Source organism: Ornithodoros turicata, chromosome 1 (assembly GCF_037126465.1).
Source record: "Ornithodoros turicata isolate Travis chromosome 1, ASM3712646v1, whole genome shotgun sequence".
Taxonomy (NCBI): Eukaryota; Metazoa; Arthropoda; class Arachnida; order Ixodida; family Argasidae; genus Ornithodoros; species Ornithodoros turicata.
The window spans coordinates 35,828,910-35,969,172 of record NC_088201.1 but is presented as its reverse complement, the minus strand read 5'-3'; the positions used below and the strand labels follow the sequence as shown (position 1 = coordinate 35,969,172).

At 43.6% G+C, this 140,263-nt stretch overlaps 12 protein-coding genes across 24 annotated transcripts; 7 read left to right on the top strand and 5 right to left on the bottom strand.

The window, feature by feature from the left end:
• Positions 1-21,390: 21,390 nt before the first annotated feature.
• On the bottom strand, positions 21,391-57,059 carry LOC135377998 (GPI ethanolamine phosphate transferase 1-like). 2 transcript variants are annotated; one of them, XM_064610793.1, is made up of 27 exons: positions 56,430-57,059; positions 42,219-42,339; positions 41,375-41,595; positions 41,157-41,263; positions 40,456-40,580; positions 38,220-38,350; positions 37,998-38,114; positions 35,243-35,343; positions 31,245-31,393; positions 31,126-31,147; positions 30,975-31,031; positions 30,320-30,399; positions 28,946-29,139; positions 28,771-28,843; positions 28,567-28,669; positions 28,404-28,487; positions 28,083-28,174; positions 27,721-27,771; positions 27,136-27,214; positions 26,912-27,020; positions 25,922-26,024; positions 24,959-25,046; positions 23,514-23,612; positions 23,364-23,419; positions 22,768-22,843; positions 22,579-22,695; positions 21,391-22,481 (listed from the first exon to the last, which is right to left on the bottom strand). In XM_064610793.1, exons 1-27 carry the CDS (start codon positions 56,599-56,601, stop codon positions 22,302-22,304), a joined length of 2,907 nt encoding a protein of 968 aa, XP_064466863.1. In that variant the 5' UTR covers positions 56,602-57,059; the 3' UTR covers positions 21,391-22,301. The 2 variants fall into 2 exon arrangements, with proteins under 2 accessions (XP_064466863.1, XP_064466864.1); XM_064610794.1 differs by lacking the exon at positions 56,430-57,059 and having other exon boundaries at positions 42,219-42,481.
• On the top strand, positions 42,902-55,481 carry LOC135377997 (ran-binding protein 9-like). The gene is made up of 10 exons (XM_064610792.1): positions 42,902-43,139; positions 46,208-46,372; positions 49,854-50,044; positions 50,627-50,728; positions 50,898-50,980; positions 51,564-51,676; positions 51,747-52,172; positions 53,784-53,929; positions 54,400-54,511; positions 54,920-55,481. The coding sequence occupies exons 1-10, from the start codon at positions 42,947-42,949 to the stop codon at positions 55,048-55,050; spliced, it is 1,662 nt and encodes a 553-aa protein (XP_064466862.1). The 5' UTR covers positions 42,902-42,946; the 3' UTR covers positions 55,051-55,481.
• Positions 57,060-57,663: 604 nt separating the features above from the next.
• LOC135377995 (mucin-2-like) lies at positions 57,664-67,534 on the top strand. 4 transcript variants are annotated; one of them, XM_064610789.1, is made up of 3 exons: positions 57,664-57,773; positions 62,377-64,668; positions 66,482-67,534. In XM_064610789.1, the coding sequence occupies exon 2, from the start codon at positions 62,412-62,414 to the stop codon at positions 64,638-64,640; it is 2,229 nt and encodes a 742-aa protein (XP_064466859.1). In that variant the 5' UTR covers positions 57,664-57,773; positions 62,377-62,411; the 3' UTR covers positions 64,641-64,668; positions 66,482-67,534. The 4 variants fall into 4 exon arrangements, with proteins under 4 accessions (XP_064466859.1, XP_064466858.1, XP_064466861.1 ...); XM_064610788.1 differs by lacking the exon at positions 57,664-57,773 and adding an exon at positions 57,843-57,970; XM_064610791.1 differs by lacking the exon at positions 57,664-57,773 and adding an exon at positions 58,012-58,101.
• A 1,776-nt stretch (positions 67,535-69,310) lies between these two features.
• LOC135377993 (uncharacterized) lies at positions 69,311-70,930 on the top strand. The gene is made up of 5 exons (XM_064610785.1): positions 69,311-69,578; positions 69,652-69,683; positions 69,762-69,967; positions 70,221-70,375; positions 70,482-70,930. The coding sequence occupies exons 1-5, from the start codon at positions 69,475-69,477 to the stop codon at positions 70,681-70,683; spliced, it is 699 nt and encodes a 232-aa protein (XP_064466855.1). The 5' UTR covers positions 69,311-69,474; the 3' UTR covers positions 70,684-70,930.
• A 1,284-nt stretch (positions 70,931-72,214) lies between these two features.
• On the bottom strand, positions 72,215-85,144 carry LOC135377985 (uncharacterized). 5 transcript variants are annotated; one of them, XM_064610770.1, is made up of 15 exons: positions 84,539-85,144; positions 84,289-84,438; positions 82,686-82,769; positions 82,467-82,598; positions 82,089-82,159; positions 81,897-81,978; positions 80,896-81,009; positions 80,673-80,804; positions 78,508-78,996; positions 77,265-77,705; positions 76,914-76,985; positions 76,494-76,556; positions 73,944-74,174; positions 73,790-73,873; positions 72,215-73,270 (listed from the first exon to the last, which is right to left on the bottom strand). In XM_064610770.1, exons 1-15 carry the CDS (start codon positions 84,794-84,796, stop codon positions 73,130-73,132), a joined length of 2,544 nt encoding a protein of 847 aa, XP_064466840.1. In that variant the 5' UTR covers positions 84,797-85,144; the 3' UTR covers positions 72,215-73,129. The 5 variants fall into 5 exon arrangements, with proteins under 5 accessions (XP_064466840.1, XP_064466841.1, XP_064466842.1 ...); XM_064610771.1 differs by having other exon boundaries at positions 77,265-77,669; XM_064610772.1 differs by having other exon boundaries at positions 77,265-77,666.
• A 386-nt stretch (positions 85,145-85,530) lies between these two features.
• LOC135377987 (terminal nucleotidyltransferase 4B-like) lies at positions 85,531-107,080 on the top strand. Its single transcript, XM_064610777.1, has 10 exons — positions 85,531-86,047; positions 88,654-88,777; positions 91,105-91,151; positions 91,607-91,727; positions 91,829-91,924; positions 92,383-92,734; positions 97,185-97,308; positions 98,469-98,636; positions 104,353-104,485; positions 104,560-107,080. Exons 1-10 carry the CDS (start codon positions 85,692-85,694, stop codon positions 104,881-104,883), a joined length of 1,845 nt encoding a protein of 614 aa, XP_064466847.1. The 5' UTR covers positions 85,531-85,691; the 3' UTR covers positions 104,884-107,080.
• Positions 107,081-107,389: 309 nt separating this feature from the next.
• LOC135377988 (malonate--CoA ligase ACSF3, mitochondrial-like) lies at positions 107,390-113,568 on the bottom strand. Of its 3 annotated transcripts, none has more exons than XM_064610780.1 (7): positions 113,437-113,568; positions 112,121-112,696; positions 111,464-111,718; positions 110,622-110,788; positions 110,395-110,540; positions 110,065-110,301; positions 107,390-107,904 (listed from the first exon to the last, which is right to left on the bottom strand). In XM_064610780.1, exons 2-7 carry the CDS (start codon positions 112,685-112,687, stop codon positions 107,528-107,530), a joined length of 1,749 nt encoding a protein of 582 aa, XP_064466850.1. In that variant the 5' UTR covers positions 112,688-112,696; positions 113,437-113,568; the 3' UTR covers positions 107,390-107,527. The 3 variants fall into 3 exon arrangements, with proteins under 3 accessions (XP_064466850.1, XP_064466848.1, XP_064466849.1); XM_064610778.1 differs by lacking the exon at positions 113,437-113,568 and adding an exon at positions 113,045-113,408; XM_064610779.1 differs by lacking the exon at positions 113,437-113,568 and adding an exon at positions 113,049-113,408.
• Positions 113,569-113,972: 404 nt separating this feature from the next.
• LOC135377992 (proteasome subunit alpha type-4-like) lies at positions 113,973-115,010 on the top strand. The gene has a single exon (XM_064610784.1). It carries the CDS (start codon positions 114,108-114,110, stop codon positions 114,900-114,902), a length of 795 nt encoding a protein of 264 aa, XP_064466854.1. The 5' UTR covers positions 113,973-114,107; the 3' UTR covers positions 114,903-115,010.
• A 1,356-nt stretch (positions 115,011-116,366) lies between these two features.
• On the bottom strand, positions 116,367-121,184 carry LOC135377990 (malonate--CoA ligase ACSF3, mitochondrial-like). Its single transcript, XM_064610781.1, has 6 exons — positions 120,440-121,184; positions 120,116-120,385; positions 118,865-119,037; positions 118,637-118,782; positions 117,076-117,312; positions 116,367-116,804 (listed from the first exon to the last, which is right to left on the bottom strand). Exons 1-6 carry the CDS (start codon positions 120,947-120,949, stop codon positions 116,431-116,433), a joined length of 1,710 nt encoding a protein of 569 aa, XP_064466851.1. The 5' UTR covers positions 120,950-121,184; the 3' UTR covers positions 116,367-116,430.
• A 195-nt stretch (positions 121,185-121,379) lies between these two features.
• Positions 121,380-123,646, top strand: LOC135377991 (periodic tryptophan protein 1 homolog). Its single transcript, XM_064610782.1, has one exon. The coding sequence runs from the start codon at positions 121,606-121,608 to the stop codon at positions 123,022-123,024; it is 1,419 nt and encodes a 472-aa protein (XP_064466852.1). The 5' UTR covers positions 121,380-121,605; the 3' UTR covers positions 123,025-123,646.
• On the bottom strand, positions 123,391-134,980 carry LOC135377986 (ankyrin repeat and SAM domain-containing protein 6-like). 2 transcript variants are annotated; one of them, XM_064610775.1, is made up of 17 exons: positions 134,686-134,980; positions 134,293-134,520; positions 133,193-133,402; positions 129,001-129,189; positions 128,761-128,805; positions 128,427-128,634; positions 128,248-128,345; positions 128,059-128,167; positions 126,427-126,466; positions 126,175-126,351; positions 125,984-126,106; positions 125,027-125,108; positions 124,889-124,955; positions 124,744-124,792; positions 124,575-124,632; positions 124,384-124,451; positions 123,391-123,612 (listed from the first exon to the last, which is right to left on the bottom strand). In XM_064610775.1, exons 1-17 carry the CDS (start codon positions 134,768-134,770, stop codon positions 123,487-123,489), a joined length of 1,962 nt encoding a protein of 653 aa, XP_064466845.1. In that variant the 5' UTR covers positions 134,771-134,980; the 3' UTR covers positions 123,391-123,486. The 2 variants fall into 2 exon arrangements, with proteins under 2 accessions (XP_064466845.1, XP_064466846.1); XM_064610776.1 differs by lacking the exons at positions 128,059-128,167; positions 128,248-128,345.
• A 39-nt stretch (positions 134,981-135,019) lies between these two features.
• Positions 135,020-139,584, top strand: LOC135377994 (trafficking protein particle complex subunit 2-like protein). Of its 2 annotated transcripts, XM_064610787.1 has the most exons (5): positions 135,020-135,199; positions 135,759-135,876; positions 135,955-136,019; positions 136,093-136,172; positions 139,413-139,584. In XM_064610787.1, the coding sequence occupies exons 1-5, from the start codon at positions 135,167-135,169 to the stop codon at positions 139,453-139,455; spliced, it is 339 nt and encodes a 112-aa protein (XP_064466857.1). In that variant the 5' UTR covers positions 135,020-135,166; the 3' UTR covers positions 139,456-139,584. The 2 variants fall into 2 exon arrangements, with proteins under 2 accessions (XP_064466857.1, XP_064466856.1); XM_064610786.1 differs by having other exon boundaries at positions 135,027-135,199; positions 135,759-136,019.
• The last annotated feature ends 679 nt before the right edge of the window (positions 139,585-140,263 follow it).

Here is a 140,263-nt window from a genome sequence, read left to right as displayed (position 1 = left end):
CTGTCACTCCCAGTAGAAAAACACTCTGTTTGAAATCAGCCGCACCCGACCAGAGGCTTTTTTTCAATCTACCTTCACAGGGCCGCCCGATTTTCCACTATTCGCGGACGTTCATGTCCGACGACCCTTATTGCCTCCGGAGGTAAGCGCAATGTCCTCTCACTGTCATGCCCAGTAGAACGACAGTCTGTTTGACATCAGCCGCTCCCCACCAGAGGCTTTTGTTTCAATCTACCTTCACTAGGACGCCCGATTTTCCACTTTTCGACGTTCATTACAGACGACCCTTATTGCCTCAGGCGGTAAGCGCACTGTCCTCTTACAGTCATGTCCAGTAGAACGACAGTCTGTTTGAAATCAGCTGCTCCCAACCAATGGCTTTTGTTTCCATCTACCTTCACTGGGACACCCGATTTTCCACTTTTCGACGTTCATTACCAACGACCCTTATTGCCTCAGGAGGTAAGCACACTGTCCTCTCACTGTCATGCCCAGTAAAACGGCAGTCTCTGAAATCAGCCGCTCCCGACCAGAGGCTTTTGTTTCAATCTACCTTCACTAGGACGCCCGATTTTCCACTTTTCGACGTTCACTACCGACGACCCTAATTGCCTCAGGAGGTAAGCAGCTCTGTCCTCTCACTCTCGTGCCCAGTAGAACGACAGTCTGTTTGAAATCAGCCGCTCCCGACCAGAGGCTTTTGTTTCAATCCACCTTCACTGGGACACCCCATTTTCCACTTTTCGACGTACATTACCGATGACCCTAATTGTCTCACGAGGTAAGCGAACTGTCCTCTCACTGTCACTCCCAGTAGAAAGACAGTCTATTTGAAATCAGCCGTACCCGACCAGAGGCTTTTGTTTCAATCTACCTTCACTGGGCCGCCCGATTTTCCACTTTTCGACGTTCATTTCCGAGGACCCCTATAGCCTCAGGAGGTAAGCGCACTGTCCTCTCACTGTCATGCCTAGTAGAAAGACAGTCTGTTTGAAATCAGCCGCACCCGACCAGAGGCTTTTGTTTCAATCTACCTTCACTGGGCCGCCCGATTTCCCACTTTTCGACGTTCATTGCCGACAACCCTTATTGCCTCGTCAGGTAAGCGCACCGTATCTCACTGTCATGCCCAGTAGAACGACAGTCTGTTTGAAATCAGCCGCTCCCGACCAGACGCCTTTGTTTCAATCTACCTTCACTGGGACGCCCGATTTTCCAGTTTTCGACGTTCATTGCCGACAACCCTTATTGCCTAGTGAGGTAAGCGGACTGTACTCTTACTGTCATGCCTAGTAGAATGACTCTCTGTTTGAAATCAGCCGCTCCCGACCAGAGGCTTTTGTTTCAATCCAACTTCACCGGAATGCTCGATTTTCCAGTTTTCGACCTTCATTACACCGAGGACTCTTATTGACTCGGGAGGTAAGCGCATTCTCCTCTCACTGTTATGCCCAGTAGAACGACAGTCTGTTTGACATCAGCTGCTCCCCACCAGAGACTTTTGTTTCAATAAACCTTCACTGGGACACCCCATTTTCCACTTTTCGACGTACATTACCGATGACCCTAATTGTCTCACGAGGTAAGCGAACTGTCCTCTCACTGTCACTCCCAGTAGCAAAACACTCTGTTTGAAATCAGCCGCACCCGACCAGAGGCTTTTTTTCAATCTACCTTCACAGGGCCGCCCGATTTTCCACTATTCGCGGACGTTCATGTCCGACGACCCTTATTGCCTCCGGAGGTAAGCGCAATGTCCTCTCACTGTCATGCCCAGTAGAACGACAGTCTGTTTGACATCAGCCGCTCCCCACCAGAGGCTTTTGTTTCAATCTACCTTCACTAGGACGCCCGATTTTCCACTTTTCGACGTTCATTACAGACGACCCTTATTGCCTCAGGCGGTAAGCGCACTGTCCTCTTACAGTCATGTCCAGTAGAACGACAGTCTGTTTGAAATCAGCCGCTCCCGACCAGAGGCTTTTGTTTCAATCCACCTTCACTGGGACGCAGGATTTTCCACTTTGCGACGTTCATTACCGACGACCCTTATTGCCTCAGGACGTAAGCACACTGTCCTCCCACTGTCATGCCTAGTAGAACGATAGTCTGTTTGAATAAGCCGCTGTCGACCAGAGGCTTTTGTTTCAATCTACCTTCACTGGGACGCCCGATTTTCCACTTTTCGGCGTTCATTACCGACGACCCAAATTGCCACACGAGGTAAGCCCACTGTCCTCTCACTGTCACGCCCAGTAGAAAGACAGTCTGTTTGAAATCAGCCGCACCCGACCAGAGGCTTTTGTTTCAATCTACCTTCACTGGGCCGCCCGATTTTCCACTTTTCGACGTTCCATGCCGACAACCCTTATTGCCTCGTCAGGTAAGCCCACCGTACTCTCACTGTATTGCCCAGTAGAACGACAGTCTGTTTGAAATCAGCTGCTCCCGACCAATGGCTTTTGTTTCCATCTACCTTCACTGGGACACCCGATTTTCCACTTTTCGACGTTCATTACCGACGACCCAAATTGCCACACGAGGTAAGCCCACTGTCCTCTCACTGTCACGTCCAGTAGAAAGACAGTCTGTTTGAAATCAGCCGCACCCGACCAGAGGCTTTTGTTTCAATCTACCTTCACTGGGACGCCCGATTTTCCACTTTTCGGCGTTCATTACCGACGACCCAAATTGCCACACGAGGTAAGCCCACTGTCCTCTCACTGTCACGTCCAGTAGAAAGACAGTCTGTTTGAAATCAGCCGCACCCGACCAGAGGCTTTTGTTTCAATCTACCTTCACTGGGCCGCCCGATTTTCCACTTTTCGACGTTCCATGCCCACAACCCTTATTGCCTCGTCAGGTAAGCCCACCGTACTCTCACTGTATTGCCCAGTAGAACGACAGTCTGTTTGAAATCAGCTGCTCCCGACCAATGGCTTTTGTTTCCATCTACCTTCACTGGGACACCCGATTTTCCACTTTTCGAAGTTCATTACCAACGACCCTTATTGCCTCAGGAGGTAAGCACACTGTCCTCTCACTGTCATGCCCAGTAAAACGGCAGTCTCTGAAATCAGCCGCTCCCGACCAGAGGCTTTTGTTTCAATCTACCTTCACTAGGACGCCCGATTTTCCACTTTTCGACGTTCACTACCGACGACCCTAATTGCCTCAGGAGGTAAGCAGCTCTGTCCTCTCACTCTCGTGCCCAGTAGAACGACAGTCTGTTTGAAATCAGCCGCTCCCGACCAGAGGCTTTTGTTTCAATCCACCTTCACTGGGCTGCCCGATTTTCCACTTTTCGACGTACATTACCGATGACGCTAATTGTCTCACGAGGTAAGCGAACTGTCCTCTCACTGTCACTCCCAGTAGAAAGACAGTCTGTTTGAAATCAGCCGCTCCCGACCACAGGCTTTTGTTTCAATCTACCTTCACTGGGACGCCCGCTTTTCCACTTTTCGACGTTCATTACCGACGACCCTAATTGCCTCAGGAGGTAAGCAGCTCTGTCCGCTCACTCTCGTGCCCAGTAGAACGACAGTCTGTTTGACATCAGCCGCTCCCCACCAGAGACTTTTGTTTCAATAAACCTTCACTGGGACACCCCATTTTCCACTCTTCGACGTTTATTTCCGACGACCCCAATTGCTTCCGGAGGTAAGCGCAATGTCCTCTCACTGTCATGCCCAGTAGAACGACAGTCTGTTTGACATCAGCTGCTCCCCACCAGAGGCTTTTGTTTCAATCTACCTTCACTAGGACGCCCGATTTTCCACTTTTCGACGTTCATTACAGACGACCCTTATTGCCTCAGGCGGTAGGCGCACTGTCCTCTTACAGTCATGTCCAGTAGAACGACAGTCTGTTTGAAATCAGCCGCTCCCGACCAGAGGCTTTTGTTTCAATCCACCTTCACTGGGACAGCAGGATTTTCCACTTTGCGACGTTCATTACCGACGACCCTTATTGCCTCAGGACGTAAGCACACTGTCCTCCCACTGTCATGCCTAGTAGAACGATAGTCTGTTTGAATAAGCCGCTGTCGACCAGAGGCTTTTGTTTCAATCTACCTTCACTGGGACGCCCGATTTTCCACTTTTCGACGTTCATTACCGACGACCCAAATTGCCACACGAGGTAAGCCCACTGTCCTCTCACTGTCACGCCCAGTAGAAAGACAGTCTGTTTGAAATCAGCCGCACCCGACCAGAGGCTTTTGTTTCAATCTACCTTCACTGGGCCGCCCGATTTTCCACTTTTCGACGTTCCATGCCGACAACCCTTATTGCCTCGTCAGGTAAGCCCACCGTACTCTCACTGTATTGCCCAGTAGAACGACAGTCTGTTTGAATAAGCCGCTGTCGACCAGAGGCTTTTGTTTCAATCTACCTTCACTGGGACGCTCGATTTTCCAGTTTTTGACGTTCGTTACCGACGACACTAATTGCCTCACGAGGTGAGCGCGCTGTCCTTTCACTGTCATGCCCAGTAGAAAGACAGTCTCTTTGAAATCAGCCGCTCCTGACCAGAGGCCTTTGTTTCAATCTACCTTCACTGGGCCGCCCGATTTTCCACTTTTCGACGTTCATTCCCGACCAGAGGTGGGGAAATTACTTTTATTTTGTAATGAATTACCATTACTCATTACTTTTTGGATATTAGTAATGCATTAGTAATGCCATTACTTTAACGAAGTAATGGCATTACTCTGGCAATACATTTACGTTTTAGGGCATAAGCCTGAAAGGTGCTATGCATAAGTTTTTTCCTTGCTTTTTTTGCTATAGGCAATAGCCACCCGAGTGTCCCCAAATCGGTGCCACTAAATCCCCGCGGAAGCGAGTCTGATAGGCAAAAGCTATAGATAAGATTTATTGCAGATGATGCCGTTTCTAGCATCATGGAGCCGGCAGATGAGGCCCAGCCTACAGTTCTGTCCTGGCAGAAAAACTACCTCTGACATCACAAGAGAAGCTAACACGGTACCGTACCAAAACAGTGAATCCCTACGGCAATTGTTACGTATTACCCTCGTAGAGGCTATGTTTCTATGTCATTGATTTTCCTTTACTCCAAATGCGCACAAGAGAAAATCCGTCATATCATCATGTAGACACTTGTGACACACACCGCCGACTGTTGAACTCTTGCAGAATTCCCCAGGCTGCGCCTTTCTCTTTCCTTGTTGCCTTGTGCTGATTGTTAAAGGGGGGTTGAAGAAAACCCGGATGTTCCCAATCTTCACGTGGCACAATGAACATTCGACAAAAGTAATGAGTAATGCCACCCTGCATTACTCAGTCGAAATGTAATGCATTACCATTACTTATTACTTGCTGGCAAAACGTAATTCATTACCATTACTCATTACTCAAAAGTAATGCATTACCGGTAATGCATTACTTTGTACTGCATTACTCCCCACCTGTGTTCCCGACGACCCTTATTGCCTCGGGAGGTAAGCGCATTGTTCTCTCACTGTTATGCCCAGTAGAACGACAGTCTGTTTGACATCAGCCGCTCCCCACCAGAGACTTTTGTTTCAATAAACCTTCACTGGGACACCCCATTTTCCACTTTTCGACGTACATTACCGATGACCCTCATTGTCTCACGAGGTAAGCGAACTGTCCTCTCACTGTCATGCCCAGTAGAAAGACAGTCTGTTTGAAATCAGCAGCTCTCGACCAGAGGCTTTTGTTTCAATCCAACTTCACCGGAATGCTCGGTTTTCCAGTTTTCGACCTTCATTACCGAAGACCCTAATTGCCTCACGAGGTAAGCGCACTGTCCTCTCACTGTCATGCCCAGTAGAACGACAGTCTGTCTGAAATCAGCCGCTCCCCACCAGAGGCTTTTGTTTCAATCTACCTTCACTGGGACGCCCGATTTTCCACTTTTCGACGTTCATTACCGACGACCCTAATTGCCTCAGGAGGTAAGCAGCTCTGTCCTCTCACTCTCGTGCCCAGTAGAACGACAGTCTGTTTGAAATCAGCCGCTCCCGACCAGAGGCTTTTGTTTCAATCCACCTTCACTGGGCTGCCCGATTTTCCACTTTTCGACGTTCCATGCCGACAACCTTTATTGCCTCGTCAGGTAAGCCCACCGTACTCTCACTGTATTGCCCAGTAGAACGACAGTCTGTTTGAAATCAGCTGCTCCCGACCAATGGCTTTTGTTTCCATCTACCTTCACTGGGACACCCGATTTTCCACTTTTCGACGTTCATTACCAACGACCCTTATTGCCTCAGGAGGTAAGCACACTGTCCTCTCACTGTCATGCCCAGTAAAACGGCAGTCTCTGAAATCAGCCGCTCCCGACCAGAGGCTTTTGTTTCAATCTACCTTCACTAGGACACCCCATTTTCCACTTTTCGACGTACATTACCGATGACCCTAATTGTCTCACGAGGTAAGCGAACTGTCCTCTCACTGTCACTCCCTGTAGAAAGACAGTCTATTTGAAATCAGCCGCACCCGACCAGAGGCTTTTGTTTCAACCTACCTTCACTGGGCCGCCCGATTTTCCACTTTTCGACGTTCATTGCCGAAGACCCTTATTGCCTCGTGAGGTAAGCGCACTGTACGCTTACTGTCATGCCCAGTAGAACTACTGTATGTTTGAAATCAGCCGCTCCCGACCAGAGGCTTTTGTTTCAATCCACCTTCACTGGAACGCAGGATTTTCCACTTTGCGACGTTCATTACCGACGACCCTTATTGCCTCAGGACGTAAGCACACTGTCCTCCCACTGTCATGCCTAGTAGAACGATAGTCTGTTTGAATAAGCCGCTGTCGACCAGAGGCTTTTGTTTCAATCTACCTTCACTGGGACGCCCGATTTTCCACTTTTCGACGTTCATTACCGACGACCCAAATTGCCACACGAGGTAAGCCCACTGTCCTCTCACTGTCACGCCCAGTAGAAAGACAGTCTGTTTGAAATCAGCCGCTCCTGACCAGAGGCCTTTGTTTCAATCTACCTTCACTGGGCCGCCCGATTTTCCACTTTTCGACGCTCCATGCCGACAACACTTATTGCCTCGTCAGGTAAGCCCACCGTACTCTCACTGTATTGCCCAGTAGAACGACAGTCTGTTTGAATAAGCCGCTGTCGACCAGAGGCTTTTGTTTCAATCTACCTTCACTGGGACGCCCGATTTTCCACTTTTCGACGTTCCATGCCGACAACCATAATTGCCTCGTCAGGTAAGCCCACCGTACTCTCACTGTATTGCCCAGTAGAACGACAGTCTGTTTGAATAAGCCGCTGTCGACCAGAGGCTTTTGTTTCAATCTACCTTCACTGGGACGCCCGATTTTCCACTTTTCGACGTTCCATGCCGACAACCCTTATTGCCTCGTCAGGTAAGCCCACCGTACTCTCACTGTATTGCCCAGTAGAACGACAGTCTGTTTGAATAAGCCGCTGTCGACCAGAGGCTTTTGTTTCAATCTACCTTCACTGGGACGCCCGATTTTCCAGTTTTTGACGTTCGTTACCGACGACACTAATTGCCTCACGAGGTGAGCGCGCTGTCCTCTCACTGTCATGCCCAGTAGAAAGACAGTCTCTTTGAAATCAGCCGCTCCTGACCAGAGGCCTTTGTTTCAATCTACCTTCACTGGGCCGCCCGATTTTCCACTTTTCGACGTTCATTCCCGACCAGAGGTGGGGAAATTACTTTTATTTTGTAATGAATTACCATTACTCATTACTTGTATAAAAAAACTAATGCATTACATTACTCATTACTTTTTGGATATTAGTAATGCATTAGTAATGCCATTACTTTAACGAAGTAATGGCATTACTCTGGCAATACATTTATGTTTTAGGGCATAAGCCTCAAAGGTGCTATGCATAAGTTTTTTCCTTGCTTTTTTTGCTATAGGCAATAGCCACCCGAGTGTCCCCAAATCGGTGCCACTAAATCCCCGCAGAAGCGAGTCTGATAGGCAAAAGCTATAGATAAGATTTATTGCAGATGATGCCGTTTCTAGCATCATGGAGCCGGCAGATGAGGCCCAGCCTACAGTTCTGTCCTGGCAGAAAAACTACCTCTGACATCACAAGAGAAGCTAACACGGTACCGTACCAAAACAGTGAATCCCTACGGCAATTGTTACGTATTACCCTCGTAGAGGCTATGTTTCTATGTCATTGATTTTCCTTTACTCCAAATGCGCACAAGAGAAAATCCGTCATATCATCATGTAGACACTTGTGACACACACCGCCGACTGTTGAACTCTTGCAGAATTCCCCAGGCTGCGCCTTTCTCTTTCCTTGTTGCCTTGTGCTGATTGTTAAAGGGGGGTTGAAGAAAACCCGGATGTTCCCAATCTTCACGTGGCACAATGAACATTCGACAAAAGTAATGAGTAATGCCACCCTGCATTACTCAGTCGAAATGTAATGCATTACCATTACTTATTACTTGCTGGCAAAACGTAATTCATTACCATTACTCATTACTCAAAAGTAATGCATTACCGGTAATGCATTACTTTGTACTGCATTACTCCCCACCTGTGTTCCCGACGACCCTTATTGCCTCGGGAGGTAAGCGCATTGTTCTCTCACTGTTATGCCCAGTAGAACGACAGTCTGTTTGACATCAGCCGCTCCCCACCAGAGACTTTTGTTTCAATAAACCTTCACTGGGACACCCCATTTTCCACTTTTCGACGTACATTACCGATGACCCTCATTGTCTCACGAGGTAAGCGAACTGTCCTCTCACTGTCATGCCCAGTAGAAAGACAGTCTGTTTGAAATCAGCAGCTCCCGACCAGAGGCTTTTGTTTCAATCCAACTTCACCGGAATGCTCGGTTTTCCAGTTTTCGACCTTCATTACCGAAGACCCTAATTGCCTCACGAGGTAAGCGCACTGTCCTCTCACTGTTATGCCCAGTAGAAAGACAGTCTTTGAAATCAGCCGCTCCCGACCAGAGCCTTTTGTTTCAATCTACCTTCACTGGGCCGCCCGATTTTCCACTTTTCGACGTTCATTGCCGACTACCCTCATTGCCTCAGGAGGTAAGCGCACTGTCCTCTCACTGTCATGCCCAGTAGAACGACAGTCTGTTTGAAATCAGCCGATCAAGGCCACAGGCTTTTGTTTCAATCTACCTTCATTGGGACGCCCGATTTTCCACTTTTCGACGTTCATTACCGACGACCCTCATTACCTCAGGAGGTAAGCGCACTGTCCTCTCACTGTCATGCCCAGTAAGACGACAGTATGTTTGAAATCAGCCGCTCCCGACCAGAGGCTTTTGTTTCAATCTACCTTCACTGGAACGCCCGATTTTCCACTTTTCGATGTTCATTACCGACGACCCTTATTGCCTCAGGAAGTAAGCGCACTGTCCTCTCACTGTCATGCCCAGTAGAAAGACAGTCTATTTGAAATCAGCCGCTCCCGACTAGAGGCTTTTGTTTCAACCTACCTTCACTGGGCCGCCCGATTTTCCACTTTTCGACGTTCATTGCCGAAGACCCTTATTGCCTCGTGAGGTAAGCGCACTGTACTCTTACTGTCATGCCCAGTAGAACTACTGTATGTTTGAAATCAGCCGCTCCCGACCAGAGGCTTTTGTTTCAATCCACCTTCACTGGGACGCAGGATTTTCCACTTTGCGACGTTCATTACCGACGACCCTTATTGCCTCAGGACGTAAGCACACTGTCCTCCCACTGTCATGCCTAGTAGAACGATAGTCTGTTTGAATAAGCCGCTGTCGACCAGAGGCTTTTGTTTCAATCTACCTTCACTGGGACGCCCGATTTTCCACTTTTCGACGTTCATTACCGACGACCCTCATTACCTCAGGAGGTAAGCGCACTGTCCTCTCACTGTCATGCCCAGTAAGACGACAGTATGTTTGAAATCAGCCGCTCCCGACCAGAGGCTTTTGTTTCAATCTACCTTCACTGGAACGCCCGATTTTCCACTTTTCGACGTTCATTACCGACGATCCTCATTACCTCAGGAGGTAAGCGCACTGTCCTCTCACTGTCATGCCCAGTAAGACGACAGTATGTTTGAAATCAGCCGCTCCCGACCAGAGGCTTTTGTTTCAATCTACCTTCACTGGAACGCCCGATTTTCCACTTTTCGACGTTCATTACCGACGATCCTCATTACCTCAGGAGGTAAGCGCACTGTCCTCTCACTGTCATGCCCAGTAAGACGACAGTATGTTTGAAATCAGCCGCTCCCGACCAGAGGCTTTTGTTCCAATCTACCTTCACTGGAACGCCCGATTTTCCACTTTTCGACGTTCATTACCGACGATCCTCATTACCTCAGGAGGTAAGCGCACTGTCCTCTCACTGTCATGCCCAGTAAGACGACAGTATGTTTGAAATCAGCCGCTCCCGACCAGAGGCTTTTGTTTCAATCTACCTTCACTGGAACGCCCGATTTTCCACTTTGTACATTACCAACGACTCTCATTGCTCAGGAGAACGAGAGTCTGTTTGAAATCAGCCGCTCCCGGCCAGAGGCTTTTGTTCCAATCTACCTTCACTGGGACGCCCGATTTTCCACTTTTCGACGTTCATTACCGACGATCCTCATTACCTCAGGAGGTAAGCGCACTGTCCTCTCACTGTCATGCCCAGTAAGACGACAGTATGTTTGAAATCAGCCGCTCCCGACCAGAGGCTTTTGTTTCAATCTACCTTCACTGGAACGCCCGATTTTCCACTTTGTACATTACCAACGACTCTCATTGCTCAGGAGAACGAGAGTCTGTTTGAAATCAGCCGCTCCCGGCCAGAGGCTTTTGTTCCAATCTACCTTCACTGGGACGCCCGATTTTCCACTTTTCGACGTTCATTACCGACGATCCTCATTACCTCAGGAGGTAAGCGCACTGTCCTCTCACTGTCATGCCCAGTAAGACGACAGTATGTTTGAAATCAGCCGCTCCCGACCAGAGGCTTTTGTTTCAATCTACCTTCACTGGAACGCCCGATTTTCCACTTTGTACATTACCAACGACTCTCATTGCTCAGGAGAACGAGAGTCTGTTTGAAATCAGCCGCTCCCGGCCAGAGGCTTTTGTTCCAATCTACCTTCACTGGGACGCCCGATTTTCCACTTTTCGACGTTCATTACCGACGATCCTCATTACCTCAGGAGGTAAGCGCACTGTCCTCTCACTGTCATGCCCAGTAAGACGACAGTATGTTTGAAATCAGCCGCTCCCGACCAGAGGCTTTTGTTTCAATCTACCTTCACTGGAACGCCCGATTTTCCACTTTGTACATTACCAACGACTCTCATTGCTCAGGAGAACGAGAGTCTGTTTGAAATCAGCCGCTCCCGGCCAGAGGCTTTTGTTCCAATCTACCTTCACTGGGACGCCCGATTTTCCACTTTTCGATGTTCATTACCGACGACCCTTATTGCCTCAGGAAGTAAGCGCACTGTCCTCTCACTGTCATGCCCAGTAGAAAGACAGTCTATTTGAAATCAGCCGCTCCCGACTAGAGGCTTTTGTTTCAACCTACCTTCACTGGGCCGCCCAATTTTCCACTTTTCGACGTTCATTGCCGAAGACCCTTATTGCCTCGTGAGGTAAGCGTACTTTATTCTTTCTGTCATGCCCAGTAGAACTACTGTATGTTTGAAATTAGTCGCTCCCGACGAGAGGCTTTTGTTTCAATCTGCCTTCACTGGAACGCCCGATTTTCCACTTTTCGACGTTCATTACCGACGACCCTAATTCCCTCACAAGGTAAGCGCACTGTCCTCTCACGGTCCTGCCCAGTAAAAAGACAGTCTGTTTGAGATCAGCCGCTCCCAACCAGAGGCTGTTGTTTCAATCTAACTTCACCGAAATACTCGGTTTGCCAGTTTTCGACGTTCATTACCAACGACCCTTATTGCCTCAGGAGGTAAGCGCACTGTACTCTTACTGTCATGCCCAATACAAGGACTCTCTGTTTGAAATCAGCCGCTCCCAACCAGAGGCTTTTGTTTCAATCCACCTTCACTAGGACGCCCGATTTTCCACTGTGCGATGTTCATCACCGAAGAACGCTTATTGCCTCAGCAGGTAAGAGCACTGTCCTCTCATTGTCATGCCCAGTAGAACGACACTCTGTTTGACATCAGCCGCTCCCGACCAGACGCTTTTTTTTTTCATCTACCTTCACTGGGACGCCCGATTTCCCACTTTTCGACGTTCCTTACCGACGACCCTTATTGCCTCGGGAGGTGAGCGCATTGCCCTGTCACTGTTATACCCACTCGAACGACAGTCCCTTTGAAATCAGCCGCTCCCGATCAGGGGCTATTGTTTCAATCTACCTTCACTGGGACGCCCGATTTTCCACTTTTGAACGTTCATTACCGACGACCCTTATTGCCTCAGGAGGTAAGCGCATTGTCCTGTCACTGTCATGCCCACTAGAAAAGACAGTCTCTTTGAAATCAGCCGCTCCCGATCAGGGGCTTTTGTTTCAATCTAACTTCACCGGAATGCTCGGTTTTCCACTTTTCGACGTTCATTGCCGACTACCCTTATTGCCTCGTGAGGTAAGCGCACTGTACTCTTACTGTCATGCCCTGTAGAATGACTGTCTGTTTGAAATCAACCGCTCCCGACCAGAGGCTTTTGTTTCAATCTAACTTCACTGGGACGCTCGGTTTTCCACTTTTCGACGTTCATTACCGACGACCCTTATTGCCTCAGGAGGTAAGCGCACTGTCCTCCCACTGTCATGCCCAGTGGAACGATAGTCTGTTTGAATAAGCCGCTGTCGACCAGAGGCTTTTGTTTCAATCTACCTTCACTGGGACGCCCGATTTTCCACTTTTCGACGTTCATCACCGACGACCCATTTTGCCTCATGAGGTAAGCGCACTGTCCTTTCACTGTCATGCCCAGTAGAACGACAGTCTGTTTGAAATCAGTCGCTCTCGGCCAGAAGTTTTTTTTTTTTTTTCATTCTACCTTTCCTGGGACGCCCAATTTTCCTCTTTTTGACGTTCATTACCGACTACCTTTATTGCCTCAGGAGGTAAGCGCACTGTCCTCTCGCTGTCATGCCCAGTAGAACGACAGTCTGTTTGAAATCAGCCGCTCCCGACCAGAGGCTTTTGTTTCAGTCTACCTTCATTGGGACGCCCTATTTTCCACTGTTAGACGTTCATTACCGACGACCCTTATTGCCTCAGGAGGTAAGCGCACTGGCCTCTCATTATCATGTCCAGTTGAACGACAGTCTGCCTGAAATCAGCCACTCCCGACCACAACCTTTTGTTTCAATCTACCATCACTGGGACGCCCGATTTTCCACTTTTCGAAGTTCACTACCGACGACCCTTATTGCCTCAGGAGGTAAGCGCACTGTCCTCTCACTGTCATGCCCAGTAGAACGACACCCTGTGTGAAATCAGCCGCACCCGACCAGAGGCATTTGTTTCAATCTACCGTCACTGGGACGCTCGAGTTTCCACTTTTCGACGTTCACTACCGACGACCCTTATTGCCTCAGGAGGTAAGCGCACAGTTCTCTCACTGTCATGCCCAGTAAAACGACAGTCTGTTTGAAATTAGCCGCTCCCCACCAGAGGCTCTTGTTTCAATCTACCTTCACTGGAACGCTCTGTTTTTCACTTTTCGACGTGCGGTACCGACGACCCTTATTGCCTCAGGAGGTAAGCGCACTGTACTCTCACTGTCATGCCCAGTAGAACGACAGTCTCTTTGAAATCAGCCGCTCCCGACCAGAGACTTTTGTTTCAATCTAACTTCACCGGAACGCCTTTTTATAGGATTATTCCTGATAAAGGCGTTCGTCATTCCATGTCATTCAGCGGGTTGGAGTCTACGGGAACCAGAAACAATTCAGTAAAACAATAACCCCCCAGCATATCGCTGTGTTGGATTTCTTCTAGGAGCACCAGTGGGTTGGGGCGTTCCCAGGATTTTTTCCACGGGGGTGAAGTGCTTCCAGGGGGGGCAAAGCATGCAACCCCCCAACCTCTTTTCCTGGAGACGGACGCTGCGGACTGTGCGGGTGTTCAAAGGTTCATATTATTATGACATCTGAGGAAACTCATGACGACATATGACTTAAGAGTGCACGATTTTCGTAAGTTACCTTGAAGCTACGGGGGGGAGGGGCGCAGCCCCCTTGCCCCCTCTCGGTACACTCATGCCAGTAGGCACGCACAAGCAAGGTAGTGGGGAGTAATTAACATAGCTGGGAGGTCGACACCTCTTAATAATTGTGCCTGTTCTTTGCATTTATGTTCCAATAATTTCATCCAGACCGCACTTGCCAAAACACGAGTGACCTCCCAAAAGAATACTCCAGCGGAGGGTACAGGAAACGTCATAGCTTTAAGCTGCCACGTAAGCACGAGCGCTGAATGTCATGTCTGTTTGTGGAGCACTGTGGGGAATATACTGCGGTGCAGCCACAAGATATCTCCCGGCAGACGACACGAAAGGACGTAAACAGTATCGGCTGCTAATTGCGCAGTACGCCATTCCCATTATCCTGACACTGTACATAGGCTCAACATTTACGCGGTGGAACTTCTGTCCCGTGAGCAGTTTTTTGCTTTTTCTCTTTTTCACTAGAATATTCCATGAGGATGTCACTCGAGTGAATGTACATGGATGTAGGGTTCTGGGAAGGACAGAGGAAGAGAAGGAAGGTGAACTGTGGCACGAGGGAATAAAGAATAGGTGTTTGGGTGAATGTTGGTCTCATTACAAGATAAGCATAAACAACACAACAACAACAATAAAAATAAACATTTCAACAAATGTTCTAGCAATTAATGTTCCGTGATTAATTATTCTTCATGTCAGCGGACTTTACTTTTGTGCTTTAAAAATCATCACTAATGTTAGCTGGGTGATTCAGATCATACTCATCCATTTCCATAGTTGTACACTTGCTGAGGTAACTGATAAAATGGTGTATAGGCAGGTTAGCTGGCAGAGAAAATCCGTAATAGAACTGAGGGCACATGAAAACCATGACAGACTTCTTTTTTTACTCTGCGTTAGCGCCGCAAAGCAACTGTGGCTATGTGCGGCGTACAGACGTGGATAGATGGAGAGAGGAGAGCAAGAATGTGGGAGTTAGTATGCGTCCTGGGCCGACTTCAGGGGGAACATTCGTCAGAAAAGTCTGCCGGAAAACCACAGATAGCACCCACTATTTCCCAGTCTTTGGCACGACCCTGGCTATCACCAATGAGCGGATTCTCTTACACACTCGGCCATGCCGCTGGTGCCGACTTAATTGGGTCAGCACTGTTATATCATATTTTTCATGTGCCCATATGCTTAGGCTTTTATTTGTGTGGACCTCCCCACTTTCCTGAGGTCTAAGTATTGCAGTTAGTATGAAACTACAGAGAAAAGGACACAGGCTGTAAAACAACAAAACCGGCAATTATTTGGCACACTTTATTTATAGATACCACACCATTTTCATGTCACATTTACACATTTCTTACAATTCAACTTCCATCACACAGTAAACCCCCATTAACTGAGTCTTGCTGAAATCCTAATAGCAGTAAATTTGAAGCTCCGATGCAGTTTCAGGTTTGTGTTTATGCACTTAATTAGCTACACGATTAGTATCCAGGATGCAATGCGTGCGCAGGGAGCACTGGTATTTCTTGAAATTGTCTATTTGTCTGTACACGTTTGCTTCACTTGCAGCCGTGTCATTTAGCTGCCAGCTAGCTACTTGTCCACAAACCAGTAGCTGATGTTGCTGAGGATGCAGCAGGTTCTGCAGATGTACTGAGTCCTCCACGCCATGTTCCACACATGCACAATCTTATTTCACCACAGCTGTGCAAAGCAGTGCGCATAATGGCATTACTCATTACTTGAGTTGTAAAATTACTCATTGTCTCAAGCCAGTATTTCTTTTCCCCAGTCACTTCTGTCACCAACCAGGTCAACACGAAGAAAGGGTCTAAATGGAGTCTTTTGAACACCAACACTTTCTATGATTAATCTTATCGAATGGTTGCTTATTGAGGTTATGCATACGACTCTCATCTCTCGACGAAGTCATTCAAACGGAGCGCTTCTGCAGAAACTAACTCAAATCATCGGTAATGTGTGTCACAGTAAAAGGCTAATCACGTCTTTTTACAGTACGCAATAGGTAATATGCAAAATTACTTTCACGTCGGGCAACACTGGTTAGTACTTTTTGGTCGGCCATCTTGGTGGAGTCAGGATTTGGGAGTTGCGTATGGGACGCCGGCCGGTTCAGCTGGCGGCCGAAATGACTGAACTGCGACGTTTCCCTATGTATGATGACAACATGTGGAGAAACGACTTAGGTGCTCTGCCACACCTGTCAGAGGATACGTTACAGAGTTTTTGTGCTCTTTCGGCACCGCCGTGACGGTAGCAAAAGAAGTCCTACGCCTTCGCCGTGGAAGCGTACACACTGCCTTCTTCACTACTCACGAACAACTGTGACTCGAGATACGTGAACTGCTGTTTTGTAGTGGAGCACCTTGTCCACAATATTGACTAGCACGCGCAATCGAGCTCGAGCAACCGCCCGGTATTCGGTGTTTAGTGCATGCGCCATTCACGTGTGTTCGAAGTGACGGCTGTTTTCCTTCTTCACCACTATACGGTAAAATGTGCGTCCGCCGAAGTTTCTCGACACACTTTTGTGTATCGTACGCTATACGTAAGCGCTCTTTCTATGACGTTCTGAGTTAAAAAAGAAGAGAAAAGCAAAATAAACAGACTGTGCTATCAGCGCAAGGATGTGAAGAGTGTGTTGGTTGAAATTACACATAGCTATTAACGAGAAAGACAGAGGTGGGCACGGATAGCCCGTGTCCGTCTGTCTTTTTCTGTCATCGTGTGCTATGAACTTCGTGTGAATAAGTTACGTCTCGCTTGATGGCAATAATCTACTAGTGTCTCACCATTTGGAAAACGGTGAAAGGACACCTACAGAAGACAGAACACTGTTAGCATGTAACATGTTTTGCGTGCCAGCAAGGCTCGAGGAGAACAACAATTGTATTTATTATTTCATTCTGAATAAGCTGCCCTTGTGGAAGCCCTGTTTGCGCGATCCATCCACAACGAGGTCCGCACATGAATGCCTTAGTTAACACAGCATCGCAACATTGCGCGATCGCAAACTTCCCCTCCTATTCAACACCTATCTTTTCATTCGCGTGCGTCACGTGATACGTGACCGTTATGCGCGATCGCTCGATCATAGCCTCCTATATACTCAATATAAAGGAGACTATGGCTCGATGAGAGCAGCAGACGTCCTGTGGAGAAGCTCAAGTACAGTTGGAAGACAAAGGCACAAGCTAACTGACACACGAGACAGCACGTAACACAAGTACTAGCTGTTTTTCTTGCTAGTCCTGTTTCCTTATGTTCGGTATTATCAACGTACACCACCCTCATCACTTAAAAAAAAACGTGGTATACTGCGTGCGTACCATTCACTGCATTTCACGGCCGCTTCTAGGGTTACTGCCAGGCACACTGAACAGAAGTGAGTGATACCAACCCAGTTCCCGTTGCAGTCTTTGGTTCCACGCTGAGACAACGAAACGCAGCAGTGCGTGGGCATTCTTGTGTAAAAAAATAAATAAATAAATATAAATAACTAAAAAAAGGTACGATCCCGCAGTGTATGTGCACGTACAGGACGATACATGCATTACAGCAGCAGCCTAACGCGCGCGTTTCTTGACTCTTCCAATATGGCCGCCCTAGTTACAACCGTTACCATGAGATGGCGCGTCGCATTTTGCATACAGGACACAGACACACAGGACAGAGACTTCTGGGAAAATGTAACGCCAAAGTCATGTCATTACTTCATGAAATGTCACTAGTAATGCAATACTAAGCCTAAAAACGCGATTATGTGCGTTATGGTGCGCTCCCAGGAAGTATACTAGATTCTGTGCGGGAGCCCAAGCGTGAAGGTCCTGGCAATGCAGTCTCCCTCCTAGACGGCTGGCGATTACGATTACAGTCTTCCACAACAACGGATGGAGCCCTTCGTCCTCCGCGATGACAAGGTTGTCGCGTTAGTGACCGTGTGGGTTGCCGGAGGGGTGGGCGGGGCGCGGGGCGCCTCGTACCAGCCGAATATCTTGTCCGAAGATTTCGCCGACGATTGCCGCTATGTCACTGCGTCGAATACGGGTCTTTCAATGCTGACTGATCCTCGGACCACACTGAAAGGGCATGGTCTTTCTTAGTAGCCTCATGTCATTCTCGTGTGCATGTTGGGCAGCCATGTGACCTAAGAAAACTGTGCCGCTTTATGGGGCGTTTCCGAAGTGGGCTTCACAGGCTTTGACAGACAGTGTCGGCTGGTTGCTGTCCTGGTCCTCGCGGTTGCGTCTGGTCTGGTCTGCCAGAGCTGCCTTGGGTCTCACCTGCGGGGTAGGCGAACGTGCCGCTGCGATGGATGGCGCTGTGCCTTTTGGGTAAGGCATACCGTGTCTGGCTTGATCCATGTTCCTTGTTAGACTGGACGCTTTCATCGATCGTTATAGTGGCGTCTGATTCCCATACTTCCACAGGGTTGACATCATGCTGTTGGAGCAGGTGCTAATGAGAGCACTACGACCACTGATGAGCACGTAGGAGCAGAGTGGGCGTACGACCCCTGTACCAGCCACCCGAAGCTTGTTTCTACGGCGGTGAGTCTGGAGGTCAGCCGTCAAATGTTGCCGGACACCATCGACCAATAAATGTTGGAACCGATGAGGACACTAATATATGTATCGCCGTGCGCGTCGAGAGGCAATGTATCGGCCGCGTCAAGTTTAATTCGAGGATAACTGTGTTGAGAGCGTAGTTCGTTTCGGGAACTTCGAGCGCCTCCAGAGTGATGGGAAGATGCGCGTACTGACTTGTCAGGCGTAAGGCTGCTCGGTGGCAATGATATCTTGTAGGAGCCATGCTGCACCCAAATGAATACACTGGATGTCTTCCGTTCCGAGTATGGGGCATTCAAGCTTTCTGAATACGTCTCGACGTACATTAGTACAGTGGCTGCCTGTATCAAATACTACACGAACAAGGTAATTGCCGTTGCGTTGCTCGAGGCAGTAGCGGGTCCAGGGTGGGGGCGGTGGGGCGATCCCCCCCCCCCACCCAAAAAAAAGACCGTTTATGCATTGGAGTTCCCTCACGACCCTTCCCCACTACGCGCTCCGACAAAGAAACCCCCTCACCCCAAACTGAGCAGTTTGTAAGCAGTTTGTAATAGGACGTGCGCGGCTGGTCTTATGCACGTTGCCGTCGTAAGAGGTAGATTCAATGTTTGCTGACCATCTTATTCTAAGGGTGTAGCAGTGACAGATGATGTTCCCGACAGATCGAGCAGGTCAGTGAACTGTAAGAACAGCGTTCCCACGCAACGTGGCTGTATCTGCCGCACCTGAAGCAGCAGCGCTTGGACAGGAGGAGTCTGCGCTTTCGAGACAAGGGAATTGTCACGTGGCAATCTTGTGTTTGGGTGGTTCTGTTGCACAATGGGCAACTTCGTGGTCGCTGACTGGTAGACCGTGAGGTTAAAGACAATGCTGTTAGAAGCCTTGATTGCTGTTCAAGATTTGAAGACTGTTCTCGTTGTGCGAGCTTGCAGTCCTCTAGACTTTCAATGTGGCTGTAAAGGAATGTCATCGTGCCTGTGACCGCTTGAATTCGTTCATTTTGAATCTGCTCGCAGAGATGCGATGTCTGAGGTATCGTCTGAGGCAGCTCGTTCGATCTGTCGTTGTCGGAGTTCGACGGCAAGCTCCTCTGGAAGGCAGCGCATCATGACACGGTGCAGTACGACGGCGTATTGGGACCAATTGGGACTGTGGGACTCCTAGGTTCAGGCATTCTTGAATTAGACGGTATGATAGTGTTCCCGCAGCTTCTCAACATCTCTGGCGGTGGTAAATGGATGCAAGTTTAGGAGCTCGTCCATGTGAGTGTCTACGCGAACTCATTGCTGGCTGAACCGGTTGTCGTAATTGCGATGTCGTAATTGGCTTCTGAAATGCTGATCCACTCTATGGAACGCTTGGCTGGGCAATGACAGGTATGACAGCAGATATGTAAACTTTCTTACCACCGGCAAGCTTGCACAGTCCTGAATCAGGGTGTCTACATTGCAGCCTTCAAATTTCTTGACTTTTCCCGGTTTTCACCGACTATTTCAAGTGAATTCCCTGACCAAAACAAAAGGTAACTTGGTGCCTGCTGCTACGTTTCGATACAGGTCCCTTATAAAACAGATCATAGATTGAGTATTAATGAGGCTGGTTAGTGCCCACTTTTCTGCCTCAGAGCTTGTCGTATCGGCGAATAGACCTCTCCCTGTTTGTAAACAAATGACTTCATAGTGTTCGACAGCGCCACCAATTTGGTAGAGTTCAACTACGCTCGAAACTAGGGGCGAACAAGGTCGCGCCCGAAGGCCATGGTCTCGAGGGGATTACGATGGTCCCTGAAAGGGACGCGACCTTCGGTCCAAGTTTTCTTTCAATAGGAGGCAGCGAACAAGTGCCCATTCGTGGAACCCAGCCCTCCCCTTCCGATTTGTTTCGGTTTCAGTCTGTCTACTAACGTCATGATGACGTTTCTCGGGTAGAGGTATATTGCTATAATCGCGGCAACGTTGCTGCGGCGTGGGCGCTCAACCACTGATAAGCACTCGCTGCGCTGCGTATCCAGTGCTGCGTATCCCCCTGACTTTTCCAGTCGCATCAAAATTCCCTGACAGTTCACTGTTTTCCAGTTTGGTAGACATCCTGTGAATGGTTGTACTGAAATGGACCCAGAATCCCTGCCAGTCCCCTCTAACTTGCCTGCGAACATCAGTACGTGGAATTTCGATAGGGCAACCGTTCAAATACTTGATGGAGGCTGATTGGCTCCCATTGGGTTGCCGGAGGTTTCGTGAGGAGCACATGAACTGACAGCTGGATTCCACGCTGTTATACGCAACAAGCTGACGACAAGGCGATGCATATTCCGTCCTGATACAGAGTAGCGGCGGTGAAGTAGTCCTCAAATGCATCGTCCGCGATGTCGCATTATGCATGACAACTGCTGGTCCTTCTGTTCGAGCAGATGGGTGTTGTCGTTAATTTCAGTGAGGGCTAAATTATCTGTAGTCGAAAGGGCTTCCAATTTGTTGGTGCTTCGTGTTACTGCAGCACGAAGGATGCCGCGGGCCTTCTGCGAAGGGTTCATCGAAGTGCGTGAAGCTGGGTGTTCCTTCCAGCTGGGGGGGGGGGGGGGGGGGGGGGTTCCGGGATTAAGTACCAAATGTTGCGAAATTGAAAAGAGACAACCGAGCTGGCCCACATTCAAATGTTTACTAATCAAAACCAAAATCAAATAGAACTACAGAGAGCGCTAACTGCGTGCACCATCAGTCCATTCTTCGTTGTGGTTTCTCAACAATGAGTAATGGCAATGAATCACAAAATAAAAGTAATTTCCCCAACTCTGGTTGGTGCACCGAGTAACAAGTGGTTTCTTCTATTGAACCCTATGCTTTGTCATGCAAATTCAAATTAATGAGGGTTTATAGAATATTGTTTGCTCCAAAATTTCTGACAATAGTGGTTTCACAATGTTAAGTTAAAGGTCGTACAATCTCTAAGCGTACAAATGGCTGGTCTACGGTTCTGAAAAGGCGTCACAAATCAGATCCTTGTCACAACACTCCTTAGTGCACACATTCATTCCCACTTTACTGTACTTTGAGATCATTTGCTGTAGATGCTCATTTGCAACACACACAAAGATCACAAAGAGATCACTGGATCACAAAGAGATTGAAAGAGACCACTTGATTTTGAAAATGCTACATTTTGATCTGCTCCAGATTCATCAAGAACTATCAAACTGCAGAAGTCGGACCAAACTTTCTTTCAAGACAGATTGCGAGGAATAGTGAAAGGAGATGTATGCGATGGGATTGATGCTTTCATTCTTCATTGATGTTTCTCAAAACTTTATATTTTTGTAATTTTCAGGAAAAGAAAATCACTTCTACTTACATCTCTTTCATCATTTTCATGCTCAGGTCTGGGATAGCTGGAAATCAACCTTCACTATTCATCGCATTCCTAACTGCATGCCATGGTTCTGTGAAAAAAGTCCCATGTCAGAAGACATCATGAAATATGTACATTGACATGTACTACACAGTTTGTTGATGTGTGATCTTGTCAAACTGCTTTTCTGACACTAGTAAAAGAAAGTGTCACAAAAAATGACGTTTAAAATTACGACCTCCTAGATGCAACGTGAATGAAGTTAAAAACCATGCCAGTCCGTGAAACATTGCAGTGAAGATGGACATTCCCATTGCCAGGAGATAATGACTAATTGACATGCCAATATCCAGCCAACTTCCGTTGTCTTTTATCAGGAAGAAAAAGTGCTGCAATCAATAAAACTCAATCAACACTTACATGTTGAGACCCATGAGTGTTCAGAAAAAAAGTGCAGGTGTTTGAAAACATCCCACTAGTACTCACCAAGGCCATGAAGTCTGACATAATCATTACCAGCAAGAACAATGCAGTGTTCGATACACAGATTGTTTGCAATAATGCCCTGAATGCACAGCTCACAATCAGGAGTGGAATTAAGACCTGCAAAACAATGAGCATTTCACTACATGCATGTCATGGGAGATAATCAACAAGAATTTTCTTAATACATACCTTGATTAGCAATACAGTAGCCATTAAGAATGGCCTGAACACTGTCATGAAACAATAGAAGCTGGAAATAGAGAAGCTGCAAAAAAGGGACGAAGTAAACATATGGTGTATTAACTATTACTTTTCTTGGGCAAATATATTTTTGATGTGTAGATATTCCAGTCGCAAAGGCATTCTACATTCTAAAAATAATGTTTATTATATATGGGTATGTTGAATTGTAGTACCTTGTGTTTTAGCAGAGAAACACGTGATGTGCTTTTTCTTTTAAGTGCCTACGTACATGTTATATAGAACTGGTTTGAACTGTTGGCAGCTATTACTATTTGTGTTCCTTTTAAGGCTTTCCGCAGTTCTGCAACATTTCGTGTCGGCATTGGTGTAAACTGATGTCCCATGTCACAGATTCTGCTTTTACGTATGAAATGTTTAACGAATTTTGATATTTTTAATCCTAATGTGAACATTTTTCATGCAGCTTTCAAGTAAAATGACAGCTTTTAGTTTTGGTTGGTTTTGTACTTTGTTTCCTCACATACGTATGCACCATTACAAAGGCTCATAGCTGTCCGTGGGCACAAATAAATAAGGATCACCTGTTCAGACTAGCAATGTTTCCAGTCCCATAGAAGGAGACGAACATAAAGAATATCTGATGAGAAAAAGTAAAGGTTATTTTCCTAAAAATTCACACAAATGTCACAAAGAGGCTCAATATTGTCCAAACTTCAGACAAGCAAGGATACAAAAAAGAAAGCTTTCCTAACATCATCCAGCTTGATATGGTATGGCAGGGATGTTGAAGATGAAATTGTACTTCGTGGTTCAAAGGTCATGTCTTGAAGCTACAATAGAGCAGAGTAGAAGGTATGATCCAGAAAAAAACAATACACACAAAAAAGAATACTGATAGTGGCATTAGATGAGTTGAACTGCATGAAGTATAAGAAATACCAGATCCAAACTAAATACAATTTTCAGCGTGAAGTCAGTGTCATGGAACAGATGGTCATGCCAGTGTGACAGACTTTTCGTTTTCTTTTTTCTTTTTTCCCTACTTCTACTATTCTATTCTACAATTTTCAGCCAAGAGACATAGACAAGAGCCATTTTCAGCGTGAAGTCAGTGTCATGGAACAGATGGTCATGCCAGTGTGACAGACTTTTCGTTTTCTTTTTTCTTTTTTTCAGCGTGAAGTCAGTGTCATGGAACAGATGGTCATGCCAGTGTGACAGACTTTTCGTTTTCTTTTTTCTTTTTTCCCTACTTCTACTATTCTATTCTACAATTTTCAGCCAAGAGACATACAAGTGACACTGCTTATAGTAAATTGCAGGGAGTCTGCAGGAAATTTTAATACATATAGTAACTTACTACAAGTAATATAACTGAATAAGGATGTGGGGTGATGATAATTGGGTGTTTACGTCGCGAGACAACTGACACAAAATTAAGAAAATTTGATTAGTAAATAGTAACATGTCAGCTATGTTTGCTTTGAGCAGAATAGTGTGGCATTCTTGACGTGGCATGCGCAACATTGTGAAGCTGTCAAAGCATTGTTAAATGGCAGCACTGAGCTTGAGAATGACGAGAACACAATGAGTATACGGAAAAGTGGACAGAACGAGGCTCATATTGTACACACGAGCCTCAACCTGTCCACTTCTCCATGTACCCGTTAGTTCCCGTTGTCCTCAAGCTCAAGAAAATGATACCATCAACTCCGTTACGCCAGCTCACTTGCATTTCGTTACTCTGTTCATTGATACAGCACGTCACGAGGTATCCGAAGCAAACCTGGACAGTGACATTGTTATTTTCTGCTGTCTTGTTCACCTAGCCATGCATCCCCCTCTGTAGGCACGGTAAACAACAAGACCGAGGCTACAGATGTGGACGCCTGCACGACCTGTATTCATTAACGAGGACTCAGTCACCTAAGCGCATGTTGTATGCTTAGCAGTAGCAATAGCAGCAATGTGCCTACAGGGTTGCTTGCAAAATTTGTCTGTTACATATTGGTTTTTGACTTTTCACATTCATACAGTGGACATGACATGAAATTGCACTATCTGTATGTGTACATGCACACACATGCCACAAACACATTTATAAAACAAATCTCACATAAAAACAACACTAAGAGCTAAAAAGAGTGGAATAAATAGCAATGTGATGCAAACTTACTCTGTGTCCTGATCCTGATAACTCATGTTCAATACATATCCAGAGAAACATTACAAAACAAAGTGCAAGAAAGAACAGTCCCTCATATCTGCAGCATGGTTAATGAAACAGCAAAATATTTGGAACAGTGAGCACTAACACTTCAAGCTGAAGATACCGCCATTTCTAAAGTGTGTTTTGTGCTGCATACCAGCTTTGAGAACAAAGCTTGATAGTATAAGAAATAACTGGAAAATTTGTTTCATTTTAATATTTTATCATTATTTACACTTCTTAAGGCTAGTACTGAACGCTAGTTCTATGTCATGTTGCTCGTGAGGCAAACAGACTGTTCCATGCAAGATAATACGATGAGAATGGTTCTTTGTGGAAAAAAGTTTGACACATATAGGTTTAGGTGAGATTCCGTCACAAGCTGAAATGATGTGACCATTGGAAAATTGCTGAAACATTGACATGTAGGTTGGTACACGTAAGTATAAGCTAGAACATGGCAAGTAGAACCTGATAGGATAGTGCACCAACAGTCCAACAGCTAAATGACACTGGGTGCAGACATACAAACTTGGTGAGCCTCCTGTCTACTTTTTTCCCTACGAGCTCAAGGTGATGCATTATACATAACTTCATACAAAACTTAGTGCAGTGCATAAAGAATAAACGATGATAACTTCACGCATACAGGCCGTGCTTGTTGATTGGAAAAGTTTAAGTATTCTCTAAAATTTCAATTTGAAAGGTTAGTTTGGATAAATATCTTCCAAACTGTGACATAACTGCAACATCCAAATCAGCGTTGAACATTACTGTTTTGAATTGAACTAGGAGTGACATTCTCAAATACTCTATTTTTGAAGCAGATGCTCTTGTTTTGGGTAGGGCCATAGAGATGCACTCAGTGACAGCACGTCTAATGGTCTACTAGGCCACATAATACAGCAACACATACTGTTGAAAGGATACGATATACATGTCAAAAGAAATGGCACCAACAGTGATAGCATAATATTCTGAAGCCTGTTAAAAAGGCTAGTTGAGGAAAAGAAGCACAGTGTAGGTGAAAGAACTGCAAAAGTTGAAACAGTGTGTCAGATCCCAAGTGGAGCCATATGCATCTAGCACAAGACAATATGTTGTGTCAAACACAATGTACACAACTCTTTTCACTGAGAGATGACCTGATCTGTCATAAAAATTTTGAGAAATATAGCCAACTATAATGTTCATTGTTAAGGGAAGAGCCTCAGGATGACAGTTGCCAATATTTTAAACAGAGACTGTTCTTCTGGGCACCATCCTCATGACTGGCATGGTAGTTGAAGGGATAGGGATGACATGTGAAGGGTTCACGGGTATTGTAGGTCAACAGCTCCGGTGGATAGGAAACATCTACCCAGGCTTTTACCACAGAGGTGAACAACCTGCATCCGTGAGGCTCGTGAGGCGCACGGATGCAGGTTGTTCACCTCTGTCGTAAAAGCCTGGGGAGATGTTTCCTATCCACCGATGCTGTTGACCTACAATAGCAGCACCAAATACAAGCAGCTACAATAGCAGCACCAAAAGGTGCACTGCTGCAGAACATTCTAGACATTATTGAAAGAAAAGGAGGCCGCTTGTACTAACTGTGACATTACATCACCATGACCAACAATGTTCAGTATTTTACTGCTACAAAACAAGACAAAATAACTTCAACCACCATGGATAGAGCGTCCGTAGTTCTATGTCAAACTCAACGGCTATGATCCCGAGCATGGCATATTCTTTGTCATTATAATACCTATATCTTATTTAATTAAAAGGTCAAGTGGTGGAAATTGGTCAGCTAAGTTTTTCCCCTGAGACACAATGTTTGCTTCCTGTACAATTCAGACAAAAGGCTTTGCCTGCTGAACACCTTAAATAATTTTACAAATTAGAACCATTATGCATAAATACATAAGTACCTACCTAGCAGAACCCAAGACAGTACCTGGTTAACCATTGGTAGGCCAGCTTTCTGTTCTATACTGTCTGCCGTGCTCCGTACAATTGTAATTGCTACCCATATTAGTATAATCTGTAAACAGCAAAAGTACATAATACCACTACAACAGTAGCAAGAGTAGTAATGTTAAAAAAGGTTCCTACATTTCCCTTATTTTAAGAGAGCCCACATAACATTTATTATATACCTGCACAACTGTGATGATTACAACTCGCTGAGGTTCCTTAGCTATCTGGCGGCTATTTCGAACAAGTCCTAGCTCAGGTCTGAAAGAAGGTAATGTCATAGTAGAACATGCATGGAGCTCGAATATAAAGTGCATAGCATAGAATGGTACAAAGCTGTGATCAAGACAACTGGAAAGTTTTCTTTCAAACCTAGACCGTTAGATACAGCTTGCATCACTCAATGTGCAAAAACAACTTTTTAGTGCTTCAAAAGTCTCGCAGTAATGACCTAGATTAGCAGTACACCTTTTTTACCATGTTACTCGGATTGGGGACATCAAGCACATGCACAAGATAGTTCTGCCATGTAGCTCCTTCTGGAGAAACCCACAGCTCTAACAAATGGCTGCCGGAAGTTCTGATACCTAAAATCATCTCAGGTGAACTAACTTGTTTCGTTTCATTTAATTTGTGTTCTGCATCATCCCCGAAACTTTACTCAAAAAAAGCAAAGTTAGAATGTGTTGCCACCTTTCAAAATGCAAAATGTGTTTAGTATGTGACGTACATTTATGTCAAGATAAATGCAAGGTCATTATACTTGCCTTCTTGCACAGTAACCAAGAATAACGATGCTCAGCCATCCAGCCAAAGTGCTGCAAGGAAATAAATTTCTTGTACATCCAGAACACCCATAATCTCATATACTTCACCTTAAAAAGAAAGCATACCAAAAGCAATATTCCTCGAGAATGATAAATAAGATATCAATACTGAATACCAAACCACTTAAAAATTACAGATGTTCTACAAGTGGTGTTGCTACACAGATGCCTCTGCACATAAGTACTAGCCAACGGTAAAAATGTGGGCAGTTATTTATAACACCACAATGGTTCAGCCAAGATTACTGTGCAATTTGCGTAGAAACTTGCAAAGCCTAGAAAACAACCTCATGCTTACTCACACAAGGGTGTAATTCTGTTGCCTTCCCACAACAGGCAGCAATGGAAATATGCTGAGTACAATGCATCCACTTAGCCACATTATACTCACTTTCTGCAACAAAGTCGGTAACAGTCATCACAACATTTAGTGCCAAATGCAATTGCTCCGCTTACACAAGATGTTTTTGAAAGTGTCATGAAAACGTTCTCATCATAATAATATGTGATGGATGGCAAAAGAAGGTAGTAATACAGTTCCCATTTGTACATGTGTGTTTTTGTATTCCCATGAAACTGGCAATCCAGAGTTACACTATACCACAGTGCAACAACACCCTTACCTTTGAAACAGTTGTTGCAAAAGGCCATGCTCCTATCAATAGCAAACCAATTGACATGACTCCACGGTAAAAAAATGCAATCACCTATTCAAAAACAAAAAAACAAGAATGAGGGTCACTGAACATCATCAATGTAAGAGTAATAAAAATCAGGCATATATACCAACAGTTCCAGACCAAAAGCTGCTAGCAGACCAAGAGCCAGAAACCACAACTTCACCTCAGTGCGTCTCATGTATGTTTTAGCTTCATAGTAAACATCATTCCTTTAAAAAGCGAAGAGAAAAAAAGGATGGCATCAATGATAACAGCACTTCTGAGCAAGCAGTCAATAGATAACACGTATGCACACATGTTTATCACTTACTCATACAATGCAACTGTTCCCAGCAAAATAGGGATTGAGAAATATAAATAGTACATGAAGGGAGCGTCTTGTACTGAAAACAAACACAAAAAGGGATGAGTGACATGACAGAGAAATAACCTTCACCAAAGGTGAAAAATTAGCTGCAAGTCATAAATATATTCACGATCATTACCATAAAGTAGCACTGTTGAGAAAAGAAACACCACCAGAGAACAAAGAAGTAATTTGATTTTTCCTCGTTGCTTGGATAGTGCTCTGTGAGACTGGCTCTCAAGGGACTTTACTGACATGACACCAGTATAAAACCGCAGTAGCAGTAAGCATCCAACTGCTATCCATGAGAGAAAGCCGAGGGCTACAGCTATGCTGCAAAAATGACAATGAGCACTAATTTTGAATATTTATACACATATTGCATGCACAGCTACAAGTGACAAAAGCTTAGAAAAACACAAAAACGAATGAAGAATGGGCTTTCATGTAAGTTTTTTAAATATTATTTTATTCCTATATTCCTCGCCACTGAATCCCAAATCCATGTAACACGACAGTACACTTCCCTGCAAGTAAATTCTAAATCAATTTAACCAAGGCTGTGCGAATACTTCGATTTTTCGTGTACTGCAGTGAATACCTGTACATTCTATTTGAATTCGGAATCAAAGATGAAATTCTATATTCAGATTTTGAATAGAAGCAATGTCTCTTCCAAGCCAAACACATTCAGATAGTTCCGAAGCTGCAGTTGTAAGCTCAAAATCGCCAGAAGAAAAAGTGTACAACAATGGCGTATCTAATAGAAAAGGGGCTAGTTCTGCCACAGTACACAGAAAATCCAGGCAATACTCGACAGTACTAGCTACTAGTAACAATCAAGTTTCTTAGTTGCTAGGGGTTACAACTTTGTGGTTCACCAACAGTGACTCTTTGAGCAATATAGAAAAGTACTGCAAGCTGCACCTAACTATGATGGGCTCATGTGCTTCGCACACCGATCTCACTATTAACTTAACTGTGCTTCACCACTAAAGTGAAATTATAACCAAATGCGTTCAATACCAGCACATACATACAAAGAGAGAGAGAGAGAGTGTGATTGAGCTTCTGCTGTGACTGAAGTTACATGAATGCTGAATCCAAGTGCTATCGCTTGCACTGACTATTAGGCTAAACTGTGCAAAGCTGAGAATGCCTGTATTCCTGTAATATGTTAACAGCTTTAGAGCACATTACTGTCACTGCAAACTAATGAACTATTAGTTGCAACCACTCAGCCATTTAGAGTTCTCTATGCAAAGTCTAACTGATATATGCGATGAGTGTTACTTACAGAAAACTATCTAAGCAAACTACTTGGCATAGCCATAAAGCACATTTTTGTGCTCTTTCACTACACCAACCAACCAAATAATGCAACAAAATATCTAAACTTATTAAATGTTCCATTATTTTCACACTTTTGCCCCACTGCATGGGCCAAGTAGGTAGCTGAATGGCAATTTACTGTTGACAGCATCTGTAAAGTAGCAAACCGTAGGGTAGTTACCTCAATGTGACTCTGTCGTATCTTTGGTAATAAGTAAGTCCTTTCAGAGAAAGTTCAATAAATTTTTCTATTACTTGTATCTGAAAGTAAAGTGTAAATTAACAAAGTGTGAGTGTGTGCACCTTGCCATCATAAGCATGGTATATTAATACATCTTTTGTTATGCAATCTTGCATCAGCTCTCCTTTCTATTTATGTACTCACATTAAGAACCTTGAAAGAGGTCATTATATGAAGGAGAATGTATGAGTGGCAAAATAGTCATACTTAATGTACACAAATGCAACAGACAACCAACTATGTCATAATATCGAAGCAAAAGCCTTAGGGAGCCACCAATATTTCGACCAGAGACTGTTCTTGTGCTGGGCTATAATATGGCATGTCACAATATGTGATCTTGGATGAAGTAGATTTATGTGACATCGATGGTATATGTTGAAGAAGTGGTGCTTTAAATATGATGTGAATATGTATGCTAGCAACAGCTTCATGGTAGACACAATCATTAGGGTAAAAACATTGCAACAACAAAAAGCAAAGCATGACATATCGTAGAAAACAGCAGTCCTCAATCATACATTGATGCCACCAAGAAAAAGCTTCCACATCTAACTCTACCTGGACGTGAGTCATTTTGTTTGTGAATACATACCGCTTCCTTGTATCTTGCCTGTTTCAACAGTGTTTCTACCATATCAGTAAGCTCAACCTGTAAAAGGTCATCTTTGTTGATCATCTTTGAAATCGTATGGTACTTCAATGGAAGCCCATGCACACCATGTGGTGAATGGTGAAGTTCTTACCTGTCGCTTCGGCATGAGCTCCCTGTGAGAAGATATAAAATTCAATGCAGAGTTGACAGATGCTGCTAAACACCACAGGATGATATTAAACATCCTCATAAGCTGAAAGTAGTGCTTACCTATAGTGCCTGAAGAACATGGACAAACTGTGCAGTTGAACATTATGCTTCTGCTGCTTGTATTGGGCTAAAATCTGTCTTGCATTTGTTAGAAGAGCCATAGCTTTGAAGTGCCAATCTGTGCCTAGATATTCAACTGGCAACAATCCCTAAGGAATTGAATATGTTTACAATGATGTTAGTAAATAAAACTGATGTTAGTAAATAAAATTCACCAATCACACAGTCTGAAGCACACACATCACTTCGTGGCATCACAGTGTCGTGATAGACAGGAACATCCAAGGTGGGAAAATCTCATGGGAATTTGAAACTTGGGCATGTTGTAAACCTGGGCATTGTATGCATGCATAGCATATTGTATGCAAAAACTGTCTTTTATGCCCAATTATTTCACTGTTCTCTACTAAAAAACAGAGCAGATGCTGAATTTACACTCTAGCACTGAAACACAGTTACATCACCATTTGCACCAAACCAGTTCAGTTAGTTTGAGCCAGATTTCTCCCCGAATTTAGCCTACTGGAAGCAATCATAGGGACTGTGCGCGTGTGGGCTGCCATTAGCCAAGTTTCTTCATTTTCCTGTGCGTGTGCTCGTTCATTTTCATGTTGTTAGTGTTCATTTCGTGTTGGTTCATTTTCCCCAGCTCAGGAACCCGTGTAGAAACGATATCGCATCACCCAGCACTCCTCAAGAGGAAAACTGTGCATATCGCACACGGAAGCAATCAATCTTCTTTTTCATAGATCTTTCAAATATTCGTACACTGCTCAGATGATTACCGGATGACTAGTTTTATGGAATCTTGACGGTCTCGTCACTCATACTCATTAAAGGTGGCGGCTACCGGCATTCATATCAACAGGAGCAGACGATTTTGGCAGACCACCTCTATAGGGACCGTGCGACACCTAAAGGGGGCGTGCTGCTCCATCGCAACAGCACCACCAGTGGCGGTCTTGGAAGTATCCGACGTGATACCACGCCACCCGTTCTATACATTCTCAAGTGGAACCGTAGCTTGCGTGGCGACCTCCGTAATTAGAAGGGCTAATTTTCGAAGTGCAAATAATGTGGAACCTTTCTGGGGCGCGAACGAAGAGAATGGAGACAAACTGCACAGAAGCAACCACCGTATTTATAATGTATCTAACAGTGCGGAAGGAGAACAGCCACTCGCATCTGTCAGGTCAAAACACCTGTAAGTGATACGTCGAGAGGATGGTTATTTGACGCCTCACAAAATCCTGGCTTGTTAGCGAAGACTATATACGTGTATTTCTCTGACTCCAGCAATTTGTAATATCATGTTTTTGACTGAGTCTTGTATTCCTTTCGTCCTCTTTGCACACACTTAGCTTCGTCACTGAAATCTACATTGTGCGTTCGTTTTATCCATACAAATAAACACGTAAGGTCACAACTTATTGTCTGAACTTGTACTGCAGTTTTTCCAGTATCTTCAGATACAATAACGCTAAAGAGATCCTCAAAGAAGAAATTATATGAGTTTTTACCTCGGCTACTGCCGTAGGCTTGCGGCACGACAGCTGTGAAATGGTCGGAGCGTAAATACTAAACCTTTTTGACAACCTAGAATTTCCGTTCTCACTGTGAGACTCGTCAACTAGATTACCGGGAGCAATATCAGCTCTGGGCACTGGCACCTCAATCATTATCTCGAAACAGGTTGCCGTTTGGTCGGTGCATTTGACGGTGATAGAGTATCCAGCGGCGTTTCACCGTCCCGAAAGTGGCAACTGTAAATCATTGATCTTTTTGCAGGTCCTCATTCAGTTTCATTGCAACTAGAACAAAAGATATAGAATATATTCACTCATGTAGTGCACACCTCATGCAATGGCCGAACGCGTGTCACAAACGTTATTCGCTGCGAGTCTAGTGCCCTCGGTGGTATTGGAAGCATAGAAATCACGAGAAATGAAACATCTGGTCCCTAATAAAGAGTTCTTTCAGGTGTTGGCAAGTTAGCGATGCAACAGTTCCAGTGTGGCAAAAAAAAAAAAAAAAAAAGACGACGACGCCCGCACTTCACATGTAAACAAAGCTGGCTACCCGGCGGCTATCGCGCAAGGCATTTTCTCCGGAGGCCGCATCGCGGCGCCACCAGTTCGTCGCACAGTCCCTATTGTGCCATCGCTGGGAACGAGGCTAAGGAGGGCACAGAGACAGGTGGTTTAAGAGTAACACGACAAGGTCTATAATAGAACAGCTGCAAAGCTACGCGCTGAGCTTCCGAGGTAAGCTCATCTGCGAACGCATCGCTACACGTTCAGTAACTGAAACCGAAACTAGTACACAGTTGTGTGTAGCTGCCGTTTTGAAGTGCGCCCCAGCCAAACGGGAAACCGCAGTACGCTTCATGCATCGTCAGCACAGTCGCGGCTTTAGTGGATTGCCAACGAACTCTGAACATTCATATGAGGCCTACAGTTCGGTGGAATTCCAGTTAAATATCGAAATTTTGTTCGCGTTGAGCTGAACACGGCCGTTCACCGTGCCATTGCATGCACAGCTGAAACCTGCGTCTCTAACGCGTTTTTTTTTGTTTCGATTTGTGGTTGTCAGCAATATGTAATAGAATCATGGTCGCGTGCGATGACAGCGATAATCAAGGAGTGAGATGCAATGATATTTTAACATAGTTCCTCCAACTCTGGCGCTGTGTGACGGCGCTGTGTGACCGCGTGTGTTAAAAAGTGCCAACTAGGACAACAATAACACTGCAAAGTCATTTGAAACTGCACTAACTGTTGTTACAGATGATAGCAAGACGAATATAGCCTTAAACCCGACCTGCATGAAGCAATTTTGCTCACGACTCGCATGTGTCGGCGCGACAAAGTTTTGAGGAACACGCGCAGATTTTCGCCGTGAAATGAAAGAAGCGGTGAACGCGAACGTTGCAGAAACAATCATGCTTGATGAGCATAGCCATACAACATCGTCAAGGATTGCGGTTTTACTGCGCTAATGAATGACACTGTTCTAAACTATGGATTACTGTTGGGAACGATGGTCTCACGCGTGACGTCATGCGTGAGAGCACAGTGAAACCGTGCTGTTTCTCGCCTACACGACAAATGCGGAAGGCACTGTCAGTGCAAGAAGAGAGCGCTTGCCACCTTTATTTTCTTTCTGTGATGTGCTCATCACTAAATCATCACGTATTCTGAACATGTCATTGCCCTTTGCTTCAGCTCTGTCTGTTTCACCAGCACTTACAATGCCAAAAACAGGTGTTCACTGTTAATGAAAGATTTCTCAAGTGCATTTTTTACGGTTTTCAGCTTGCCTCATGAGAACAGCACGTTATTTCATTGTAAAAACAAGTTTACTGTACATGTGCATAGAATCGTGTATGTCCTATGTTAAGCCAATACACTAATACATATTCCTTAATAGCACTTTGGTCATTTTTCTAAGGACCAGCAGTACACAACTGTGACTATGCTTGTTTTGGGGGCTTAATTAACTCTTGGAAGCCTTTATCCTATGACGCGATATTCGATTAGATATTCGCAAGACAATTTTGCAAATATTCATATTGGATTCGTATTCGAAAATTTCAATATTCACACACATCTAATCACGACCCAAATTCTCGAGTTTACTTTTTAGTCTAGATATTACTGCCAAGACAGTCTGGCTTTTTTTTTCTTTTTTGTATGAAACAGATGCTGTTAAGCACCCACCGTATTTACGTAACAGTTCGTAAACGTAACGTAAATGCTCAAAACCTGAAACATTAGTTACTTTCAAAATGCAGACACAGCTTCCACCTGAAAGGGATGGTAAGAGGATCATCAGGGGATAACCAGGGACCAATTATGCTCACATACGGAAATGTTGTTTCTTTGGATCAAGCTTAGCATAATGCATTAACAACTCTACCGGAAATTTCATGTACTGTCATACCATTATTCTGGAATGCTATTAAGGTATATCCAACAGCTATAAATGCATGCACTTACCACAGAGTTAACTGGAATTGGCACACCAATCAGCACTGCCATAAGAGGAGCAACATCCGCTTGATTGACATCTACTCTTCTGAACATTGTCAGGTTCCAAGCTGTGAAATCACAAGAAGCATCTTAAGTTTCAGTAACGGTTACTAGTTATTAAAGGCACAATATATTTAGTACAGTCAAGCTTCTGGGGTTCTGTATAGGATTGCCAAAAATACGAAAAGTGCCAGACTCTTTGAATACCATGTAAGTGCCATTGCTCTTATTCTTCGTAGCAAGCAGGAATGTCAAGTATACTAATAATTGCATTTCCCTAGCATACTTTCTGCTGTTGACTTGAATCAACTTGAACTTAGTAGAATGAACAAATTATGCAATAATTGTGACACAAACGAAAATTTTCAGCCAAAAATGGTCACGCTGTTCGCAAATGAAAAGGCCCACCTGCTACATGACTACAATGTTTTAAATATTGCCTCGAACACTGTTCAGTGTGAATTATTTCAGCATAGCAATCACAAAAATATGCATTGGAATAAGCATGCATAGCTGTATGTTCAACTGCCTCATTGCCTGTGCAGCACATTTTGTCAGGGGTTACTGGGGCCAGGTCAACTATTACCATGCTTAAACAATTATTCTCATATTTTGACAGTCACACAGAAGGGTGCTGATTGCCCATAGACATTGTCCACATATTCATACATACTGACTAGTGCCTTGCCTTTGTTAGTCCAAAATTACATCACTGTACAATGCTTGGAGCTGATAATATTTGGAATGAGAGCAGACTGCTATGTAACTCATTTTATGACAAAGAAGGATTATCTAGTACCTATGCAACATTACAATACTGCCTATGTATTGCATCCTGCCTAGGCCTAGAACTCATTGAATCTCCTCATACAACTTGTCCCACTTACTAGCTAAGTCATACTTTGGTTTCCGGGTTTTCAGATTAATCCGAAAAAACTCCAAAAGACATACGCTGGTAAAATTATCGGCAATTCAGAATTATCCGAAGAACTCTGGTTTTTAGAGGTCCCAGAAGCCCAGAATTCGACAGTCAGCAAACCTTCAATTCTTTTGTAACCTCAAGTATTGGGCCTGCTTACACAAGGGTTGAGGAAATTCCTCAGGGCCCACTTGCACGAAGCTCTTCGAGTGCAACACTCAACAAGTGTTTCACTCAAGCCCACTGACAAGCAATAGGCTTGAGTGTTGCACTCAAAGAGTTTCATACAAGTGGGCCCAGTACTGCACCCTCAGTACCCTTTGCAGTCCTCTGCGAACAAGCTGCATTGAGGATTGTAGCATGTGCCCGAAGCACTACCAAGGCTACTAAGGACACAACTGGGCAATTTCCTCAAAGTTTGTGCAAGTGGGTTCAAGTGCTCCCAAAATAATACAAGTCTAGAGGACCCCCTGAAATCTCTGGACCAAGAACCATAGTGCAGAAACCTCCCGCAGTGTAGTTATCCCAATGCAGAACTACCTGCCTTATGTTGCGGTAATTTTTCTGAAACACATTCCAGAAATGCAAATGTCTGAGAGATCGCTGCACGAGAGCATAAAGAGGAATATAAGGTATGGTCAAAATGCAATCCCAGTGCAGCAGGGAGAGCATATATCGAGCATGTTGGTTATGTTGAAGCACACAATACAGTAGGGAACACAAGAGGACAGAGTGCTGGTCCTGTGTCGCCCATCCGTGTCTATATCATCTGGCTTTCCCTACCACGGTTTTCCCAGTACAAACAGAATTAATATTCCTCTTGTGTAGAGAAAGTTGAGAAGAGGTAATTTCTAATTCAAAACCTATCTGACCTTTGCTTATTTAGACTCACAAGGAATGTTATGCCATAGAAACAAATCATGCACTTGAGAGAACTGACTGAAAAAATACCTTGCACAGCAGTGCCACCCCAAAAATGCCTCTTACCCACTCACACATAATATTACTTTTCTTGCTTTACTCCTCCAATCCTCAAAATTTAGAGCAGCCTGCTGACCCTCTCACAAACACAAAAGCCAAATGCCGCCCCATATATCAATCCTTTCTTGTCCAATGTGAAAAGGGTGACCTCAGCAAGCAAACTTGTGGAAGCTAATTTTTTAGTGACAGTACAGCAGTTACATTAGTAAATGCATTGCAAAATCATGAAAATCACAGACATTTCATATGTGGTAAACGTTTCATAAATTTAGACAGACACATTAAAGTAGGTTGGACAACTGCCCAAAGACGTGTGCATCGAAAAGCTATAGAAAGGAAATTAATGTTGCTATAGAATGGTCCTTTGCTATGCATTGTGCTATCAGAAAAGGGCCATCCTTCCACCAATCCTCCTTGCATAACAAAAATATATGTTTATTTTCTAACACGTAATGAGCAAAGTTGCTTCCTCTGTTATGCAAGTGCATAGCATAGCAGCCTAACACCATAAACGGGCTTTAATTACAGCACTATGTCAATGAGAACTGAGCCAGTCACATCCAGTGGCGGATCAAGGGGGGAGGGGGGCTGCCCCCCTCGCCCCCCCCAAAAAAAACGTCAGATTATACATTGGATTTCCCTCTCTCCCCTCCCCCACTACGCGCTCCGACAAAGAAACCCCCCCCCCCTCAAACCGAGGGTCTGGATCTGCCCCTGATCACATCTGAGTTTTCACATTTTCTTTGTGCACTTGTAATACTGCAACTTGTGTGTGCAGCAATAAATGCTAAGCAGCTAAATGCTAAATAAGCAGCACATTACCTTCAGCATAACCATCATAGTATACATCCTTTCCTGATAGTCTTGGATGTGTGACACCAGCTCCCCAGGCAACAATTGGCGTTTCAGTCTCAGTTGGGTCGCCAGCACCATGGTTACCTATTCAGTATACTATTATTACAATTTTAACAATTATTTCATTCATTGCGGTGTTGTTCTTTTCACTACTGAGCACAAGCACGATGGGTCAAGCAGTACACCTACCCCAGTCGGTCATCCCATGGTCTGAGGTGCATATAAATGCCGTTTTCCCATCATCGCCAAAAAATTTCTCAATGAGCTGAACTGTTCTTTGGATGCCCCTGTCCACCAGAGCAATGTTTTCGTAATATTCCCTGCATCGAAAACAGAACAAAGAGCTCAGTTTAACAACTGCGACATTTTTCAAGATATCCCTGGTCAAACACATACCTTAAAAGTGCTACAGACACTTAAAAGACAGGACAGGAAAAATTGGACACCACTACGAAGTGTGCTTTAGTGGTATCCGAGATTAAGTTGCAAGAAACATGCAAAGTTGTATGTCTGCATAAAAAATGTGCACACATACTGCTTTCGCCAGACTGCATCTACTATCCAATGCTTCAAAAGGGCATACAAAGACATGAGTTCAAACAATCTAAACTTGTGGCTGTAAATCATTTCAAATTTATACAATGGGTCTGCATGGAAAACTAAAAACTGTGTGCATCTGACACGGAGTAAACAACGGAACTGCTTCAACTAAAAAGCAGCATCTAGCTTCCAAAAGAAACTGTACATAGTTTCGTATGAGGCAGATAGAGTTCTTGAAATGAAAATAACAGCCAACTTTCAACGGTCCTTTCTAGACAACAAAACAGACTAGAGAACTGCACAGGCCTCATTCTTGGCCCAGGCCCAGCTTGAGGGCATGAAAGACCCGGCCTGAAGTAGTCAAGTAAGAAAGTTCTACGCTACCCTGCTTGGCCTGTCAACTACATAGTAGTGCGTTATAAATGCACAGGCCCACAACATCAAACCTGAGCCCAGTCCAGACCCGCCAAAAGAAGGCTTTAACTGGCCGGGCCTGTGCTTTTGGGTAAACCCGAGTAAACTTATAATCAGGGTCTGACCTTTTCGGGTTAAACACGAATCAGTTTAGGACAGATACGGGTTGAACCTAATTTCTCCCCGAATTCCAATCACGTATCATGTTGTACCACATGCACTATTTAGCAGCAATTTGTACACATCTGTATGATTTGAATGCAACAATAAACTATGCAAAGCACATCTGATGTGGTTACAACATGTGGTGTTTGTCACTATAAATGACAAGGTATGTATGTTTGACCACAATATACAGGGTGTTCATTTTGATTTGTTAGATTTTTTATAGAAAAGCGATGACAGCTACACAGATGCCATTTGTGCAGGTGGGTTCTATGGCCAGATGAATAACGTTTTGAAAGTGTATATAACTACAAGGTAACTCATTATCTAAAATTCATGAATTAACTTTTTAATTAGGGAATTTCGGGCAAAACTCAAATAGCAGAATGGGAGGCAATCCTCGTTAAAGCCTTGCTTTTTTTCTTTTTTAACCTCGGAAAAAAAAAATCTTTTAAAAAACCTGAAATGAGCATGTGCCATGAAATACCCATTGTCGAATCTGACTATGCAAATGAGCTGAAAACCAAAACAGTACGATTCAGGAGCACATGACCCTCGCCGACGGATGACCTGTCTGGGCCGCGAAGCGGTTGATCAGGCCTGCAGGTCAGCACCTACCCCAGTCATCTAAATTGCTCCAAAGCATGTGGCCCTCTGACGTGGAATGAGCACTGTCCTCCCTGTGCTCCCGATCGGCACGGTTTCAGTTTCGGCTAATTTGTGCATCAAAATTCGGCAATAGATATTTCAATGCACGTGCCCATTTAAGGATTTTTAAAAAATGAAATTGCTTTCAATGAGGATTGTCTCCCATTCTGCTATCTCATGTTTGCCCAGAATCCCTTAATTAAAAAGTTAATTAATGAATTTTAAGTAATTAGTCATCTTGTAGTTACGTATTCTCTTTGACAGGATGTCCGCCTGGCCATATAACTCAACTGCAAAAACGATATTTATGCTGCTCCCATAGATTTTTTATTAAGAATCTGTAACAGATAAGAATTAACACCCTGTATGCACTTTAACTGCAGGCGGCTTGCTGGAGAGAGACAAAAAAACAATAATACGTGAATGTATGAGTAACATCCGATTTCACCCTGAATTACAGATTTAAAAATAGCGCCCAATTGCCACCCCTCACCCGGGAAAGGCATTTAGCCCGAAAAAGTCACACCCTACTTACAGTCCACCGGGCTAATGGGATCAGCACCCTGTGAAAGTAAATAGAATTCTACTAATTTATGGTATGTTGCATGATAAGACACCCGAAACATCTGATCCACAATTATTTATCTATCCTGCTTACTTGGAATCAGGGTTGTGGCCATGTCCATTTGTATCCAAGCCTAATAAATGTAGGAAGAAGATAATTTTCTCTTGGTTCAGCTGCTTGGCCAATGAATCGTTCTTAGCAGCAAGCTGTAAAAATTCCTGAGAAACAAATAGTACCTTCAGCACCATCTTAAATGGATCGGCAAGTCATTGTACACTTTTTATACTTTATAGAAGATCAAAACATGCATTGTGAGTCCATATGTGTAAAACAGAAAAGAGGGGTTGTTAAAAGCGATAAAACCCGAGTGCCGGGACTAACCTTGTAGAAAAGAGGGGGGTTGAGACAGTTACAAAGTAATGTATAATGAAGTATGTGAGACTTGAGCAACAGTGTCTAGAACATTCGGTTAGGTAAAAAGTAATCAAGACAAAATAACAAAGTTATGCCCAGTAAACTTCTGCCTAAGTCTTGCTTATTCTTCATTTTATGTATCTGTACATCCATGGGTACAAAATAAATGGCCCCTTTGCCCTGAAGGAGGAGGCGCCTCCGTCGCGTCATTCACATTCTTATTAGCACTTGTTTAAATAGCCGATCCCTAAACAATATTTTTTTTAAACTTTCCCTACTACCGTAGTCATCTTATTTATTTTACACCTGTACCACCGTCCAAGCTTTCGTATAAAGGCTCCATATAACTGAGGGATGCTAACAAGACAGAATGTCATTACCTCGAATTGATCGAAAACCCAGCTATCCAGCCTGGAGGCATCCTCATCTGCGAAGTCAATGTTGTCAGAATCATACGCATGAGCAACAATGTGCTTCCCACGGACTCCTGTAATATGCAGATATTAATTGCATGTATGATGTGGTTTCAGTCATGTGCTGAATGTATCTCACAGGTGCTAGCTCTCTTACAGGTTATACAGGTCTAGGAAAGAGGTACCTTTCGTAAACAAATGCAGGATGTCATAAGCTCCCCACGCCCACACTTGCTCGCTCCTGTTGAATACTGAATCGAAGTCCACGGGGTTTGTTTTCCATCCTTTGGTGACAGCGCTGACATCTTCGTAGAAGCCAGCTATGAGAGCTACGTGACCAGGCCGTGACTCTGTTGGCACTCTTGTGTGAGATATACCCCATGTGCCTTTTCCCGTTATAACTGATCTGTGTTGAATATTTGCATAGAGTATTGGTTTGTATGCAAGCATAAAAAAAGTGTTCATCTATACATTAGCCACTGTATTCTTGCTCCCTGCCCTCAGGAATCTCTGAAGCCAAGTATGCTTCTGGGCCTTCTCTTAACGCAACAATGCGTCTCACAAATTGAACAAGAATATCGTATATATCACAGTCGTCCACTCTGCTTGAAGCTCACTCAGGACACTCAAGGGCTGCTGGAAGGTGGTCCCGCGTGCCCTCGAGTGGAAGGAGCTGCAAGGGAAGGTGCTGCGGTAAAGTGCACTTCAAGAATCAAAGAGAGGACCACTCAAAGTGCACTAGGCCCTAGGCATCCCCGAGGGCAGAGCGAAACGGTAGACAGGGCTCCTTCAAGCGAAGTAAACGGCGGTAACACTACTGATTTCACTGGTGCAGGAACATCAACAATTTATACTGTCATGTAAGGGACGTCCAAACGGCGAAACGTCTTAGGGCCAACGGGGGCAGATGCCCACCCGCAGTAGCTAGCACGAGCGCTTGCATTTTACTTTTCTTTCACATTGCGAAGTACAGCCAACTTAAAAGTTTAGGTGTGTTCCATTTATAGTTATTTTTATTCTTTAGTGTACCTCAGGTAAGGAGCCCGAGATGATCCGTTTTGCTGAAGTTCGAAAAGCTTGTCAGCTCGCAGTCCGTCGGCGACGAACAGCACCAGCCTCTTTGCGGGAGCAGATAAAGGTACCTCATATGCTGGAAGACCATGAATAATGGGGGACTTAAAGTAAATATCAAATATGGACATTAAAAAAACAACGTGAACGGTCAATCCAATTATGGAAAACAGTACGAACACACGCATCACAGCTCAACCTCGCAACTCACACCTTGCTTACATAAATATCTGGATTGGATTGGATCGAACAGCATTTTCATGTTGGACGTTGGACTTCAGTTAAGCCAACTCCCGGCCAATCAAGGCACGTGAATCCCGCTTTAGCCAATCGCCGCAGACCCCGCAGACACTCCGCTGGCTACAAGTGTCTGCCTGTGCGGCTGAAAGCGGCTTGATTTTATGGACACGGTTGCTAAAAGAGTTGTGCAGTGGAGTTGTGGTGATTGGGGAGACACGATTACGTCATTCCATCATCCCAAGCGGATGCAACGGCAACGTACTACAACAAACGTACTGTAGAAAGTATATGTGGCAGAAACCTGATATGTAGATGCGGACAAAAGAAAATTTGTTCAGGTCTAAAGACAATTTACTTTACATTTTCCTCCATCCAACGCTAGAGGTGCATAGTGACGTCAGTGGACGTAATCGTAAGGGCATCCGGGGAACGAACACCATACTACAATGGCGACGATGAATCAGGGGTTTGGGGTCTGTGATACAACAACATCGTATGTACAGCAGCCAGGTGATCGACTAAAGTTACTATACCCTAACGTAAATGAGGATGAAACCCCACTACCGCGGTCGTGGAGTCCAAAAGACAAATATTCGTACATAGGCTTGTCACAAAACAATCTTCGAGTGCACTATAAAGGTTAGTTGATTGTCGCAATCCCCGCAAGAAATGACTTGTCAACGTAAATTTTGCTGTGTCTTGGTGGTATAGCAGAGTCATTTTGAAAGTAATGAGCATCAAGCGAAGCGCTCAATTTGTGAAACAGCTTGGTGAACGCTGTGCATAGCAACTAACTGATTCAATGAAGTTTGTGGCGAATGTGGAACTGTTCAGCTGTTCGAGATGATGTGGGAGAGGGTGACAAGCGTGGATGGGGCAATAGGAGGAGCTGTATCTTGCTGATTCCTTTATTATGTGTGACACCTCAGTAATTATTGTGCGTTCTGTCATCTGCAGTTCGTATGAAAGAGCAGTACGCAAAATGCTAATGCAAAAAATAAAGCAAGAAGAGCAAAAAACAAGGCTGGGTGATTTTTATATTGTTATACAGTTCGCCGCATTTCAAGCTGTTAGGTCTTCGTGACTGGTTACATTGTGCTAAAAACAGTTGGCTGCAGGACTCCTGTGCACGCCATAGTTTTCGTTATTGGTGGTCGATATCTTACAACCTTATTTGGCTAAATGATCTTAGGCCTATTAATTGTCCGATTGCCTAGAGCTGATCGCGTGATTGTTAATTACGTTCAATGCAACTGCATCACCTCTCACGCGTGTGGTAGTGCAGGAAGCAAGAATTGCTCCCTAACCTAAGTTTGAGATATACAAATGTCTAAAACACCACGTGAGATTTAGGCAGATCGCTTTCTCTGTATTCAGCCTTGGCTGCTATTATGTCCATCTTCTTGAAGCGCTCTCTCTAAGTAACTTTTTGCCCACCAAGAAGTTATTTCATGGAACCTGGTATTTCATAGCCTTCATCCACCAATCCTTGGACATATTAGTAGTTTGCATCGTATGACCTGTAAAGCACCAGCTGGCTGTTACCAAGCATAAGCAGAAAGTTGTCTCAGGGTTTATGGAATTTGTGCTCAGTCTTCCTAGCAGAGGGTCCACAGAAGGTTGCATGTGGTGCAGAGTGTACCAGTTGCAGATGCCTTTTCATGAGATCTCTGTAGGTCTGTGTAGAATTATACTTAAAATGTTGGAACTGGAGCCTATGTGTATTTAAATATTTATATGATTGCTGCAGATGCATGTGCCTGTTTTGAGTTTACTAAATGTGTGTACTTATGTACAGCCTGGAACAAAAGTTTACGGAACACAGCACTGGAGTGTTTCTCCATCGAAGTGGTCCCCTGTTAGCTATCAGGAAGAGATTGAGGAGAAGTGGGTGACTGGCCATTTTATCCATTTCTTAGTATGTGTGTCCGGTCCTGTTTGCTGCTAGAGTGTTGCTCCAATGGAGAAATGCAACACTCCAGTGTTCCGTGAACTTTTGTGCCAAGCTGTACACACATTCGTTTTTGCTTGCCAGCATAATCATTTCTTGAGCATGGTGAAATCAGTGGTTCGTGAAGTATTGAATGCCCATTATGTACGACTACTACATTTTCTCTCTTGTGACCATATGTGTTGTTGCCTGCCTTGTGTAATTAAATGAGCGTAACTACTATCATCCATTATAATTTGTAAGCATGCATAGCATCTTGTATTGCTATGACAGCTTTCTTTGTAAGATTAATCTGAACTGCAAAGTTCTTTTTGGTCTATCACAGTGCTGCACATGGTACGTTGTGCATATGTGAAACACACCGTTGTCAAGATGAGTATGGAGCGCCCACTCACAGGCATATGCTGCGCCATGAGCTGAAATTTCAGTGTGCCTTAAAGGTGCATCAGGTGACCAAAGTTAATCACTGACCTGCCATCATGGTGTCACTTATCATATTAGTTGTCATATGGCGTAAAGCCACAAATTATTATGGTCAGCATTGAACCTACTGCTCTTGCTGTCTTTGGGCGAACTGTAAAGTGAATGAACTGAAAAAGTTCTATGTATAACGCGCACGACAGTCCCGGAGATCCCAACGATGTGCTATTGTGCAGGAACTAAGTTCCACATCGGCCTTATGCAGTAACCAAAACCTGTACATTGAATACAAGTCGTTTATTGTGTGTTAGGTACAGTCGAACCCATCCCTGACCCTACGGGCTTGCTCATGTGTACCATTTAGCCCTCAGTCAAGAGCACTGATGCTGCAGAGAAAGGTCGCTATCGTCGCTGTCCATCCAAAACCTGGGAAACCCAGTGTCCTTTTTTTTTTCCAAGGTCAACCCCCTCATAATCTCAGAGATTGTCGCATTGGACCCCGCATGAGGCGAATTTACAGTCGAAATATGGCAGTCATCGATAAAGCCAGACAGCGGCAGGATTTGAACCACTCGTCTCTCGATTACTGGTGCCTTGAACAATTCAACCATACTGACAGTTTGACGCTTGTGTTGTGTTTGGCCCTTTCTATATATACTCGAGCCTCAGAACAATGACTTTCCATTGAGTTTTCAGGTCGCCCGGAATCCTCCCGGGAAAAACTCTGATGTATAACGTGCACCAGTAGATAAAGTGCAGTGCCCTTCCGCGACACTTTTTTCAATGTATAACACACACGTTAACCATCGGAAAAACAGTAAAATACAGTATGTCTTGATAGTGTTGTACCAATAAATGGTACGGGTGTTGCAAATGTTTGAACTATGGGACAGATTGAGAAAAGCATTCACTCTGGGTGATGCTTTTTTCCTCTTACTTGCAATAACACATTATCGCATGACTTACAGAAATTCAGAGAGAAGTCCTGGCCGAAGTCTCCATTTTTTGTTGTTTATTTTATTTTATTCATTCAGCAGCAGTGACAATTTGAAAATGTGTTGATAGTTTGACGGTATCTTGATAAGCAGCACTGCATGCAAGGTAGCCACATATTTCTGAATTTAAATTTGATGACATTGCTTTTAGTACGTGGCAAAAGTTCCCCATGGATAAATGTCATTGATTACCTATTATTCTGTGGTATGTTTCTTTATTAAAATTTTTTACAGGGTCGCTGAAATACCCTCAATACGTATAATACATTAAGTATATTAATATGAGAACAAAAATATGTTGTATATTAAACTTTAGCTTGTGTTTGTATGTGTGGTCGCAGGTGTTGGTAAGAACCACAAGGATGCGGCAAGTGTCAGAGCAACACATCCAATCCCTGCTGCTTGCGGGCTCTACTACTTTGAAGTCAAGATTGTCAGCAAAGGCCGGGATGGCTACATGGGTGTGGGGCTCTCGGCACAAGGTGTCAACATGAACAGACTTCCAGGTTAGTATGTTATTTATGGGCGTGTCTTTAATGTTAAATTTATCATACGTGTCATAGTTAGCACGGTGATCAGTGCCATTCCGTTCAAAACTGACCAGTGACATTGCTTGGCAGTCTATGCTTGGACTTGAAACAATTTACCTAAAATTTTTGGCTGTTCTCCTGGAGATTGACCAATTTTCCTCTCGCGCCAACCTCCTCAGCAGGTGTCCTAGCTTTAAGGGGTGAAGGAAGACCACGGCTCTCCTGAGTGAGCCATGCTCAGTAGAAGGTTCCTCAGACAGGATAATGGGAGACGATTACATCCCTCTGCGAAATGTAAATGTATGACCATGACCTCAGATGGCGCCACACGAAACTTTGGGGCATACACGGCTCTGCTCTGGTGCAAGCGTGTATGGCTGTCTTGGCACGCGGTAAGATGTGTGAGCAAAAACTGAGCACCTTGCAGAAAGCAAGTGCCGTTGGCTCCGTCCCTGTGTGTCATTGTTCGTTGTCCTTATTGTTGGCCGGAGTGTTATCTGTCGTTCCTTAGTTTTCTCTTCCGGTCAGGGTTATGGTACGGCTATAAACAGCCATAGACAGCAGCTAATTTTATTGGTGGTCGACTGTAGGATCCCTTTTCATTTGCTTCTCAGACCGGTGTAGACATTTCACTTGGGAATATTTTAAAGATATTTGAGAGCTCTCAGAGTCGCTCAGAGTTTCGTGACGGAACATTCAAAACAAGCAGAAACTGATGTCCACATGAAAACATTTATTTTTTAAGACATGAACATGGAGCTTATTTACTCTTTAACACACGGTTGCCATGTTTATGGTGCCGTGTAAGCTGGAGCTCTGAGTCACAGGTTGATATTGCCTGAAATAAGAAGGCAGATATACGAGGGTGGTTCCATAAGTTTCCGGCCCGACCAACTTCTAATAGTCGTAGAGACGAAACAAGTGTATCACTTTTCGACATAGTCACCCTTAACTTCGACGCACTTTTGACACCTTTCAACCAGCATTCTTATACCCTCGAAAAAATAGTCCGAAGTTTTGTCCGCAAAATGCTGGAAAACTGCCTCTTGCACCTCACTATCGTTTTGAAATCTTCGTCCTCTGAGATCCCTCTTCAAGTTTGAGAACAGGAAGTAGTCACTCGGTGCCAAGTCTGGACTGTAGGGTGGGTGGTGAATTTCTTCGAAGCCGCACTCCTTCAGTGCAGCCTTGGCAACAGAAGCCGTGTGGACAGGGGAATTGTCCTGGAGCAACCAGACACATCGACTCAACCTGCCGCGCCTCTTTTCCTTGATGGCGTCTCGCAGTCGGTGCAGGAGTGAAGTATAATAAGTCGCATTCACTGTGGTGTTCCTCTCTTTGAAGTCGATGAGGAGGATCCCGTGGCAATCCCAAAATATTGTCGCTGTGATCTTCTTTGTGGATTGTGTGACCTTGGCTTTTCTTGGGGGTGCTTCTCCTGGTTTGCGCCATTTCATCGACTCCTTTTTCGAAAGGGGATCATAGTTGAGCACCATAGTCTCATCCCCTGTGACAATTGACTTCAATATTTCTTCTTCGTTCTCGTGACAGAGCTTCAAAAACTCTTTGGCACAGACGACGCGCTGTTGCTTTTGAACTGACGAGAGAAGTCGTGGCACCCATCTCGCACTGACCTTTTTCATGTGAAGGCCCTCGCTGATGATGCGAAAAACGGTTGTTTTGGCAAGCCCCAGCCTTTCTGAGATTTCCTTCACCATCAGACGCCTGTCGCTCAGCACTTCCTCCTCGACAAGAGGCAAATTTTCTTGTGTCACCACTTCCACTGGACGACCATCGCGTGGATCATCTTCCATGGACCCTCGCCCCAGTCGAAACTGCTTAGCCCAGTCTTTTACCGTTGTGTACGACGGAGAGGCTTCCCTGTACACGTTGTCCGGTCGCGCTTTAATTTCTTGAGGCGAAAGTCCCTCTTTTGTCAAGAATTTTATCACAGCGCGGTACTCGATTTTTTCCATTTTGACTGAAGAGTGCACCCTGGCTGTTTGAAATGCCACTCTCCAACCGACAAAAGCATGGAGAGGGTTGAGAGTGGTGCTCCGGCCCTCCAACAGATGGCGCCACGCGTCCTTAATCGTATTTTCAAATTCGCGCGCATTTTCTACCTGGGGCTGGAAACTAGAACCACCCTCGGCCTCGTATGATAGAGGGGAAAAAAGAGCGAAAAGGGACGTCCTCCTTTTTGCAGGTGCATGGGAGCAAAAAACAATTTAAATTGAGATGCCTGTTGGTCAGCTGACAGACTTCTGCCCTATTTATAAAGGAACTGCCCTGTATGCCCCCTGGACAGAGCGTTCTCTATCGATACAGATTTGTCTTTTGGCTACCGCTTGTCTTTTGATCTGCACATAATGAGAGTTTGGAAATGAGCAATCAAAACAAATAGGGAACTGATGTCTGCGTGATATTTATTTCATATTATTTGAGCTAACATGTCATCCAGCCAAGTTTATAGAGCCGCGTAATCTGAAGGTAGAAGTCATAAATTTAGGGTACCTGAAAAAAAGAAGAAACAAGAAAGAGGGGAATCTCTGACAGTCGTTGTCATAAGCCCCGCTTTGTAATGCTAGAAAAACAAACAGATAGAGGGAAGCAAGTGGTGCTTTCGTAAGTGAAGTGCCTGTTGATCTGCTGGCAGAATCCTGCCTTCCTCATAAATAAATAGTGGTGCATGCTCTGTCGAGGAACGCACCTGCATAGATATCACAAACTAAGGGACTGTGCTCAAATTGTGTTACCCAGGCGCTGTAGCTTCATTTAGTTATTTCAAGTGGGATGATGTTGATGCTTTTTTTCATAAATAGGCAACTTTGCCTAATCACACTTTAGCACTACAGAGTATACTTACTTTATTGATGCATTCTTATCCATAGCACATGGTGCAATGAAGACCACTTAGTGATTCTACACACAGCAAACTGTGCAATATAGCAATTTTTTGCTTGGGAATAGGCACACCTGTATTGAATTCAGTGTTTCCATACCTCATATAACAATGCTCTGTCACACGTAAGACAGTTCGAGCGAACCACATAAACAAGCCTTACCTCTCAAAATGATATCAGGTATAATAATCTAAGCAAAGTATCCTAACCCAAAATAATGCTCACCAAGCAACCTAATATGTGCCAAACGAACATAGGCTTATGTGCCATAGAAATTGTAAACACAGTTCTCCTAGCACACTTATGCTTTAGGTAAAGCCGACATGTAGAATGACAGTACCAATGAAAGAACAGCCGCTGTCACTAACATGTTTTGTATTCAGAATTGTCACTCATTGTTGTTGATTGATGTTTCCTTCATCGATTTAGTGGATCTAATATACTTTTAGATGACCCCCATGAGGTTTACTATAAAATGGCCCGTGGTGTTTGTTTTTCGCTCTATGTTTTAGAAACAAATGATCATAGTGCTGTATCTATTTGTATTGATGCAGGTTGGGACAAACATTCATACGGTTACCACGGTGACGATGGACACAGCTTTTGCTCCAGTGGAACTGGTCAGCCATACGGGCCCACTTTCACAACAGGCGATGTCATTGGCTGTGGCGTTAACCTCATAGATAATGTCTGCTTTTACACTAAAAATGGCCACAACCTTGGCATTGCCTTCACAGATCTTCCGGTATGACTTGTACAAAGTATCCTATACCATAGTAGTCATATCTATGACTTACTTTTTCAAACTGTTCTTTCATAGAGTATTGGGCAAGAAACCTCATTATGCCATGGAAATTTGCTAGTTTGAGCTGCCCTGAATATCTGATGTTACTATGGGTGTGAATGTGCACCTCATGAATTATTGCTCTCTGCATTAGCTTAATATGACAGCTAGGCATTACTGAAGTGCTGCACTATGCTCAAAACTGTACTTCATTACTGTCCTTGTGAACCAAAAGCACTTTCATGCGCACACACAAAAAAAACTAATAAATCTGAGTTTTAGACAAGCACTTTTTCATCTTAAGCTCTGTGGCAGTGACACTATTTTAGAAAGCTCAACTGAAGTTGTCACAAGGATTACAAACTTTTCTCGTTTTTTTTTTTTTTTTTTTTTTTACAATTCTGAAATTTTGTAATACTGCCGTGCTACCTAGCAGCTGTATCAAGCTAAATGCAGGCAGAACAGGCTAGAAATTATAATGAATACAAATTTTGATTAGTCTATGTATTTTTAGCTGAAATTAGCCCTGCATCCTTTTCCCAGCCAAATTTATACCCAACCGTTGGCTTGCAAACGCCTGGTGAAGTGGTTGACGCAAACTTCGGACAGTCCCCATTTGTGTTTGACATTGAAGACATGATGAAGGTATGTGTTCAGTGACAATTTTTGTTGTGTCCACTATATACTGAGCTTCACTTTTCACCTTCTTTGATTGCTATAAGTGTTGATGGCATATGAATGATGGCAAGGATCCACTACGATGTGCATAGTAATGTTTTGTTTTTGTTTTTCTTTTCTTGTCACTGCAATAAAGGAACTGAGGATGCGAACAAGAACAACTATTGAGCGGTTCCCAGTGAATGACAGGCAAGGGGAGTGGCAGACGACACTTCACCGGTATAGGATTCGCTTTTTAACGTAGAATATGTTCTCTCTCTGAACTTGTCCCTTTGCATCCAAGCCTAACACTGCCACCTCCACACCCCAACACAAAAAGCTCATAAAAAGTTCTTCTAGACCATGTGACAGGCTTGCCTCTCTCCCAAATTGTTCTAGGACATAACTGTGGCAAGTGACACCATGCCTTCAAATGTTACTTGTAACCCATGTGCTGATACGTGAACATCAGTAGGGTCGTGTTTCTTCTGATAAAAGCTGGAGGCTCATGTATTATGCTGGGCATTGTAGTGAACCTTGTGCTACCTTTAACTGAAGCAACAGAATTTGGGAGGCAAAGCGTGCTCTGAAATAACTAAGCAGTCCAGTAACTAAGTGGACATCATGGCCGCGAACAACAATGTGATTCAGATAGGCCACAGCAAGGTGATGTGCATTAGATGGACATATTCTACATTGTGTCAAGAATTATTAAAGCTGTACAGTTTCTTTTTGTTTGTTTATTGATTTTCTTGGGTTCGTTGTAGAGTCTTTATTCCACTGTAACAAAAGTTGAGCTTTTTTTATTACCTGTTGGTTGCAGGATAGTACAAACATACTTGGTCCATCACGGGTACTGTGCCACAGCTGAGGCATTTGCCAGGAGTACTGGTCAGTCCTTCGAGGAGGACCTCTCGTCAATAAAGAACAGGCAGAGTGCGTGCTTCTTCTTACCAGAGTAGATGGAAGTGTTCTTACAGTATGTGCTCTGCTGTGTGTGTTCTAGGAATTCAGAAATTGGTGTTATGTGGGCGTATGGGAGAAGCAATTGAAACAACACAGCAGTTGTACCCTGGTCTACTTGAGGGAAACCCCAATCTGCTTTTCTTGCTACGTTCTCGTCAATTTGTGGAAATGGTGAATGGCACTGACAGCGAGGTGCGTGCCCCACGCCGATCGCCTGGTACAAGTCCACGCCTCCTAGGTGGCGCTTCGCCACATCCTTTACCCGGTAGCAGCCCCTTGCCAACAAACGAACTGAATGGCAGCAGAGGTGATGATGTGAATGAGGATGGCGATCTTGACATGATGGTGGAGAGTGGTCTGGAGGTGCGGACAGTCGCAAATGGCTTGGATGCCCTTGATGGGGGATGTCGGCAACACAATGGTCACCTACGGGGACCAGCAGACTGTGGTGGTGATGTTGAAATGGGTAAGCACATGCTTCTCGCTTGCTTCTTTGGTGGTGTTTTAATTTTTTGTTGGTATAATCTAGTAGGTCATGGTTTGAACATACTATGAGCATGTAGAGGGACAAAGCGGGGTAGTTGGTAAACGTTCATAATTTGCTAATATGCAGCATATAAGACACTGCCAAAGTCGGTTAGGAACATAAACGAGGTTTATGCAGGTCTACGTCTCGTTTATGTTCCGAACAGACTTTGTCCTTGTCTTTTATGCTGTATATTAGTAAATTATGAACATGTATCTGGGCCATATTTGGAGAGTTTGCAGCACAAGGTTGTTATAAAATTAAGGAACAAGGAAACATAACAGTTTGGTGACCATCCAGCTGTACAATGCAGGGGGTAGGGATGGAGAGTTTGTCAGGTCCTTGACACTCTGTCTCACAATTACAAGTTATTATCATTTGACAGCATAGACAATGAAGTGCAAAATCATAAGTGACTGAAAGCACAATGTCACTCTCCTTGTTATCTTTTGTGTTGGTTTAGGTATTTATGCACACATATAACAAAAGCTACATTTACCTCAAAAATTTGGGAAATGTGATCTTATAATACAAAATATATACATTTGGAAGTGCACTACAGAAAATACCTGTGTTGCTTCCTAGACGTGTCCTTTGTAGTCTAAAGTAGGCCAGCATGCAAGTGTTGCCCCCCAGGAAAAGCATGCATTTGCATATAATTTGTAGTCCTAGTAATGGATCACTTCTATCGCCCTACAAAAGTCGTCTTATCCGTCTGGCTGCTGTTTGAGTGCTTACCTCCTAATGAGTTGAAATACTTTGAAGCATAATTTGCATGGTACAAAAGCATTATTAGTACCAAACATTGCTTCCAATTACATGCAATAAAATATGAAGGAAAGTTCAGAAATCAAATGTGATCTATAGCAGATGCCCCTTGTGGTCTAAGAGCGGTAGCCTATAAGTAGGGAGTGACTTTCTCGGGTTAAATGCCCTCCTCAGATTTGGGGGGTAAAAATCGGGCGCTATTTTTAAACCTGTAATTCGGGGAGAACCCGGGTGATAATTGTGCCTTCGGGTGTTATCGGGTGTTTTTGTTTCTCATTTTGTCTATTCAGTCCTTTCCTAATTTTTCTTTAGGGGGGGGGAGTGTGACCTACCAGCGCTAATCCCCGAAGGCATAGGCAGCGTTTCGGCCCATTATTGGACCAATATTGGGCCAAGATGTTGTGCTGCTTGGGAGTGCTGACACACATGGGTGTATTGATGTGAACGTAAGTGACCCATTCTTACATGTGTTACACGTGGCGACCTTTGTTCGTCTTCAGTGGAAATGTCCCTTGAGGGTTTCATAGTGATTGGAAGTCTGGGAGAAATTGGGTTTAACACGAATTGGTTGGAGGTCAGTTCGGGGGGGGAACAACCGGGCAGAATCGGGTTTAACCCGAAAAAATCACTCCCTACCTATAAGAAGTTGTATTGTAATATGGAATTGGTTCTTTGCTGTAGACTTATTCTTCTAATATGATTGTGTCAGACATACAACAAATATTTGAAAAGATGATCCATTCATGCGACTGACCCTTGTATGACTGCCTTTGTAAACTACAGAGGTTGATCCTCCAAAACGGCAGCTGTGTGGTGGAAGCCAAGCAGCCATGGAACGTATGCTGCAGTTTGGCAGAGAACTGCATGCCATGAGTGTTCAGCTTAAGCATGAGTATGGAACCAACAAAGTCAACAAAAAGATGATTCAGGTTTGTTGGTAAATTAAATTATCCCTGTTGTACAGACCTTCGCTGTCAGCGCTGCATCGCAACATTTTGAGGAACCGTTGTCATATTAATTTACTCGAGAAACAAACATAGGCCTATCTTAATAAAATGAATTGCCAGTGTGCACCAGATCAATGATAAGACATTGCCAACAACCACAGCTACCCTGTTTACGTCGTCTGCTCCACGGTGCACAAAATGTTGCACGCACGTCTGAGAAGGTGCAGCAGTTTCATGAACTCTTCATGAAAGCAGTCCCACGGTACTTTTTCCAATCAAATAGTCGAGTGTAGTGTAAAAGCTGCACCTCCACTGAGTCAAATGTAGGAACTTGCACCATTTGCACTAGTTCACAAAGTCCAGCCTAAGGCAGCTTTTGTGTCCTGGGAATTTTCTTCTTGCTGATATTGTATGTTGTTGATTCAGCATTGCATTTATTTTTCTTCATCTAGGATGCATTCAGTTTATTAGCCTATGCTGACCCCTGGAATAGTCCCATGGGATACCAGCTAGACCCTGTTCAGAGAGAACCGGTTTGTGCAGCTCTAAATAGTGCAATTTTGGGTATGTGTTGGTTGACATTTTTGAAAATTTTTAGCATTAACTATGCAATGATCTGTGTTTATCCTTGCAATAACCTGCAAAAATACAAACTGTGTGAAACCAAAATCTTTTTTGCATGCTAATCAAACTCTGCAAATGCTAATGAACTAAACCCACACAGGGCTATGCAGGGCTATACTTTGGCAAGCCACTGCTAAGAAAGCATATTCTGTAGATGTTTCTTATTCTTCTTCCACCTCAGACTCTGGCCGTTATCCACGAAGGGAGATTGGCCAGGGCTAAATTATTAGTTCAACATGTCTGTGTTACCTAGCTACGATTGATGAGGATGATGATGAACGGGATTGATGGATGAGATGTTTCTGTTATAAATGGCTAGCACAATACTTTTTTTCCCCCTCTCTCTAGAATCTCAAAAGCTTCCACGTCGCCCACCACTTGAGTTAGCTGTGGCACACTCCAGGGAGCTGCTCAAGCTGATGTCAAAAGCGGGCTTAGGCTCGTGTGCCTTTGCCAACAACGACTCTCTGCTTCAGTGACCTTGTGGGTGGCTTCAGACTGTTTTCTTTGCCACTCTGTAATTATTTGAAGGCATCCCTTCTATTTTTACAAGCCATGCTGATCATCAAGCTGAGAACACCATGCTCAGCCTCTTACAGATATGATGACAAGCCGTAAGAATGCACCACTGCAATCTTGCTATATCAAGTGATGGCCAAAAGTGTGCGAATCTTACTGAGAAAGATATATATACATATATATGTATGTGCATGTGTGTATATATATGTATATATACATACATAAACATGTATATTTATATATATCGACATATATATACATATACATGCATATGCATGTATCTATCTACTAAAGGAAGCAAGCCCCCGGGTGCACCACTTCATCATGTGGGTCAAGTGCTGCTGTAGTTAACTTTTTTGCCATGGTTTAATAAATAAGTAAAATAAGTGAAGTTCCTTAACTGCTGTGTAGTCTTGTTCACACAACACTGACAAGTTGGTGCTAGAAGGTATAGAGCATGTTGGTTCAAAATGGGTATGATGGAACGCAGTGTCCAAAATGGATTCCGAAATTGATCAAAGTTTGTTCAAAATTTATGTCCAAAATTGGTTCAAAATGGACATGATGTCCGCATCTTCTGTGTGTTCCATCATGCCAAGCTTGCATTTTGCAACAAATCTATGGAGCAAACATGCACATATGACACCCAGATACCTTCCCTGATCTCCATGCATGAAAAGGGAGGCGAGGTCCCTGCAGCCTGAGTACAGAAGGCACCTGACGCCGCCCCCCCCCCCCCCCCCTCCCCTCGCACCTACCCTCCGATGCCCCTGGTTGCGCTTCAACCCATATCCATCCTGTCACTAACTTCGGTGGATACGTTTTGTCTTTGCACGACCAAATTACATGGCGTAGTAAAGCAGGCAAACTATGAACTCATATTTGCATCACATTCAACATGCATCCACCCCCTTTTCTACCGCATCGGTGGTGCCAACAATATGACTAGGGAATATCCCAGTAGCCTGCTCTCCACACATAAGCCCACCCCCAAAAGATCTTGCAGCACCCTCCAGAATTTTCGGATACGAATGCATTTTATATAAAAGTTGTATGGCAGTAACCCAAACAGGTGTCTCACACCCCTGCGGAATTCTGACCCCCCCGTAAGTTGAAAATTCTAGCTGTATCCCACGATACGACACAGTGGCTGCTGCCGAGGCAGAGACCCGCGAACCCCGCTGAGGCAAATGCAACTCCTATTAAAACAGAAATATTAACAGAGATTGAGACTGAAAGAAGAAAAGAGGCAAGAATCACATGGTCTGGAAGAGTGAGTTCCACTTTCCAGAAGAGGAGTGATTCAGAGACTAGATCAGAGAAGAAAGAGTGGCCATACTCGCCCTATAAATTGCTCTGAAGTGGTTGGAAGAATGATGCCTGCTGGCGGTGGCATTGAGATATATATCACGCGCGACTATCACGTGGTCTGGGAGAGTGCGTTGGGTCAGCACCACCTCGATACAGAAGGCCCGCTTCATGCCTCCTCTCACTCCTTCACACGTAGACATATAAAGTCAGCCAATTGCCGCAGACGATTTCAAATACAAGCTTTTTTGTGGCCACCAGTGGCTGCCCATGCGACTGATGGCGGATCGTTTCCATAGCTACGGCAGCTGAAAGCACGGTTCACCAAGCATTCGCTCGTGACTTCTAAAGTCACTAAATAAGCTTCGCTTCAGGGTATCGACACTGAGTTCCAAGAGCGAGCATGCGCCATCTTGTTTCCGCGCCACGGTAGTCACGCGCACTTCAGGCGCATTTTAGCGGACGACGTCGTCTGTCGTGCGCGGGTGAAATGTTCCTTGCTCTTGGAAGCAGCTCATCAAAGCTGACGGCCTTGAGTTCACCTTGACATCCTCGGGACGTTCTAGTGGACAATACATGGATTATCGCACAACAATCAAACACGCTTCTCTACCCCACAGCGAGCATTATGTTAGCTGTCTTTGATCCTCAACTGGGGATGGTACCGGTGTGGTGCGGAAACAATGATGGCGCTTCTGCTCACCCTTGGACCTCAGTGTCGATACTCTGAAGCGAAGCTTATTTAGTGACTCTAGTGACGTCCGCCTCGCTCCCCTCGTGACGGCAGCGACACGCCAGCAACAGCGTTTCAAGGAGCTGTGATGATAGAGCTCACGTGGCGGTTCGGTCGCTATAACAACGACGGCGTATGGCGAGACGCGGAACGCGCCGGCAACGGGCCCCAGGCTTGGTTGATTATGATGAGTGGGTGGTATGTAACGGACGGGACGGGACACACTCGACGAAATCGCTCCCAGCAAAAAAAAAGGGGGGGGGAGGAAGCTAGCGTAGTATATTACGAGGGAGGATTAAAGTCGGGGCTTGAAAGCCCGAAATCTTTCGTTCGACATTTAAAGTTGCTCAGGAGCACTGAGTTCATCGTTAGAGTACTTAAGGAAGCGATAGGAGATGGAGCGCGGTCTCGCCTGTGTGGTATTCTTCGCACCGCTGCTGCAGATAACGGTTGCACGTTGCTCTCGTTATCTGAAGTAGCAGTGAGAAGGACAGATAGAAGCTAAGGTATGGGGAACCATCATGTACTAGCTCACCTGCGCCCTTACCCTTTTGCTAGTGAGAAGGAAACGCGAAACAACGCAATTTCTCGGCACCGCTTCTTGAAGTACCCTCACGGAGAACCGAGTGCTTCCGAGATATTGTAAGTTTGCACACGACGGATTCCCCCCTTTTTTTTTGAACCTGTGTACTGTTGCACCAAAGAACATTTTTTTGTTGGTACGGAATAAGTATTCGAAGTACAGTTAGGGCCGTCGAGAGATTGCCTACTCTGCATTTGAAGTCTCCGTGCGGGCTGTTGGTGTATCACCATGGTGACTTTATTGATTTTTACAACAGGCAGGTGTATCTGGGGCGTTCAACCGAGGGTATTATTGGAAATCATTTGTTTCATGTGTAGCGCTTACTCCGCTCCTTCGAAGGAGTAAGGACGTGTTCCACACGTGTGATCCTCGCTTGACCAAATACAGGTGAAGTAAGCTAGAGGCATGAAACTTTGTTAAAATTCCCTGCACAATTCATTTCCTGGCGCACTTGAAAACGTTTGCCTGCGAACACGTGGATTTACGTTGACGTGGTGGTGTCCAATGATCAGCGTTACGTCCTTGTTACGTCCTAGTGTCTCAGGGACGTTCTGTAGAAGGATGCGTACTTAGGGTCTGACTTTTTGGGATTAAATGCCTTTCCCGGATTCGAGGGAAATCAGGTGCTACTTTTAAATCTGGGATCCGTGGTGATGTCGGGAACTATTGACTGCATCCGGGTGTTGTCGGAATTTTTTATTTGTTGTTTTCTTCTTTCTGTCCAGCGAGCGACCCGCAGTTAAAGGTGCGCATACTGGTCAAACATGCATTCCTTGCGAATCACAATTTACTGTCGAACTCGAAATATTTACATCAGAGATGCGCACAGATTACTAGTAAATATAGTGTTCGTGATACGGTGATTGGAATTCGGGGAGAAACCGTGTTGAATTCGAACTTGTCGGAGGGGGGGGGGGATAATACGGAGGAATCGTGCCCCCCAGCAACTGGTGAGAGGTGACAGGAGCTCGAGAAACGCGTCATGGGGATGCTGTGGATGGTAGCCTTTGTACATCGAAAATTGTTAAAATTTCGGCGGTTCGGTAGTTCATACTTTAAAAACGATAAAAAAAAACACGAATGCGAACACACTGTGCTGTGTGTTGTGTCGTCTCTTTGTTTGTTTGTTTCCCGGCACGGGGGTTTTTATCGCTTTTAAAGGCTTTGTAGCTTAGTATTGCATAGAAGCAGCTGTGGCCCTGAAACGGGACTGGAGCAAAATAGAACCACCTGAGATTCCTAACGCAAAAGTAGAGCACTTGTCTTCCTATGGCGTTTGAGTCCCACAAGGTAATATCGCAGTACGTTTACAAGTAGGGACAAAGCTTATCTCTGGACACACGCCCCAATGCTATCCTGCTGTGTCTCGTCTCCGCGAGGTGTCCTGTTAGAAGCAGTAAGGCGCTACAGATTTTGGCGGAGTTTCATTCAGCTCACATGCGCACAGTAACCGTATATAATATGAACAGACATCAGTTAATATCATGTGCATTGAAGCTCCCTGAAAGACCGAAAGTATAGTTGGGTTCAACATCCTGTTCACTTGTTCAAAACCCTCGCACATTTGTGTTTCCTGTGGAGCACGTCACCGTTTGAAAATCTTTCGGTGCTTCCTACAGTGTTGTGTGTTATCTTGCTGTGAAATGTTCTGTTTAAAGCACGGTTAGTCTCCTATAGAAGCGGTTACTATAGACGGTAGACTCTTGAATGCCAAAGGCATCACTACGGACGTGTTCCAGGGTGGACTCTTCTGCTTGGTATATGTTGAGGTCGCCGGTAATTATAGTTACTGATTATTCTGAATATTCTATTCTGACACTGCCCCAATTCGAACACAATTATTTTCTTCTGCAGCTGTTTTGACACGTCCCGACGCGGTACTACATTTACACACTCAAATATAGTTACGGTAGTTTTTTAGTTCCGTCTTACCCCAAAGGACTAGTGGTTCCGGCGACGATCTAGCGCCTCTAAGGTCCAAAATCACTGCTTTCTTTTCTTTACTTATTTATTTTGTATTTATTTTTTCTTAGAGTGCGGTTGTAGCAAACAAGCACGAGTTCTTTTACGCAAGAGAGTGAGCGAACCTACATCTGCAGAAATGTTGTGTTTACAGACCGCTCTTCTTGAGGTTGCAATTAGGTGACACACACCTATTGTTCGAAACAGACTGTATTGACCCATTATGTAAATTAAAAAGCCAAAAGCAAATAGACAAATTTTTAATTTGGGGGGTGATTATGATAATGAACGACAATGTGGGCATCGAAAATCACACCACGCGACATTTACTGCCGAAATGACTCCCTGTGTACTCATAGTCGCCAAGAGGACTAAAATCACTTTTTAAGAAACATTTTCAAGGACCGGAAAGTTACTTAGGCCCAACCGCATGAGGCGTTTTTCAAGGCGCAAGTGTCATACATGCCATACATACAGGCGCGGATCTAAGGGGGGAATGTCTTAACCCCTCCCATCCTCAATTTCTGTCGTTACATTGTGCTTCAATTGACCTTAGCAGACGACAGACCGGCTTTTGTTTTTCTTTTTCTTTTCTTCTTTTTTTTCGCACGAGGTTCACACAACGAGTTGAACCGTAGTTTTTTACTTTATTATAGTCTTGCTCAACCCAAGAACGGCATTGCGAACACATCTTTTTTGTCCCTATATTGAACCATCAGGAGATAACATATAGTGTTTGAAATGTAGTCACTTCTTCGGGTCACACTTGCGTTTGGGAAGTTATTTTCATAGTTCAGTGTAATGAGGCCGCCCTCGGTAGCTCAGTCGGTAACGTGTTCGCGTGTTGAAACTCGCCGAGGACGGTAGCAACGAATAGTAGCAAAAAAAAATCGAGTACCGCGCTGCGATAAAATTATTGACAAAAGAGGGACTTTCGCCTAAATAAATTAAAGCGCGACTGGACAACGTGTACAGGGAAGCCTCTCCGTCGTACACAACGGTAAAAGACTGGACTAAGCAGTTTCGACTGGGGCGAGAGTCCATTGAAGATTATCCACGCGATGGTCGTCCAGTGGAAGTGGTGACACAAGAAAATTTGTCTCTTGTCGAGGAGGAAGTGCTGAGCGACAGGCGTCTGAAGGTGAAGGAAATCTCAGAAAGGCTGGGGCTTTCCAAAACAACCGTTTTTCGCATCATCGGCGAGGACCTTCACATGAAAAAGGTCAGTGCGAGATGGGTGCCACGACTTCTCTCGTCAGTTCAAAAGCAACAGCGCGTCGTCTGTGCCAAAGAGTTTTTGAAGCTCTGTCGCGAGAACGAAGAAGAAATATTGAAGTCAATTGTCACAGGGGATGAGACTATGGTGCTCAACTATGATCCCCTTTCGAAAAAGGAGTCGATGAAATGGCGCAAACCAGGAGAAGCACCCCCAAGAAAAGCCAAGGTCACACAATCCACAAAGAAGATCACGGCAACAATATTTTGGGATTGCCACGGGATCCTCCTCATCGACTTCAAAGAGAGGAACACCACAGTGAATGCGACTTATTATGCTTCACTCCTGCACCGACTGCGAGACGCCATCAAGGAAAAGAGGCGCGGCAGGTTGAGTCGATGTGTCTGGTTGCTCCAGGACAATTCCCCTGTCCACACGGCTTCTGTTGCCAAGGCTGCACTGAAGGAGTGCGGCTTCGAAGAAATCCACCACCCACCCTACAGTCCAGACTTGGCACCGAGTGACTACTTCCTGTTCTCAAACTTGAAGAGGGATCTCAGAGGACGGAGATTTCAAAACGATAGTGAGGTGCAAGAGGCAGTTTTCCAGCATTTTACGGACAAAACTTCGGACTATTTTTTCAAGGGTATAAGAATGCTGGTTGAAAGGTGTCAAAAGTGCGTCGAAGTTAAGAGTGACTATGTGGAAAAGTGTCGTCTCTATGACTATTAAAAGTTGGTCGGGCCGGAAACATATGGAACCACACTCGTAACTCAATAGTAGGCTGTCATGGAGTTATGAGGACTGGGACGAGGTAAGCGACGGATGCACCTTCGAGATCCAATATTGCACTTTCCTTCCATGCTTTCGTGTAGTATTTAGAGCATTACAGGGAATGGAGTCATCAAAACCAAAAAAATGAAAAGTCCCTCAAATGTCATCGCACAACCGGAATAGTCATTACCCGAAATCAACACCGGACGATAAATTCGTTTCCGTTTCTGTTTCCGGTAATGGAGGACCGTGGTATGCGTTTCCGTTTCCGTTATCGTTACCATCTCCAATTTCGGTAATATACCGTTTCTGTTTCCGTTACCATTCTTCTTCTTCTTAGGGGGTGAGTGAGGTCAGCCAAAGTTCTTGACTTGCTACACACCGTTACCCTTCCCTGGTTGTGTGGATTATTGCAGGGGCGGATTCTGTAGTGGATTGTTTGGTCGGGCCCAGTGTTATACGCACCCAATGTGGTTACCGCCCGCCGTACTCGGCAGAGAGTACGGATCCCTTCCGAATACTATTACTGTGTTGCCTGTAATCTTTAATTTTATTTTTCTAATGAACTGCACCGCCTATTGGAATGAAATTTGCGCCGTTTTCATACTCATGGCTTGGACTACCGAATAGCCACGCTAAATTAAATTGGACCTCTGCTGCTTTACAGTACCTTTAAATCGCATTTCAACCTGGACTACTTTTTGTTGCAGATCTGGAGAACATACGTCATATAAATTCCGGAACCATGACATCGAGTAATAGTCATCTGCCTCAGCGTGCAGCTGACGCCACTAATATCGGAATAAACACGGGGAAAGACGAACGTCCGACAACATACGTTGTCCCAGCAACGAGTGCTATGACAGCAGGAAAGCAAAATGATAAAACCTTCCTGGAGGACATAGAGAAACAGCTGATACGTGGAGACGTTCCCTTTCGAACAGACGATAGGCTGGACCATTCAGTCCCAAAAGCGAAACCAAGGCAGACCGACATTATGTCACAATCGGTGGTCATTCCTGGGCCGAATATAGCGGAAGGTCATTCACTTCACGAACACTCTGCTAGTTTAAAGCCGGATGTTTCAAAAGAGTTGCCACTGGAAGTGCCCCAAGCCCTAGCAACATTTTCCCTATCTGGTACAACAGTTGATATTGGCGATCTGTCACGTTCCACGAGAAACCAATCCAAAAGGGAAGTCCAGGAACCGTTGAACGCGAGCAAGCCACATGCTGAAGACATCCTTTCGACGTTTGACCAATCGCAACTGTACAAGGATGTTCCGCAAGCGGCCAAAGTGGCACTGATCGGAACTGGCTCAGACTCAGGTCAGCCACTCATTTCTCGCACCGGGCCGGGTGGCTTAACCTCTGATGTACCGAAAGTGAAGGAATCTGGGTTCGTTGCGGACAAAGACATGAGAAAAAAAACACAGCAGGTGAACCCATCACCGAAAGTACCTGTAGAAGAAGTGATAACTGCTTCAGAAATGGCCTTGACATACAAAGATTCAGAAACTGAAAGCGCAGTGACGCCACTAATCGAGTATGGCAGCTCGACCTGTGAGACATCACAACAGCGCGATCGGACAAAGGCGGAGCCGTTGCAAGACATGAGACGCCCAATGCCTGACAATGCCCTCATGGAAACGAGCAAATGCACCAGCCTTGAGACGGCTGCTGTCCTAGGTACACATTCTAGGGTAAGCCCCATGCATACTCAGGCAGAGAAAGAAAAGCATCAGTCGACAGACAACACATCAGCAAAGGCACCTCCAACGTCTCTTGCCCTGAAAACAGACATCAGGCAGCAACACTTTGCACCGACAAAAGACGACAAGGAGAAATGCGAATACAGTGCCTTACAGGCACGTCAGTCAATGAGACCAGTGCCGAAGCACGAAAATCCTGTCAAGGTTGATAATTTGAAGCAATTCGAAGGGAAACCCAAAACCACTCAGGCGGTCCGCACTCAAGAAAAGCCCGTGGAACATACACCAAGGACTCTGTCGACGCATCCCGCTCGTTCAAGCAGCGCTTCAACGAACAAAGCGAAGGCCTTAAAAGGCAAGGACGTAAACGAATCACTGGATACAACCGAAAGGCAGGCCTCACAATCTCAGGCTCACTTGCAGGCCAAGGAGAGCCTGTTACCAGTGAGTCGTATTGAAGGAAACACCCACAGAAAATACATCCCTGGAAAACCGAATACTGTTGGGAAAGAAGCATCGCGACAGACGCAGTTAGTACGAGAAGTTGAAGAGAGATTCAGTACAAGTTCGAAGAGGCAACTCCAAGCGGACAATTCTAAAAATGCTTTGAGGAGTCCATCTTTAAACAAGGTGGCTGCCTCCCTTCACACAACGCTGAACCAAAACGTAAGCAATGGTGTAGCAAGACGGCCATCTCCAAGACCAGGTGCACAAAACGTGGAAATGAATTCTACATCCGAAACAACAAAGCACGTCTCCAGAATGGCACCTCGGAGATCAACATCAGCTACTATGGCACAGAGACCAGGTTCGAGATCCCTTTCACCGTCCAAAACAGTCCGTTCCAGGCCTTCCTCAGCCACGGTTTCGACTTCTCTGAGTACGGTGTCTAACAGGGGTCGTGGCAAATTGGCAAGACACGCAGACGAACGAACACAGAGCATCTCGAAGCATTCGTGCACTGTCACGCTAACTCAGACTCGAGTTTCGAGAGAGGTATCGAAAAATACAGCACACAAAGCAGCCGAGTCCAAAAATACTAGGCCTGGCTCTAGAGTAACTACGACGGCTTCGCATGTCAGGAATATTCCGATGGACATCTTCGAAGAACGTGCATCGAGTAAAGGGTGGGTGAGCTGCGTTAACGCTAGCAATAGTGTCCTCAACCAGAAGATTCCTCTTTCACCTTCGAAAGGTGTCTTTCACGAGCAAGGTGACTTGAAAACCAAGGTGATTTCTCAGCGGAAGAAGACGGAGAAGTAGTTTTGCACGTCATTCGAGCAATCAGTAGGTAAGACGACTCATGTTGAAGTAATCGTAGCCGGTGAATTTTCTTTCCTGTTGTCATATTTTTTAAAAACTCGGCTTTTTTTTTTTCATTCCTACTATGTTATTTCTATACTTAATTCGTCTAATTAGCTTAATTGAACTCAAAAAATTCCCAATGAAAGGTAACGTTTTTTTGCGCTAATGAGAAAGCCCATGGCCACAACACCCCATTTCAGTCACAATTATAGGATCTTACACAGTCTTTCCACAAAAATTTGACACCCGAAAACTTGTCATCTCTGCAAGCGCGCTTTCGGATTTCGCGGCGCCGGGACTATGGTCTTGAATGAACAGAAAAAGAAAGAAAACAGAAGAAAAAAGGGAGGGCGGGGACCGGATGCAATCACGTATTTTGCCTTCACAAGCTTATCTGTTCGCAGCCATGAGCTACTGATAATCACCGACATCGGATGTTCTGTGCTGTTTTCTGTGTTGTCCCTTCTTCCTCCCCATACTTTAGGCGGGGCAACTTGAACTCTAACTTGAACGAGCGCGTCTTGGTTTTTCGGGCAGTTTTTACGTGAGTATAAAGATGGGTATACACCGACTTGACAAAACAATACAAAACAATTTAATGGTGTGTACCCCTCTTTATACTCGTGATGAATCCCGGCTTTTTGAACTTTTTTTTTCTTTTCAGTTTTTACGTGTTTTCGAGTGTCAAATTTTTTTGGAAAGATCGTGAAAGATCCTTTAATTGTGACCGAAATGGGGTGTTGTGGCCATGGGCTTTCTAATTAGTGCAAAAAACTGTTACCTTTCCTCGGGAATTTTTTTAGTTCAATTAAGCTAATTAGACAAATTAATGAGGTACACTGATGGAAACCACCTGTTTGGGCGGCAAAAACCTTCACAAGTATGACGCAGAACGTTTCTAATTTTTATCTCAAGTACTTTTTTTTTTTATAATTAGGGGTCACTCTTAAGTGAAACACCCTGTATATTCAGACAAAAGGTAAGATGGCGGTGCGCAATCTTGGTGCGCAAGAGAGCTTTAGGAAAGATCCCTTCGGATACCAGTCCCCGATGTCATGTCAGTCACCCAATTGTGAGAAGCGCGCCTTCTTTTGTCTTTGTTTGGTTTTGCAGTTGCATTTCGCACCCCCCTCCCGCGTCTCCACTGGTCCCACGTTCTCGCTAGCGGATGATTATCGCCAGCCAATAAAAATGCTCGATGATCTGACGTCATAACATGCCAGAAAGAGCTGGGAGATATCGCCCCCGCAGCGCGCGCTCGTATAAACAAATTTTCTCAGGAAATGCGCGCTTCTCAAGGAAATATTTTGCGTGACATTGCCTAGAGGTATTATGTTCATATCACAGAGTAAAAAAATATGTGTTCTAGGTGCCTTCCATGCTCCTTTAAGTTATACTTTTGCCTCGCCGCGGGGAGCACTATAACAGCTTTTTCTCACTCGGAGGAAGAAAGCGCGCTCTTCCGACGGAGTAGACAAAAATGACCACCAGATTTGCCTTTATTTCCGGGGCCATTTCCTAGCGTTATATTGGCTCTATCTTTTCTTCTGAAAGCGACAGCGGCGCTCCAAAAGGAGCAGATATTGTCATTGCACGGAACTTCTCTTTCTTAATTAGGAAGATCATCAGTCAAAATTAGTTAGGGCAACGCCTCAGAAGGTTGCCAGTGTGGCCCATCTTGACGTAGAATATATGGCCATTAGAAAAAAACAAAAAAAAAAGCATTTTCTTGTTTTATAAAATGATTTATAAGAAGTCTTATAATGTACCACTAAAGGCATTTGTGTGTCTGTCTACAGGTGAAGACAAGAAGAGCTGCGACATTACGACCCCGAAGAAGTTGGGTCGTCGATTTCCACCGACTGGTTTCACTTCTCTGAATTGTCACCCTCATATTATATCACCGGTGCACATATATTAAATGTACATATGCACCGGTACTCATGTCGTTACACACATATGTGCTTGTTGTATGCCCGCTGCCCTGTGACGTCATACGGCAGTTGCGTCAGTACGCGTCACTCGGTGCAGGAGCACTTTGCGCCCTCCCCCCTCAATTAATGGATCCTTTTCCATACCATGTGATACACATAAATAACATTGTTATGCCACGCACAAAAAAAAAAGAAAAAAGAAAGAAAGAAAAAGAAGAACGTGCTTGGCAGAAAGCTCCTCACATTGTTTTGCGGCGTCATCGAGCCGTAGAGAAAGAGAGGAAGAGGAGGTACTGGTGGGCGGCGCGTCACTCCCTTCCTTCGCGTCACCCGGTGGCAGCCAGTGCGGATCGCACCACTCGCACCCCCTAGTGACGTCACTGCTACACGGCTGTCTAAAATTTAGCGTAATCATGGATTTGACTGACTAATAAGCGAACTGTGGCTGCGACAGCTACAGTGATTTGCAACTATTCTCTGATTGGTCGACGTCACAGTATTATTCTTAAAAATCAGGAATCCATGGAGTCGCGTGCCGCTGCTGGTGGTTGCTAGTAATACGCTTGTAGACCCGTACTTCAGCGTTACAAGATCCAACACATTCGATACGAGTTCAGTCTGACGAATTGTGTAGCGACGTAATGAATCGTATTCGCAAACGAGGCACGTCATGTATGCATAGATATTGACGGTTACAACCCGTTTCGTAACCAATTGCATCAGGCGAAACGGGATTGCCAGCAAGTGGGCGTTATTGGTTTATAGCACCGTAAGAGATTCACATTTTTATATGTCAAATACCTTACCTGTACCAAAACAAACTCCCACTATGTCTCGAACTGTAAATTTGTATTGCGTAACTAATAAAAAAAAGTGTATGTAAAAAGTATGCCGAATAAAACGTTTTTCGGTGATGAATGAATGAACGAATAAATAATTAGAAGGCGGTAAAAACATTGAGAGTGTGGGACTTAAAAACGGACACAGACAACCTCAATCCCAAATCCTCACCTTGCTTTTAATTATGAATCACAAATAAGCCCAAATCCTCACTCCTACGGATGAATAAAGATTGAAAATCAAAAGTCCGGTTTCCACAGAGTGTGTGCTGCTACTCCTTTACAAGATCACGGCGCTGTAAGCACACACGATCCACACGGGGTGCACTCAAACAACTGCATTCTGTGCGAATGTGGTATTATTTGAAAATGGCGTCGTTTTGGTCTCTTCAAAGTTTGACAAGCGCCTCGCAACCCCTTTTACAGCGATATCTGTATCGGGGAGGTTTTGTAGCAGACGGTGATTATGGCGAGCGTAGCCAATGTCAGTAGCGTAGCAGAAACGAAATGACTTCACAGTATCACGTGGTACGATGTGTATACCATCAATGACATCACACCACCCGCGGCACCGCCATTGGCCGGCACGGTAGTCAGTCGCAGCGCAGGGAGAGGGACATTAATATATGGCTGTGCGCTTTCGCCATTGTACCAGACTCATCTGCTCACAATTATTTATTATATTTTCTCTTAGAAGGACTGCAATGACGTGAAAGACACAGCACCCGTAGCTCCATCAGCAAACTGAAACCGCCGAAGCACGCGAGGTTTCTCCCATTCACACGAGCAGGGGCGGATCCAGGATTTTTCTGAGAGGGTCCAGCCCCCCTCTATCGTCTATCTACCATGTTGGCCTAGGCCAACATGGTAGATAGACGATCTATGTCGATTAAACACTATGTGAAGACAGAAATTGAGGAGAGGGTCAGGTCATCCTGACCCCCTCCTCTCCAGATCCGCCCCTGCACATGAGCCAATAGCGAAAAATACGCGGAACACTGCCATGTTTACGACGACACCCCAGCAAAATGACGACAAATTTACCGCCGCCGAGATTTCGCCGTTTCGTGACGACCTCCTCTCTGCATCGTGGCGAAAGCGACGTGCCAGCAAAAATGACTGCGTTGCTATAACAACGAGGGCGCTCTTCCCCTTTTTGTGACAACTTCAGCCATCTTTTCATTGCCAACCTCCTTTCAGCACCGTGGCGAAAGGGATGTGTCTATGGATGTGGTCAGCAATGGCATCTCAAGGAGCGGTGATGAAAGAGGTCGCGTGGCAGCCCAAGCTGCCGGCAGAGGCGAACGCCGAGTGGTGAGACACTGGATAGGTAAAATGCAGGCGAAACCGTCACTTAAGGTGTACAGGGAACATAAAAAGGAAATACGGTAGATGGATTATAATTTTTGATATCTCGGAGCAAGCGCGTTGCTGTTTGAGGCAACGACAGGGATGTTGAGAACGAAAACTCATGAAGAAGACCCAGCTACACCAGCTATAGCTTGCACTCTTTCTCTTGTTTCATTAGGGAACTCATGTGGATAAATATTCGAACAACACTGGTAAAGAAAATTGGCTCTTACGGAAAATGGTATTCGGCCGGTGCAAGGGGAGCCGAGGGAAGCACTCAGTGGTTTCCGAAACCGAAACGATAGAGACAACGTCAGGTTAGGCGATTGGAGCAGTACAAACACAAAAGACCGACTACATAATTAGTGGTATTAGAATAATTTAGTTATTTTTATTCGACCACAGGCAGTAGGGATAGTTCTGTTGTAATTTCAATCATGTGTTAATTCTAGGCTAGGTGACGCGAGCTACCGCCCGTTCCAAGGGAAATCTGAAAAGGCACAGTCAGCCAGTCAGGAGTCAGCCACCATTCCAAAGGCATCCACGGAGTCCTGTGGTCCATGCTTCAAATTGTTTGGTCGCAACGTACAGTAGTAGAGTAGGTTGTGACCGTGTCTTCTGGAGTTAGCATTTGCTTTGTTTCGCCCACAAGCGTACAGATAACTCGGAATGGCTGAAGAAGCGATTGGCGGGAAGACACAGCGCGTCCGTTTTCTTGTTGAAATTTCCAAGTTGGCTCAAAATGTATCTCCTACGGTGGCAAGATGTTACGTGTAAGTCTTGATGTGACAAAATGTGCTTTGTTTGTCTTTGGACGCCTCTATCTTGAATCTACTCCCTTTATAGATACCGCTCCATGGAACTAATCTCAAGCACAGGTAATGTTGTAAATAAACTAGCATTTTTCTTGTTTTGGAACAACAGCAGCTAGTGACAGTTTGCAACTCACTCTTCAGTGGACACGGAATCCTCAAAGATCCAGATGTGCAGTAAATGTGGCACAACGTGGCAGCCTTCGGATTTTAGAATCAGAACTCAAGCACGACCGGTGTTCAGAAAGGGGGTGCAGAAGCTGCTGTCTAAGGAATTACTCCGGCCATGGACACTGTCACGTCGGCAACGAAAGGAGCTACGGTTTGTTAAACGCGCTACAACAAAACTAGTAAGCACTGTCCATGCACTGTCCATGTAAGCACTGTAGGGGTGCATGTTTACATATGGAGGGGGTGGGGAATAGAGCGACCCTTTTCCCTAAATACAGTGCTCTCTTTCTGTCCAACATTTTGATGGAGTATTGTATTTGTATCCTCTAGAAAGTGGATTGCCCGATGTTTTAGCCATTGCAATTATAACAAACGTTGATGTAACACTCTATTTAGTGACTCTAACTCTGATCTGCACCTTGTTGTACACAGGTGTATTCATGCAGATTGTGTGGGAAGAGCCAGAAGTATCCTTGCGCCAGAGCTCACAAGGCTTCAGTGTCAGCGAATGACCAGAAACAAACACGCTTCTTGAAAGGGAAATCTAGCACATTGCCCATTGTTACACACAAGTCTGCTTCCAAAAGGTATTGCTGTTGCACTATGTTAGTTTTGACACATATTTCCAACAGGATATTTTTGTAGAATGCTTACAAAAATTAACACTTGACAAAATTATTGTTGTTCTTCCAGGAAGATCATTCCAGGCAAAAATTCCTCCCAAGTATTCCTGAAACCCAAGTACAACGTAAAGCGTCCACAATGTACAAATGTGGCTCCTTTGGAGACACCCTCCATGAGGAGGACAAAGAGCCTGTTCAAGGCTGTGCTGAATGATAAGGAGGTACAACAGAAGGTCCCTGGAGGTTTGCAAAGCTTCTTAGCATCTCTATAGATTGATGACACTGTGTGTAAGTTATCCATATAGTTAGATTACAGGACAGAATGGCTGAAACACTGTAATACTGTCATTCTTTGGACTGTAATACTGCTTTAGTAATGGGAATGTACCAGACAATACAAACATCATATAGCTGTACGAAATTATCTGCATGGCCTCCTTGTCAGATTTTGTGCTTCAATCTGTTGTGTAACAGCTGACTGTTGTTACTTACTATATAATAAATTCTTCTGCAATTGTAGTTTATGGTTCCATCAAAATGTGCTTCGGGATATTTTCCCAGGAACTGGAAATTCTGGGAAAACTGACTAAACTGGTTGAGCGCATGTATTGTTTGCTTCACATCAGACTTGGAGTATAATGAATTTTCGAGTGCTCTACACATAACTGCTGCCGTAGTGCTCATGTCATGCTTGAGGTCATGCACATTCTATGATCCTTCCGTATTCAGTAACATGATAGGAATTGCTGTTCATTAGAGAGAAGTGCTATGTACCCTGCCATCAGGATCATTGCGGACTTTCAGTTTAGTGTTTGACGCAAAGACATATTCTGCACTCTACTACGAAAGAAAAATTAAATTCATTCTTGAAGTTCGAATACCCATCATTAGAGTTACACACACAGAATTCTACTTTGTGACTTGAATGCTTTACTGAAATTTGGGTGGTACAAGTTTGGTGCAACTTTTTATCTTCTTATTTCTGGCTGGAAATGGGGCTAATCATGCCCCATTTATTTTTATTGCTTTCCTAATAATGAAGCTACTACTATGATGATAATGATGCTCTGTCTACTGCAGGTATGTGCATCATCAAGGTCATATTACAGTATGTGGAACTTGGTCACAGCCATCTGCGATCTCGTTTTCCACTTTAAAATAGTTATCCAATTGACATGTGAAATCTACGTTGAGTTAGCATTACATATTTTGTATGGTAAATTGCTCTTGGTAAAAAGGAGTATTTGAAAACAACTGTTCTACTAGTATTTTTTTATGAGGTATAATCTCAAAGTGCTAAATGTTCTTTACCATAAATGTAAGTTGTCCATGTAAAACTAAATACAAAAATTTTAATCTTTCTTTCAAGGACAAATCTTCAATTGTTTGGGTGTTATGCTAAACACAAGCGAGGATTTGGGTGGGCAGTGTGTGTCAGGCCGCATGTTGGGAAAATGTGTGTGTTGTGCACAAATTCAGCTCTTAAACAGGCATAGGAGGATCAATAAAAGAATTGCTAAAAGGCAAGTGAGCTGGTGTGTAGACTTCATGACTGTCAAACCTGTGACTAGGAACAATAAAAATGGTCTGTATGTCTGTTTTGGTTGTTCCTGGTCTTGTAGAGGGTTTTACTGTGATGATTACGAGGTTCGTCCAGCCTGTGGAGACAGATGTGCTAATGGCTTGCACAAGGTGGACCAAGTGAACCACGTGGGTTCATTTGCATAAAGACTATATTAAACCCTGTGTCACCTTTATCCCCTTTAACGTAACCTCCATACCCCTTAATCATATAGTACAAAATCAAGTGTTGGAGAACGTTTATTACGACATTCCATTTATACAATTATCGCATGTGGCTTGAAGGCACGAAATGGCTTGTTAAGCCAGACAGCCTGTATCTAGCAAGGTATATGCACCCAATAATTATCTAACCTTTATCTAAAGTATTAGACAAGGTAGAATTACTTATTTGTCACAAGAAAGAAAAAGAAAATTGCAGAAGAGGCTGTCAGTGTCTGCACAATATTTAAGTACAATGTGTTGACTCTGAAGCATTGTCTAGTTTCTTTTACCGGTTCGGTTATCTGCACTCATAAAGCAGCTGTGGACTGTGCCATGCAATGCTATAAATGTACAATATAAAACAGGATAACTTTTTTTTTTCTCTCTCTTTGATATGTATGAATGTGCAGTGGGACCTGCCAACTCATAGCTTGGTGCTGAACAAAGCCAAATTGTAAAAGATGTGTACCAGCTGTTTACATAATTTTTAGAGCGAATGATTGCATGTAATGCTAAGTTTCCTAGGTCAGTGTGTGAATTAATTAAAATGGGATGTTTGACATATATGGATGCAGATACTGTTTCTAGCTTTGCCACAAAAATTATATATTTTCATGCAGCAGTGAAGCAATCATTATACATATACCTGCATTCAAAAACACCCTTACCAAAGTACAACTAACTCATGTACAACATAAAAGCACAGCATGCATTCAGACATTTCTTTATATTAAGCTCTGGCATATTAGACCTCAATACTGATTAAATATATTACTTTCCATTTTGTGCATTTTTGCCATGCACACACAAAATAAGTATGCTGAACTACAGCCATCGTGATAGTTCTAGGGCAGTAAGGTTTCACAATCACAGCTAAATACCCTAGCAGTAAAAAGGCAGTAGGTGAAGAGAAGCACGAGAAGCTTGTTCCTTTTAAATGGTGTGTATCTGGCCATTTGTACTGTAACCTTCACTTTTGGTAGAAAGCACCTGCGGCTGAGAAGATTTCAGAGCATTTTTGGAGTCTAGTAGTGCTTCCTGGAGGTTGGAGATTGTTTTAAATTGATGCTTAACCTGGGAGAACAAACAAACAATGCAAACAGTGAATTCAAGGTGGTGGTGTGCATTCGAAGACGTTACAATATGCATGATGCGTTTGTGATTGAATAAGAGCAAAACTACTTTTATACCAATAGTTTGTTAGCACCGACAGAAAATAGCTTCTTCCGATTTACTGGACCAATACATGTATGCACAAAATTTTGCATGTGATCATTGTACCAGTTTTTTGCTTCACGACCTCGTGTAATCCATTGCAATAAATTAAGAATGACAGCAGTAAAGATAAGGTTACTAATACTTTTTTGTCACTGCAAGAAAAACAGCCATGTCACTTTTTCTTTTGGACGCAGATGACAATTGTGCATTCGACTCTGTTGTGCTAGAGAAACTGCTGTAAAACTTCCACTTCGCCCTAATCTTATGAGTAATTCAATATTCCCAAACATCTTCATAGTCTCACCTCAACCTAACCATGTCAAACTTGTATTTTTTCACAGCAGTATACTGAAATCATTTAGTTATGCAGCTTACCTCAATTTCTTTTAATGCAAGTTCTTTTCGTAGCAGTTGGGCTTCCTCTTTATATTTCACAGATTCTTCTGCTGCAGAATCAAGCTGGAACATCCATGAAATATTCCATATCTAATGCATTGTTCACCAGTTATCCACTACAGTTGCAGCTTACCTGTATTAAAAGGCTACGCTTCTGTTCATGTAGCTTATGCTCAGTAACCTTCATAGTTTGTATAGCATCCTCCATATCATGCTTCTGCTTCACAACCTCTTTAAGGTTTTCCTCTAGCTCTTTAGCTTTGTGATTTAGCATGAGGACATCATTTTTAAAGGTGTCACACTGCTGTCGAGACACATTTAGCTTCCTTTCAACATTTTCTAGTGCCTTGTCTTTTAGTTCTACCTGAAATTTCCATAACGATGTGAACCACATTAGTACATCAAGGAAATGCTGGATACAGGAGGCAAACGCTTGCACCTGTGGAAGAAGTTCAACTTTCCAGTACCAAAGCACATAATGCACACTAGTGCAAATCACAGGCCTAGATTTATCGGCTCGGCCCGTACCTAAAGTCACACAGTCCTACTCGACCCCGACCCGGCTGCCAAGAACTGAGCCTGGCCCAGGTCCACAGCTGCAGGAAGGGCATAGCCCTTCCCTACCCGAATCCGGCCCCACAGATTTATAATGTGATCTATCCAACTAGTCGGCTCCGGACTCATAAAATAAAGATAGTTCCAACAATAACAACACAAGTGGATAGTTGTTTTGGAATAAAGTTGTTGTTTAAGGCTTACCCAGAGGGAATGACTGGGGCAATTGTGAGGCTTGTCGTTACATCGTTCACAGACGAAGTACCGCACATCTAGCAGTGTGGTGGAATATCGTGTGGTGCGATTAAACGCGTTCATATTCACCTAAATAAAGTGCTGCTGTCGATGAGGTTATATTGGTCATTGCTTGACAGTATTTATTTCTTTTTTTTTTTTTCCTATTTATTTGTGTGTGTTTCTGTTATCTCATTACCCCTTGGGTAATGCCCTCAGGCCTTTAAGGGTCTTATTAAATGAAATGAGATGAATTGCTGTAAGTGCATGTATACACAGCTTCCCAATATAAATCATGGGGTACGAAATGACACAAATTGAATAAATATGGCCTTTGGGTGCTACATGATTGATTGGAGGACTTACCGTATACACCAAGCAGTCACATAAAAATTCTCATTTGGAGCAATTCTTTCCGGGTTTGTATAGTCTTGTGACCGTCCAAACTTTTGTTGCATTATTTATTTTGCTGTATTTTAAAGATTTTGAAGCGTCGCTCACGCTCCTGTTAATATGTCTTCTAGAGTTAATTTTAAAGCGTCAGCGATGCCCTGACAGTTCAAGAAAGTAGGGTACTACGAGTAACACTGTATAGGATAGTGCGGTTTTCCATGTTGTGCAATTTGATATTTTTCATATTTCTTCATACGTACAGTACCGAATCCCGAAGCTAAAAATTTAATTTTCGATATGATTTATATGAGAGCTCCATAGATCACTGACTAAAGTTTCAAAGTCTCTCAATACGAGAAGTGAAAAAAAAAAAGGTGCGAAACAGCAGACCGACAAAAGATTGCCCGACTCAGGCCCGATAATTCTCAGACTGGACCTGAGCCCAGCATTTGCCAGTAGTAAAAATAAGTGCGAGGCCCTAGCGAAGCCTGCAGACCGGGTCGGGTTTTTGCGCCAGCCCGGCCCCTTGCAGTGTTCTAGTGAAATATCCCTTCGTCAAGTGGTTGCATGAAACTAAAGTTGCACAGTAGTTTTGTCTCTGTGACACGCTAAGTTGGCAATGTAACAATGCTTACTGACCTGAGAATCCCAGCAATGACTGCATGGCACTTATTACCCCGGACACAGCAGTTACAATGTAGAATATATTTTTTCAACATCAGGCGCCAGAGTCAAATACTATGCTTAAAGTTAAGAAGTGCTTAAATCTCCATACAAGCTAAAAAGCACACAAGCCACCAAGGTCACAACTGCAGATCAGTATTCCAGGAAGACTTGCTTATTTAATTGTTAACTTTTTCGTGCCAAGCACTAATATGAGACAACTGCTGTCTGCTTATCAGAGTATGGTATTTTTTCTGCAAGCCATGGGACATTATCATCCGTGACCTATGGTAAAAGTCACAAGCTGAAGCCTTGAGGTCATGCCTGGTATTTTTGTCTGGGTGCCTGCCAATGGTTGGGTCATAACTTTTCGAGCAGTTCGCCAAGTACAAAGAAAACAAAAACGAGATCACTAGAACAGCAACTCATACAAATCACAAGCATTTGAAGGTGAAACTATGACACTGCATTAATTATGTACATGACTGATGGTTTGAAAATTCATGCATTTAATTTCATGCCTGCCAAACTATAATGACAGTTGACAAACTAGGCGCCTCCTCAACACAATGACTTTCAGTGCAACCTCAACAGGTAAAGAAAGGAAACTACTCAAACAATGCTAATTATGGTCAGTGCTGTTTGTGTCATTTCTTTTCTGCTCCAGTTGAAGTTGTGCTATGAGCTTGAGTTATAACCATTAGCAATATGTGCGACAATCGTAAATGTTTGTACTCCTAATGTGTTCCCGTAAGTCCTCCTTCAGCAAGTCTCTCAGTACTATTGCATAGTTGCATGCTTTCAATTTCTCAGCTGACAGACAGACTAATGCACATACCTCCTTACATGCAGTTTCCAGGTGTGTATGCAGCTGAGATAGAAGTATGTCCTTTGATGATACCTGCAGAAGCAGAAGACTAAAGTGTTTAACAAACAGCTTCCATTTCAGTGAAAGGCTGGAAGGATAGTGCAAAGGACATGAAATGAGAACATGCACACTGGTGGTTCAAAAAGAGATTCTGTATTTAACCTGCATACTTCTGCATCAACCTTCATATTTCCTGCACCTCCACAATCAATAAGTTTTGTTTTGTATTCAATCTAGAACTGCCTAAAGAAATCTCTCAAATAAGATATCTGTTGACAGCAGCATCAGTGCCTGTGTGTATCATTGTATCGTGTTGCAGCTTTCGTGAAAAACCAACGAGCCCAGCTTTTAACCCTTTACTATCTAAACATTAAAAAACACAAAACATACCCTTTCTTCCATTTGAGCCAATCTTTCTTTTAGAGACTCCACTTCCTGGTTTTTAACCCCCTTGGCAGTTTCCTGTGTAAGCAAGTCAATGGATGGAAAGTTCAGGCAACGAAGAGACTGCTTTGTAACAAACAACTTCTCTGCCATACTGCTGCAAATCATTATCAGGGCGACTCAGACTAGTATGCACTTGGAAACTGCCGTTTCAATTACTTCTTATGCAATAGGACTACAGTCAAAAGTATCACAAAAGAACTTTCTCAGTTTGAAGTAATAGTGATGCATAACGGCATTGACACTATGATGGAACGTGCTACTGTTCTTAAGGATATTGAAGAAGATATAAATTACCTCCAACTTAAAGTCTGTCTGTACAGCCATGGCAACATTTGAACACTCAGTTTGAGAATGAGAATCTGTTCTCAATAGGTGCTGCATGGCTTGGAATGAACGTCCACCACTGGGACCATGCGGTACATCTTCGTGCACATCTTGCAAAACGCCGCACTCCAACGTTCCATTTGAAGGCCAGGCCTGACAGCTATCCCCAGCATTTTGATGTGTGGGATGGCACACACTGTTTTGCATAGCATTAGAGAATGAATCCGGCTCCAGCTTTGGTGCTGTGGGCAAAACAGGCGCTTCATAAGCAACAACGGGTGTCGGTGGCGGTAGTTGCGGTGGCGACTGTTTCAGTGTTACTTGTAGCCTTTGCGCAGTTCCAGAGTCGGCAACACCGTTGGCGGGCTTGCACTGCTGGATTATAGATGTTTGAAAGCATTCGCATAGTTCCTACAAAATACGGAACTAAGTATATCACATGCATAGATGGATACCTAAATAGAGCAAATCAAATCACATGAGAAACGTCAGAAAAGTGTTTCGCAAATAATGACCATTCTGGCAAGGGCATTGCTCAACATGTGAGTTACAGTGCTAGAAAAATCCCTAGCCTAGATAATATCACTAGCCTTGGGTAAGACCAGAGATGTGCTGTACCTACTTTTTTAGTAGTACACCCCCCAATTCCTGGTTGTTGTTGTTGTTTGCAGTGCATTGAATGAAAGCGTCAGATGCACAGTGCTGATGTTTTGTGCATGCGTGTGATGCGCAAGATGAAAAAAATATCAGGGTGGTCGCTAATGAGCATAAAGAAAGAAGGCCGTGAAGCACACGGAAGGCTAAGTGAAAACATGCGAAGTAGTTGTAGCCCGCTGTAACCTAACTACTGTAATTAACTAAAAAAAAAAAAAAGTAGCAGTTGTAACTACCACTTTTGCAAGTAGTTTCTAACTACTTTTTAACTACCATGCAGTAGTTTAACTAGTAGTTAACTACTGCACATCCTTGGGTAAGACATTATAGCTTCTTCCCAAGCTCTTGGTTCTTCTCTGCACAGCAAAATTGTGAAACCATTCTGCCGCTGTCCAAAAGATATTTGGCTGTCTAGATACATAGTGATGCAGCATTTAAGAGAAAATGTTAATTTAATGTGTTTGCACTGTCCTAGTAGCTAGCACTAAGTACCATCTTTCATGTACCAGAGAGCTAAGACAACCAGCAAAAAATCAGATGCAAATCACATTCACGTTACCTGAAATGTTTTTTGTGTCTGAGTTGCAGCATCCAGAGTTTGCCTTTCTTTTGATTGTACATGTGAATTTTGTGTTGGCTTCAGACGGGGTACACATGCTTCTGCTGCACAACTTGACAGAGCCTCAGATCGTATTGAAGGTTCAGCTCCACATACGGGGGAGTTCGCACTAGCACAGCAAACGGTATGTTGGCAATGTTTACTTGTTGAGCTGGTGAGAGCAGCTGTAGTATGCTCTGCATTGTCCAAAGTGCAATTAACTCGTGGCTTTCGCAAATGGTTGAAATGGTGCAAACTGTCGTCCCATCTGGTTGTGTGAAGTGAAGGGCACGATTCAGCATATGGAGTAAAACATAGCTGATCTTTAGGTGCACTGCTGAAGTCAGCTTGAGTGGATGTATGAACAAGATGGGGACGCTTCAATGGCTGATCGGGTGTGCTATAGTTCCGCAACGAGAGCATTGAACTTCTTGGGCAAGTGAATGTACCCTGCAAGTGAATACATGAGAAATCTTTCTACAGGAATAGCTGAAGTGAGTTTTGTAAGGAATAAAAGGGAACAATATACACAAGCCAAGCATGTATATAGGGTGTCCCAGAAAACATGTCATTGAATTGCATAATAAATATATAGTATAATAAAAAAACTACGCCGCCTAGAATCATGCCATCAACGGCATTTGCTTTTGCTCGGTTTTGCCACTTCCTGATGTGGATGTCATCTAACTTGAGTTTTATGTCAATTTTTACGAACTGAACTCGAAAATTTGCCAAGTAAAGGTCGCCTTTTTACACCACCAATGTGAAGCGCGTGCTGAATTTACTCAAATTCACGATAATTGACACAGATATTGAGGAGCTATACCATCGGAAAAAATAGCCAAACATCATGCTTTTCGGAGCACCCAGAGCATAGCGCTGGACGAGTTCTTGCGCGCCTTCATTGTCAGCTCGACGAAAGGAGGTTGCTAAACTCAACCCACATAGGGATAGGAGAAAGAGATAAGACAAGGATGGCTTATAGCCATCCGGCTTCTGCTGGAATCATGCTTTCCCTCTACCACTTTCAAGAACGGTCACTTTTTCTACTATCCCTCTGTGGGCTGAGTTTAGCAACCTCCTTTCGCTGGACTGCACGAAGGTGCTCAAAAAGTTGTCGAGCGCTATGCTCTGAGGGCTATGAAAAGCATGATGCTCGGCTATTTTTCCCGATGGGATAGCTCCTCAATGACCCTGTCATTTATCATGAACTTGAGTAAATTCGGCACATGCTTCACATTGGTGGGGTAAAAAGGCGACCTTTACTTGGCAAATTTTCGAGTTCAGTTCGTAATAATTAGCATAATAAAAGTTAGATGACAGTCACATCAGGAGGTGGCAAAAACCTAGTAAGAACAAATGCCGTTGATCGTGTGATTCTAGGTGGCGTAGTTTTTTTTAATTATATAATTCAATGACACGCTTTCTGGGACACCCTGTATATACCTCATGTACTGATGTGCCATAGTCTGCTGGTGTAGTTGTTTGTTATTGTGCTGTTAATTCCTACAATGAAACAAGAATGGCTCACCAACATGGTACATGATATGCACCTGCAATGCTAAAATTCCTGCATCACAGTAGCATATTCAGCGGGACATACCGTAATGCCAGACCAATTTTGGGTTTGCTACATTGAATGTCTTTGTCAATTATAGTATTTTGCAATTATTATATTGTGCCATATTATTATATTATATACTTATGGTGCCAAAGAATAAAATATCTCACACATGGAGAGGAGCACCATGTCCTCAAGATAATCTTTCGTGCACACACCTGTACAAGTGACTAAAACCCTGTGCACTTATTTTTGTTTTGTTAAAGATTTTTTATACGTGTTGGTGCTTTTCAGCAGTATTTTATTTCCGTGCCCACCAATAGCACCTGCGTACATGGCAGTGCACATTATGTACAAGCAACACATATAACTCACTGTACGCCGCTCATAGCCAGTTACTTTGCGGCGCTAACACAAAAAGAAAAAATATATCTCTAACTAAAACACTAACAAAAACAATATTAAAACATATTAATGAGAAGCCTTAGAAACAACGCACATACCCTACATTCTGATGTACAGTGCATGAACATTATAGTAGTATATGGAATTGAAGTCTGCACACCTTTGACATAGCTTGATACCAGTAAAGGTCAGACAGATGCTCCTCACAATCAGCATCTTTTACAGTGACTTCATAGTTCAGTGATGTTATTTGACCTTCCAAGTCTGCAATAATCTTGTCTTTTTCTAGGATCTAGGAAGAGGCAGGTGACATGAGAAAAAAGCTTAACTTGCTAATAACAGTGTAACAGGGTGAAATCTACTTAGAAGTAACAAGGCCCAACCTCTAACTGGCACTCCACCAGTTTCCTTTCCAACCTCTGCACCTCAAAGAAAGTATGGAGTTCCGAAGGCTGCATCCAGGGTTCACTAGGCAAACAGTGTGAGAGGGAGCCGTTCTGGAAGGCGGTAAACAGTGCAGTTGAATAAAATGTCTGACCATTCAGCATGCTGCAATTCTCTAAAATAGTACTGTGGGATAGCCCCAAGAGCAGCATATACCAGTGTAGAGCTGAATGAAAAACCACCAACATGTTTTACCTAAAAAATCAACAACCTAAAGCACTAAAAGTATATCTAAACTCGAAGGATGTACATGGTACAGTGTGCTGGAAAATCATACAAACCACAGCATTCCAGCTATGCAAAGAAATGTAAGACAGCCTGCCCACTTACATACACGACAAGACAAAGCGTTGCATGAACAAGACATCACACACTTTTTTTTTTACTTCAACAGACATTCACTGCCAATAAAACATCATGTTGCTGTTAAAGGGCAAATAACTATATAACAACAGCCATCAGACATACTCTTCACTAGAAACAGTTACTTCAAAAATGGTGATGCTATTAGAATTAGTAACATCTTTTCCTTCAGTTATGCACCAATATGTGCAATGATTAGAGGGCAGAGTATTGGCAGAGATGCTTACTTGAATTCAGCATATAAGTATGCACAACGGAGCTGCTATGTTTTTGCATATTTTGCAGCTCCCAACTTCACTATTTTACATTTTTCGTAGAAATTCTGCGGTATTCAATTTGAATGCCATGCAAGCTTGAATTTCACTATTTGTCCACTCAACACTGATAAACAGTTCTTATTCATAGGCCTTTTTTATAGATAAGTTATTTTTGATTTCACAAGAGCAGCATTAGATTTCAGTTATTCTATAATCCACAATGAAACTGGTGAGAGTTCTGCGAAGGGGCAAACAAATCATACTACATACAATGCTATTAGCTACAAATATTAATTTTCTTGTAGATGTATATGTAGTACCTCTGATGTCGTGTATTGGGGTGATTCTGGCTTTGTGCTTCCATTGACCATGTCGGCCCAATCAGAAGAGTCGTGTGAATGTCTGGAATTCATTAATAGAAGCATAATGGTGTGTGTTGCTGAATATGAGTATCATTTGCAAATTATTTCAACTGTAGCTCCAGCAATCACAAGGTTGGTAAGAATGCTTACTTGAATGACATGCCACAGACTGGGCCGTACACATCTTCCGGAATGATTTCGCAGAATGTAACACACTCCATCTAAACAAAGCATGTGATACACATTACTTATCTTGCTCGGACATCTGCAATCTCCAGCAGGCACTAATGAATAACAAACTGCAAGATACTGCAAAAAAAGGCTAAAAGACCCCTCCTTTCTGTCATGAAACCTTGTCCAATTAACAGATCGAGGTTTCTATGTATTTTAGTCAAGGCATTCTTTTTTTTTTTTTGTCTTAGGCTAGACAGAAGTCAACCATATAATATCCAATAAGTCTGTACATGTATGCACACTCCACACTGAGATTTCATAAACACACACACACAAAAAAAAGGTTTGGCGTACCTCCCAATTACCTGTTGTCCTGGCCTGATGTATAATTTTCAGCAATGACTGAATATCATGCGATAGATTTGCATTCTGATCTCTCAATGCAGTGTTCTCCGTGATGAGCTGTGACATCTTGGAATGTGATTGCTGTTGTAAAGGAAGCAGTTGGTTTCAATGACACCGTAAACTATACTCACATCACGTGCGGACACTGTGGAGTAACGAATTTATTACTTTAAGTGCGTCCTGAGCTTGGTACTTTGTTATAATAAGGTCCTTGATTTCCTGTCCCCAGTTGCTCAAATTCACAACCACGTCCTGCAAGAAAAGAAGTTATGAAATAATATCCATCAGGAAAAATAGCTTATCGTAAAATTGAACAACGTGTGTATCCTAGGTTTTTGTTGACATAATATGTGCAAATTTTAAGCGCAGGGCGACAGCACCACAATTAGAATGCAGCAAAGTCATGCTTTCTATGTGAAAGCATCATATTATGATAGTTTAGATCAGTCCCAGCTTGGTTATTCAGAATTTGCAGCTTGCATAGAAAATCCACATGGTAAAAGAACACATAGGGACAAAGCACACACACATGGACAACGTTTAACTAGCAACTCAAGTCGCCTTTGTTGCCCGTGACTTTACAGACTAGTTGTCGAAATGTTTCGGAATAAATCTCAGTTGCTAGTTGAACGCTGCCCACGTGTGTGCACTTTGTCCCTGCACGTTCTTTTACCATGTGGAACTTCAACCAACACCATAATGAAGAAAGCCTGAGCAATGAGCGAAGACACACACGCACAAAAACAGACACGACAGCGACACAAACCGCACAAGCTTATTGAGCGGTTTGTGTCATGTCTGTTCTTTTTTCTTTTGTGTGTCTTTGCCCATATCTCAGGCTTTCTTCATTATGGAGTTCATCCATAGCTTGCCTACATCTCTGCCATATTATCATTTGACTGACATGTTCTTCACCTTCTTGCATTGCATAGAAAAAGCTTGCTGATACTACATTGTGCCAATACTGCTTCACTATTTCACACAGAAATGCGTGGAGAAATCAGGTCTTTCCTCCCCCATTTCATATGCCATTGGGGATTTTCGGGTGAAACCCAAGTTGTCTCATTCAAGCCACCATTGTGATCATGAGTCCCAAAACCAGAATTTTTATTGTCCTGTGAATACAACTGGCAAACTTTGCCAGTGTAGGAAAGCTCATGTTCCATGTCTACATGTCATTATCGTGCTCTATAACCCCTGTGGCACTCGCACTAATGGGAACTGGTCATCAGACAAGGAGCACTTGGAACTAGAGCACTGAATGACCTGGGGAATTACAACATATGCCCCAGCTCTATGAAAGCTCGTCTTCAGGATCAGCAGGGTGGGATTATAAAAGGAGGATACACAAGTCTCCTGCTGGACCTGCTCTGGTTGATATCATGATTCACCCTCTGAGGGCCTACTGCAGCACCCAAAGCTTGAGGACCTCGAGGGATTCCTAGAAGAAATTGGGTTGTACCCGAATTTCAAAAAGTGTGTTCCGGGTGCAAATATTGTAAAAAAACAAAAATCGGCTTTAACCCACAAACGAAGGACCCTAATCTCTTGTGACAGGTGTACTATAACTACTCGTTGAGGTATGCAAACGAAACTTAATCACGACGATTCGAGGCTGTAACAGAATGCCCCAGAATACCTCACTAGCATCAATATCGAACACTGTATCTGCTACCACCTGACAGAATCTCATAACATAACACTGCTACTAGGCCCAGCTCCTAGTAGCCCTGTATGGATTCATTAGCTAGCTCCAAAATTGAAGACTTGCTTTCGTAGCGTGAGCAGTTTTGCTGAGGTATCTGTCTAGCTCCACCATTCTCGAGTCAGCTTCCTTTTTGAGTGCTGAAACCGTAGCTATCAATTCTCTACTTTGTGCTGACAACGTTCGCACGGCAAACTCCAGAACCCGTTCTTTCTCCTGAAATGACAAGTTGTAAGGGTCGTAAATAAAGTGCCTCACACATGGATTGTGCATACATGTAACGTGCGCTTAGTATGTACAAAAATGTGAAGTTCACCTGCAGCTTCTCGTAGTCCGGCACATCTTTGTGAGCAATAACACTTAGTTGCCTCGCAATTTCTGACAAAAGCGTAGTGTATTCGTCTTCCGGTGTTGGAACGCCAACATCGAACAGAACACGATGTAATTCCTCATCGGCGTCCTCGCTGTCACAGCCATTAATGCTATCGCTAGGATTCAAGGCGTCGTTCATTAGAACAGCCTGCGAGCTACCGTCACAGCGTTCACATATTCGGACATCACTTTCTTTAGACATTCTGAACAGTCGTAGCACTTATACCCCTCTAGCTGCATTAAGCGTGCGGCGATCGTTTACGCTGTGTTTCGGTAGTCGCACCGTTGAGTATCGGTCATTACGGCGTGCTCATTCAGTACGAAGGCTAGAGTTGCACACTTGACAGTTGCTGAGATAACCCTCGTCTATTACTCTACAACCAGTATATTTCATACTAAAACGTTCAAGTAAGATAGTGCAATAACTTTCACAACTTGTCCAAAGTTAGGCGTTCAGCTGTACGTGGCAGACTGGCCAGATTCAGGCAGAACAGGGCAGAAGGAGGAGGACGAGGGTGGTCGCTAGTCGGCTAGTCGCTAGCGCACGTTGACAAAACAGCTGTCTGGCTGTAACCTCCAGCATTTTTTTGTACAAATAGGAAAATTCACGCTTTTTTTATATTTTGTTCGTTATATAAATTCGTCACGTCAGTGTGAAAGACTAATCGAAGTGTTCTGCATATAACAAGTTGTTGGGCTTGTGGCACACAAATATGGCGGAGGTCCTGTCTGGTTGTTTGTGACTTCAGTTATATGAGGTCAATGCATGAGAAAAGCGCAAACAACACTAACGCTTTCGTTTTTGAAACTGTTCAAAAATTGTCCGTTCCTGTGAAACCGTAACAAATAATACAGTACAGTTATTACCGCGCACAATTTGTATGCTAATAGCACAGGGAAAAGACATCGGAGGTGGAGAGTATTTACTCTGCGCAGGCGCTGTAAAAGGGGGTTGGCCTTGTGCTTCAGCGTGCGTGCGTATCTGTGCTTCGTAGGTGAATCTTCGCGAGGCTGTATGTAATTTTTATCGGCCACCTGCAGCAACATAAGGTTATTAGGTGAGCGCGCTTGTTCCCGTTGTGTGTTCGGTCCAGTGGATGGATCCAAGTATTGGCTGGTTTCAGCCTGAACATCAAGGGCCGGCTCTACGACTGTGGAACTCCATCTGGGAAACCCAACAAGGCCTAGAAACTATGGATCTCAATTCAAACTCACGAGCACCAGAGTATATATCAGTTTCTGGTTCGACAGACAGTACGGCTGACCAAAAAAAGACTGTCAGTGGCAAAAATGACTTGACGAGCGTGACGGACAAATTTTACAACCCCACGAAGCGAAAAAGGGACAACCGTGCCAGTACTTACGATCTCAATAAGAACGTGCATTTGATTAGTCAATATGGCGGCACGCCTTGGCGAACTGACGGAAAGCGATTACACCAGAGCATCGTTGGGTAAGTATAGAGCTGGACCCAAGTAATACATTTTTGGTTGTAAGGAATACCACCGCAATGTGATTTCGTGTATCGGCTAATTGAGGGAAGTCACGTGACAGTCATACGAAGCCTAAATCCGTAAAGCACTAAATTGTAGGGTTATTGTTGCGCAATCCCGGTCCTGAGGATGTGTTCAGTTTCGAGGGGCTTTATCGTTATCTTTGCGAATTCTCTTCACCGAAATTGTTAGCTTGCATGTCACTGCCATGTTTTGTGCCGTTCCACAGAACTCCCAACTGAAGAGAGAAAGTCTAGCACAGCCATGCACGCAGATTCGCTGTGCATAGTTTTCTTTATAGTTTTGATTCTATGGAATTTGAGCGTCATAAATTTCTTGTGTGCATTATGCTCTTCATGAGCTGGTACTTCGAATGGGCCGTGCTCGGAAGTGTGGTTCGCACAATGCCTTACCAAGTGGTGTAAAGCGAAACCGCGTCTGCGGATGGCGGCATGTAGCGTAGCGTGCTAAAGTCGCGTTTGCACGTATGTTTCCACGGAGCGTATTCACGTTTCTTTTCCTGCGTAATGTCAACCACAAAGCTACATATTTACACCATAATTCTGTCTCGTCCCTGTCTTTTAGTCGGTAAAGCAACGGTTTCCAAATCACATGAACAGTTTAGATGGCGCAAGACCCTGCACGCTTCGCTTTTTGAGGTGCCGGTGTTTTAGGATGCGCTACGCATCGGCACACAATTTAAGTGCATCAGTAAGCATGACAAAAGCGCATCACCGCTTGCACGTATTTGATTATTGCGATATTTGATTAATGACTTCAACTGCTAGTCTGAACAGTGCATAATAGTGCAGAGATTGCAGTTTCAGGTTTCGCTATTTGCTCCACCGCTTTCTGTCGAAAAATGAGCGTAGCGGGCAAGGGTGTAATCCGGAATTTTTACAGTGTGTGCTGGGACGTAGAAGAGAATGTCAGTGTGGATGTTACACATCGACATAGTAATCACACCCCTGGTGACTGTTAGTGATCGTGACTTTTCCTTCCTGGTTGCATTGCTTCAAGATTTATTCCAGACCTGATTTGTTGTCCACAGAGGCAGAGCCGCCACTGCATTCTCAAACGAATTGATACTCTGAACAGTTTAGTCAGAGCTTTGTGGAGAAGCTGCATTCCCCCACATCCATGCTGAAATGTAAAGCAGGCTTCACCTGATTCACTGAAATGCCAGTGGTCATCCGATCTATTGAGTGCTTCAGTGAACCCCCTGTGCTGGCTAGGAAGAAACTGAACCACATACATAGTCAACTGCATTTCAGGAGGAGCTGAAGCCCACAAGCAACGCCTCTCACTATGTCCCTGCCCCCTATGTCCTCTCACCAAATAATGCCGATTGCATGTGCAAATGACAACCCTAGGTGCACGTATGTGAAGCATGTCACCATTGTTCTGACCTTCCAGATAGTCAAGTCTGGTAATTATTTTGGTTTGTTCTCCGGGAGGATGACATGCTTGAACAAATGGATACAAAATTTTGTTGGAACTGCTTGCATACCATGAAATACTTTATTCTCGCGATGTGATTGGCGATTGTAGCCTTTTCTGCGTGAAGTACTGTAGGGGTCACGGTTGTCTAAAATCAGTACTTCGTGGTTTATCTAATCTCAAATCTCCAGGTGTTGCAAGGCTATTTCTTTTGAGTAATAAACACATGCTGCACCTGGTCCACTTTCAAATACAATATTGGCACAACACTTTCAAGCACAACCGAGGTCATATGGGACGGCCAAGTACTGACAGGCGATTTTAGCTAACCGTGTCCCCAACAGTACAAGACCACTACCAAGTACTTACCACTGTGGTGTCGCTCATGATCACGGATGTCTCGCCATGTAAAACCACAAATTATCGCTGTTCTATGTGTTTGCAAAAAGTGCAAGAGAGAGAACCAGGTTCCTTATGATTTAAAACAACTACGCTTGTCTGCTCCGTAATTCAAATTTGGGAATTGTCAGCAGGGAAGCAAACTAGAAGCCTTAAGATTATCCTTGAAACGCTGATTATTCTAAAGGAGTTACACGTTTAAGAACATGCGCTAAAAACTGCCCTAATTATGTGAGTGCAAATCTTTAAACTGAACTGCTTACACCTTTACATTATTGGTTTTGTTCATTAAGTGCTGTAGTAAATTTTCCAGTTGACAATGTTCGCTGTAGCTGTACTGCAAAGGCTTAGCCGACATGCAACTTGAGTTTGTGCTTTCTTGTGTTACAAACTTGTACCGTCCTTTTGCAGTCCAGAGTACTACATTGTTTTGGAAAGTTTGTGGCCTAATACATAAAGGACTTATTGACCAGCACCGTCCTATTGTTTGTGCTATCCGTGAGCATTGCACATTTGAATAAGTTATTGTCAGAATGATCACTATGGTAACATAACTACGATCACTATCATCCATAACATGATCACTATGGTATGGTTTTATCATTCTTGCATTCTAGTAGCTACTGCCAGGATTACTTGAAAAAATAAAGTAATAAAATGGAATTGCACGGTGCCATCAGCTACTTGACAGGTTCATTTTAAACATAGTTTGCGCTCTGTCTTGCAGATTGCACGAGGAAATCGAAGAGTTCTACTGGTACATGCAGCCATCTCCTGCAGAACACAACATGCGGATAGGCGTTATCCAGAGGATACGCAACGTTATCCTCTCACTATGGCCACAAGCGAAGGTATTCCCTACCTTTTTTTTTCTCACATGGTTGTCTTGATACCAAATTCAATACAATCCATGTCCTCATTGGTTTTTATTGCTTTTAGGTACTTGCTGTACATGTTATGAATGTTACTAACATCATTTCTCTCCTTGTATTTTATCGTCTTTTTGTAGTTCGTTAGTCATGTCCCTTTTGTAATTTACACATTACCTCCATTCTTCTTGTTTACCTTTTGACCTCCATTCTCCTTTTCATATTTGTTGCATCTGGTATAATTGTACTGTTGTAGTCCTCCTCCAGTGGAGAGAGTTGTAGTTCATGAGTGACAAAACATTGTCTAAACAAACTGTACAGAGAAAGTGATGTAAATATGCAAGGAGGAGACCTAAAGTATAAAAAAGTGGCAACTAGCGGGAAGCAATAGGGATCTCAGAAACCATACCATTAGTTACCATTTGTCTGAAAAAAAAAACTGATCACTTTCTATCCCTATGATTTCACGAGAGCAATGTTGTTTGCAATGTAGCTCATTTTGTGGATGTCATACCTCAGTGTCTCATTACTATCAATTTCTCCAGAGGAAATGGCTGTACAAGAGCAGCAAATCTTTGTTGCAGCTGGTCCTTCACATAGTATAGATGGCTACAGAAGTGCTATATTTGCTAAATTACACCTCGGAATGTTTGGGAAGGCGCTTCCGAACCTGCAAGGAAAAATTGTGTGTCGAAGCAGGTGGAACTCCCCCCAATTTAGTTAGTCATTTTGTTTTGCTCTAATATAACAACAGTAATTTGACACCATAGTGTATGTAAATACATACTCTATGGTGTCAAACTATTGTGTTACATAGCAGTCATTGATACAGTAACTTGCATGTGATTGCTTTATGCTGTCAGGTCTTGAAACTGGCACTTGCTTTTGTCTTGAGCACATTTGCAAATAAAGATGTGCCAACACATTCATGTGGCAGCATTATGTGACTGATTATATCCAGTTCGTTTTCCAAAGAGCAAAAAGAATGACTGAAAAATGAGAGCTGTATGAAGATGCAACAGTCGTCAAATACAGTCAGTTACAAGTGTAGCCAACATTGGCACCATACAAATATAGTTACAGAAATTATTTTGGTGGGGGGTCCATTAAAATGTGCTACATCTGTGTATAAAATACTTTGAGCTTCACTCTTGGTTTATTGGCGTCATTCATTCTTTCATGAAGACTATGAGCAAGCCGTCTGTCCTATCACATAACATTTTAGTTTCAAGACAACAGCTGAATAGAGAAATATAAACACAAAGGGCACAGATTTACATGCATGCAATTTTTTCTGCATTGTTTTGTACCTCAGCTGCAAAGTAACACATCAGAACTGTTTATGGAAAATTTGTTTCTTTATACTGCATATATAGATATATAGATAGAGATACTTCGATTTTTTAAGGCCTTTTGTTAACACTCTGCAGGTGAATACACACACAGGTTAATATTGCAACTGTCGCATTTCAGTTGTCACAAAGGACCAAACGGTATTTAAGCAACCTCAGACATTCACCTCAGTTCGGTAGAGTTTTCCCTGGAGCTGTTAGGACAACCTTTAACAGGTTATAATTGTACAGAAACAATAATTATTAAATCCACACTCTGCAGTTAAAATTTTTCCTTTTCCCCAATAGCTCACTTGCACTTGCTTTCTTGTCAGAGCAGGTGCTGCTTACTAAGGAAGTTTGACTGATAATGCGCTTTGTAAACTTCGTTCTTAGTGCTTACACTGTGGTGTGTTCATGTAGCTGTTATCATGGACAAAGGTTAGAAACATTTCAGCTTCAAAGATTTTTTAAATACTAATAAGCTACACAGAGTCTATACCGCATATCCACTCTGGCCTCAGACCAGTCTTAAAGACAAATGAACAAGGATACAGCTGCACCTCCATGGTGCGAAACCACAGTAAAATTCCCCGACTTTGAATTCCTCCATGCTCCACTCGCCACTTGAACAGAGTGCATTGAAACAATTGTGGCAGCCAGTGCGTGGCACTATTGGACGTTGATGGAACACATTTTTTGTCTCTATGGAGGACCCACAACAAACAGATCAAGTTTCTAGAATCATACATGTTCTTTAACATTTCTCATTCAGCTAGAAATTAGACTAGTTCGCGTAGTTGCTCTAACACCTGTTCGCTGGCATGGTGTTGCATAAAAGGTCCTCAGCTGTGTTCCCGCTTCATGGGCTAACTAAGTATCCCTGCTTTCCAGTGAGGTTCGATCTTGTGATATCATCAATTACGTGGGATTCTACAGTGTTTCTTTTTTAAAATTTTTCGGGTGTTTCCTCTTCAGGTGGAGATCTTTGGGAGCTTTCGTACCGGGCTATATCTACCCACAAGGTAGGTCATGCTTGTCATAATTGCCAAAAATGCAGTGCCCTATTTGGATATCTACCCGGAGGAGGTTATCAACCCATGTGGCATATGTAATAGGACTAGATGTGCTGCCATCCTCTGTCTTTCTACTACTGAAATTCTACTGAATAATCTGCATTACTTTGCATGATAACATGGGAAATAATTTAGATGCTTTTTTGTCAAAGTATGGAGTATGGAAAGTTCCATCAAGTGAAAGGCAATATACTTCCAAACCTTGACTTGTAGATTCTTTCTTTTAAATTATCGCATATTTTTTAAAAAATTGTTTCACATGCGTTACCAGTGTTTGCTGAAGTACAGCCCTTTGTGCAAAAATATTACATTGGTGTAGTACATTGGGTAAAGCTATATGTGCATTAAATGTCCATTTATTTTTTCTTGCCATTTTGAATGAGTCTGTGGTTGTAATTTTTCAGCGATATTGATGTCGTCGTTCTTGGCAAGTGGGAAACACTACCCATGTGGACTTTGGAGAGAGCCCTGCAAAGCCACGGCATTGCTGAGCCTCATTCTATAAAAGTGCTCGACAAGGCCTCGGTGAATATTTTTATTTTCGTGAATTTTCTTCATTCCTCTGCGTTTTTGCATATGTTTTACTGTATTTCGGTGTATTTTGCCATTCTTACACTCTAACACAGGTGCCAATTGTGAAGCTGACGGATGCAAAAACTAGTGTCAAAGTGGACATCAGCTTCAACATGAACAACGGTGTAAAAAGTGCACGTCTTATCACGGTAAATGCTTGTTGCTTGCTACGCTTCTTCTATTTCAAATGCCTGGTTTCCAGCACTGTTTTGTGGTATCGGTATACATTTTCATTTCTGTTAAATTCTAAGACACCAAAATGATGTCTTGGAATTTTTTTGCTATAATAATTCAATTCCTGTTTGTTCAGGTTATTTTCACCCAGTGTTTAGCATTTTCAATATGTGATGTCTTTCGTGTTCCGATATTCTACTTATGCTGTATGCTACACACCGTGCTTCAGTAGAGCATGGTGTGTAGCAACCAGCCATGTCAGCATGAGCAGTCCTTACATTTGGTAGTTGTGACTTCAGTGGATGTCCTGTTCATGTTTTGTTGTTTGCTCCTATGAGCTGGGTCAGTTATGCCAGTTAGAACAACACGCACTTGTTGAGATATTCTATCTGTCCATAATTTGCATAATAAAATTATGTAATGACATTTTCAGTACTTCAAGGAGAAATACCCAGTTCTTCCAAAGCTTGTACTGGTACTGAAGCAATTCCTCCTTCAGCGGGACCTGAACGAGGTGTTCACAGGGGGCATCAGTTCGTACTCTCTCATTCTCATGACTGTCAGCTTCCTGCAACTTCACCCTCGTGGAGGAGATGCTCCAAGTCCAAACCTTGGCACGCTCCTACTTGAGTTCTTTGACCTGTATGGCAAACATTTCAACTACTTTCTAACGGGAATCAGAGTAAAAGATGGTGGTGGCTACATACGCAAGCAAGAATTGATTCGTGATACACAAGATGCCTTCCGCACTTCAATTCTCTGCATCGAGGACCCCCTTACACCAGGTTTGTACATTATTGTGATATGCAGTTGCACAGCATTATGTAAATTGTACACTGCTTATAGCAGCATATGGGAGTCATGAAGTTGACTATTATCCTGTATGAACGGTTGACTGTATTCTCCGTTTTACTGTAGGAAGCCTCACTGAATAATGTGGTGTAGGGGGTGCTAGAGCCAGGTGCAAAAATCCTGTTCGCTTTGACAGCGTGCCATGATAATCCTACCTGAGAGAGTTCAGAATGGCAATAGTTTCACATGGCAACATGTATATCCTAACTGAAAAGAAGGCTTGTTCAAAGGTGCTTTCAGTTAACATTCGGTCTGTGCCTGTGCATACCTGCCAAGTCACCCGGTTTTTGACTTTTTTTTTTTGTCATATGATGGAGAAACAAACCTCCCGGAAAACGCAGTTTCCATCTGTATCTATCAACACACCTGCTTTTGATCTGGCCACATAGACAAACTTTAATCTAATCTCTGCCTCATCACCATCGCTGCCCCTTTCTGGACAGTTTGGAAAATCTGGAGGTATTCAGTGAGTACTGGCTGCCTTTCTTATCTGTTCTCGCCATAACTCCTCACCTGAACTACACATTATCTAAGGGATTATTTGAATTTACGACACTTTTATTGCCGTAAATTGTTGATGGAAGCTGTTTTTTTTGTTTGTTTGTTTTTATGTGAACATATTTTCTAAGATTTTCTTTCACTAGCGATCAGTTGTTTATACAAAAGATGCGAAAGTTAGACATTTTTGTCATTATTTCTGAAAACCACAGAGGTCCTATCCCTAGTGATGGAGTGACAGGGCCTGGTTCCTGAACTGGAAAGTTTTGTATCACTTTTCTTTCAGTTGTCTACTTTTGCAGCAGAGTCAGACAGAAGGGTAATGCCCATGAAAGGATAATATGCTGGAAAAGTGATTAATGCGTATTACTGTTTTTTCTGGCCTGATGAAGCGTGTGTTATACGCCGGAATCTGGCCTCCTGCCCCCTCCTGCTTGTTGTGGGCGGTGCATGTGATAAACAGTATTTCTGTCGCTAGATCGGGCCTTGACCAGGCCACCTTTCTGTAGACGTAATCGAGGGGAGCACATTGTTGGTATCAGTTCGGAGTCATGGACGTTCCAGTTTTGGATGACTGATGACGGCGTTGACCTTTACCTCATTGTATCTAAAGCAGGAACAGTTGTGACTCCTCAGGGAACCTCCTTTTGATGGCTGGAGGCCCCAAGAGGGGATATCTCTTGCCAGTTCCATTCTGCTGTGGTTTGCGTGCCCACAACAACATAGGCGAAACAAAAAAGCTACACTGCAGAATTCAAGTTAATGGTTGTGGGACACTTGAAGGAGATGTGAAATCAAGCAGCGGTGAGGATGTGTCTGAAGTTGCAGAGTTGTCCTACCATGAGTGGAAACTGGCTGAGTCGTCACTGAAATAAGTGAATACTAAGAAGCCAGTCGAGAGGTCCGAAAGGACCTTGTACCCGGACCTAGAGAAAAATCTTGCTGAATGGGTACGTAGCATTAGCAGTAGTGGTGCGACAATCTCAACATGTAGGCTATGGTTGCACGCATGTACCATGGCAAGCAAAATGGGACTACTGGGACAATTTCCGTGTGCGTTGCCAAACTACTGTTGGCCAAGCACTTCCCAGCAGTTGGGAAGATATGTCGAATGAACATTTGGCAAAAACAGTTGGATGTCCGATGCCTGGCAGCTCGATTTTCATTGTGGACGAAGTTCCTCTTTCCTTTGGCGCGTCCTGTGCAAGAACTGTGGATAACCGCAGGGCGAGTACCATATCCATGGTACTACTGGCCACGAGAAAAGCTGTTTTACGGTTGTTACCTTGCAGTGCAATTGGTGAAAAGCTGTGATTGATTGAAAAACATTGATTACTGTAAAGGTATTCTTATTTGCAATGTATTAATTGTTTCAAATCGCTCATTCAGTTGCTTGGAAAGTTATTCGCGTGTGCTTAATTTCGAGATTCCCGGGCTGTTTCCTTTTGCGGGGTTAACGTGAAGCTGATTTAGTAGCCCGGTTGGCACGTGTTTTTGAGGGTGTTCCCCCATAGATCTGCAAAGCTCTTGCTACATGACATGTTGGTAAGCAAGTTTCGAGAAGCTGTACTGGCGAACTGCGACCGAACGTCTTAGCAGTTGTTGTTAAAAGGTATCATCCGTGAAAAGTTCACTAAATGGTATGCCACACATATTAAAGCTATGCTGGACAAACACTGTCAAGGTGGACCTCCGTCTCCTGAGTCTATCAAACCCATTCATGCTGCTTGGTTGATTGAAGGTTTCGAACCGGCCTCGGTGGCTCAGTCTGTAACGTGTTTGCCTTCTGATCCCGAGATCGCGGGTTCGAACCCGGCCGAGGACGCCAGCAACTTGGTGGCAGGGTGCAAGTTGCTTAGACACGACAACTTGTCTTCCGCGAGGGACGTTAAATAATGAGTGCCGTGTGGTGAGCTTTCATCGCACGTTAAAGAACCCTCGGGTGGGCAGAAGCAATCCACAGACTGACCGCTGTGGCGTCGCTCATGATCTCGCTTGTCTCGCGACATAAAACCCCCAATTATTACGTTTCAAAGAAACCTGTGTGTGACGCCGCTATTCATTCAGGCTTTGTGAAAGCAGGACTGACTCCAAGAACGAAAGATGTGAACATAAAGGAATATTTATCCTTAGTACTTTTTGTTGCTTTGTGACAACTTAGCTGGCAGAGTGTATCTGGTCAACATATCAAGGCAATACATATACTAATGCTTCTTTATTCGAGAGAAATTTTTTGCGACTGTTAGTGCTTGCAAAAATTAAATTAATACGTGGCAGATAAAAATACGTTCACAGTATCCTAAAAAAGGCTCATGCCCAAGGATCCGTTCCCTGAAGTTACTGCTTGCAACGAGAAAGGCTGGACGAACAAAGCAGTCATGTGGAAATTGATTGTAGATGTCTTCAGACAAAGGCGTGGTGCGCTTTTTTCGCGACGTTCTTGTTATGGACTCAATGAGGTCTCGCTTGTTGGAATCTGTGAAGAAATAACTTCCGAGTATGGGGTGCGTTCCAGTGGTCATTCTGGGGAAAATGGCAAGTGTTTCAGCTGCTGGACATCAGACAAGTCTTTCTGAGCTAGTGTTCGACGCTGTTGGGAGCAATGCATGACAGCAGGTCGATATTCTTACACATCGACTGGACAGATGCAAAGGGCAATTGCTTAAGAAGTGGCACAGTGGGGTCGTGTAACGCTTGGGCAAATGTTCCTGAAGTGGTTGTGTGCACTGGCTTCAAGCATATTCTGGACTGTGAAGGTATTACTGCAGGCGACTAAGTAACAATGTCGCGCGAAGGGATTGGTGCTGACGGGTGACTTGGGGCAGCTTTTCCACAGCAATGATGAGCAGTCTGACTTTGAAGGATTTTCCTAGGTAGTAGTACCTAACTACTCCAGCAGTTCCTGTTTTACGTGCGTGACCAATAAATGCCCTTCCATGGTAGCTCGTCTCAGTCTGATGCTTCCTTGTTTTCAGTGCATATGTCCAAAGTGGTTGGGCATCTGCGTGGTATACAGCGGTGCATGTTATACAAGATACTTTTTTTTTTTATTTTTGGTAGGTGCGCGTTATCTGCACTGAGAGCTATCGGCCGGGAAATATTGTATGTGAAAAATCACCTAGTGAGAGCATTGTAGCCTTCATGGAAGGCCAGTGTGTTGATTGCACTGATTGTGGGCATGAGTCACTGAGACAAGAGGTTGTACTGGACATGTACTGATGTTTTTCTGTCGTAGAGCTGTATGTAGTTTGCATCTGTTGTCGATTGATTGCTATGGTCCTACAGAGGATGTTTCCTTGTCTCAGCAGTATAAACATAGCATTTAATCACTGGCTTAAATTGTTTCATGAAATAAATCCTGTGGTGTGGTCCGCAGATGAGTGTTTGGAAACCGACAGTAGGGACGGATATTTACAGGGGCAAAATTTAATAGGGATTATTAAGGCTGCTGTTCAGTTGGAATGCCATCACGGAGTTCACTATTATCATAGCAGTGCATTTTAGCAATTCTTTGTTTCTGTACTTGCTAATACTGCTGACAGAGCCACCTATTGGACACACTGCATCTGGTGTGATTGTTCATCTGGGAGGTACAGTTGACACAAAAACAATATGGCATCTACCACACTCCCAGGTTCCTCAGTATAGTTACTCTAACAGCCTATTTAGTTCTCATAGCCAACCTTTTCTCATGAGACATTGCCTAACGGTTAAAACATTAGTTTATATTCAAATGTCATTTCTGTGGTGTATATCTCATGTGTTGCTATATTTCCAAGGCCCTAAACCCTGTGTATATCTTTTTGTAATAGCGCTGTTGTATTACCCAAATCCAACATTTTGAACAGTTTTTCTAGGAAAATAAGTTGCCCCTTGTCTTTTCAGGGAACGATATTGGCCGTAGTTCATATGGAGCACTGACAGTGAAAAAGGCTTTTGAATATGCATACATGGTCCTGAATCAAGTAGTAAATCCTTTCCACACACCCATTACGGATTCCAAACAAAGGTATCATATCTCTGTCTGTGTGTACGTGTGCATCTGTCTGTGTATCCTCATCCATACTCCAGTGGAGCTTCTATCAGCTCGCATTGCCTGTTGAGCTGTGGCCAGTGTAATGACTAATTCGATTACTAACTCCGCATTCTCCATAGTTATCGCTAACATGTTCTTACATGCATGAAGGTTGCATGATATCATGTACTAACCAGAGTATTGTTCCAAAGTGCGGAGGTTGTTTACTGCCAGTTGAATGTGTGTTCCCATTGCCACGGTGTACTCGACATTGTCAACAGAACAGTATTGTCCTGACTGCAATGTCACCAACCTATGGTATCCTTTCCTTCTTGCACGATACAGAATAGCTATGAAATACTGTTCTATGTTTGGTACATGGGGTATGCTGTCATTCTGGTTGATGTCGTTGTGCTCTGGCACTGCACCTGTAGTGCTGTTGGAAGCTTAGCATTGTATGAGACAGGCGGTTTTATATGAAGCAGAACAGGTGCTCAGATGATACATACAACATCCTGGTCTTTGGCTGGAAATAGAACATTTTGAAGCTGATACAATCGCGTACTTCTGCTGAGCAAGTATCTTCATCACTATTCTCAAAATGCAGGTGTAAGGAGTTGCAACGTAAGTGTGCGTCGGTGCTGCCCTTGTGCAGACTGCACCCGACCTAAATCGAATAAAAAAAAGTGTAGGTTGTCGCCGTCGTCTGCTCAGCGGTGTACGTTTCCCTTCACGATGATATTTTTTGTGAACTGTGCTTCCACCCAAGTAGTGAGTGCGTCCATCCACAAAATCGGGACCTATTTACAATCGCAGAAGTATATCTAACAGTGTCTGAATTTCCAAAATATACCACAGTCCCAATTACTAGTTAGTTCAAGTTTTATTCACGTCTCATTACTTTCTCCTATGAGCTCGAAACTTTGTCAACATAGAGATCTATCTTACCTTCTCGTAAAAACAGGGTCTACCGGGAATCGCACACAGCATTGCACAAAGCAAAAAATGCTGCAAAGTACCTCCCAGAGCAAATGAATGCAAAAATGGGGAAGGGAGATAGTTCCCATGGTCTTGCCTTTTGCATAATTCCTGTTTGAGTGTGCTTGCTAACAAAGGTTGTGACAGAGTTCTAGATTGATTATTTTTTCTTCCAGCATCCTTGGCCGTATTGTCAGGGTAACTGATGACGTAATTGAGTACAGGCAATGGATCCAGGAGAATTTTTCTGCAAACAACAGTGGATCATCTTTACCAGAGCTGCAGCCATTAAACCTCCCACTGGAAACCAAAGGAATCCAAGGTGCTAAAGAAAAGGGTGTCAGGTGATTGAATTTCATGTACTCTAATGCACTGGCAACTAACATGACCTGTAGAATGACTTAACGTGCAAGATGCAATATCAAACTATGTAAAGTGAGCAACCCTTCACAAATGCAGGAGAACGTCCACAGAATCAGCTGGACCGTTCTTTTTTTCTCAGTTTTCTCTCGGTAACATTTAGTGCTGCGTCCTTCCAAATCTCACCAGTGATGGCCAGTAGTTAACTACATGTAGTTAAACTACTATTTCGAGTAGTTAACTACAGGAGTTAGGTTACTGCAGGTGCCAACTGCTTGCGATTTTGCCGCAAGCTTTACGGCACGATTGTGCTTCCGACTTTTGCCTTGAGCTACTTGTTTGATGAGAACGGAGGTGCAGAGCAATTGTGCCGTGCATGTGTACTAAATCTTCACTTTTAATGCTTGTCTAGTGAAGCCTCATTTGCTGTGAAATAATTCTGCAACTTAGTTTATATATTTGTGCGTGGCGCATTGATCTGTGACTAAGGAGCCTGAGTATAAATCTCGTACATGGTCCGTTGTATGTATCTTTATGGCGGAAGCTTTCACTAGAAAATATTTCCGCAGCAAGCTCTTTTGTCAGGCCATAATATACAAGAGACAGGCAGTGGATTGTACGACAGTATGTGAATTAAACGACGTAGGCACAAGAGTAGGTATATTTTAACTATCATCACTACTTGTGATTCATATCTAGGTGTTCAAGAACACTACAAGGGATTGGTGTTAGTGAAAGATGTGGATCGGTGGTGGTGATCCGATGATGATTCGGTGGTGGACGCGGTCAACGAAGAGTCAGCCGATGATCGATGAAGACAGCAGTTTATTTACAGTATCTACATGGCGTCTCGTAGAGACCAGACTTCAGATTGAAATCCAGAATAAATTACACAAAGAAAACTTCAGCTTTTAAAGGTTTCTCGCCGGACTGGCGTCACGTGCTGGCCACGATGTGACATCATATTTTCTGACCAATCAATACATAATTAATCAGGACAAACTCCCTTTCTCAAGTTTTCGTTCAATTACAGCGTCAGGAACTGACGTGTAATGAGCCGTCCAATCAGGGGTTACAGAGCTTCCGCAAATCAAATGCAAACACAGAATTCTACGTACTGAGGGCGAAAGTGTTATAGTTCCCAGGAAAAGTGAGCAGGATTAACAAATACAAAGGCGGCCGTGCAGCGGCTGCGCCTTTCTTTCGTTGGGAAGCGGGTCGCTCGTTTCCTGTTTTGGGAGACCTGTCCCTAATCTGCCTCCTCCGTAGGCATTCAGTAAAAGTGACTTGCCCTATTGAAGCTCATGCATCAATGGCCTTGCGGTTGTTTTTATTGTCACAGCTCTTCGGGGAATTCGGCCTCGCCTTGAGTCGAGTGGCTTATTACCAGGCGCTGGGCATTTTGTGGGAACGTCAATTACGCAACACGTTCAAAATGACTTGTGAAAACGAAGCAATTAAATGCATAACATGACGTATGGATGTTTCGAATATCACATAAAATAAAATACAATACATCACAACATGACAGTGTTGATGGAGAACGTTAAGTAGGTATAGATGTAGTTAAAATACATTGCAGTAGTTAAAGAAGCAGTTTTAACTACTCCCCTGAAAAGTAGTTGAACTACTAGTTAGACTGCTCCATCATGAAGTAGTTAGTAGTTATAGTTAGTTATAGTTAGTAGTTAGTGGCCATCACTGAATCTCACTACTGCAGTTTCTTTCCAAAGCAAACTCTCTGAAGACGTTAATATGAACAACTTTGTTCTGGCTGAACTGAGGTGTTAAAGGAGCATGGAAAGGAAATTTGAATGGCTGAAAACCGTTTTTAATTTGTCAAGCAGTGTGTAAAAATCATTCTCGTAAAATATCTCTGCTGAACAATGTTTTGTTACAACGCAGTTCGATTTATAAAATCGCTCCCGTGACGGGAGGCTCGCGCGCTCGAGCCACAAGCCACTCCCCATAGACTGTGACGTCAAACGTTAAAAGTGCTCTCATTCGCTACGGAAAATTCGTCTGCTTCGGGCACGGCATGCTCCTTGTTGACAGTGGTTCAGTATGTTCTGTTGGTTTGAGGCATAAAACAGAGGTGAAAACGAACAATAAAACATTACGCTCGTAATGGTACCGCGATCGTGTGTCCTATAGTCATTGTTTTTTGTTTATTATATACGTCTCCAACTAATGAAAAGTGCCAGCGTCTCACATGAGGCTATACGCAGGGTGGCGGTTCGTGCTGTTCGCGAAGCGATGCAATATAACGCGGCTCACCTCCTATTCGTTCCTGGAAAACAAGACAAACAAAGTGCGTTCCTCCTGTTTGCAACTTATTGAACTAGTTCAACGATCGCAACTTCTACTCTCACTGCACCGGCACGTCCCCATTCCCTTTTGGAGGAGTGCTGACCTCAATCCACACGCGAGTTCCCGATTTTGTTGCAGTGTTGAGTGTCTTTGTGTGTGCAACCGAAGAGAATCTAAGAAAGTTCCCTGGCGGCAGATTGATCAGACGACCAATGTCCCAACGCCATGTTCTGTAAAAAAAAAGAAAGAGAAGCGTTTCTGATGCGCATGCGCCTCTCGGCAGAACAATGCGCGCGCGAAAGGCGCCCGCCGTCACCTTAGCAGTTGGCGGTGTCAGATCGCAGCCGAGGTCACCTGCGAGCCCTAGGAGTGGACGCAACGTACGTCGTGACGGAGGTGCCCGTCATTTCTCACGTGTCTTCCACAAGAGTAGGAGAGAGCTCTCCGTACTCGTGAGAATCAATCGACTGCTGCGCACGATGTTTTTCTGCTACGCTTATATTTCTTGCGTGAAAACTTTATTTAGTGATCGGACATTCCATCACGATCAAAAAGTAATTTTTTTTTTCTCAGTCTTGGACTGCTCCTTTAAGTCAAGGTAGTACAGTCGTCGACAGATTTTTTGGTTTCGAGGAGTCACAAAATTTGTCTGCATGATCAGGCAGTCCGAATTTTTAGTGGAATTGCATAAATCCACTATTTCAAAACTCTTCACTAAGAATAGCCAAAGTGACTTAATAAAAAGAATCTCTACGTGTGTGCTTCACTGCAACATATTATGCGGCGGATTTCGGTGAGTGTGGTCACCACTGCAAGGATCGCTCCTGTGGAAGGGAGTGCATCAACAACATCCTTGACGCTGCCATCGTTTTTACCTTTTTTAATGTTGTTGGTGCCGAAGACGATGTTGATGCGAACGCTGCTGAAGTGCCAAACTGTGACGTTACGTTAGCCTAGATCATCTAGTCTTCGCCTCTACTAAACACGTCGATCGTAGTAACATCATTGACATCCTTGCTTCAAGTTGAGGTCAGCATTTCAGTATTTCTGATACTCAGATACTCGTAGAGATGTGTATTGAAAGATAAGTTCTTGCAACGCATCTGAAGCGGAGTCACCGAAGCATTTGGTTTTGGCTGCTCGCAAATAAGATCTGCCTTCCCGTGTGCTGTGCTTCTAGGCATGCACCATGTTGGGAATGGCGAATGGCCTTCGTGTCGTAAAAGTAGCAGGAAATGTCTGGCGTGGCAGTAAATTTTTGTCATGTTTCTGGTGCTCGGGAGACAAATCCCCAAAAACCATGCAGGTTTGATGCGAGATGAGTACGGATAATCAAGCATGTCTTCTGAGGAGTGGTCCAAATTATTAGACACTGAAATACATTGGTTCTATGGGGCGTATGACGGTGCCGACAGTTTTGTCCAAATATTGGAAGGTCCGAATTTTTAGAGTCTGAATTATCGGTCGGCAACTGTAGTTATCTATTCATACTAGAAGTGTGTGAATATTGAAATTTTCTAATACGAATCGATTAAGAATATCTGCAAAATAGTGCTTCGAATATCGAATCAAATATCACGTCATAGGATAAAGGCTTCTAAGAGTAACAATTAAGCCCAAAAACAAGCATCGTCACAGTTGTGTTCTGTTGATGCTTAGAGAAATGCCCCAAGTAATAAGGAATATGTATTAATGTATTGGCTTTGCACAGGGCATACATGCCTATATGCACATGTACAGTAAAATTATTTTTACAATGAAACAATGTGCTGTTCTCATGAGGCAAGCTGAAAACTAGGGATGTGCCAACCGAATCAGTTTATTCGAACAACATTGCTCGGCCACGCCAGACACCCTGGCTATGCATCGGGTCGGAAGTGCTGGCGGGTGTGTAAGGGACACCTTTACTTATTAAATGTTAAGTTTACTTATTATTTATAAGTCCATTTCTCATAAAAGTAGTACTTCGACCAGAGGAAAGAGGAGCAAAGAACGAATCACCGTAATGGCGTGCACAAATATGACTTACATGGAACGATGCCTCTTGCTTGTCGTTACTAAAGCAAGCAAGCCTCGCTGTTTTATGGGGATCAAGACCCTTCTTGATGACTACACAGCCAAGAAAAAGGCAGCAATTTGATATTTTCTCGGATTGTGTTGGCGATATTCATGTTCCTGACTGGGTTGGGCTTAATATCCCAAATGACTTTCATAGTCTCACCTGAAGTAACTAATGCAAGCGCGTATAAGATTATTTTCTGCCCTGAGCTGTTTTGATGCTTGTCTGTAAATTTTGGAAAGAATTGCCCTCTTATATTTCTGCCATAGTGTGGCTGCAAACGTGTGCAGCAAGGCCTAACGAGCCATGATGCGTCCCCAACGCAGCTAGCATGAACTTTCACCGCATCAAGCCTACATTCAGAGCGGCTCCCTTTAGTTCGAACTCCGCTTTATTCAAACACACCAGCGGCATGGCCGAGTGGGCTAAGGCGTCCGCTCGTTGGTGGTAACCAAGGTCGTGCTGTAGACTGGGAGGTGGTGGGTTCGAATCCTACCGCCGGCTGTGCTGTCTGAGGTTTTCCCTGGGTTTTCCGAAGACTTTCCAGACGAATGTCGGCACAGTTCCCCCTGAAGTCGGCCCAGGACGCATACTAACCCCCCCTGTCCCCCCACTCCTTCCTGCTATCCCCTCTCCGTCTGTCCACATCTGTACGTCGCTCATAGCCACAGTTGCTTCGCGGCGCTAACACCCAATCAAAAAAAAAAAAATTTATTCAAACAAGTCTTTGGTCCCCTTTGAGTTTGAATTAGCTAGCTGTACAGCAATTTTTTTAAGCTTTTCAACACCATTTTTTTCAGGAAGTGCCTTCCTGGGAGATGAAACCCACTCACGCACAGTTGAGAGTGGTGACCATCGTGTACAGCCATACGGTTACCTCGAGACATTGTCATTATATTGTTCACAGATATGATCCTTGAAGGGCTTCTTTAGAATGGCAGCAAGCGTCTGTAGAATGTAGGTCTGTGAGGCACGAACCGAAAGTGCCGTTGAACCACCTTCAAAGATGGAAGGAATGCCATGCTGATCCTGTCATGACGTATTTGTTCCGTGTTTGTGACGTTGTGTTCCCGATCCGTGGCTTAAAAAGACAAGGGCAGTTTTTCACACCCAGTTTTTTTTAAAAAACTCCTGGACCTGTAGTCCGATTTATACGGTCGTGATTAAAAGTTTTGTTCTTACTTTTCCTCGGCCTTACAATTCTCAACTTTTGTGTGAGAATGTTCTCTGCAGAGAGTGGACTGATTGTACTTCCTTTGTTGTAAACAACGGTTAATTTTGAGCAAAGTATTAGTGAATGGTGTCTTAATGTAGCTGACCTATTGTTTCAGCTTGACTCCCCTGAATGAAAATGATGGGAGCTCATCATCAGTTGAAGGGCAATCCTCGCATGGCTCATCAGCAACCCCGTCATTCAATAGCAGCCCTCAACACAGTTCTTGCTCAAGTGTTGGCAGTGACACGGTGAGAATTATTTGCGATACTGAATCCTGTACTTTCAAAACTTTCATATTCTTTTCTGATGTCTTGCACTGCAGGACTCTGACCCTGTCTGCGATCCTAACTTGCGGAAGCCTACACAAGTTGGAAAGCAAGGACACGCGGCTTATAGTGTTGCACCAACAGGAGGAAACAATAATAGTGTGAGAGGTGGCCATCATGGGAGCCGTGCCTTTTTCTCTACACACAAACAAAGACGTTTTTCACCAGGAGGGGGCAACACTTCCACAGATCAGGCTTGCCGCAGTTTTGCTAACCGGCGACGACGAAACCCAGCACGCCCCGTTGGCCGGGATGCTGTACTGGTGGCTCCAGGCCTGTTTACCAGAGAAACTCTGTATCCTGTCTGTGGCCTGAGGTAGTGAGTCCTTTGTTTTGTTTTTTGCATGTGTGAGCGAAACTCGGACTTGCTCTATGTCGGCAACAAGCCTTTCTGCTGTGCTCAAGCCCTCCTCATGGGGGTTGAGGGGGCTACCAGCAGGAGTATTGTTTCAAGGATTCATCAGTGTAGGCAGTGTGAGCCATCCATGGTGAAACAGGAAGTCGATCTCTCGGAAGCAAGCAGCAGCAGAGCTGCCATCATTGAAGCTGGTCATCTTTCTTCTGCTCTTCAATCTGTGTTTGCTCCAAAGAGTTTGGTTGTGCTGCAGCCATCATAATCATCATCACCATCATCAACTACACTTCGTTCCACGTCATTGTGTGTTGCTTATGTTTGTACATGTGTATGTGCTAATCAATGTCCAGTCTTGTTTTTCTCCTTCTGTATATATTTTCTATTTATTAAGTATGTGCACATACTAGCTATGTGCATGTGCACAAAAATATACAAAAAAAATTTAAAAGGTACAAAAGCTGTTTTCTTCCAAAAAGTGATGCAGTTCATGTGCATAGTACTGAAAAGGAAAAAAAAAACTGCCTGGCAATGTAGTCAGTAAGTTTTCGAGCTGCATTTCTTTTTCTTTTTCCCCTGTGGTGACCTTTCAATCACCTTTTGATTTGTGTGTTGTTCATTATTGCAGTTAAGGGCTAAGCATTTGCTTTGAAACGTCCATATTTATTTGTCTGCATGGGCAAGGTTTGACTGGTGTAAATATGAATGCTTTGGATGTGTAATAGCTAGTGTATTTGCAAATGCAACTTTTTGCTTCAGAGCAGGTAGCTGTGTCTGTACAACTTGGTGACTGTGACAGGCTGTCAAAGGCAAGGTCAATTTTTTTTTTTTTTTTGCTTTGTTTGCAGTGATTCTGCCAGCCACCTTGCCTATAGTTTCTGGGAGGTGGGAGCTCGTACAATATTTGATACTGTGAACGTGCTACCTGGAAGATGAGGTCTCCTGTCTTTTTATGTACTATTTGAACCAAGAATGGTGCGTGCTGAGGATGGCACTTTTAATATTTACTTTTTTTTTCATTCCACTCTTTTTAGAGCCTTTCTTTCAGGTTTGTTTTGTTACATCTGTATGTAACGTTGGACATCGACAGTGAATGACCACCCCTCCCTGTTCATGCTTACAACAATTCTCACTCATCCCTTCCCGACTTGCAGTTTACTGCTGTGGCTTGACATAAAATACTTTTGTGCTGAGATGCGATGGTTACAAGTGAAACAAGTTTTGTTTAGAATGCGGATTGCTGCACTTATCCCTGTCTTCCAGATCCATTTTCTACCCTCCTTACATTTTTGTCTAGCACTTTTTTAACTAGCTTTTTTTTCTTCTTTTTGCAGCAAGTGTGAATGTTGAAATAGTAGTGTAATGAAGAGTACTTAGAGGGCGAAAGTTTTCCAATTGCTCAAGGAAGAGCAAAAGGGCTGGCGTGGGACGTTTCTACATGCTCACTGTCAATAGTTTTTGTTAGGTATGCCATGTGGTTTGCGTCAGTGCAGAAAAGACTCAGGATCTTTGAGGCCGTCGACCCAACTGATCTTGAAACGTGTGTTCCCTCAATGATGAAGCAAAGCTAGTCTGTCTGCTGAGCATGCAGTGTGGTGTGCAAAGTACTTTGAAATAGTCCTGTTGGTTGGAGTGACTTGTGAGACTGCTGCAGCCATGCCTTTCCTTTTTAAGAATGTTGGTGCTGCTAGGAGAAAGAGTATTGTGGCCTCTCTCCTGTTTTGAAAAGCTATTTAATATCTCGTTTACATGATTGAAAAAATTACTGCCATTGCTCTGTGTGTCTGTGCTTGCATAACTGTGAGCCAGAAATGAGTTCCCCCCCCCCCCTCCCCTCCCCTCTCTTAATGAAGACCAGGCACTACTCCAACCATCGCGCACACGTCTTAAGCTATGTCAAGGTGTTCCTCCCGTTGAAGGCATTACTACGCACAAGAAAATAGATCCCTGTGTTTCAGCATGTATATGCATCATGGCTGTCATCCTAGTCACGACAATGGTGTAAACTGAACAGAGCAGCATGCAAGGTGACAGGCCTAACCAGATGTGTTACTTAAGATGTTGAAGTCATTATCTATGCATTATGGGACAATGTAACACCGTTTTGCTGAGGACTTTTATCCGTGATGCTGAAATGGAAATAAAGATCAACTAGGAAACTGGTTTTTCATTGACTGTAATTTGGAGGAATTGCATTACACATCACACTCTAGCCAAGGCTGAACTGTCACTGAAAGCAACGTACAAATGTCTCCTTATTTGGTGATACCGAGGTATGTCCAGAACCCAACAGCTAACTTCATTATAAAATGGTGAAACTCCAATTTAAATGCACTGCCAATGATGACAGTGCCCAGTAGAACAGTCTGTTCTAATTCTGCAGCTCCTGACCTGAGGCTTTTGCTTCAATTTTTCTGCACAAGACCTAAGAATCTCTTGTACAAGAACACAAAGGAATATGCTTGACAGAGGGCTGACCAGTGGGTTACAAGGTTTTATTTCTTTTATTGAATGTTTATGGTCTGACCACACAATGGCATTTGTTACTGTTATAAGCATAAGGACAGCCATTTTTTTTTTTCATATATCCTGTGTGTAGAGTGAAACTTACTTTATTTCAAAGGTGTTGGCCACATCTTTTTGACTAGTTCTTTCTTATTTACTTTCCCGAGAAAATTACGTTCGAGGGATGAGACGCAGTGGAGAATGCTAGGCACATTGTAGGGTGGCATTAGCTCCTTACACCAGGCACGAAGTTCTTCCAGTTTTAGCTCTTTCGACTGATCTTTTAAAACAACAACTGCCGCAACCCTCTCCCCCCATACGTCGTCGGGAGCTCCAACTACAGTACACTCCTTGATATTTTCGTGTGACAGAAGATGGCGTTCCACATCCAAGGCGCTAACTTTGTAGCCGCCTGTTTTGATTATGTCTGCAGAGGTCCTGCCGAGAATCTTGTACACACCATCAATGCACTCAGCACTGTCACCTGCAGGAATGAAAAACACTGCTTTTTGGGACATGCTTACGATTTATCTGTACATCCCTGGAAAGAAACATTCACTGATTTCTCATGTTATGCAAATTATGTGCTACGTGCAACACCATATTTAAACTTTAGGCTAAATTTGTTAACAATTTTCACTTTGGTTAATATCCCAGATAGTCGCTAAAAAAAAAAAGTTGCTTTCTACCATGTAGATTTATGGAGTATTGTTTGTTGTAGCACTTCTAACAGGAAGCAACTTAGAGGTGTTGATACAACACATTATTTTACCAACGAATGCTTCAGAATCCATTGCAACACACTAATAAGACGAGCTTGTGCATTTTATTCACTCTAGAACACATCCCTATGTGTCTCTCTTGCTTGGTACTGTTAAGCCCATTCCTTGAGAACCCAACCGCACACGATGCATGGCACGGTAGGTGTAGCTTCCACTACCACAGGTTGCAGCAACCTAGTCACTACATTTTGTCACTTGATAGGCCAGAAGCACTAGAAAATGTTCTCTGCTTTGGGAAATAACCATGAGGCTACTTTCTCAGGAAGTACTACAGTACCCTTCATTTTGCAAACTTGTGGCTTATGTATTTGACATATACAATGCTAAATCACTGCTCTGCACCTATTTGCTCTGCTCCAAAGAAGCAGGCAAGATAAATGCCTGCATGACAACTTGCGTTAAGGGGGCACTATAAAGTGCAAAAATTCCTTTTCGCAGAATGTGACACTGTTACCTTGACAGCAATACAAAAAGAATGGAATTCATCGGTTGCATCATTCGTGATTTACAAGTGAAAGAAACCGCAATTTAAGCTTTCCCTCCATCGCCTTCTCAAGAAGCGCGACAAGGCAGAGAGTCCTCGGATTGGTTTCTTCTCCTGCGATGATTGGACAAATAAGTTGAGGAGATCAATGAGAGCTCATTCGGCATTGTCGGCCTTCTTGAGAATGAGAGGAAAAGGGAAAACATAAATTGCGTCTTCTTGCGCTCATAAATCACGAACGACGCAACCAATGATTCCCATTCCTTTTGTGTTGGTGTCAAGGTCATTCCGCGAGGAGAAATTTTTGCACTTTGGTGGCCCTTTAAGACACAGACATACATTTGGTGGTCACTTAGTGCCACTGTCTTTGTCTCTGTGTTGCAGGGTATTCCTTGCACATGCATCGCCAGCTAGCCTGCACTTTAACCCTTCTCCATATACCACTGTCCTTATCTTCACGTATGTGGTCTAAGTGCCACTCCTTGTATATTTGTGGTAATTTTTGTTCTAATGGATGTTCCCTTCTACTGGGCATTTTGTAAGATCCTTTACATGTTTTTTATAAAAATGTTATGAGAGCAGTATAGAGTATCGTTTTTGCAGTTGAGTTATACGGACAGGCTGACATCCTCTCCAAGAGAGTATGTAACTACATGATGACTAATTACCTAAAATTCATTAATTAACTCATTAATTAGACAATTTCGGGCAAAAGTGAGATAGCAGAATGGGAGACAATCCTTATTGAAGGCCATTCTATGTTCTAAAAATCCTGAAATGAGCATGCACCGTGAAATATCAATCGCCGAAACTCTCTATGCAAATGAGCCTAAACAAAAACTGTGCGCCACTGGAGCACAATTACCTATGTCGAGGGAAGCTTATCTGAGTTGCAAGGCAGCACCTACTTTCCATCGCTCCAAAGCATGGGGCCCTATGACGTGGAACAAGTGCTATGCCCCCTGCGCTCCCGACCAGCAAGGTTTTGGTTTCAACTCATTTGCATAGCAAAATTCTGCAATGAATATTTCAACGCACGTGCACATTTCAGGATTATTTAGAAGTGGAATGGCTTTCAGTAAGGGTTGTCTCCCATTCTGCCATCTCACTTTTGCCTAAAACCCACTAATTAAATATTTGGTATCCATGAAGAAATATAAGCCTGAGCTTGCACAACACTCTGAAGAAGGACGACACGTACAACAATGTACATGTACGAGCTGTCGTACATGTCGTCGTCCTTGAGAGTGTTGCCTAAGCTCAGGCTTATATTTCTTCACGTATCTCTTTCACCAGCTGGCCTGCGTTTAAGCAAAAATGCCGGGTATAATAGCTTTTATCATAGATTCTACCACAAAGTTAAGTGAAAGTAATATACCTGTTTTGAACCACCCGTCTTTTGTAAAAGAATTCTTCGTTGCCTCTTGTCGTTTCCAGTAACACTTGAACACATTTCCTCCCCGTATGAACAGTTCTCCTGATGTGTCACTTTTATTTCCCATTATCGTGCTTCCTTTGGAATTCCCAATCACAATAGGTCTATAGCCATTTTTCTGACTTTCATCAAGTTCTGCAATGCAGACTTCTACACCAGCAGTTGGGTAGCCAACACAACCTGGGAAGAGGAAAAGGGACGTTTCTTCAGGCTACGTTTCAAATGCTGTCCAGACTGTTAACAACACACAGTTGTCCAGTTCACTCTTATTACCTGGGTGCCTTTTTCCATGCAGCTGATTTGACAATGGAACACCAACTTCAGTCATTCCGTACCTCTCTAGTATGGTCATTCCTGTTATATCCTGAAAGTTTTCTAAGACTGGCTGTGGTAGAGAAGCTGATCCACTGATGACAAACCTGTCCATTTCCATACACAGTCGTTAAGGTCTGTCGACAAGTGTTCACAGATGTTCCCCAAGTGCAAATGCAAGTGCTCACCTTATATTTTTTGTAAAGGTCTCCTTTACTGCTTCCGGTGAAGTTTCTTTCCGGTTACGCAAGTGCTGGTTGTAGTATTCAACCAGTTTTGTGTACATTGTTGGAACAGCCATGAATACTGATACGGGTGGTTTGTTGTTGTCGTGATGAAGCAAGTGCTTCCATACCTTAAGATTGTGAAAATTATATCAAAAAGTCAGAGGAGAAAGTATTTGAAAACACACAGGTATCTCTGAAAACCTCGAAGAGCCATGCATGTGTAAAACATTGGCATTTACATCCTGAAATTGCAAATTCCAACAACAAAAATAAGTTTCATACAATATGCCCTTATGGACCTACATCATCAAAAAGATCTTGCTCTACTAGGGAACTTGAAAGTTTTTTTTCTTTGTGAATTTGGTACATATTTTTTACTACTTTAATCAGAGTGACTTTTAGAAATGTCTCTTACATATCCGCATGTTTTATAGTATATTCGAAGGCGTTCTGTCCACTTTACACAATGGAGATGAAAAAAGTATAATTCAAAAATATCTGGCAGACCATCAAGCTCTGCAGGGATATAATCCAGGTGACATTATTACTCAGTAGGCAATTTGTTTCTTCAAGCTGCTATTCATCCAGTTCCAGCTGGTCCTCAATTATTTAGTTATTTTAATTTTATTTTTTTGCAGACGCTTTTGGGCAAATTTTTTGCAGAATTCCCTATGATGCTGCCCCACTGAGCAGCAGCATGCTGCCACCCACTGGCAGGTAAACTGTTCTGAGCACATATAAAACAAAACAGGTTTCACTTTGTGATATGCATTTGAGTTACAAGATGAGCAGAAGTAACACACCTCAGCAGCATCAAACTTGGGTAACATGAAGCATGTGGCTCCAGAGTAGTGTGGAGTGAGCAATCCACTGATGATGCCATGAGTATGATGCAGTGGTAGTGCATGCAGCATAACATCATTCGAAGTCCATTCCCAAGCGTGTCTTATTTGTGAGGTTTGGAAGTGAATGTTTCCAAAGGATAGCACTACACCTTTTGGTGGTCCTGTTGTCCCACTTGTGTACATCATCAATGCATCTTTTTCTTTGAGGTCGTCCTAAAAAAAAGGAGACATTTTCAGTAGTCGTACCATTTGTTCCTCCAACTAGGCACAAGTTTAGGAATGTCATACCCAATTGTAAAAATGCATGATGCTGGCCTTGGGTTTTACGTACACCTTGTAATTAAGCATGTCACTCAAGTATTGCAACAATAGGGTGCTTATTAATAAATAAACATGAATGTTGCCATTTTTTAATGCTTTCCCTTGCATCACTGAATAACCATTCTATGACAGAAGATACTTCAAGAAGCTTCGCATCAATCATTAAAAACTGTTTGCCATGGTTTACACATCAATTTCCTTGGAGGAGGAATAAGAAGATGGTACGAAGAAGGAATGGTGGAGGAAGCTATGAACCAAGGAAGAAATGCTGCTCTTTGCAAGGTACATGCTCACCCATTGGTTTTTGCCAAAAGGAAGAGCATTTTCATCGTCGGGCACCTCAGGTATGATGACTGGCAATCCAAGCTGCCGTCCAAGTGGCTGAATCCGTTCAGCATATTCCCTTGTTGTCACTAGCACTGATGACTGAGAGTCCTTGATGTAATACTCCAGCATAGCATTAGGATGCTGGTGGTATAGTGGAACTGCTACATTTCCACTGAGCCAGCAAGCCCACTGTGTGGCAACATATCTGATATCACTAGGGCAGAGAAATGCTATCCTTGTCTGATTTTTACTGTTTATGATGTGCCTCAATTGATCTTCGATGCTTTGACTGAACCGCAACAATTTCAAATAGCTGTGCGTGCCCATAGAGTCTATTACAGCGACTCTATTGTAATGATCTTGAACATTTCCAAATACAGGGCAAAATGGAGGAAGGAATTCTAGGGAGACTTTGTTTGATGTTGAACATTTTCTAGAAATTTTTTGCACAGTAAAAAATTCGTCAGGACGACTCCTGGAAGTGCTGCGTGTCCAGACATGTCGTAGCCTCAGGTACTGTCGTGGAAGAGTCATATTTGGAGACTGCAAAAAAGAAAAACAGAAGCAAAAGTTTTCTGATCATCTAGTCAGAAATAGTCTACTGTGAAAGCAGACATGAATAAGCCAATGTAAAATAATCCAGGTCAAGCATATGTAGAACATATCCAGATATCCTTGATTTCTGTATAATGGAATCCTGAAGAAATGATATAAACATTTTGAATTGGTTAGTGGGAAAGATAAGATTGTGAGATTGGTTGTGGAAGAGTATACCACTGTCACTCATGTATTTAAAATTTTCTGAACATTTACAGACTTCCTTGCGAGGAGTCCAACAAATGCAAAAAAAAAAGAAAAGAAAAGAAATGCGGAGTTATGCATCTATCTTACACACATTAGCTTGTCTCAGCAACACTTCAAGTAAAAAACAGCCACAGCACCAAGGAAGAGCAAATGGTATGCAATGGAGGCTGCTACCTGCTGCTGCTACTACCGAGATAACGATCAAATCTGCATATTTGATAAGAATAGGAAGTTAAGTAGAAAGAAATGTTTGAAGCATATACTCAAGCGAAACTTTGAAAAATCATTTATTTCTTGCATTATCAAAACAAGTAATAATGACAAGTATGGCAGCAAGAATTAATTTAACAGCAGTCTGGCTGTGGTAGCTAGCATAGTCTGGCCATGATTCGGAAGAACACGGTAGAGCGAAAAGCATCACGTATCACTTCCCCGAAAGCGCGGATAAATGGATAATGAGGGACTGCTGTGTTTGAAACCTTGTTTGTTTACGTCCTTCCTGATCTTGAGTCTCTCGCTTGCTTTTTAGAGAGCAGGTAAAAAAAAAATTAATAGAAAAACCGTGCCATCAACAGGCCATCGTTGCTAGCAGTTGCTGCCGTTACTATGACACAAGCAACGTCACATCCGCTTTTGCACCAACTTGAAAAAATGTCTTGTGCGAGCATTTGCCATGTTTGTCACAGGGCGTGTATTTGCAGTTGTACAACACACACACACACACACTTGTTTACCTTGTGTGCACCTCATTAATCTCTCTCAAAAAATCTTTCTAGACCCATGTCTGTGATGTCATATTAGCCTAATCGGATATGATGTCATTTGCGCGATTTGTGCAGTCGTCGCTTACTTTTATAACTACATAATATCAATACAGTTATGTTCAGAAACAAGGGCGGTCGAGGTTAAGGTATCCAGAAACAATACTAAATGTATCAACCCTATATTAATTCGATTGTGTCAACATGTCATCATTGCGATATGCGATACTACGTCTAGCTGTGCATGGAAAGAAGGCCGGATTCTCTACCTTTCTACGACAGCGCCGCATGTGAGTTTTTCAAACGTTTGTTATTTGCAAGTCACGAACTTCAGCGTGTTCTATTGTGGTAGCTGTGTGTCAAGCTAGCGATTGAACTAATACAAAACCATGGCACGCCGTTACGACTCAAGAACAACGATCTTCAGCCCAGAAGGTAGACTGTATCAAGTTGAATATGCTATGGAAGCTATCGGCCATGCCGGCACTTGTCTTGGTATCCTTGCTTCAGACGGAATAGTCTTGGCCGCTGAGAGGAGAAACACAAATAAGCTATTGGATGAAGTTTTCACTGCTGAGAAAATTTACAAGCTCCATGAAGACATGGCGTGTAGCGTTGCAGGCATTACATCCGATGCAAATGTACTCACAAACGAGCTTCGACAGATCGCTCAACGCTACCTTTTGCAGTACGGGGAATCCATTCCGTGTGAGCGTCTTGTCAGCTGGCTTTGTGATCTGAAGCAAGCGTACACTCAGTATGGAGGGAAGCGCCCGTTCGGGGTGTCCATCCTTTACATGGGCTGGGATAAGCACTACGGATATCAACTCTACCAGTCTGATCCAAGTGGGAATTACGGAGGCTGGAAAGCAACATGCATTGGCAACAACAGTGCGGCAGCCGTTTCCATACTGAAGCAGGAATATAAAGAAGGGGAGACAACACTAAAGGACGCCCTTGCTTTGGCTATCAAGGTGCTTAGCAAAACTCTGGACATGACGAAACTCACTGCAGACAAGTTGGAGATGGCCACACTGACACGAGATGAGCAGAAACACAAAACCAAGATTTCTATTTTGCCTTTCTCTGAAGTTGAGAAACTCATAAAGAAACACGAGGAGGAGGAAGCAAAGGTAGAAGCAGCAAAGAAAGAAAAGGAGCGTGAGAAAGCTGTTAGAAGCTAAATGCAGTATTTGTCACAATGATAACATTGGCAAGACCGTTTTGAGTTAGTTGTACACCTCTTTTTTTCCAACTACAATTAAAAAGGGCATTGCCTAAAGTTTCCTTTTTGGGACTCGATTTTCTAATGCAAACTAAAGTATCACTGTTGCTAGTTGTTTCATTATTTGCTAATGTGGCCTGATTCAGTGTCAAGCTAAATGTTACATTTGTGAGCAAAGGGGGAAAATGTAGTACTGAGCTTAACATCGCAGGCATTTGCATCATCACTGACCATCCACACACTTTTGTTGGCTGCATCTGCAATGGTACAAGAGCAAGGCGACATGCCTACTACCCTGCTTCAAACTCTGGACAGGTGGTGTCAAATACAACCGTGAAAAGGAAGAAAATGCCTGGATCCCTCACTACTGGATGGATGAGATGACGTCGCAAGGCTGGCAGTCGAGGGAAGGGGCTTTTCTGACCAGTGAGATTGATACTCTTGCGCACCGAACTGCGTGATGCACTCGTACCTTTTCGTGAACATGTAATTCGAGGCTGGTAATCCTAATTTCTACTTCTCCTGAAATATTTGCTTGGAGCCCTCCCATGCTCCTTTAAAGGACGAGTTAACGACCACAGTAAAACAACGTTTGCAGCTGTGTAATGATCAACTACAAATATTACTGCGAAGACCCAGTAGCTTCTGCAGAACGTATTTGTAATCTCAGTATAACATGCTCAGCCTTCGTTTTTACCAAGCTTGTTCAAGAGTTTGTGATACAAAGGCCATGCACAGTGTGCTACAGTCACAGAACCGAAACAAGGCATGTGTACTCTTTACCAGCTGAACAGTTTTCATGTCCTTGTGTTAAAGCAGTATGTCTGTTGGAGGTCACCAGTGCGCATCACGGCCCCCAGCACGTATGAGGTGGGATGCTTTATGTCCCAGTAAGGAGCCGCCTTTCAACGACATAGCCACTGGGTACACAACTTTATACCACTGACTTCAGGGAGAATAGCACTACATGGTGCTTATAGTTGCATACTTTAGTGTAGGCAGACAGAAATTAGTAAGAGTCTTCATTGCTCCTTTTATGAACCTGCGAAAACCCATTCTTCTTACCTCCACTTACACACAATGCACTGGCTATGCCATTAAGACCATATGCTTTTACATGGGCTTTGATCTGGAGTGCCAATTGATTACAAAATACACAACTTTCCCTGCACACTTTGGGTGCTATCCCTGCTGCCTCAGGTCCACTTGTAAACAATGTCCACAATGCAATATGCTATAAAGCAGCAGGGTTTTCTGGAGTTGACTTTCGGATTAGCATTCTTGTATTTGATGCTGAATTAGAGGGAGCTCTGGGAGGTTCTGACAATTCACTGCCTATGATAGCATGGGATGTTGTACATTTAACAGTTGTTTATTCGTGTTTATAGTAGCTCCCTACTTCAGAGAGAAAATCCACTTCACGCAAGAAAACAAAGTTTTTTTTATTTTATTTTATTTATTAATTATATTTTATGTGTTTTGTTCTATCACCGTGCCTGGCAACTAAACTGAGCAGCAATATCCTTCTTGTTGACTTTTCCCATGGCATTCCGCGGGATATCATCCATCACTTTGAGCACGGCTGGCATCATGGCAGCATCCATTTCGTGTTTACCCCATTCACGAAGGCACTGTAAAGTCAGCGTCCTCTTGGGGTCATGCAGAGCAACAACGCAGGCGACCTTCTCGCCCCAGGTGAGGTCAGGAACTCCCACGACGGCGCAGTCGCGGATGTTAGGGTGGGCCAGAAGGTGACGTTCCACATCAAGTGCACTAATTTTGTAGCCGCCACTTTTAATAATGTCAGATGAAGTGCGGCCCAGGATACGGTAGTCGCCATCAGTAAACTGAGCGGTATCCCCTGGTGAAAAAAGATCACTGAGCAGGATTGATCAGGAAAGCGACAACAAAAAATCTTTCAGGAAGAGTAGATTCTCTGCACACACTTTTTGCATTCTTCCAATTTCATATCTTTATTCCTTTAGAGCCAGTATTGATTGTTTCCCATTGCACATGTACTTTTTTTTTTTTTTGGAGACAGTGCCACTTTTCCTGCGTTTGAATGCAATGACATTCAGCACACACTTTGTGTGCAGCTATTTAATGAGAATTTAATGGGTTAGTGAACATACCTGTTTTGAACCAACCGTCACTGGTAAATGCCTCTTCAGTAGCATCTAGTCTATTCCAATACTCCTTGAACACATTTGGCCCTTTAACAAGAAGCTCTCCGCATTCATTTTCATGGTTCTGCATCACTGTTGTTTTGTGGTGATCACCGGATGCAATGACATCATATCCTTTGTTAGAATAGGCATTTTGCTTGACAATGGAAACTTCCACTCCAGGAAAGGGTTTTCCCACAAACCCTGGAAAATTAAATCCACATATCTGTGCAGTAAACGCGTGGTGCTGGGAATTACGAGTACTCATCAGTCTTCGTAAAATGTGTCACACAGTTATTTGCCCTAGAAATCGACCTCTGGCGGAGTACCAAGCTTCCTGGGAGGGGGGTATATGTTTATGGGTACATGCATTGGTAGCCGAGCTGTATTGAGCCATCTCGGAAATTTCTAGGGGTTATAGGGAAATTGCTGGTGTCAACAGTTAACTGTTTTACTTCCACCAGGACTAACACTGATAGGCAGCACTTAAAACGTAGTATACAACTGTATTGAATATGGATCTCACAGATCCCTGGTCTATTTTTGGGGCCCTGTGGAAGGCACAAAGAATTTCCTTTCCTTTTTTTATAATTGCTTTCTGTCAGTACAGAACATACCATTTTGCAGTTTTTTTTTTTTTTTTCTTTAGTTCAAATGTAACTCTACCATCTCTCATTTGTGTACATGGAGAAATGCTGTATGTAGTATGTCCAAACTAATTGGTAAAAAAGTCCCGATGAATATTGTCTTTGTGTGAAAAACTCTTTTGTGTTCTGATTGGCTCGGGAGGCCAATTTGCAGAGAACATTTTGTTGACAGGAGGATGTTTCACATGTCTGTTGTCTTTGAACCTCATTAAGAATATACATCTTTGCCAATCTCACCAGCATGATGGGTTTTGAGAAAATAAGTGGACTTCAGGATTTAAAGCTGAACTGTTACCAAAGCTCTGCATAACTTGCACATGATTCTTGAAGCACTAGACTGTACTTCCCTAATTTAGCAAGGCCACTGGATTTACCTCCTGTCAGCTTAAGGGTGACTGATGTAAGTTCTATCATTTCTACCAGCCAGAATAGAAAAAAAGAAAAGAAGAAAGAAAAATACACTATACTTGGCATATTACAAAGTGATTGTAGTGGCATATAGCAGCATATTAATATGAACTGATGGAAAAAGTTAATAGTTTTAATTTTACTGACTGTAAGCTTTTATTTTAGTTAGCTTCTTTGAATGACTTTTAACACATTAGTTGAGACACTCTGTATACGGTATGTAGTATACCCAGATCACACGTACATTTGTCAAATGAAGTCGTGTACACATGTTTCTGTTACACAGGGGCTAATCCAGACCCTCACTTCGAGGTGGCGGTTCTTTCTCGAAGCGCGCAATGGTATGCTCTGCTGTATCCTGCAATACCATGGTTTTACTTATGCATTGCCCTCAAGAAATTGCCTCATTGCTGCTGAGCTTGAATGGGTCATGTGTTACAGATAGCACAGACACAATAGTGAGAGCTGATCACCTGGCTTTCTTTTTCCGTGCAAAGGGTTGCCGAGAGCCATGCCTATTTCGGTCATTCCGTAACGTTCTAATAATGTGTGGCCTGTAATTTCCTTCCACTGCTCGAGAACTGGGAGAGGGAGTGCAGCTGATCCACTGATCATGAGTCTATAGGAAAGCATTGACGTGCACTTTAACTAAGACGTGTTGTGTGAATTGCAAGCATAGCAACAACCAGATTTCCACTCACCTAATTTTTTGTGCGCATGTTGCTCGTATAAATTCTTTACTTCTGGAGTATGGACCACTACCAGTAAAAAGTTTATTATAATGTTCTATTAACCTTGCATAAATCGTGGGCACAGCCATATAAACGTTAGGTCGAGGAACCCCTGCAGGCGGTTCTAGGAGGTAGTTCCACACCTAGGTGGGGAATGGAGTTTTCTTCATACAATATGCCAGCACATAAAATTCAGCAGTGCACATAAAGTATAAAATTTTGAAAGATGCTAAAAATGTGTCATGCTCTTCTCACTCTGCTTTTTGAGGTGGGTCAACGGCAGAGGTCCCAAGGTCAGCAGGACACCTGACCTTGGGAAATAGTGAACTCATTTATTTCTATCAACAGCAAAAAGGCAATTGGACTGGATGGTATTCCCAATATGTTTCTTCAGTGTTATTCTGAATGGTGCAGTTTCCACCTCAAGTAGGTCTTTCAAAGGCTGTTGGATGCCAGTATATGCAACCTCAAATAGACCACACATATTGAGAATACTGTGAGAAAGGTGGCAGGTTTGAGGAGGTGAAACTTTGCCTCCTCAACCAAGTTACTCTGGACATGAAGTTAAAAGTATGCAGCACATATGTCATTCCCAACCCCAAATATATGTGGATTGTGTTTAATAGATAGAGATTAGATTCTGTCTCTGGACTATATGACAAGGCTAGCATGGAAGAAGTAAGAAGTATCACTTAGGAAGTTTGGCAACAAATAATGAGGATAACAAACACACAGACAGGCAGCAATCCGACTGCGGTCTGTCTGTATATTTGCTACTGGTTTGGAAACCCCAGGGAGGTTTGCCCGGTGCTCCAAGGCATTCAAAATTTGCTGAAAGAAAAACTGTTTTTATGCTTGGTCATTCATCAAAAAAATAAAACTGATGTTCGGGCTTACCTGCAGTCTTCCGTTATGCAACGAACATGGCAACCACATTCTTGAACCACAACCACATTTGTTCAACCATTCAACCACATTTGTTGAAAACAATGACAGTTTTACATTTTTTAGTTTTAAATTTTGCAGTTGACCGTCCACCAGTGGCACTATTTCTCACAGTGTTATCAATGTGGCATATAGTGTAGGATGCTGTGAAACATAATTATGTATGCTTTGGTGCTCTCCATTTGCCTCTTTTGCTTTCTTGTTTCATATGGCTACGCTACTCAAGCCTATTGGTTAAGCCAGTAAGCCTAGATTAAAATTTAACGTATAACTTACATCAGCTGCATCAAACTTGGGTAACATGACGATTATACTTCCAGCGTAGAGTGGGGCTACCAGAGCATTTATTATGCCGTGCGTGTGGTGTAACGGAAGTGTATGCAGTATTACATCTGACGGGCGGTATTCCCACGAGCTGAGAAGAGCAGCTGATTGGACATATATATTGTGGTGAGTCGTCACAACTCCCTTTGGAGGTCCTGTTGTTCCACTTGTATAAAGAATCTGGGCATTCTTTTTCTTCATCCTCTTCCAGTCTTCCAACACCTACAGAGGGCACAAATATCATGAAACTATCACACGACTCTGCGGGAGTCATACCTGCTTTGTGATGGGCATGATGTCCTCAAGCACCGCACTCTCTAAATCGGTGACTACAATAGGCAAATCTAGATCTTTCGATATCGGCTGTAAACGATCAGCATATTCCTCTGTAGTAACTAGGACTGAACTTTGAGAATCTTTAATGTAATATTCAAGGACTGGTCGCGGATGTTCTCGATACAGTGGAACAGCAACGTTTTCTCCTAGCCAACATGCCCATTGCGCTGCAACATACCGAGAATCGTTTGGACAGAGAAATGCAATGCGCTGCTGCGATTTTTCTTTAAGGAATGGATCCAATTTCTTTTTAAGCGAAGCGCTTCGGGCAAGTATGTTCGCATAACTGTGGCTACCATGCACATCAATAATTGCGGTACGATCTTTGTGTGCTATACATTGGTTAAACAGCGACTCAAATGGAGGCGGGAAGCTAGTAAGTTTTCGATGTGCGTTTCTTGCAAGCGGACTCCATGGAAGCAGCGTTATCTTCGGAATGACCTTCAACATTACTCGTGTGATTTAAACTGCATCAGTGATGCAGCATCCCCTTTTGTACCTACGTAGTGAATACACGACTTATATAAGTGCAGGTTTCGATTAAATGTGTGCGCATTAAAACCAAGCGCCAAGTGAAGTACTGTTCCTGGAGACAGAAGATATCAGGAAATGTTCAAGTTCACTACACTACAAGTAACTTCAATGAAGTACACCGGTAGCCATCTTGTTTATATGATCTCCATAGGAACAAGAGGATGGCAGTTTTGTCCGTTTTGCCAGTGCCGTATTTTCCCATGCATGGTTGCTAATAATCATGCAAATAATACAAAATAAAGCATGCAGTAAATTAATATCTTCCATAATTAGCTCTGAAAAATTATTAGGCTACATACGTCTTCGCTTTTAAATGAAGCTGCTTGATTTCTTTATAGTTTTGTCTGGTTTTGTCTACACGCGGGGTGTTCAGCAAGGCATGGCGCATGGCCAGCATGGCATGTGTGGCATAACGAAGCATAGCACATAGCACGTGTCAGTTACTTCAGCTTCTGGTGCTTGACGGTGTGCATCAGGCATGCATTGATTAGTTTGCACCCGGCGATGCCATTCACTCGATACAATTTGGGGTGAGTCATTCTTGGACTGAACAGAACAACTTAAATTCGAAAATGAACTTCGTCCCCTGCTTGGCGTGGGTGAAAAGAGGTGTTGCTAAAGCAACACCTGAGAAGGTGAGACTGCTGAAAGAAGAGCTCAAAGAACTCGTCGAAGCAGATGATGGAACAGTTGAGGACAATGTGGCGAACAGTGACACAGATGAGCACATGAAAGGCGATGCTGGTGACATCGATGCTAAATACGATTTGGATAAGTACGACGATGAAACGGATGCGCCGTCTAATGCCAATCAGCTAGCTGGTCTTGCCATGTATGCTAGTAATGCTGATGATCCGTACATGAGTGGGAAAAGTGACGAAGAAAGTGAAGAGGAAATAGATGACTTCACTATCCGGCAGTCAGACAACCTCATTGCGGTAGCACGAGTGGACGACGATTGTGGTTCGATTGAGATATATGTGAGTAACGAAGCAGAGGATCATCTCTACGTCCACCACGATATTATTGTCCAGACCTATCCAGTGTGCATTGAATGGCTCAGTTATGATCCGACAGAATCTAGCCCTGGAAACTACATTGCAGTAGGAGACATGACTCCAGTTATAAGTGTGTGGGACTTGGACGTTGTTGACTCGTTGGAACCTGCGTACAAGTTAGGGAAGAAGACTAAAAAGAAAGCACACAAGCCCAGTGATGGCCACACAGATGCGGTTATTAGTCTTTCGTGGAACAGACAAGCAAGACAGGTACTAGCTAGTGGATCAGCTGACCACAAAGTTATCACATGGGACCTTTCTGCTGGTGTGCCAAACATCCACATCACTGGCCACAATGAGAAAGTGCAGTCAATCCAGTGGCATCCCTTTGAAGCCTCGACACTGTTGACCGGAAGCAGTGATCACACTGTAAAGCTCTGGGACTGTCGTGCCATAGATGCAGGCTGCAAGTCTTGGTCGGTCGGTAGCGAAGTAGAAAAGGTCCTTTGGAACCATTTTGATCCTTTTTACTTTTACGTTAGCACAGAGGAAGGTCATGTTTATGGATTTGATGCACGATCTGACAGCGCTGTGTTTACACTGTCTGCACACACTCAGGCAGTGACTGGAATGGCCCTCAGTACACATTGTCCAGGTTGCTTGATTACAGCATCTGCAGACAAACTGCTGAAGGTGTGGGACATCCAGGATGAAAAACCGGTTTTTGTGCTTGAGACGGACGCTAAAGTTGGCTCAGTTTTAGCTTTGGCTTCCTCGCCAGATGAGCCATTCTTGTTGGCAGCAGGTGGCGACAATCACTCGCACAGCTTCAGGGTTATTAATTTGAAAGCATTCAACCAAATGAACAGGTTTGAGAACCGCCGTCTCGTACAGCCGGTGGAAGTCCCATCAGAGGGCCACATGGAAACAGATAGCACTGTGGGGGCATTGGGAGATCTTTCACTGGCGGGCCCATCAAAGAATGATACTTAGCCATATAGCTTTCAAGTGTGCTGCATTTGTAGTCATCATGCTGCCCTTCATGAAGAGGTCTGAGTAAAGAAAAAGAAAAAAAAAGTTTCTGGTACACTTATTAATCTAAGCTGGTACTTCAACTTGACCAGATATAACGATCACATTACTGAGTTCGTGGTCTTTATGCCTGTCAAGCTTGTTAGTTCTCGAAGTGAAGGCTGTTGGTGGAGATTAGGAATGGGAACATTGGCCATGTCTGCTATATGTCGTTAACTGCACTGAGACAGAAATGGGCTTCCGTAAAACCTTTCTCAGCACCTGTTTCTCCCATATGTACTGCTGTAGCTTGTTTTACATCTGAAAGGACTGTCACAAACATTGTCACCTGATATGTAAACATTTATTGCAAAAAAAAATAAGCTCAATCAAACTAACTTCATTGCACAATACCCTGGTACAGCAGTCTACATGGATAATTCTTCACAAAAGCGTCTGATTTCTCATAGCCTTTATCACCTCTAAAAGCTTCAATTTAATCGAGTTTTCTGGAATACCTATATTTTCAAGGTCTCTTGTGTTCAGGTCTACAAAAGTGTCCAAGTCCACCTGAAAAGAAGAAATAAAAGCGGTAAAATAATGACTGAAATAAGTTTTTTTTTCTGTGCAGGCAATTAGAACTTATACTCTCCTACCATTGTACAGCTTGGGACAAAAGTTTACAGAACACGGCACTGGCGTATTTCTTCATTGGAGCACGCCCCTGCTGGCTTTCAGGGAAGAGATCGAATAAGAAACTGGTGACCGGCTATTCTATCCATCTCTCAGTATGTGTGTCCGCTCTTGATTGCTGCTAGGGTGTCGCTCCAATGGAGAAATGCGACAACCCGATGTTCCGCGAACTTTTGTCCCAAGCTGTACCCATCTAAGGCGAAACAATGTGCAGTACGTGTGGTAAGGGGTATGACATAAGCACTTAAGTGTGGTACGTGCTATGTGCATGGTTAGATGCCATATAAGTAAGGATCTACATTTGAGATATCTTACTTCTATCACATCTGTACTGCACTCTTTGCAGATCATGCCTCCTCTCACACCTTTGCACGTAGACAAAGTCAGCCAATCGCCAAAGACTATTTTGCCAATGCCACTGATGGCGTCTCCATAGCTACGGCTGCTGCAAGCACAATTGTGATTGACGGACTCTTGATTGTACGTCACATCACTCAAGCGATCAGGCATTGTCACTAGGTGGCGGTGGCTGCGCGCTTACATTTCAGAGCACTTTAAAGCATCTTCAGGTTCGCAAAATTAATCTGCAGACACATCACTGTGGCGTTGCTCATCGTAGTTGTCTCGCGACATAAAGCCACAAATTACCTCATGCTCTTTGAAGTTGGCAGCATACTGTTCAAGATGTAGTCTCTTGAGCAGCTCCCTGATGGTGCCTATAATGATTACGATAAGCCTAGTTTTTCATCCCGCATAGCACACTGTTAGGGTTAGCATTGTAAACAAAAGGAAGTTCCACAAAAGTAATGAAGGCCAGAATGTAGAAATTCCAAGGTTACCTGAGAAGTATGGTACACACTCCGAAGTGGAAGGAGCTGCCAAGTGGCCACCCACCAGCTAAATATTTACGGTGTCATGTGAATTTTGTTGAATAATTAAGACGATGATGACTGGCATTTTTATGGCACAAAAGCAACCATGAATAATTAAGACTTCACTGCTACTCACTGTTGAGGGCACATCCAGAAGGTCTCTTGGACTAGCAGCATTCGCTTCACTGTTGGGGGAGATATAGCATTCATAGTTCGCAAACATCTACTCACACTGTGTAAGCATGACACAATGCGGTTAGTGGCCACTGAAATTGCCTTACGGTCTAGTAGAAAGAGTATTCGTTGAATGCATAGCAGACAGTGCCAGCAGATGTGACATTCTTCTGCCTGAAATGTAGACGTCTGGATGTAAAAATAGTCTGAATTGAATGCCAGCAGAACAATGAGTCTCTGCAAACCTTGGACTCCACTAATTGCAGCCGGTTTCAAATACCGATCAAGCAGCACTGTGGGCTCCCATCCCTTGGGAAGATTATTGACCTTAAAAAAGAAAGAAATAACACACAAGGTTCTGAAGACTGAGGAGGCAGGACATCAGATTTGGACACTGAACTTCTTATGCTTTGGGCTTCGTATGTTATCTTATTTATAGAACTTAATGGCTGTGTTTTGCTGCTGCGAAACCAAGCAATTGAACTTATGGCTTGTAGCACACTTAGGGCAGTAAGGGGAGGCTGTTAAGAAGAGTAGAAAAATCAGCTGTGCTGCTCTGCAGAAGTGTGAGGCAAAGGAAATTTGACCTAATTCTGTTTGGAGTTAAATTTCTGACATTGATGTTCTTGTGCCACGCGCCCACTTACAGTCACTACTGCCTGTTGCCACTCTCCTTGACGAATGACGGGAGCGGCAACAAAGCCACTCATGAAGCTACAAAGCACCCGCAAAGCTTGTTTTTCATGCTATAATTTCAGGCAGATATAGATCTCTCTGGGGCATTGTGGCCATTCTGATTCTGAAGGAATAGGTGAATACCCTATGTTCACGACAAAGTATGATCCATCTTTCTGAAGCATCAACGGGCAAGCATCTGTCACTTTAGAACCAGACTTCGAAATGGACACATATTGAGGCTGCTATACAGTATTTTGAGGACAGCAGGGATGAGTCAAGTGTTAGATTACCAAAGTCTCTCCTCAGCAAGAGTGACACAGGAGAAACGATGATGCAGAATGCTATTACAAAATACTTTAAAACAAAAACGTAATCCTATGTCACAGTGCATTTCCTATCATTCTAGCCCTTTCACATCCTTCCACTGATTCCAAACCTTGAATCTACGAACGACTTTTCGGGCAATGTCCATAAATCGAAGGTTGACTACATAAACACAGAACTCAAAAGTTCAAAGAGCTTACATCATCTCCATCAGCCTTCCGTGCAGGTCTTTCACGTGTGTCCATTTTCTTTATTTTGCGGCTCAAGTTGCCGTGAAGCGGCTGGGGGGGTTGTATTATGGGCACGTTTTTCCTATGGGGTTCCTGTACCGAAAACAATGACAGATCACTGCTCTGAGACTACTACTGCAAAGTTTACATTACATCCTTACCAATGGTTTTGTAGTGAAGGACAACAAGTTCAGTGCAGGTATTCTTTCGGATACCGAGACGGTGTCAAGAGCTTCCGAGCTTCGTGTCTTGGTGACTACTTCTGTAGTACTTGATGCCGCTTTTAATACTGGTGGCTTTGACTTCAGTAGTCTTTGTGTGACTTGTGTAAGTAATTCCTAATGCCGAAGAGGAACATATTTAAATCTAATGACATGAGTATTTCTGTGGGGTCCAAAGGACCAGACACTGACCTTTAAAGTTTTTGTTTGGTGGGTATCATCATCTGATGTACTGTAAAGATTAAAAATATCTCTGCTCATAAGCATATATGCAATGCTGCTTTTGTCTGATGCAGTACGGGCAATCCCAGGTCTATCGATAAGTAGGGCCTGACTTTTTAGGGTTAAACCCGTATCCGCCCGATATTTACCCCCCGAACGAAATCTCTAAAATTCGGGTTTAACCCGAATCTACCCGAAAACATCCGGGTCTCGTGGCACACTCATAAGCGTCCATTAAAATAAAGTTTGATAACATTGCTAAACATTAGTTCCATGTTAAGACAAATTTTTAATAAACAAAAAAAAATCACCCGAATTCCTGACGACAGAATATGCTGTAACGGGATTTAACCCGAATACACCCGAATTTTCAAATGAAAAATATCACCCGATATTTACCCCCCGAATTTGGCCAAAAATAAAACCCGAAAAAGTCAGGCCCTATCGATAAGTAAGCCAATCAAGTCACAAAATTTGCCAAATTTAATGGCCGTGATTGTGTGCCCCATTCACCAAAAAGTGGGGCCGCAAAGTTAAAGGGTTTGACAGTACGTGTCACAGGTAATAAAGCAACAGATACTTCTGCCACACTGGAGCACAGCTGAGGACCAGTAACTTGTGTGGCACCACAGAAATACTTGCAAATGTATTAGACAAGCAGAGCAAGTCAGTATGATAAACTGGGGGAGCAGTGTCTTTGCTAGCTAAGATACATACCATGTTCTGATACAAAGCACCCACTAGGTGTGTCTTGGTAAACCTCCCACATCGACTTAGATTCATTGTTGGTTTCACTATGGATATCACTGACAATCATCTGACATACACATAGCATCTATAAGATACTTTGGGCATCGCTGACAATCATTTGACACACAGATGGCATTCAAGGACCGGTCGCTATAGGATTAACATGCAGCATAACAACTGCTGACTAACTGCTGTGTGAAAGAAGTATGAAAGAGGACGGGTTAAATCACAAATCAGCCAGACAATATTTTACTAACTTTCTTTCCCTAATGTTTGTCACAATGTCCCTTCAAAACTTACTAAAGAAGATCATAGATGTACATCTGTACTGAAAAACCCTGGGATGAGGGATACGGAAAAAAGGGGATAAACACAATTCGTCTCAGGGGGGTTTCTTCAGTATGGATCCATATCACCAGCTCGCTTGCTTCTGAACTCTACTATCAGTATAGATGTACCTTCTTAGATGACTTATACCCGGTTTCACTAACACTGGTTAACTTTGAACCGAGATCAAGGGTTGCTAGAACTTGAAGTTAGCATTCAATTATTTTTTACAAAAGTTAGTTGGTGATGTGATGAAAGTTTCAGTGACAATATCTCCCTTGATTGAAGTAGAGTTGAGCGTTATATTCAAGTTAAGGGACCGTTGATCTGGGTTCAAATGTTAATTGGCGTTGGTGAAATGGTGCCTTGCCAACTGACCTGGCATGCAGTACAATGTGCACATTGTGAGACAGCTCACCAATTTCAATGTGTCACATTCCCTGGGAGTGCAAAGGAAAGCAAAACAAGCAAACTGCTACTAGGTTGTGGCAGTATGTAGTCTGAAAAGGGAAAATGTAGCCTTGCCCTTTATATTTTCCACTACTTTCTGCTTCAACAGCTTGGACAGGAATTGCGTGCTTTGACGTTGTCGCTATTTTTACGAGCAGTTCTGGAACTTCTGGATCTATGGTGTCTAAAAAGGAGAGAAATGTGTATTATGTTCTGTAGCATGGTGGCTGTTACAGACTGTTGCTGAAAGGAAGTAGGACTAACCAAGGTAACAAGACATATCCAGGGCAGTAGCACCATTGTGTGCGCTTATTCCAATGTTAGACCGAGCTTTCAGGAGACAAGAAATCATGCTTGTATTTCTAGTAATGAGGGGTATCACTTTGTCATCCTACATATCACATCAAATAATCATGGTGGTATACAAGACTAGGGCCACTAACCCATTAAACACAGCATGCATGAGGGCAGTCCAGCCTTTTACACAATCCTGCTTGTCCATTTCACATCCATTTTCAAGCAGCAGCATGGCTATGTTTTGGTGACCTAATATTGCAGCATACATCAGTGGTGTCATTCCTGTTTTGGGGCAGCTCCAGTTGGCACGTGAGCGATCTTTCTGAAGAATATTCTTGGTCTGCTTGAAATCACCTGTAATTATTCGAACGAAGTACGTCATGCATCAGAAGTGACAAAGGGCCAGTTTCATGGCTTCCAAAGGCAAAACTAAAACTGTCTGCAGAGATCAAATGTAATGTGGTTAATAGTTCATCCTACCTTCTTTGACAGCATTTATGATATCAACATTGTCTGCAATCTGCCCTGAAATAAAATAAATATCCCATCCTAAGTTATTTGGTATCCTATTAGAACCAGAAAGTGTAATTTCAGTCACTATAAATATTGTCCCTGGACCATCCAATTAATTCTGGCTGTTTCTTGTGTGCAATGACCAAGAAAAACAAAGATAAGGCGGAGTTCTTTTTACTTTGCAATGTGGCTTCAAATTATACCAACCTTTGTTGGACCTACTCAAGGTTTTGTCACTGAGGTAGGTTGCAACTTCACTCTTTCCACAAGCTACTGCAATATCAAGGGCAGTTCTGCCACGAATATCTTTACAGTTGGTATCTGCTCCCAATTCAACCAGCAGCTCAACGCTTTCCTTGTGGCCATTGCATGAAGATAACATAAGTGGGCTTCTGCCTGGAAACAGTGATAGCAATGTTGAGATGTTGTGCCTGAAAAGCTTCACCGAATAGATATAGAAACGCTTCTGAGGACTGTCACACTGCAAGTTCTGTTTTTATTGTCCCCTAGATGATGGAGGGACTAGTGAACCGAACAAGATTAGGCATTTTCTAGCTCAGTGGTGCACATTCTTAGAGTTTCGTGGGGTGAAATCATGAGCGAATGACATACTAGAGAACAATGTGGGTAGTTGGTGTTGACTATTCACCTCAAAGCAGCAAAACTGGACAAGAACGACGAGTGAACGGGACTACTGCTTTACTACAACTGAATGATGAACTTATAAAAATACATGTTTTCTTGCACCCTTCGTTCAGATGTAGTAAAGTAGTAGTCCCGTTCACTCGTCGTCCCTGTCCTGCGTTGCTCTTTGAGATGAACAGTCAAGGACATATTAAGAAGAACATGCTTTTGCTTGATTTCTCATTTTGTGCATCTACGCAAATACTTATTATGTTCCTGTCATTCAGCGTATCATTGTACCTACGAAAACATTGGACAGCCAAAACAATAAGTACTACTGAACATCTGTTCAGCACACCCCTGTGTGATTTATTTAGAAAATTGTATTCACTGGAGAAGTACCACCACAATGCAGAACCGCAGGAGATAGGGAGAGAAAACGTCCTGAAGCAAGAGAAGTTTAGAATTCAGAAACTGCACTGCATATGTACACCAGTTCGAAGAGCACATACGTGGGCACAATATCTACTGAAGAGCGCAAGTTTCCTAAAGCGATGTAAGTGGACCTTCGTCAGTGCTGCAGAAAGACATGTCATTGATTCCAATAAGCCATCTATGGCTGTACTCAACTAGGTTGTAGAAGACAGTTCTGTCATGGGGAGTACTGTTGTGAGTCATTCGTACAAATTTGCCCAGGACTTTCATATATGTATATTTAGAGCTTGAGAGCATGAGAGATACTTCAGGGGGAGGGGCTGTTAAAGCATTCCACCTGAGCTGATCGTGGATAGAATCGGATAAAATCAAACATCTCTTTCTCTCTCTCAACATGCTGTATACAAATAAGCAGCTCTCATGGCAGTTGTTGTACTGAATCTAATATCCTGTTGGGTACCGACCAAAACCTGATGCACACCATGAAGCTGAACAGGGACAGATTGGTCGAAGACTTTTCCTGGTCTGAAAAAGTTCCTGGTAGTCCGCCACGATTTGACATGTATGGGCTGCCTAGCTTGGTACACTCCACTGGAAGAAAAGCTGCGAGTTGCCCCGGTGAACCGGTCGGAGATTTTGCCCCCCGATAACATTTTTCGTCTTAGTATGCCTCTGAAACTGATTAAAGGGGCACTAAAATGCAAAAACAACTTGCTCTCAAATGAAAGCCCATGTTTCAATTAGTATATTGCAAGCAAAATTAGTTCACACAGCCCTATCGTTTAGAAGAAAACGCAATGAAAACAGAGCCGTGGCAGCAACGAATAGTATCCCAGGAGGCAAAGATTGGCGGCATCCACTGAGACAGCAGGACAAGCGCGCGAATGCCTATCGTGGGCATGTGGATTTGGAACGGGTCCGATCGCAGTGTTCCGTATATGCACGGCATGATGCACACTGCTGCATTTTTCAATACCGATTCACTGAATTGTAGCCCACAACAGTTCTCGCGAATCTTCCACTGACAACATTTATCTTCACGTCCTTCGGAAAGCGACGCCAGTCCGCTTCGCAACGCACACTAATGTTGAATTCCAATGGCAGATTCAGAGCGCCTCCGGAGCAAGTTTTGTTGCTCCGCCGAGATCAGGTCTGTTCGATTGGCAGATTGGGAACAGTTCTGGAGTATTCCAATGGCAGCTTCGGAGCGGCATTCGAGCCAAGGTCGCGCCAGGGAGCAACCCAGACTGCTCCGCCAAAATAGGCAGATTCAACCGGAACTCTACGTGACGTGTCACTTGTCGCGCGTGCTTCCTATTTCCTGTCTCTATTTCGCCAACATGGCTGCTTTGCAACGCGTCTTCGCCGTGACTAGTATTTTGCGTCGTACGTTGGCGATTTTGTTTCATGAAGGAAGCGAGAATCAGACATTACCAGGGCAACGTTAGGAGATTAGGAGGACCTTGACGTTGCAAAACATGGCGTTATAATGGAACATGAGCATCTTCTTCTTCTTCTTCCTCCGTCTCTGGCCGCCATCCACCAAGGGAGGTTACCCAGCGCTAACTCCATGTTGTAACAAGTACGAAATTAACATAGCGTGTAACGTAATTTGAAGTGAACTTGTTTTTGCATTTTAGTGCCCCTTTAAGTGGGAAACTAAAACTTCACATAAGGTAACATTCCCCCCCCCCCCCCCCTCCACCAAGTTTGAGGGAAGACAAAAGACTGCATACTTAATGTTTTATCTTGTGTCTTCCCTCAAACCCAAGGAAATGTTACCCTGTTGATATCTGCACCAGCTTGCTTGCATTCTACTTTTATGTTCAAAACTTCAACCAAGGTTTGCCAGAAGGAGGGTCCGATGTTTCGGAGCCGATTCAGCTCAGAAACATTAGGTCCTTCTGGCCAACCTTGGTTGGAGTTTTGAGTTTTCCATTTAGTTTGACCTAAAAAGACACAATGGTGTCAAGGATATTTACATATAAGCCAAATAAGTTTTGGAGAGATTAGGTCAGCACATGTTTTTGCACATATGCATTTTGCATGTGTGGCCAATGATATGGTAAACTCGTTCCATTTCAACTGATACATTCAAAATGCATCAACAGATCCTGATAGGTTAGAGGTAACGGGCATGCAGAATCTAATCTGACATCTACACTCTTAAAAATGAACTTCACCTCATAGCACGCTCCTGGCCAACCATTATCTCGAATGATATCGTTATCTGCCCTGATTTGTTGAAAACGGGAGGCGTACGCCATTTCTGTGACACTTATGCTGTTCATAATTGTCACAGAAAAGGCGTACGCCCCGTGTTTTCAACAAATCAGGGCAGATAACGATATCATTCGAGATAATGGTTGGCTAAGAGCGTGCTATGCGGTGAAATTCATTTTTAAGAGTGTAGAATGTGAGGACAGTATTAGGGTTGACACTTTTGGCCGTGAAAGATACTGGCTGAGTGAGTGAGGTAGAAGGGGAGAGGAGGAAATTTGAGATTGGGCGAGAGAAATAGAGAGGGTGGGAGAGGGTGAGGTAAACTCTTCAAAAGTGACATTGTACATATAGCAGTGTGCATATATGCATACAGTGTTCATGCTCGTGTTGTGACACTGCGTGGTTGAATGTGCACAGAACAGAGGTTGCCGAAACTAGAAAACATGAAAAATCACGTCCTGAAACCCAGAAATTTTCACAGAATTTCCCCATGAAATTTCTTCTGCTGCAAAATGCCTGCAAAGCGCTGCCGGTATTGCCATTCAACAGGCAAGAGAAGCAAATAACCGGCTGGGCCGGTGCAATACCGGCCACGTGGCAACCCTAGACAGTATGTAACCTGAGGGAGACTGTACAGGTGCAATTACTCCCATCTCGCAGAAATTGAAGCAAGGATGGTTGTGTGAAAAATACCAAGTTAAATATTGCAATAGTTTCAAACAGACTTTGGAAAAACATAATAGTTAACCACTGTAGTATTGCACACAAAGATCATTATTGGTATTCACGTTGCAGCGAAATTTTGTGAAGCTCTAATACTAATCGCACAAGGGAACACAGTTTACACTGGAATTGGGTAAATAAGGCATGCTTCCTGTTTTCTGCAAGAAAAAGAAAAAAAAAAACAACACCTCTTGGGCAGTTTGTACTGTGATACCCAACTGCAGTCATCCTTTGTCTTTAGTCATGCCCACACCCTTGAAATCTATGTGTTTCATGCATCAAATTTCAAAGTAAAATTTGGAAAATATAATTATTTAATTTGATTGAAATTTGATCAAATTTCTTGTAGCACATGGCATAAGTTTCCTAATGAATACACACATTACATACTTACCAGTAGTAGAGGATGCACTGTTAACACTTGCTCCACTGGTAAGCAGAAGTCCAATGATTGACACATGCCCAAACAAAGCAGCAGACATCATTGGAGTCATCTCAGAAGAATCCCATGGAACGTCCTCCGTAGAAACCCCTTTGACATTCAAAATAACCTGCACTGTCGAACGGTGGCCACTGCTTGCTGCTAGTGAAAGCAGTCCAATTCCTAGGCAGTTATGAAAATGGCATTATTGTTATCAATTGTCAAGATCAGTAACTTCACTATCACCTGTCAGTCTTGCAGTGGCGTAGCCACGGGGGGGCTAGGGGGGGCTCAAGCCCCCCCTACCTGCCACGACCCGACCCACGCAAATCATGCAAATCCGAGGAGAAAATAATATATTGGGGGGGGGGGGGACCAGTGTGACGATCGCGAAAGTTCTTGCAGTTCATGGCGGCTATCTAAGCAGCACTCGTGAATGGTTTTCAAAGTATGAGCTTTTCAAAGTGCTAACAATCTCGTGACACCACCTCATTGGACATGACAGTCTATATATGTAATCATATTGTGAACTTCCAAATAAATTATTTTCGTTCTTGTGTTGTTTTTTCCAACCACATTTTGCGGTGCGGACAAGTATATGTATGTTGTCGCACCCAGGATCAGTGGGGGGGGGGGGGGGGGGGGGAGTTTTCGTATCGAGCCCCCCCTACCTTGGAGGTCTGGCTACGCCACTGCATTCTTGCTACCTTAAACTTTGAGGACACATCAGATGACTTTTCAATACCAATGATACATTCAGGGGGGGGGGGGGGGGGGGGGGGTACTCTACCCGGACCGTCCAGGTAGAGTACAACAGGCTTTATGCTGGGCACTATACCTAAAATGGATTACCAGTGATAGGATTTCGTGCGAGAAAAGGTTGAGCCCGTGTCCAGAACCCCTCCCCCCCCCCCTCGCACCCAAATGGATAGCGACTGGCTAAAGGCTCGCAGACGTCGTCGCCCCCCCCCCCCCCCAAAGTTCTTTGCTAAGACCGCCTCTGGTTCTTGAGACAAGTGACATGGGTACTATGTAAACAGCTGATCATTAATCTCTTAAAAGCATACACGAACCTAATTTGTTGACTGCGCTGCCATTGGCACCACGCTTCAAAAGCAACGATACAACAGATGTGTGACCATGTCTTGCAGCTTGCATTAAGGCTGTCCACCCAGAAGCATTTGGGAGGTCAATCTCTGCCCCACGAGATATTAAGGATTCAACTAATGATTCGTAGCCGTTTGCTGCAGCTACATGCAGTGGTGCTGTGCCCTCGAAGTCCTGCTCATTTACAGAAAGGCCTGAAAATGAAGAACAAAAATGACTGCTCTGCTGAAGCAATACTTTTCTCATGAAAGAGACAGAACAGCAAGAAAGAATGATAGGTAGGTATATTAGTCGAAGATCGTCACACCGCAAGTCTACAATTCGAGTGCAATAAATAATTCGGTAGCTTATGCACTAACCATTGTTGAGACAAGTAGACACGGTCACCACATCATTTTCCAAACACGCAGAAAGAAGTTGATGGGCGCGGTCCAACGCTGTCATCGCATTTTTTTTTTTTTTGCGCGGACCTGTGTGCAGTGTGCCAATGGTTTCTCGTGGCGCTAGTGCCACTAACTGCCACCTACTACAATGGTCCTACGGTTCTTTGAGTACAATATGGTTGAATACTTCTGCTGGTCCTCTACCTTTACAGCACTTTACAGCTTACTACAAAAACAACGCGCCGTGCTGGCTGTTCACAAATTAAACCCATTTATGTATACTTTAGCCGACTTCAGCCAACTTCAGCCATTGCTTCAGCCAACAAGAGCTTCTGTTGGATCCATAGTTGGATCTGTGGTTGTTTTGGTTCCATGTCAAATCGGAACGCCCGCTCCGTTGCCCGCTCCTACTGTATTTATATTCTATTTCATCTCTTTCGGGAGGTTTTCTTAAGTGATGGCTGTCGCCGTTGCAGTTATCGGTAAAGAGGTGAGCTCACATACCAATTTGCGGGTTACATCTATGCCACCGTTGAGATATGTTTTGACACAATGTTGAAATATTTTTTCGTCACTGAGTTCAATCACGAGTTTGTCGGCATTTATGCAGTTTGCCGTGTTTCATAGCATCGACATACGGGGTTCCTTCCTTCCCTTTTCTTTTTATGCTATGGAACAGTGGCACAGCCAGAGGGAGGGTTTCGGGGGTTCACCCTCGCCCGCTCCCGAAATCGTACATTTGGTGGTGCATTTGGGAGTGGGAAACGAGGGTAAAATTCTCCTCCCCCATGCAGAGTCCCTATAGAACTCCTCCCGAAATATTTTTTTCTCGATATGCCACTGCTATGAAATTAAAGAAGGTTGTGCATGTTTGAGTAGGTGGAGGGAAGGGGCAGGTTTCAAAGAATAAAAAATTGGCTTTGAGGCTCCTAGTGTATTGCGAGAATGAATGACTTCATTTTCTAGGTCTGGTTATGTCTCATATTACCCTTCTAATATGGATACTGTTGTTGCAACCAAATTTAAATTACTCCTTTTTTTCATTGCAGAACTCACCATTATTTGTAAAGACAGTTTCTCCTAGTAATGAATTGAAGTTTCTCTACACTATTCACACATCTTTGGACGTAGTTGAAGAAAAGGTTTCACCTGCTAATAAAAGTTCAGGTGATGTTCGTGAACTGTATTTGGGACTCCTATATCCAACAGAGTATTACAAAGTCTATGGGTATGTAACTAACACAAAGACCAAGTTCATCCTCATAGTGGAGACGTCGCACACAACTTTACGGGACAATGAAATTAAACAGGTATAAAAATTGTCTAATGTTTTCATTGTACGGTCCTTCGCAAAAACTGACACATTGCCTTAAATTATTGCAGATGTTTCATAAGCTGCACGCAGCATATGCAGACGTTGTATGCAATCCATTTTATGTTCCTGGGGACCAAATCCTGTCCAAGTAAGTACTAATATACAGCGGCACTTCTGATGATGTACAGAATAGAGTCGAACCTCATTAATATACAGTCGTCTGCACGAAGTCATTTCATCACGACTCAGGCTTGGACACATTCACCTCACACATGGTTTTCTCCTTAGCAGAGAACCTCCACAGTGTGTAACACTGTGGGGAACAACTCTCTGTACTACACATTCTTGTGACGTGCCCGCTACATGAGTCCTACCGTCAACACCACTTTCATGAATTTTATCAGCACAGTTTGCCGTTTCACCCTGTTACCACTGTTACCGTTTGTAAGAATCTATAACTTTCTGAGAGATGTTGGCTATCTATCTGTGATGGAGTTTTAATATGCATATTTTTATCATATCATGTCTTTGTTTATACCTGAATTTACCAAGTATATCGTATTTTAGTATAATCGTCTGATTCTTAACTAGTCACAATTTTACCATGGTTTTGGCACACTATAGCCTGAGTTACTTATGCGCCATTAAAATTAAACTATCATCATCATCATCATTAATATGACCACGACCATTCCTGCAGGTGTTGATCATAAAGTGAATCATCATATTAACAAACAGCATATGATATGAACCAATGAAGACCCTGTGCATAGCACAAGGCTGTGCTATTTACCGCAAAGCAGGAGACAATATTATTTGCGTAAGAAATCCAATAAAAGTGTTGCCTGCTTAGTTACATTTTAAATCCGTAGGTTTTCCAATGATATTATTGCATAGTCAATGCCAAACACATTCTGCATGCCTTTCTATTGCTGAGAGAACTGCACAGTTGTTATGAGCATTTGACGGGCCACGCTTGATAGCCCAGTAACTTACCTTTGAGTTACCCTTGAGTGTTCCATAGCTCCTCCACCTCTTGTATCACTGAACCATGTTAACAGTGCTTTGTCTAAGGATGCATACTTTGTTGGCGCTGCATGAACAGTGCTGCACTGTGCTGAACAGCTGCCGGAGGGCGTTTTGTGAACGGCAGGCGGGTGGGACGGCGTCTGCAGGTAGCGGAGAGTGTGCGATTGGTTTGTGGAATGTCACTTCTGGGTTAGCGTCTGACATGTTCGCACAGCCAAGAGCATAAAGCCATAATCTTGTCGTAACTCACACCAGTAAGCGAAAGTCAGCATATCTACTGAGGACTTTTCACTTAGTATATTGTGGTGCGAACGTGAAGTAGACGAGCTCGGAGACAATAGCCTGCGCTGCACTCCCTTTCGTACGCCTGGCTTACGTCATCACGATGTTACTATCGCTGGGGCTTCCTTAGCTGCAGAGGAAATGTGAATCTTTAAAACATGTTTATTTAATATGTAAGCTGTTTTCGGAAGAGAAATTTGGCCAAGTAGACTGTGAAGCAGTGTCGAACATGACCGTATCGGTTTCATACACACGTTTCCGGATGCAATAGTCCCTTTAAGCACTGTGGACACATACGACTGCAGCATGTCAGTATGACCAGGTAAGCAAGGGCACTGCTCTTCTAAGCATACTTGCTGGTGCCACAAAGAGCATCATGAGTTGCCCTGAAACCGGGAGTGTAGCTTTGGTATGCGTAATCTGAAACCACAGGGCACTTGTTCGTCCCCCCTTTGTGCAAAAACCTTGGTCATTGTCGGAGAAGCGAATTGTTATATCAATGAGGTGGATTTACATGGACAGGGCATGGTTCACAAACAACATGGTCATAAAGCGAGGATGTCAGATTAACGAGTGTTCTATTAATGAGGTTGGACTGTATATCAGACTAGTACTGTCTAAATATTTACATGACAGTGAAACATATTTGCAGAAGGGGATTGCTGTATGTGACATGAATATCGGCATGTAATCAGTTCTATGGAGGTGGTCGGGTGGGGGGACCATTACCTAGCTAGAAGGATTGCAAAATTTAGTGATGGACTGGAAACAATATCGATTCTGATTTACATCATGCAGTGCCTACAGTGGTGAAGTTTGTGAATTGCATATATACAGGGTGTCCCAGAAAACGTGGCATTGAATTATAATAAAAAAACTACACCACCTAGAATCATGCGGTCAACGGCATTTGTTCTTACTGCCTGCAAAATATGTTCTTACTAGGTTTTTGCTACCTCCTAATAGGGAATGCTGTGTAACGTAAGTTTAATTATGTTAATTTTTGCGAACTGAAGTTGGAAATTTGCCAAGTAAAGGTCACCTTTGTACCACACCAATGTGAAGAGCGTGTATAATTTACTCAACTTAATGGTAATTGACAGGGATATTCAGGAGCTATCCCATCGGAAAAAATAGCCGAACATCATGCTCTACGGAGCTCCCAGAGGATAGCGCGCGACGAATTTTTCAGCGCAATCGTTGTTAGTCCGACGAAAGGAGGTTGGAAACCCAGCCCACACCGGCATCGCAGAAAGACATAACACAGGCGTGGCTTATCGTGTCCGGCTTCCTCTGGGATCATGCTTTCCCTCTCCCAATTTCAGGAACTGTCAATTTTTCTACTATCACTCTGTGGGCCGGGCTGGGCACAAATTACCCGAGTTCAGTTCGCAAATATTTACATAATTAAACTTACGATACATGACATTCACATCAGGAGCTGGCAAAAAACCTATTAAGAACAAATGCCGTTGTCCGCATGGTTCTAGGTGGCGTAGTTTTATTATTATTATTATAATTCAATGGCACGTTTTCTGGGACACCCTCTATCTTAAACTTCCGACTGTTGTAGACATTAATTTTTGTCTTGTAGAGGCAAGTGTAAATTTTAATTTCATGGGCATCAGAGCCATCCCCAGGCCAGCTTCCGCCTGGGGCAGGATCACTGTGAAGCACCACTCCCCCAGAAGCACTGCACAGAGGAAAATCTAGGTGTAGAATTTACATGTGTGCTCTTTATCTTTAGCTGCGCATACCCATATATGATTGGTAATCTATTCTGTTGCATACATTTTCTGCACGTCGAAACTCTACAGAAAAAACAAAAAAGAAAAAGAAAACTAGTTCCTGGGACCCCTGCCATCCGACGCCCCCTCCAAAGAAGGAGCACAGCGCGACTGCCCCTCTCTCACCTCCCTGGGAATGGCTCCGATGTGCATTCACTGCTTTTTTATTACGGGAATTTGGAGGTCGTAGCACCAAGGACTATTTCAGTATTTCGCTGCAGGCAAAGACAAATCTTTGCTTATAGACGTTACCGCTTGAGACTGCGAATGGTTCTGTTCTTCCTTCCTAGGGCTTTCGAAGCGACAGTTAGCAGCATGATGTCTGGAGAGTGACAAATATAGTTATGGATGTCGTTTTGGGACAGTCACAGCTTCGGCCATGTGCGCAGTGTTGTGTCTGTGCTATATCCATCCTTGATTGAAACCATCTACCATTCAATAAAATATCTCATTTTCACACCAGCCCATTCTAGCTATTACTTTGCGAGTGGGCAATTCTTCTTTCGTCAGTACTCTGGTGCGCAATACAATGTGTGCATGACGCAATGAACCACATCTATCAAAGTGTCACAGCCCCTTCAAGGGTGTAGCGGGAAAAATATCGTGCGGTGAACACTCTTTCGAAATTTGAGGAATTTGCTATCCATATTGAGGAAAACAGTGGGGTCAAATCGTTTGCTACAGTGCAATCGAAGGGAAGCGGGTGCTGCTCGTCGCTGGACAACGGCTCCGTTGCTGCCTTGCCACAGAGCTTCGAAACCAAAAACAGCGGCTAAGCGGCATAGACGATGTGTAATTGATCTGGGGGACATACGAACTGGTGAACATTGCAACGCAAACTTGCGCGCAACTTCAGACGAAAATAATTTCGATAAATGGCCTTTATAAATTGTGTGCTGCTTGCATGGTTTCGACCTGATCACAAAAACGGCACGTACAAAAGGTGGTAACGTCTCACCGACGGAGCAGCTCGAGACCTGGGAGGGCGTCCTACTGGTCCTTCCGTAGTCCTGAAACAAATCAAATATCCCACTTCAAAGGGGGCAACGAAGACCAGTGCGGGCCGTGCCGTTTGCCTCAGGAAGACGTGCCGTGATGCGCACAGCCGGCACATCCAAATGCCTCCAGAATGGGCTGGACC

Coding starts and splice junctions, on each gene's coding strand:
- LOC135377991 (XM_064610782.1), top strand. CDS start 121,606: ATGAACTTCGTCCCCTGCTTGGCGTGGGTGAAAAGAGGTGTTGCTAAA.
- LOC135377995 (XM_064610788.1), top strand. CDS start 57,943: ATGGTGACTTTATTGATTTTTACAACAG. Junction 57,971..62,376: donor TTTATTGATTTTTACAACAG/GCAGGTGTATCT, acceptor TTTTTGTTGCAG/ATCTGGAGAACATACGTCAT.
- LOC135377990 (XM_064610781.1), bottom strand. CDS start 120,949: ATGTTGAAGGTCATTCCGAAGATAACGCTGCTTCCATGGAGTCCGCTT. Junction 120,386..120,439: donor TCATGCCCATCACAAAGCAG/GTATGACTCCCG, acceptor TGCCCTCTGTAG/GTGTTGGAAGACTGGAAGAG. Junction 119,038..120,115: donor CCAAGTTTGATGCAGCTGAT/GTAAGTTATACG, acceptor TTCCCCACCTAG/GTGTGGAACTACCTCCTAGA.
- LOC135377993 (XM_064610785.1), top strand. CDS start 69,475: ATGGCTGAAGAAGCGATTGGCGGGAAGACACAGCGCGTCCGTTTTCTT. Junction 69,579..69,651: donor ACGGTGGCAAGATGTTACGT/GTAAGTCTTGAT, acceptor CTCCCTTTATAG/ATACCGCTCCATGGAACTAA. Junction 69,968..70,220: donor AACGCGCTACAACAAAACTA/GTAAGCACTGTC, acceptor TGTTGTACACAG/GTGTATTCATGCAGATTGTG.
- LOC135377997 (XM_064610792.1), top strand. CDS start 42,947: ATGGCGACGATGAATCAGGGGTTTGGGGTCTGTGATACAACAACATCG. Junction 50,045..50,626: donor TTGCCTTCACAGATCTTCCG/GTATGACTTGTA, acceptor TCCTTTTCCCAG/CCAAATTTATACCCAACCGT. Junction 53,930..54,399: donor TCAACAAAAAGATGATTCAG/GTTTGTTGGTAA, acceptor TTCTTCATCTAG/GATGCATTCAGTTTATTAGC.
- LOC135377994 (XM_064610786.1), top strand. CDS start 135,167: ATGGCTGTCGCCGTTGCAGTTATCGGTAAAGAG. Junction 136,020..136,092: donor GGGACAATGAAATTAAACAG/GTATAAAAATTG, acceptor AAATTATTGCAG/ATGTTTCATAAGCTGCACGC. Junction 136,173..139,412: donor GGGGACCAAATCCTGTCCAA/GTAAGTACTAAT, acceptor CTTCCTTCCTAG/GGCTTTCGAAGCGACAGTTA.
- LOC135377986 (XM_064610775.1), bottom strand. CDS start 134,770: ATGACAGCGTTGGACCGCGCCCATCAACTTCTTTCTGCGTGTTTGGAA. Junction 125,109..125,983: donor GGAAGGCTGATGGAGATGAT/GTAAGCTCTTTG, acceptor TTCTTTTTTAAG/GTCAATAATCTTCCCAAGGG. Junction 124,956..125,026: donor TGCAATTAGTGGAGTCCAAG/GTTTGCAGAGAC, acceptor TCTACATTTCAG/GCAGAAGAATGTCACATCTG.
- LOC135377988 (XM_064610778.1), bottom strand. Junction 111,719..112,120: donor CTTTTGGCAAAAACCAATGG/GTGAGCATGTAC, acceptor CCTTTTTTTTAG/GACGACCTCAAAGAAAAAGA. Junction 110,789..111,463: donor CCAAGTTTGATGCTGCTGAG/GTGTGTTACTTC, acceptor CACAATCTTAAG/GTATGGAAGCACTTGCTTCA.
- LOC135377992 (XM_064610784.1), top strand. CDS start 114,108: ATGGCACGCCGTTACGACTCAAGAACAACGATCTTCAGCCCAGAAGGT.
- LOC135377985 (XM_064610770.1), bottom strand. CDS start 84,796: ATGTCTAAAGAAAGTGATGTCCGAATATGTGAACGCTGTGACGGTAGC. Junction 81,979..82,088: donor GTCTGTGGCATGTCATTCAA/GTAAGCATTCTT, acceptor AATGAATTCCAG/ACATTCACACGACTCTTCTG. Junction 76,986..77,264: donor AGACAGACTTTAAGTTGGAG/GTAATTTATATC, acceptor TTGCTTACACAG/GAAACTGCCAAGGGGGTTAA.
- LOC135377998 (XM_064610793.1), bottom strand. CDS start 56,601: ATGTCTACGTGTGAAGGAGTGAGAGGAGGCATGAAGCGGGCCTTCTGT. Junction 28,488..28,566: donor CTTTTGGTCTGGAACTGTTG/GTATATATGCCT, acceptor GTTTTTGAATAG/GTGATTGCATTTTTTTACCG. Junction 23,420..23,513: donor TTAGGAAAGCTTTCTTTTTT/GTATCCTTGCTT, acceptor TTTTCTCATCAG/ATATTCTTTATGTTCGTCTC.
- LOC135377987 (XM_064610777.1), top strand. CDS start 85,692: ATGGATCCAAGTATTGGCTGGTTTCAGCCTGAACATCAAGGGCCGGCT. Junction 88,778..91,104: donor CACTATGGCCACAAGCGAAG/GTATTCCCTACC, acceptor TTTCCTCTTCAG/GTGGAGATCTTTGGGAGCTT. Junction 91,728..91,828: donor AAGTGCTCGACAAGGCCTCG/GTGAATATTTTT, acceptor ACTCTAACACAG/GTGCCAATTGTGAAGCTGAC.